The sequence below is a fragment of the Eupeodes corollae genome, chromosome 1, assembly GCF_945859685.1.
Source record: "Eupeodes corollae chromosome 1, idEupCoro1.1, whole genome shotgun sequence".
Classification (NCBI taxonomy): Eukaryota; Metazoa; Arthropoda; class Insecta; order Diptera; family Syrphidae; genus Eupeodes; species Eupeodes corollae.
The window spans coordinates 160,529,669-160,673,847 of NC_079147.1; the positions used below are offsets into that span (position 1 = coordinate 160,529,669).

Below are 144,179 nucleotides of genomic sequence, written 5' to 3' on the forward strand. Positions count from 1 at the left end.
TATCAGTGACTACATAGTTGAATTGAAACAATTGTCTAATGAGTGCGAATTTGAGAGTTTTTTGGAGAGGGCACTATTGATACAATTTGTGTGTGGGCCAAGTGACTCAAAAATTCAAAACCGACTCTTAAATGAAACTGGACTAAAAACATTAGACAAAGCAGCCGAAATTGCTCTATGTACGGAAATGAGCAATAACAATATGGATATGATGAGAGGGAGTAGTGTCAATTATGTGACAAATCACCAACAAAGGAACAACAACCGCCTCAGTAGACCTAGTTCTTCACACCATGCAGATCAAAGAAATTCACCACAGATCCATAGGCAAACCAAGCAAAAGACAGCACATAACTCGCGGGATAAAAGCAGCAGTAGAAAGGGTGTTAAATGTTTTTATTGTGGTAAAATAGGACATTATGCTAGATATTGCTTTCAAAAGAAAAATAAAACAACAAATAATGTAAATAACATCGATGATTGTGAAATAAATGCATTTGGCTTACGTTATTTAAATGTTATGGAATATGGTGGGAAAAAGCCTTTAGTAATTGATATATGTGTCGAAAATGTAATGTTTGAAATGGAAATTGATACCGGAGCTTGTGTTACTGTGTGTCATGAATCCGATTATTTAAAGTATTTTAAACACTGTGAAATGGTGAAAGAAAATATACCTTTGAAGCTTTTATCAGGTGATAACGTGGTTGTGGCTGGGAAAATTTTTGTGCATGTTAAAATTGATGAAGAAATACATGACCTTGATTTAGTTATTATTAAGAGTAAGCATGTTTTTAGGGCTCTATTAGGAAGAAATTGGATAGAGATTATTTATCCGGAATGGAGAAACTATTTTTTTGCGAAGTGTGGAATTGTATGTAAGATTGATACATCAAATGGTTTGCCAGAAAGCATTATTAGTAAGTATGCGTTAATTTTTTCGAAAACCAATGAATCGGTGGTTAAACACTTTAAGGCAGAAATTGATCTTGTCGATGATGCTTATCCAATTTTCTGTAAAGCATACACTGTTCCTTTTGGATTAAGAGACAAGGTTAGGGAAGAAATAGAAAGATTGTGTGGGGAAGGTGTTTTAGTACCAGTAAAGAGGAGTAAATGGGCAAGTCCGTTAGTGATCGTAAATAAAGGTGATGGGTCAATCAGGCTGTGTGTAAATTGTAAAAAGACGGTTAATAGGTTTGTAGAGATGGAACACACTGTTATTCCCAGAATTGACGATATTTTGGCTGGTTGGAAGTTTTTTTGCAAGTTAGATCTGACAGGTGCATATTTGCAGATACCATTATCAGAACGATCACAAGAATTGATGACAGTAAACACACACATTGGATTGTTCAAATTTACAAGGCTGGTTTTTGGGCTGAAAACAGCTCCTCAAATATTCTCGAGTATTATTAGTGAAATTTTTAAGGGAATCGAGATGGTTCATATATATTTTGATGATATACTGGTGGGTGGTAAAGATAGAGAAGACTGTATGAATAATTTATTATCGGTGTTAAATAGGCTTCTTGAATTTAACGTTAAGGTAAACTTGAATAAATGCGAGTTTTTCAAGGAGGAGATAGGATATTGCATTGGTGCGTTAGGTATCAAACCAAGTACCAAAAAGTTGGAAGCAGTTTTGAAAGCACCGGAACCAGTGAATAAAACTCAGTTAAAGTCATACCTAGGAATAATCAATTATTATAACAAGTGCATTCCAAATTTGTCGGGTAAGCTTGCAGCTTTGTATGAGTTGACTTCAGTTAACAAGCCATGGATTTGGATTTTGGAATGAAAATCTTAAAAATGTGTTTGAGAAAAGTAAAGATTTAGTGTTAGCAATTGATGTTTTGACGCCCTACGATCCTAGAAAACCAATTATTATTGCGGCAGATGCTAGTCCATATGGGGTAGGTGCAGTTTTGTCCCATTTGATCGACGGAGAAGAACGACCAGTGATGTTTGTGTCTAGCACACTTAGTATGTCTGAGAGAAACTACTCGCAATTACATAGGGAAGCGTTAGCAATTGTGTTTGCAATTAAAAAATTTCACAAATATATTTATGGGCTAAGCTTCACAATTTATAGTGACCACCAACCACTACAAGCTATCTTTGGAGACAAAAAAGATATTCCGGCAGTGGCAGCAAATAGGCTGCAACGATGGGCCATTATGTTGTCCATGTATAAGTACTCTATTAAGTACAGGAAAGCTTCGCAGATGGGAAATGCAGACGCATTATCGAGGTTGCCGCTTTTGGCAAGCACTGAAGTTGAGGATGATAGCATTAATTCTTTAAACATTTCTGATTTTCCATTCAAGCTTGATGATGTACGCAAAGAAACGAAGAGGGATAAGGTGTTAGCAGAGGTCTACAAATATGTCATAAGTGGTTGGCCAGATAACATTTCGATAGATGTGAGACCTTATTTTTTGAAAAGGGATTCACTAGCAACGGAATCCGAGTGCATATTTTATGGTGAACGAATTGTTGTACCAAAAATCTTGGTAAATAAGGTATTAGAACTGGTACATGACGGACATATCTGGGTAGTCCGCGCAAAGTCGTTAGCTCGCTCATATGTGTGGTGGCCCAACATTGATAATGATGTTGAAAATTTCGTTTTACAATGTGAAGTGTGTCAAGTAACACAAAACTCTAAAAAGAGTAATTTGAGTAAATGGCCTGTGTCTAGTTTTCCATTTGAAAGGATCCATTTAGATTTTTGCACAGTTGATAGAATGACAGTACCCGTGGCATGATGGTTAGTGCGTTGGACAGTCATGCAAGGGGTCTTGGGTTCAATCCCTGCCTGTGCCACCTTAACTTAAAAAATTAATTTTCGCGGGTACTGCCTCTTGCGAGGAATTGACAATTCCTTCAAGAGTAATTCTTGTCATGAAAAAGTGCTTTCTCAAATTAGCCGTTCGGATTCGGCCCTAAATTGTAGGTCCCTTCCATTCCTGACAACAGTACTCGCACACAGGAATGGTTGAGAGCTGTAAGTCACTAGGCCCTGGTTCACAACGGACTGTTGCGCCACCCCATTTTTTGATAGAATGACAGTTTTGATCCTAGTTGACACATTCTCGAAATGGATAGAAGCATTTCCTATGACCAGTACTTCAGCCAAAAGTTTAATTGAACGACTTAGATCTGTTTTCAGTACTTTTGGATTACCAACATTCATTGTTAGCGACAATGGACCGCCTTTCAATTCAAAAGAATTTATTTTGTTTTGTTCATCAAATGGGATTGAAGTCTTAAAGTCACCACCTTATCACCCACAGTCCAATGGCATTGCGGAGCGTGCCGTTCAAACATTTAAAAGCTCCATTAGAAAAATGTTAGTAGATCCAAAAATGCAAAAATTGGATTGGAATTTAAAATTAAATAATTTTTTAATCAAGTATAGAAATACTCCTTGCACCGTTACAAAGTTATCACCTGCCAATATGTTGTTCAAATTTAAACCTAAAACATTGCTTGATTTGATTGTACCTCACCAAAGAGATAGTAATTTAGCAAATAAAGAAACAAAAGCTATAGATCATATTTCAAATCCACAGTCACACAAGCCGGTTATCGAAATTTTTAAAGTAGGTGAAACTATATTGTATCGAAATATTTTTTCAAATTATGTAAAATGGATACCAGGGAAAATAATTAAAAAACTCAGTAATTATAGATACTTAGTTCATGTAAATGGAATAAATAAACAGGCACATATCGATCAGATTAAAAGAAAAAAAATTAAACAAGTAAGATTTTTATCTGGTCCAATTATCTTAACAAATACTAATAAAAAGAGACATCATTATGACGATAGTGAAGATATTATATAATCGCATATGACAAGAAGTAAAACTAAAAAGTTAAAGAAAAACTATATGAAAAGCGATATCTACAATAAATGATGCATTGTAAATATATTTTGTTTTTTTGGTTGATATTTATATTTATATATTTATTAGATTATAAAATATGAATTTTTTTCAACATATCTATACATATACAAAGATGCATATATATTTTCAAATTCAAATTAAATTTGTTATTTATATAATTATCATTTAGAATTATATTATTTTTCATATGTAATAGATATCTATAAAATTTGTATTTTCTACGTGTTCTAGTACCATTTTTTAAAAGGGGAGGAAATGATATGTATATATGTGTTTCTGTAAACTACATAAAACACTCATTCTCTTTCTCTTAGAATTTAAGTTCTTGTTAGTTTTAAGAACTTTTATAAAATAAAGAACTTTAGTCTTAGCCAAGATCTCAACTTGTTTCATTGCAAAAGCGCAACCTCCTTAAGGCATTTCACTAAGAAAAAGTGTGCTGGACTATTTTTGGATATTACTAAAGCCTTTGACATGGTGAACCATAACATACTCTTGGATAAACTGTATAAAATTGGATAGTCTTTTGGGAGTCCCACAGGGATCCGTGCTGGGCCTAATTTTATTTTCGGTTCATATTAATTCGCTTTTTTCACTTCCTTTCCGAGGTAAAGTCAGAGCGGATGACCTTGGATTTGCATATATAGCAATAGTACTTTGAATTTAATTTCAGATATTAACTCATTGGAGTCTGGTCAAAACACTATAAGTCAATTTATAAAAACCACATGTTGTAACATTCTTTTGTTAAATTAACGTGTAACGCAGTGGCGTAGCTACCGCTGTATCAGCTGTATCCATGTAACAGGGCCCCCGAGATATAGGGGCCCCCAAAGATATAGAGCACAAGAAGTGTGTAAAAAAATTCACTTAAATATTTAATAAAGTTTTATTACAAAAAAATGTTATAAACATTTTAGAGACGTACGACTTTATTGTGTTGATGTCATTTTTTTCTTCGCTGTTTGATATTATAAGTCCAGTTTCCAAAGCCCTTCAAGATGAGGAAAATGATTTACAAAAAGCAAGTATTTTGCTTCAAAATCTTTTAGACGGCCTAGAAAAAGAAAGAAATCAAAAGAAATTCAGTGATCTACTTAAAAAGTCCAAGAATTTAGCCAACAATTGGGGAGTGACGCCTGTCTTCAAAAATAAAAGGAGGAAAATAACGAAGCGGTTTTTTGATAAGTTGGCAGAAGATCATAGAATTTTTGATCCAGAAATTTACTTCAAAGTCAATATTTACTATTCCTGCTTAAACATTTTGATTGGACAAACTCAGCAAAGATTTCAAAGCCTTCATAGCCTTAGTAGTATGTTTGAAGTGTTGGAACCGGATAAGCTTTTATCGTTCTCAAATGATGAGATAAATCAAGGTTCAAAAAAGCTAGTGGAAAAGTACAATACAGACATATCTGGTGATTTCTGCAATCAACTAATTGCTCTAAAAACATGCCTTAAATCCGAAATCCTCAAAATTCATTCCATAAAAGAACTTGCTAAATTATTAGTCATCGAATTTACTAGTCTTGCTTCTAGTTTTTCTGAACTAATAACAGCATGCTTTCTCTTTTTGACTCTTCCGGTCACCACAGCAACAGCTGAAAGATCTTTTCCCAAGCTGAAAATAATAAAAATGGGGCCCAAAAAAAAATTGGATACAGATCCCAAAGATCTAGCTACGCCACTGGTGTAACGTCTTGTTGTGCAGTAGTCGATTAAAAGTGAATCATTTTCTAAAGTTAAGTTTTTTTGTGAGGTTCTAATTTGTAAAACAATAATAATGCATAGCAGAGCGAGAATGCTAGTAAAACTAGCTCAATCAGGTAATAATCAAAAACGTGATTTGTATGTTATTAAATTACTAAAAAAGATTGTTTTATTGTTCCTTTTTTACTCACACAATAGCATCATCAGCGGCGACGCGTGTCTAAAATATGTAGTCGTTCAGTTTCAAAATTCTTATTTGCGATGCCATGAAGTCAAACAAGTCTTTGTTTATTTAAAGGTACATTATAATGTTTTTATTTTTATGTTAATAATAAATAGGTATGTGTTGATTAAATACATTTGAAAGTTAAGTTTTTTTTAAAGTTAATAATAATAGACATTTTACTTTAGTACTTTTAGTTGTTTATTTACATTGTTACTTAAACTCTAAATCGATTCGCCTCGATTTTTGCAAAAATAATTTTATAATGGTGTCATAAAATGATTCTTCAGATTGTTTTTCTTTCAAAAGTTTTTTTTTTCAATTGTAAGCATTGAAAGATTTGATAACCTATTTTGGCCCATAGTTGTTCTAAAATAGGTTTTTATTCTTTTAAGGGTGGAAAACGACCTTTCAACAGATGAGGTTGTTAAAGGGAATGTAAGTACAAGTTTACATAATTTGTATATCTCAGGGAAAACTGTAACCAGATCATTATTACGAAGTTTTTCAAAATATTGTTTTAAATTTACATTACAAAAGTCTTTTTGTTTATATACATGTAGGATTTGCATCCTTTAATAAAACACTTTTGCTTATATTTGATATATGTATTGAATATTTATTTAATAAGATATGGATATCTATCAAGAGCGAAGCGACCGGCCAACTCAAAGTTAGTTTAATGACTGACTCAATTTCTAAAAGAACATAAGAAGGGGTGCGCAATCTCTTTTGTGTGGTCGTTCATACGGTATGTGTACGAGAGTATGTGTGTCTGTCTTTTGTCGGTCGTACGTTCTAGTCCTCATGTTCATGCGAATCCCACATTCGGCGATCCTGACGGTTCATTCGCCTCGAATGACGGATCCCATTTTTTAAGGAACTCTGTGACTGTATTTGAATGGTTGGGTCCTTCATGGTTCCCTACCTTCTTAACCTCATATCTGCCATGATTTAGTACTTTTGTTATTTGATATGGACCTAGAAACTTAGATCGCAACTTCATACTGGTGCCGAACTGGGTACGCTTAATGGCGACCAACTCTCCCACTTTGTACGTCTGTGCGACGACTCGTGTTCTGTCGAAGGACCTTCGGTTCTCTTGCTGGATTACCTCAATGTTCCTACGAGCCTCCTCCCGAACCGCTGTGCGCTCCACTTCCAATTCCTCCACTACTTCTTCGTTCAACATCGCTTTCAGATCAGGGTAATCTGGAACCCGCATCTCTAATCCAGTAAGTATCCTAAATGGGCTTACTTTAGTGCTCCTTGGTGGAGTGCTATTCAAAATCTGCTGGACTTTGTCGACGTGTTTGTACCATTTCTGTGGGTCATCCAAACAAGACTTCGCCAACATCGATGTTACTGTTTTATGGACTCTTTCCACTTGTCCATTTCCACGAGGGACCCCAGTAGCAATCAGTAAGTGTTGAATGACCTCATCACTGCAGTATTCCTTAAAAGCATTAGAAGTGAATGCAGCTCCTCTATCCGAGACAATTCGTCTTGGATTACCGAATATCGTAGCCTGTTTCCTCAGTTTTTCAATTACTTCTTCAGTTCCGGTGCTCTTCGTGGGATGGAGCCACACGAATTTTGAAAAAGCATCAACGACGACTAGCAAATAATTGTATTGCTTCCTGGTACTTTCCATTGGACCCACATGGTCGACATGGAACGTTTCCAAAGGCGTGTCTCCTTTATCAATTGGTGAAAGTAGTCCTTCCTTGCGGCCGTGTTTTGCTTCAGTGATAATGCACTTTACGCAACTTCTGACAACACCAGCTACTTTTCTTGACAATTGCGGAATATAGAACGTCTTTTCTACTAGGTCTTTTGTCTTACTGACTCCAAAATGTCCCTGTTGATGTGCCATCGAAATGATTTCCTGCTCCATCTGTGTGGGCACTACTATTAACTCTTTTACGGGATCCTTGAATAAAACGTCCGATTTCATAAAATAGTCTTCATAAACTTCTGTCCTTAAGATTCTCCGAACTGCTTTTGTCCACTGGTCCTCCAGTTGGGCTTCCTTGATGCGAAGGTTTAGCGACTCCTGCAACATCAGGCAGTAGACCCTACTAAGCGCATCTACGTGTCTCATCTGGGTTCCAGATCGATGCTCCACCTCATAATCGAACTCCTGGAGAAACATCGCCCACCTTGAAACTCTTAATGGCACATCCCGTTTCTTAATAGTCTGTGTGAACGCGTTGCAATCGGTTACTATTTTAAACCGCAATCCCATCACGTAGACTCTCCATTTCTTAAGAGCCTCGATTATGGCCAGCACTTCTTGTTCGTAGGAATGGAACTTTTCTTCAGACGCCGTGGTTTTCCGGCTCATGTACTGGACCGGATGAAACCCTTGGTCTTCTTCATCCTTTTGCAGTAGCACTGCCCCATAACCAAACTTGCAGGCATCCGTGTGAATTTCCGTCACCGCCTTAGGATCAAATAACCTTAGAACAGGTGCTTTAGTGAGCGCTGTCTTTAGTTGTTGGAAGGCTATTAACTGTTCTGCTTCCAATTTGTACTTTGTATCCTTCTTCAGTAGATCAGACAAGGGTTTGGCTACAAGTGCAAAGTTCTTCACAAATCTACGGAAGTAGGAAGTTAGACCTAAAAAACGTTGAAGCGCTTTCTTATCAACTGGAACTGGGAATTTGTCTACCGCTCGTGTCTTTTCAATAGATGGTTGGATGGTGCCATCTTCTATTATATAGCCAAGAAAGTTTACTCTTCTTTTCAAGAACTGGCATTTTTCCCATTTCATGTGAAGACCGTACATTTCGGCTACTTCAAGAACTTGGCTTAGTTTTTCTATCCCTTCTACCTCATCCTTGGATGGAATAATCATATCATCCATATATAAGATTACCACACCGGCTTGGATTAATGTCCGAAACACGGCAAATATGAATCTACAAAAGACTGCTGGAGAGTTTGATATCCCAAATGGAACAAACAGGAATTCGTATTGAGAGTCGTGCGTTACGAACGCAGTATACTTTCGTGACTCTGGGTTCATAGGGACGTGGAAGAAACCATTTCTTAAGTCCAATGTTGTAAAAACTTTCGCACCTTGTAATCGTTCAAGCACTTCATCGATCAAGACCATCGGAAAATTGTCCCTTACAATTTTCTCATTTAACTTCCTATAGTCACAGCATAGCCTTTTCGAACCGTCTTTTTTAGATACCAAAACAATAGGAGACGCGTATGGTGACATGCTCGACTGTATGATACCTTCGTCTAGCCATTTGCTGACTTGCTGACTCACGACTTCCTGGTCTGGCTTAGACATACGCCTAGGTGCTTGGAAAACTGGAGCTTCATCTCTGAGCACCAACTTCATCTCTACAGGAGCGGTTTTATTCCTCTTGGGTGAGTACTTATCAACCATTCTTCTTATAACCCCCTGTTCATCCACTTTCAAGTGGTTTAGATCCATCATCGGATCACCCTGAAATACACCCTCGCATGAAGACGTACAAATAGCATGGAGCACATTACTCAGCTCAAATGTATCTTCATCGGAACCTATGTTCGCTTTTTCTTGCTCAGATCTGTCTTGGTTGACATCTAGGTTACTAATACCTGCCAGGGTTTCTCTACCCCTCAGTTCCTCAGAACTCTGCTTTTCCTTAAACGTGACACCCTCATCTTGAATGACTAAGTTAACTTTATGCAAAACATCATTTCCAATGACTGCGGCATATGGCATATCGGCCTCACCAATGACATGAAAAGTCATCTCTAACTTACAGTCATCTACCTCTACCACCATGGTAAAACTTCCTTTTGTGTCCACCTGAGTTTGTCCTATGCCAAAAAGTTTCATTTTCACCGAATCAAGTTCTATGTAGTCCATCATCAGCAATGAATCGTATCTAAGAAGACATAGGTCGCTACCTGTATCTAAAAGTGCTGATACGGTAAGACTTCCTAACGTTATTGGTTTGAATACCCGATAGGAACCAGTTGTGAAGCAAATTCTTGCCCTTGAAATGGAAACGGTGTTTTCTTTGACAGTCGCAATCTGAATATTATTTTTCTCTGTCTTAAAGTTCGGTTGCGATCCCGACCTACATTCGGCTGCTCTATGGCCTTGTTGTCCGCATTTAAAACACTTGAATGTGCCTGCTTGGCATTCCCTAGCCATATGTGACCCTTTGCCACATTTAAAACATTTTCTTTCGGCTTTAGCTTGGTTGCCAAAACTTGTTGAGGGTTGTGGATTTCCTCGAAAGTATGATGACTTTTGTGGAGGCCCACTCACCTTCTCATACAACCTGATTTGGTCTTTCAACTGCGTAACTGTTCTTGCCTGGTAAAAACATATTTTATTTTGCCTGGAGTCTGGAATGCCTTCAGCAAAATATTCGACTAAACTCTCCTCATCTAAAGCTATTGATTTAGCAATTTCCATGAGTGAGTATAAATACTCTTGCAAGGACTCCGTTGGTTTTTTACAACGCGCTTTTAACATTTTATGTACCTCGGCGGATGACATCTTCTTTGAGAACTCGTTTCGCAAAACATTTTTCAACGATATCCAATTGTTTACCCCAGACAGACTCCTAACAAACTGACTAGCTACGCCCTTGATCAATTGCTTGGCATAAATAAATTTTTGCACCTCGTTCCACCTGACAATGATTGCATTCTCTTCGAAGTCCAGGATCCAGTGATTGATGTCAGGGTAACCTGAACCATCGAAGACTAAGAGTGATCCCTCTATATCTCGAAGAGTAAATGATCCTACAACCGAATGTCTAACGCCTGCCTCTGCATCAACAAAATGTTCACTAGCGTTGTCTTCATTAGGTGCGTCTGTTCGTGATAGCTCATAATATTCTAAAAGTCTGTCCTGTAAAATTGTTTTAAGTCCTGTCGTCGGTAAATTTAATTGTCCTAACTTTTCTCTTAACAGTTCCACTGTCATACCTAAGATTGCGCCTCTCTCCATGTTTTTATTTACTTATGAATTTTACCCCTCACAATAAAAAGTTTTTTAAAAGAACAAAGTTACAAAACAGAATATAAATAAATGGCACGGCACGGTCGTCGCTTACCCCTTTTCCCTTTGACTGCACTCAGCTCTTCTTCTCTATCGCTTCTTCTTCTTCGCCTTGACACGGCTCTTCTCCTTTTGCCTTGACGCGGCTCTTCTTCTTTTGCCTTGACGCGGCTCTTCTCCTTTTGCCTTGACGCGGCTCTTCTCCTTTTGCCTTGACGCGGCTCTTCTCCTTTTGCCTTGACGCGGCTCTTCTCTTTATATACTTAAACTGAACACACTCTGCTTGTGTGGTTCTCGTTGGAGCAAGCAACCACGATGGTCTTCGTGTGTATTCGCACAATTGTTTTTGTGTTTCTCTTTGCACCAGACGCAGTTGACTAAACACACTGGCACCGCTTAAGGTTGAAGCCCTTTTTTTTTTATTGTTTTTGCACCCAGACACAAACAATTTTTGTTAATTTGTTGCTGCAGAACACAATGCACATAAGTACAGCTATCGTTCGAGTTATGTACTAGCACAATTCAAATTCAACGGTGCAACTGCCGAAATATTAGCGTCGCTTCTTCCTTTTTTTTTTTCTAAAAAAAACTGGTTTATTTATGATGCCCGTTCGTTTTATTTATGCAATACGCTGCGCACACGACGATTTTTCTGGGATGATGCCCGTTTGTTTTATTTGTACAATGCGCAAAACACTATTATTTTTTTTTTTTTTTTATATTTGTTTTAATTTGTTTTTGTTCACTGTTCTCTTCAAATTTATGCGCAAAGGATTTCTTTTACGTTCAATCCCGGAGAGTCCCCAAATGTAGGATTTGCATCCTTTAATAAAACACTTTTGCTTATATTTGATATATGTATTGAATATTTATTTAATAAGATATGGATATCTATCAAGAGCGAAGCGACCGGCCAACTCAAAGTTAGTTTAATGACTGACTCAATTTCTAAAAGAACATAAGAAGGGGTGCGCAATCTCTTTTGTGTGGTCGTTCATACGGTATGTGTACGAGAGTATGTGTGTCTGTCTTTTGTCGGTCGTACGTTCTAGTTCTCATGTTCATGCGAATCCCACATACATTACAATAAATTCATTTTTGAGAGACAAAGTATCAAAGAAGTGTCCATAATGCTACATTTAAATCAGTTATGAGACTAGTGGGAAACTTTTTAGAATATTCTTCAAACTTTTTTGTATCAAGCAAACCAACAAATTTAAGATCTTTTAGATCTGAAAACCTTGTAATTATTTGCGTAGTTACTGTGTCAATTATTTCAAAAAACATTCTCCTACGTTCTGTTTTTTCATCAATTTCATAACGAATTCGGTATGATGATTGAATATTGTCAAGTTCTTTGGTTTCACATAAATATTGGTCAAATTTTTCTCTTAATGAACTTATGTTTTCATTAGTTTGATTTATAAAATCTAAACAATAAATTATATCTAGTGATTTTGTTTCTAAGACATTATATAAAATATCAGTAAACATTGAACATTGAATTAAATACTTTTAAAAAAAATTGCAATTCAAAGTCAAAAAAATTGTAAATAACCTTGCGCCAAATTGACGGTGTTGCAGTCCCAAGACATATCATCGCCGTCTGCATCATCATTGTCCAAAATTGTTTAAAAATATTCGATAAAACTTTCTCTGCACTCTTTAGCCACAGACACAAGCTTTGAATTATATCTCCACCTTGTTGGTGCAGCTTTTGGAAACCTTTTTTTTAACAATTGTATCCAGTAATGCACACCTTTTTGTCGATTGTGAAAAAAAATTCGACAAACTTGTAAGTCTTTCGAAAAACCGTCTGCATTTCGAATTTTGTTTTAGAACATCCTGAAGGCATAAGGTCAGCCTGTGTGCCGCACAATGAATAAATCTGGCATTCGGAAAAATATCCTTTACCCGGGATTGGGTACCTGATAAATGACCCGCCATGACTGCTGCTCCATCATAAGTTTGACAAATTAACTTTTGGCCGCAATTCAAATAATTTATTTGACTGATGATATGTTCAGAAAGACTTTCCGCAGACTTGTTAGCGCTTACATCTGAAAAGCCCAAGAATCGTTCTTCAATAATTCCATTTTTCGAAACAAATCGCACCATTGTAGACAGTTGTGACTTCTTACTGTTATCAGTTGTTTCGTCCATTAAAACAAAAATAAAACTGCATTCCTTTATTTCTTTTTCAATTTCATTTGAAAGAAAAGTGCTTACTGCATTAATAACATCATTCTGTATATCGCTTGACGTTCCACGAAAAACAGTCGCCTCTTGTAAATGGTTAGCTAGAATGGGGTCATACCTAGCAAGATAATTTAAACATTCCTTAAAATTTCCTTGATTAAGCGACTCTTCTGTCTCATCGTGTCCTCGAAATGGTAGCTCTAACTGTCCCAGTAAACACGTTGTATCAATCAGACGCTTTATTATCTCACGATTTTTTTTATTTTTTCATTGTGTTTACTAACACTTATTTGCTTGGATTTGTCTAAAAGCAAATCTATCCTTACTTTTTCAAACGTCTTGAAAGCATACAGAGAATCGATGTGAGAACACTATTTTAAATGCTTGCCATAGCTATCGCTTAAATGGTTTAAATCAGAAAACCCAAAAAAATTCCAATGATTTTTGTCCTTTTCGCTTCTAAAAAGTACACATGGCCAACAGAACAGCTTGTTTATTTCCTTGCAACCGGTAATGTATACATATCTTTTATAAGTTTCTACGTGAAAACTTCGAATAGTTTCCTTTGGTCCGGTTTTTTTTTTATTACACATTTTTGTTGTTAGTTCTGGAAGCAAGGGAGTTGGTCTTTCTGATAGTATAATTTCTTTTTTTTCAGTTAAATTTAACTTATAAACGGTGATTTTTTAAGAGCTTGAGAAATTTAAAAAAAAAACCCATACAATATCCCGAATTTCTTCGGAAATGTTGTCTTCCAAAGCTGGAATAGTTGCTGGCTTATTTGTGTAGACTTTAGACTTGACGTAGCCCCACAAAAAATAGTCTAAAGGCGTCAAATCGCATGATCTTGGTGGCCAACTTACCGGTCCATTCCTTGAGATGAATTGTTCTCCGAAGTTTTCCCTCAAAATGGCCATAGAATCGCGAGCTGTGTGGCATGTAGCGCCATCTTGTTGAAACCACATGTCAACCAAGTTCAGTTCTTCCATTTTTGGCAACAAAAAGTTTGTTAGCATTGAACGTTTGCGATCGCCATTCACCCTAACGTTGCGTCCAACAGCATCTTTGAAAAAATACGGTCCAATGATTCCACCAGCGTACAAACCACACCAAACAGTGCATTTTTCGGGATGCATGGGCAGTTCTTGAACGGCTTCTGGTTGCTCTTCACTCCAAATGCGGCAATTTTGCTTATTTACGTAGCTATTCAACCAGAAATGAGCCTCATCGCTGAACAAAATTTGTCGACAAAAAAGCGGATTTTCTGCCAACTTTTCTAGGGCCCATTCACTGAAAATTCGACGTTGTGGCAGATCGTTCGGCTTCAGTTCTTGCACGAACTGTATTTTATACGGTTTTACACCAAGATCTTTGCGTAAAATCTTCCATGTGGTCGAATAACACAAACCCAATTGCTGCGAACGGCGACGAATCGACATTTCACGGTCTTCAGCAACACTCTCAGAAACAGACGCAATATTCTCTTCTGTACGCACTGTACGCATTCGTGTGGTTGGTTTAATGTCCAATAAAGTAAACTGAGTGCGAAACTTGGTCACAATCGCATTAATTGTTTGCTCACTTGGTCGATTATGTAGACCATAAATCGGACGTAAAGCGCGAAACACATTTCGAACCGAACACTGATTTTGGTAATAAAATTCAATGATTTGCAAGCGTTGCTCGTTAGTAAGTCTATTCATGATGAAATGTCAAAGCATACTGAGCATCTTTCTCCTTGACACCATGTCTGAAATCCCGCGTGATCTGTCAAATACTAATGCATGAAAATCCTAACCTCAAAAAAATCACCCTTTATAATGGCTTGTTTATTAGTTTTTCTATAACACAATCACACGCGGAGCCACTTTCACTATGAGATGCCATTTTCTATGAAATATAATGCCGCACAACTTATACTGAACAAAATTTTCATTCACCTAATCTTAGATATACGCATGAAAACAAAATTCTGCGCAATGCACCTTAGCATCTTTCGTAAATCAAAAAACTATGCCCCACCTAGCCTTTTTCTTCATTTCCTTCATTCCACAGTAAAAAAAAACTTTCCTCGTTCAAAACTGATTTGAACGAAATCGTCCCTATGAACGACGTGCGTCTCATTTCTTATATTCGAAAAAATAAAAAAATAAAATGTTGGAATATGTACCTAAATAAATAAATAAACTACCTACCTACGCCCTAGCTATACGTTTTCCTAATTTCCATCATTCTATTTATTAAAAAAAAGCTCTACTCGTTCAAAACAGATTTGCACGAAATGCTCCCTAGAAAGATGAAGATGGGAACATGTTTGATTTTCAAACCATCAAATGGTTGCGTTATTTGAAATCAGATCCTGGAAAAGCCTTTTTCAAAACAACGCTGCATGAAGAAACAGTTCTTCGATGTGTAAGTTTCAAACGAAGGGGTAAAAACTCAACAAAATTTGATTTGGAAAACGTGATATCACCACCGATATCGGTAGAAAAAAAAAATGACATAATATTTTTTCCACGATTTTTATAAAGCCTTGAAATCAGAAAAGGGAAAATAAGATGTAGAATTGGATTTATCCGATGTAGATTAACATTAAAACAAAAATCAATAAAAACTTTTAATTTCTTACTCGTTCCTTTTTTTAATAATGAATTTTTATAATGTTTTTATTTAGTTTTTACTTATTGTATTTTGTTGAAGTGAAATAAATTTATTTTCTAAAAAAAAAACGTAGTTTAAATCTTATTTCAATATTGGTATTATAGATTGCGCGCGAGTATGTCGCCTCTACCCACCCTACCACGGTTGCCTCCCTCGCCAGGACAACCCCTTGACTAGGCTTCTTCATATCTTCATCTCTTTACTATCCTTGCTTCATCCTTCTCATCCTCTTACAAAAAAAATTAGTTCACCATGATCATTTAAACTTTATTTCAAACATGATCTAAATATACATAAGTTGTATTTCTTCATTTATTCAGGTTATTAAAATCTCAGATTTGATATAATTGAATTTACATTTAGAAGTAAAATAAAAAAATGTATGAATGCTCTAATGGCCCTTGCGGTTTTCAATTCGAAGTTTAATCCAAAAAAAAAACTTAACCCGTCTTCGATTTATTCACAAATTTGGGATATACAATCCTCTTTTGTCGCAATCAAGAATAAAACTTTAATCCCACTTGTTACCGCCCTCGCAAAAGAAATTTTGTGCGTATATATCCGTATATTTGTGTATACATATACACTGCCAATCACTGGGATGAGGCCACATATTTTTCAACCGATTTTCGGTCCGATATCTGTTGGAATTTGTTTAACCCGGAAAATTTTACTACATGAGAGTAGGTACATATTTTTTTAAAACAAAGTGATACAATTATAGGGTTAATTAGAAAAGACCGTTGGAATTTCCCTACATTAATGAATGAGCTACCTAAAAAGTATATACAAAAGTGAGTCACTAGGATGAGGCCATTGCGAATATTTCGTTGTAGAAGTTCAGATCAGCAATTTTTTTCAAAATTTGGGTTACAATATTTAAGAACGTTTTACAAATAACTATTTTTATTAAATTTCAACTACAAATGGGTTCCGGAAAGACGTTGACAGTAGCAGAAAGAGGACAAATCGATGCTTTCAAGGAAATGGGACTCTCAAGCCGAGAAATAGCAAGGAAGCTGAACAGAAGTAAGACACTTGTAACCAACTATCTTGCTGATCCTCAAAACTATGGAAAAAACCAAAAAGGACGCACAGCCCAAGCAACAACATCCCGAGAAAAGCGTTTAATTTTACGTATTGCTTCAAATTCTACTCAATCAGCTACTGAAATAAGGTCTAAAAGCGGAGTATCAGCCAGTATTTCGACAGTCCGAAGGATAATAAGAAAAGATGGTACTATCCAGAGAAGAAAACTCACAAAGAAACCTGTTCTAAAGCAAGTACACAAGGAGCTGTGAATGAACTTTGCAACAGAACATGTCTCTTGGAGCAGTCAATGGAAACGCGTCGTCTTTTCGGATGAAAAAAAGTTTAGCCTTGACGGCCCCGATGGTTACAACTTTTATTTCCATGATTTAAAAAAAGAGGAACTAATTTTGGGAAGACATCACAGCCGTACATCAGGTGTTATGGTGTGGGGAGCTATCACCTACTATGGCAAAATCGAATTGGAGTTTCTTTCTCTAACAATGAACGGAAACAGCTACAAATACTTGTTGAAACGCTCATTTCCGAAGATGAAAAATATTTTTGGACCTCTGCCTTGGATTTTCCAACAAGACACACTTCCAGGGTTGTCAAAAGCAAAAATTTTATCAGAAAACGTAGAGCTTTTGCCATGGCCACCCTATTCACCGGACTTGAACATAATCGAAAACGTATGGGCATGGCTATCTCGAAAAGTTTATGAAGGCGGTAGACAATTTGAAGACAAGGACTCCTTAATTGAAGCTATCCGTGATGCCTGGGACGAGATTTCACTTGACTATTTAAAAAAACTTTATGATTCCATTCCAAACCGTCTAATAGAGTTCATATCGAAAAATGGGGGGCATACTCAATATTAATTGAGAAAAACTTAATAAATAAATGTTTGAAAACCAAAAACTGTAAACATTTCTTTCATTTTTTTGATATTTTATAAGATTTTTCATGTGGCCTCATCCAAGTGACGCACTCTTTCATACTGTTTTTAAGTAGCTCTTTAATTAATGTAGGGAAATTCCAACTGTTTTTTCTATTTAACCCCTTAATTTTATAACTTTTTTTAAAGAAAATATCTACCTACTCAAATGTAGTAAATTTTTATTGGTACGAAATTTCCAGCAGGTATAAAGAACGAAAATCGGTTGAAAAATATGTGGCCTCATCCTAGTGATTGGCAGTGTATAAAAATTAAAAATAAACTCACCCTTGTCCTTCTGTTTGTAATGGCCACTACTGCAGGAGAATAAGGAGGTATCACTTTTTAATTTTTTTTTGTGCACGCTTTTCTATGCCTTTGTTTCTTATACACACGATATATATATATATAAGTACAACTATCTTATTCGCGAATTAGAACCTAACACACGGTGCGCGTAATTAAATTTTTTTTAAAAATTTTTAAATTTGGCCGGCTCACACTTTGACCACTTCGAGAAAGAATTTGAATTATTGATTTAATTAATTAAAGATTGTTAAAAATGAAAAATGAAATAAAAAAATGTGTATATACAACTCGATTGGAACCGTCTTCTTTTTTTTCTTTGTTTTGGCCCAACTGTTATGTTTACCGGAGCCTTACTACCCACGGCTACCGGTTCGCTCCAATTCCGCTTTCTGCAACAGTCTTGGGTATGTGGCTCTTATTGGTTTTGTATTAATGTTAGATACTGGATTTTTTGTCCAGACAGGGAACTGAAAACAATCCTCCTGTCTATGAACTTTTATTCGTTAATCGATGGTATATTTCCTTTTTAATTTTTTTTGTGTGGTTGTAAAAAAAAATTTTAATTGGTCAAACGGGTGTCTATCAACAGTTTATTTTAAACAAACAGCTTATTTTTCAAAAGAAAGAGATTTGAAATTTTCTTTTTCTTTCGGCCGACACTTTAACCATCAACATTTTGTGCTAAATTAGCAAATACCATTCAGCCAACCAGTTCTCTGGATACATTTGATGCAATATCATCCCCATTCTCCCAAAAGAATACCTATCACTCAGATATCTCACTGAGATTTCTCATCGATATCCCCGTTCTTACTCTCCGAACCTATCCTTAGCTCTAATTCCGACCTGCATTACCGACTCGTAATATCGTAACCCTTGATGTCATTTATGTCAGTTTGACAAGTCAAGAATTACGATCTTTTTTTTTTGTTTATATCGTCGGTCGTCGTCAATTCCTTTAATGTTTAACTCGTCGTCTTTTGAGTGTTTAATAAATAAAGAAAGTAAATAAATAAGGTCAATATGTAACACCCCGTTGAGGCGGTGCATGTGTCAAAAAATGCAACAACGCTTGTAAAACCCATCGTTTAACACCATCAATGGAACTTTTTAGGTCTTTAAAAATTCTTCCCGTAAGACATTTATATTTTTTTTTAAAGTTTTAAAAGTTGTTTTTTTTTAAAGAGCTGGATATTTGGAAAGTCCGATTTCCGACATACGAAGTCTTAGAATTAATTCCACCTTTATAGTAAAAATCCCATATTTACGACAAGCTACAGGAACTCCTATTCCATTGCTTCCTGCAAACTTTTTAACACGCTTCCTATAGAAGTTCGTAAAATAAGAAATATTGGCGCGTTTTTAAAAGAAATAAAGTTATAGCTTCTTGCCGTAGACCACCAAGAAATAGAAACTTTGCTTATGTATGTAACCAAATACGATTTGATTGCTGAAACTTAACTTAAATTTTTTTTTAATTTTCAAATTTATTCTTGCTTGTATTATTTTTATTTTTCTAATTCATAATTGTCAATGTATAATTCATATTAATATTTTTTCTTCCATTATATGTTTTGTAACCCCACACAAAATAAAATCGATGTGGCATCACCACTATTTTTTTTAAATAATTGTAACTAACTATTCTTATTATACAATGTTATTGTTATCTATGTCTATGTATTCGAGCGCATTATAGTATGAATTCATTAATAAGAATAAAGAAATTATTTATTTAACTATCTAAGCATCATTAACACGAACACATTTAAAAGCCGTATTTTTAAACACTTGGCCAGAAATACTTAAGCAAAAAGGTGTTGTGGCTGCTGCTGAAAGAGAAAAATGTGTTTAGAAAAACTAGTTATAAACAGTGACGTGCGGCAGTCCATTTGACTGGGTAGACACAAATTTTGATTCATTATTTCGCATTGTAAAAATGAATTAATAGTTATCTTATCTTCTATAGGTAGCATTGAAAACTTTACATTTGTATCATTTGAGAAATACTCAAAAATATCATCATTTCCTGAAAAATCCATTTTACAAATATGTATTGATTTACGCAATACAGGTTGGCAATCTCAAAAATTTACAACCTTAACTTGTCCTGTCAGAGTTCAATATCAGAATGAAATGAAAATAATTTAATTCACATGTAAGACGCAACGTCTTCCGACAGAGCTCAATATCGATAATTCGATTTTTTTTTTAAAACAAACCGATAGATTTTTCTAAATTCTTGCTAAAATTTGTGTTCTTAGTTTAGCATCTTTCAATATAAAAATATATAAAGGCTATCCCATCCCAGCTAGAACCGTTATTTTGTTTTTTAAGTTCTCTCAAGAACTAAACTATTTTTTTTTTGCCAAAAATATCATTTTTTTATTTTTAATTTAAAAACAAATATTATTTTTTTCGAAATTTGATTTCATGAAAATGGATTATTATTTTTTACAAAATTGAAATGCCAGTCGTCTAATAATAAGTGTTCAAAATTATATACCAAAAATATTATTAAACTAAAATTCAAAAACGATTTTCAAACGCAAATTAAAATTTTTTTTATTTTTTCTTGAGAAATCAAATGGCATTTACATGTTTGAAAACAAACTTTTTTGTAGGTTCATTTTAATTCAATACAGGAAATAGTTTTGCACAGACATTTTTGAATACATAAGCGAGTTCATGAGAACCAGTCGTGCATTTTATTTTTTTCTGTTTGTTAATGTTTTAAGTTGTGCCCTAGTCTTATTTTGGATTTGATTGTTTGTTTTCAATATGAAAAGATATTTTCAAGTTGTCCAAAAACAAAGATAAAAGGTTTGTTGATGTACTAAAATTGTATTACGATTACAATAACTATTTCTTGAAGAACTTGACCTTTGCAATAAAAACATCCTAAGGTCATTGATATGACCAACACGAGCCCAATCTTTGCTTTTTCGTTGCTAACAACCAAGATTTAATTTAAGAAATGTTATATTAACATATTGAAGTATATGATATGAAGCCCTAAATAATTACATTTTTTTTTCTACTTTTTTATTTAAAAATATGTACATATGTAGAATCATATGAAAAAGTTAATTTTTGAAATCTACTTCCATTTTTGTCAATCTACTTCACTTTTTTCCTAAAATCTACTTCCATTTTTCCTAAAATCTTTTTCCACTTGTTTGTTTTGAATTTACTTTCAAAACAAACAAGCGATTAGACAGATTCACTTATGTCTACTAGCTTCCATACAAAATCAGTTTTTGGGAATGATAAGCTAACCCTTTTCCCTTCATATAACTTTAAAGGGAAACAAAGACACTGTCTTCGTCTTTACTCGTGTCGTGCCATTCGTACTTTCGGTATTCGGTGTTCGTTCGGGAGGTTCGTTAATATAGAAGTCAGTCATATATGTAGAGCCAAGCTATCCATCATAGCATAGCATGATGTTGTTATATGTGAGGTAGTGATAAATAAAAGTAGAAATAGGTGTGAATGTAGATTGTAGATACACATATAAATGGGTTAGACAAAAAATGACAAGAAGTAGGTACTATGGGATAGGAAATATTATTCTTAATGAAATCAAAATAGGAATAAGTATAATTAGGTACAAATTTTTGTTTTTTTTCCATGCATATCATTTTTAAAGTTATGTATTTAGGTACTGTAGAGAGTAAAGTACTGTTTCAAATCTGAAGGGTAGACACTGTCTAAAACGTCTTATTGACGCACCGTCACTGGTTATAAACCAGTTATTCCATTCCTCGTCCTTCATTTGATACGTTGTTTTTGTATGGGGCTATGCCGTTGCGTCGTTCCGTTCATCGTTAGCTCGTCCCAGTGTTCATAGATCCATACCTGTGGAAAAAAAAAACTTAAGACTATAGAAGGTAAAGAAGAAGGAAAGAAAATGCTACTTAGCTTTGGCCTCGGGGATTCCTGCCACTCCCAGGTTAGGGTATTGTGTTTCCTTCCTTCCTACTGTAGATTCCTTGTTTTTTATGTTTTGGTCCGCACTCGTGCTTGTTTTTATACTTTTTTTGTTTATTGGAATTAAAATAATCACCCGGAGGCACTTGCGCCCAGAACAAAAATCGAAATACAATAAACAGGCTATCTGACGTCTGTCATAGCTGGTTGACAAGTTAGATTAACTAATGCTAACTGCTAGCTTTAGCCTATTATAGTTGGGCCTTAACTGGCTCTATCGCAATACGCAACCGGCGTCGGTAAGAGGAATCTTATGTATATAAAAAAGGTAGAAGCCGTTGAAACAGCTGACGGTAATTAATTTACATAAGATGGAATTGAATATGTATCGACCGATGTACACTCGGTCCGTACAGTAGTGCCTCAGGTGACTGCAACCAACTCAAATAGAAATAGTGGGCGGCAATCAGTTCGGAGGCATCGCAGAGAAAAGACGACCGAGCAAAAATATAAAAAAGGAAAAGGGAAGTCGGTTTATTAACCTAAATTAGTTAAAAAGAAAGGGGAAGTTTATTTCCAATTTATTATTTGTTGATAGTGAAGTTTAAACTGCGCGGGTGAGTTTGCTTGATATTAAAAGCAAATAAGTGTTAAGTGCTTTTTGTATACAAAAAGGTGGAAGAGCGAAGTCAGCTTACGACCGCGGGACATACCCGGCAGGAAGATCGGAGGAGTTCCCTATCCGGAAGTACCCGGGCTCTCAAGAGGATCCGATCTGTACCCTGAGGCTGACAGCGCGCAGGACTCCACTGATTGGCCTATGTATACATATATACAACCTTATTGGTCACCAGGATTAACTACTTTAAACCTTTTTTTTTGCCTTTTTTGTAAAAAAATAATATTTATATTTTTTTTGTCCTTATCATTTAGTTATTATATTCCTACATATTTATTTCAGTTTTTTTTAATTTTTTTTTATTACCTTTTTGTTTTTTCCTTGTTACATTCATTTATTTAAATATTTTTTTTTCCGTTATTTTTTTTCAAACTTATAGAAATTTGCGTTAGTGTTTTTTTTTTGTAATTTCTAAGTTTTATTGTGATAAGGAAATTTCAGCGATTTTTTTTTTGTTTGTTTATTTCGTTCAGGGAATAAGTCGCCGAACGTCGCCAGTGCGAAGAGGGGTTCCTCTTACCTCCCTCACGACGCAATATTTTGCATCCCCCTTTTTTATCCACCCGCAACTAGCTCTTTGTAGGTAGGGAATAAGGGTCCGATTAGGGATAACAAAAAAAAACTTATAAAAAACGCTTCAGATACGGGACGCTGGAGAAGCAAAGAATCGCCGCGTGGCTCCGGCGATTAAAGCTCCCGTTGTTGTTGTGTGGAACCTACGAAGAAATTTCCCTAAGTGTTTTGTTCTTTACTTCTTTGGGCGTTGTTTTACATATTATTGCTGTAATAAGGAATTTCAGTTAATAAAATAGTTAAGATTTTTTTGTATTAGTTTTTTTTTGTTGGTAGTGATTCCAATTTAATAATGGAAAAGGAAGTTATTTCCAGGGGCGTGCGGTATGGGTGACTTAATTTTAGGTTTGGCGGAAATGTAGCTCCACGGCAGCGAACTTTCCTGGGTCCGCTTTTGGGGTATCCAAAAACCAGGCCGAGTGGATTCCAGGAAGGGTGGGTAAAGGCCAGGCCGTGACGTCATCAGCGGCCGCCGAGAAAAGTGAATGAAGTGGTGGTAGTGCACAAGTAATTCTAAAATTTTCGGCATGATCTATGTTTTTATAAAGAGGTGAGTCCCGGATACGGTAGCAAGACCCCCCCAACATCCGACGAGCTCAGCCGTGCACCGCAAGCATGCCGCAGCTACCGTAACGGACTTTCCTTCCTCCACCCAATCCCTATCCTAGTTCTCATTCCAGAGTTACCTTCTTTGACCGAACCTAACCTACCCATACCTTCCCCATTTGCCTAAGGACAACTGGCACCCAACCTCGTTATGAGATAACTCCCATTCATTAGAGGGTGTCTTACTTCCATGCAAATGGTTCCCTACTCCCATACCAATGGCTCCCGATACCTTTTCTTCTTCCTTTTTCCTTTTCCTCTTTCTTCCTCCCAACCTCATTATAAAGAATAAAAATGAATATTTTTAATTTCTATTAACAATTAAAATTAAATAATTAATATGTATATCTTGCTTTGTTAAACATTTTCAAACATTCTTAACTATTGTAAGCCTTCACTTACAATAACATTGTAATCTTAATGTGAAATTGTCATTAATAAATACGAAATACGAAGTAGTGAGGCTGTTTTCTAGCTCTGGAATATTTGTTGAATCGAGTATATTATTGTATAAAGAAATAAGTCGGATTTTAGCTTCATTTGGTAAATTTTTTAACATTGGGCAATTTACACGATCTCTTCCAGGTGTTTTGCCTTTCACTTTGGTAAGGCACGTTTCAAATTCTATAAAAGAAATTGGTTCCTCAATTCGTCTAGCGGCAGTGTTAGTAGCGTGTCATGGCGAGGGGTTATTTAAAGTAAGAGTCTAGGTGTTATTGAATTCAGAGTGAAAGTTACGAGTCATTGGAGGAGGTCGATCAGGTTGGGGCAAAAACGTCACAGATATCACGATTTCCTGCCAGCACACGAATAGTTTGCCATATTTTGGAAGGAGAACAGTTGGACTTGATGGTGACGGTAAATTCTGCGAAACTTTGCATTCGATTTTTTGTATTGAATCAAATTAGGTTGAGTTGGCCTTTTTTGGAATTCTCTCTTATCTTTGCGAAGTGAAGAAAGTTTCGAGTTTCACCATGGGACTGTCCTCTTATTTTTATCTCGATGTGTAGGTTGAGTTTGAGGTATTGAAATATTAGCTGCTGATCGTATGGCTTTTAATATCAATGCAGCTTCCTTGTTAGTATTGGTTGGATTTTTATCTAGAAGATATTCGTTGGTTTTTTTCTGGAAAAGAGGCCAATTAGCATTGTTAGTTTTGAATTTTGGGCTATAAGTTTCATTGACGTATTTCAATAATAACCAAGGTGAATATTAGAAAGTGGTCACTATTGTGCAGATCATGTAAGGTTTTCCAGGAGGTGGGCGTGTGTTGAGAGGTGAGTCTATGAGCCATGCTTTTTTAATTGATTTTGTTTGTCTAATTGTTTCCTTATAATAGTTTTCGTTTTTGTGAGTGAAATCACTTCAAAAAATTAACCACCACCGGCGATTGCAAAGTAAATAAAAACACATATTTTAGATAACTAAGGTATAAAATATATTTATTTGCATTTCATTTTCTCTATTTGAATTCTCATTCTACTCAGTCATACTGATGTACCCTTTGTTTTGGTGTGTGAGTGTTTTTTTTTTTTAATTTAAAACATTTCCTTAAAAAAACATTGGGTTAAACATATTTAAAAACAGTTCATGTAAATGAGTTAAAAACGGGTAAAGCATTTAGCCTCCAGTTTTCACGCCATCGAAGTGATTGAAAATCTTGTAAATTTCTTCTGAAGGTTTCCTTCGATTCTAATAAACTTGGGTTGCTTGGGAAGTTTTCAAACCAAAATTTTAATTGATCTGCTAATTCACGGTGATTATCAAAAATAAATCCATTCTGACCATGGATCACTAATTCGTTCAAACTGAAAAGATTTTTCAAACATATAAACACATAAAATAGAGATATTTGTAACCTTACCATTTAAAATTTATCGCACAAACTGGTAAACCACATCCAAACATATCTACAACTTTCATTGGCAAATCCAAACCCGATGAACTCCAATGCAAACAAACACCCAAATCTGCTGACGCAACAGCTGTTGGATAGTCTTCAGTTTCAAGCCATGGTGTTATTATGGAAACTTTTGTCCATTTTAATTCGTTTATTTTTTCTATGTACTTATGTTTCTGTGGCCCTTTGCCAGTTATTATGCACAATAGTTCCGGATATAAACTAGGATTTTCTGTAGCTGTAACCTCATATTCTGCCAATTTTTAAAACCAGTTAAAAGAATTTTTCATGTAATAGAAACTTTTTAAAAGAATATCTTGCCTTCCAGTGCCCTCAATAGTATTCCAAAATCTTCATCTGGTGTCCAACTAGTACTCGATATTAAAATTGCTGTACGATTATTTTTGTAGAGGACTGTACCATTGCTGAATTTTTGAGTGAGTGCGGTAGATTCAATAACTCCATTTTCCTTAAAATCCGAACAGTTTTTTGGTAGAAACTGTGGATAATCTTTGGACAATTTCATAAACAGTTCGTGTTTCTTACTTAATTCAATTGGATGGAATTGAGAAGGCGGACGGTCATAGAGAACAACTGCTTGGCTTTTGAAAAAAGATAAATTCATGAAGATTATCGAATAAATTTAATAGCATTATTTTGATAAAATATTATTAAGTTGGCAATGAGGTAAATTATGAGTCGATTATGGTTTTTAAGTAGTAGAAAAATGAATAATAATAAAATCCTTAACAGTACCTAAAATATTCGACAGCAAAAAACAGTCTAATTTGCCTTGAATAATACCTCTTAACCAGTTTAGCAAATAATATTAATATCTACATATACAGTCTTATTTAAAAACGCTGTATAGAGCCTACATAAAGTTATGTAATCTCTATAATGCCTCTAAACGCAAAAATGCTATTTATAAAACTTATGCAAGGTTGCATAGTCCCATAATAAGCTAAACGCGTTTTGAGGTTGAATAGAGCCTACATAAGGAAATTGTTGTTGTTATTTCGTAAATGTCATTTTGATTTCTCTCCATTATTTAAATTCAAAAGAAAACAATAATGCCTTTCCAATTTAGCTCATTTATTAACGATTTTAATAATTTAAATCGCGTTTTACCAACTCCGAGAAGTCGGAAAGTTTATAAAAAAAGGTTCAACCCAATGAGCCTAAGAAATGAAGAATTTAAAAAAAAATATAGATTTTCAAAAAGGAATATAATAAAAATAATTGAAATTATCCGTTCGGATCTCAGCAGCGACAATAGAGGAGGCCACATACCCATAGATATCCAAGTAATGGCTGCAATAAGATATTGGGGACGGAACGAGGTAAGTTTGTACTAAATGTTCACACCAATTCGAAATCCGTACCATTTATGATTTGTTTATAGATTCAAGACGATGGAGCAGACATCCATGGATTTAGCCAACCTACGCTTTGCCAAATTTCCAAGCGAGTGGCAAGAGCATTAGCTACCAAAAGACCTTTGTTAATTAAAATGCCAACTTCTTTTTCGGACCAGATAAGAACTATGCACAAGTTCTCTCAAATACGGGAGTTTCCAAAGGTGGTTGGGGCCATTGACTGTATCCATATAAGGATCCCAAAAGTAGGTGGCCCATCAGGGCAGTACTATATTAACAGAAAAGGATACTACTCGCTGAATACGCAAGTAGTGTGCGACGCATCCCTTAAAATTAATGACATTGTTTGCCGCTGGAGAGGGAGCACTCATGAGTCACGAATTTTTAGGGAAAGCAGAATCAAACAACGATTTGATGATGGGGAGTTCAATGGTCGTCTGCTTGGGGATGGTGGGTACCCTTGTACTAATATCCTCTTTACCCCCGTTTTGAATCCTCGAACGGATTCTGAAATAAGATACAATATAGCTCACATAACTACTCGTAAGACGGTGGAAAGATGCTTTGGCGTCTGGAAGCAAAGATTCCGCATTTTGTTAACAGGTATGAGGTGCTCCTTAGAAAATGCCAAAACAACTATTATAGCCTTAGCAGTTCTTCATAACTTAATAACAAAATGGAAACGCTTTTTCTGATTTTTGATTTTTTTCTGATACAGCGAACCAAAAAAGAAGTTGTAAAAGTTGATTTTCTTTTATTAAAATGCAATTATCTATGAAGTAATTTGTAATAAAAAAAATTACCAAAAAATAGGGATTTTTTTAACCTCCAGATTAAGTCACACATTTTTTTAAATAAATTATTTTAATAATAAAAAAACAAATTCAATGAATTAAGTCCGTTTCATGAAACCAAAAAACAACTTGTACATTTCGTAGTTACAATACTGTATAGAACCGTTATCCAGTAGGCTTTATCAGATCATCTCTATTTTGATAGGTTTAGTTTTTTATGTTCCCAGAGTAATAATTTTTGTTAAAAATGTATAAGAGAAATACAAAAATAAACAAACTTCACTTGATATGAAAAAACTTATTTTTAAGTTGTGGGACGAAAAGAAAAGTCTAAGACAAATCGCCGATATTGTGAAAAGGCCACATTCCATAATTCAGTACGTTATTAATTCGTACAAAAAAAAACGAATTTCAAGACCAAGAACACTAAACAAACCAAGAGGCGTATAGTAAGGATCATAGACACACTATATAATGACACGACCAAATGAATTCCAATGTTCGCATTTTTACACATTTTCGATAGGAAAATACGAACATTGGAATTTATTCGGTCGTGTCATTGGAACAATAGTGTACCTACAGGAATGGGTTATACCTTCCTGGAATCCTTGAAGTGTGAGTAAAAACTTCGCATTCACACTTTTTAGTAAAAATCAAAAAAACTTGTAAGAACACGTCCAAGTGAGTTCCGATGTTCGCATTTTCCTATCGAAAATGTGTAAAAATGCGAACATTGGAATTCATTTGGTCGTGTTATTGGAACAATAGTGTACCTACAGGAATGGTTTATACCTTCCTGGAATCCTTGAAGTGTGAGTAAAAACTTCGCATTCACACTTTTTAGTAAAAATTAAAAAAACTTGTAAGAACACGTCCAAGTGAGTTCCGATGTTCGTATTTTCCTATTAAAAATGTTTAAGCATTTTTTCATTAATTTTTTTTTCGGCTGACTCGGAGTTAATAAAACACTATTAATTCCCTGACTGTATAGTGCATCACTGTCTGTCAATACCCTGTTTCCTTCCTGGGACGCTTATGGCTCAATTGCTGTTCGTCTCTCCTTTTCCAATACATATCCCTCCCTTCAACTTCCCAATTGGGCTGGATCTAAGGTGTTATACGACCCGTGCCGATGATCAGCCAGGCTGAGGGCCCAATTTCTAAAAATAGCTCAGTCGATAACGGAGTATCCGGATACCAGGCGACCTCCGGATTAGCTAGCCTTATCTGTGTAAGCGAATCTCTGCACAGATGGACCCCCCTTTTACTTCGCCTACTCGTGGGAATCCAAATGTACAAACTAAAACAAAAACTAAAACAAAAACAAAAAACAAACCCAAAACAAAATCGTCAAACCGGTGCCGGTACTCCAGCTACACCGGGCGGCAGTTCGGCGGCAACGTTGGCTGTCGTTGCACCTGTGCCTAACATCGGAGAAGGGATTGTGCCTAGTCACTGCCCTTCTTCGTGTGCAGTACAGGTTCTATCCACACCGGGCGGCAGTTCGGCGGCAACGTCGGCTGTCGTTACTCCTGTGCCAAACACCGGAAAAGGGCTTGTGCCAAGTCACTGCCCTTTTTCCGGTATGGCAAAGGATGTATCAACGACTAAAACGCTTTCTCAAGTCGGTAGTGGAAAGTTCGTGAAAAATGATCCTTCCACTACCAAAGAGAGTAAACCTCTCCAGAATGCTCCTAGGAGCTCCTATAAACAACGGCGCTATGCGATGAGGATTCTAAAATCCTCTGGTTCATCACTGGGGGATGGAAGTAATCCCATCCTTAGCAAGAGGCAGGAGTGGGCTAAATCCATTCTGGATAAAACCAGTCACCATGACTCCACGTCAAAACGACAAAGATCTTTGGAGGAGCCCACTCCCGTCCCTAAAAAGCCCAAAGTGCAAAACACCAGCACTCCTAACATGGCCAGAGTACCACTCACTAAACCTTTCAGTGATGTACTCAAAGAGCCTAAAAAGATCATAGTAGCGGTCATTGATAGGAGCAATATTGATGGCACGATTACTTCTGACCGTTGGCAGATGGTGAAACTGGGGCTCTCGGCTGGCTTTCTCAAAGTCATGAGAGAGCATCCGGGTCCACCACCAGTAACAAGCGATTGGGGTTGGCATCAAGGTCATGTCAAACTCATCGCTTGTAACGATCAGAGGACGCGCGATCTATATACGCTTGCTGTCGGCATGCTGGGCGAAGTCTGGCCAGGCGCAAAACTCGAGGTCGTTGCAAAGGAAGATATTTCTTGCAGGCCGAGAGCTCGCGCATGGATCCCGATAGAACCCTCTTGTCCAGATGACATTAGCGCAATGATCAGGATCAGCAACCCGAACCTCCCTTGTCACGACTGGAAGATCGCGAAACTGGAGGAGCCAAAGGGTCTTTATAGAAGTGCGATTATCGTAATCAATAAAGACTCTGTGGCTTCTCTGGCGCGAGATAAGGGCGTGATAAGATACGGCTTCGAGTCAGTCACGCTCCGCGTATATAAAAAAGATGAGGCAGACGCTTCATGCGAGCCTCCACAACCTCCTTCGAAGGCTGTGTCGCAAGACGTAGTAAGTCCCATTGCTGCTATCACCTTCCCATCCTTGGATGTTGTTGATGATCTACCTGGGCCCTCTTCTGTCGCAGTACAGTCTTCTTCCGAAGCTGTGCAGCAAGACGTGGTGGGTCCCAGTGCTATTATCACCCTCCCATTCTTGGATGTGGATAAAAATGTGGCGGGCCCCTCTTCTGTCGCAGCACAGTCTTCTCCCAAAAACGTCAAAGGTTTATCCCTAATGGAGACCGACGACTCAATCGACAAAGCTCTTCCCAGTGAGGAAGAAGATGAACTATTAGGTTCCTCTTCGTCTGATCTGGATGAGCTGGATTTAACAGTGGTGGAGGTTGATCTGCCTATTTGTAGCCAAAATGCTGCAAATACTACAGATTAACCTCCAACACTCTAAAACGGCTTCGGCCTCCCTTCTTCTCCGCCTGACAAAAACTGGAGAAGATGTCGTTCTCATCCAAGAACCTTGGATTGTGAAATCCCTAGTTCGAGGATTGAGAACTCCTGGCTACTACGTACTATATGTAACAGGAAAAGGTAACCCAAGGTCCTGCATACTAGTAAAACGTAATCTAAATGTATTTTTACTCCCCCATTTCAGTGATAAAGACGTCACCACAGCCAGTATGGTAATAGACAACCATACCTACTGGCTGGTATCAGCATATTTGGGCCACGACCACCAGGGTCCACTGCCTGGTACCATTCTTGAGAAGACGGTCGCTGAATCAACAAGACAGAAAACAAACCTAATTATCGGTTGTGATGCCAATGCGCACCATACTACATGGGGTAGTACCGATATAAATAACAGAGGTGAGTCTCTTTTTGATTATATTCTAACAAGTAATCTGGTAGTAAGTAATGTAGGTAGTGAACCAACCTTCGTCACAAAAAATCGACAAGAAGTTTTAGATCTGACTCTTGTCTCGTTAAATCTCTCAAATAAAATATTGAATTGGAGAGTATCAAAGGAGAACTCGTTCTCCGACCATAGATACATCCAATTCTCACTTATTGAAGAGACCCCAAAACCGATCCAATTCCGAAACTATAGGAAAACAGATTGGCCAAAATATAGGGCGACTTTGAAAAATCTGATTAAACCAGAACTTTCGGATCCGCCCTTGTGCGCTCTTGAACTCGATCAAAAGGTCGATGAACTTACAGCAGCCCTCAATAAAGCCATGGAAACTGCCTGCCCCCTCACAACAGTGCGAGGAAAGAAGAAACCATATTGGTGGGCTGCTGAACTAGATATACTCAGGAGAGGTTGTAGAAGGCTTTTCAATCAAGCGAAAAAGACTAGACATCCCCAAGATTGGGATTCCTATAAAGAATCTCTCAAAAAGTATAAACTAGAATTGAGAATAGCCAAAAGATCCTCATGGAGATCCTTCTGTAACTCAATAGAAGAATCCGCGGAGGCATCAAGGATAAGGAAGATTCTCTCCACAAGTCCAACCATGCCTAGTTGTCTTAAAAAATCAGATGGTACATGGACTAACTCTTGCGAAGAAACGCTAAACCTGCTACTAGACACCCACTTCCCAGATAGCTCCCAATCCGTTAATACAACATACAGTCCTGGGTCGGGTATTAACTTAATTTTTCCTCAAGGTCTGGTTACAAAAGAAAAATTGACATGGGCTCTGAATAGTTTCATCAATTACAGCTGAGCTACAATATACCATTGATATAACTTCGCCCATCATTGAGATGATCTTTAAAAGTTGTATAAATCTGGTCTATATACCTCGGCGCTGGAGAGATGTAAAGGTAGTTTTCATTCCCAAGGCGGGAAAATGCTCGCATGTCAACCCTAAGGACCTAAGACCTATTAGCCTATCATCTTTCATTCTCAAAACTCTGGAACGATTGATCGATATCCATATACGTAACAACATTGAGAAGAGACTATCAATGTCTCAGCATGCTTACTGCAAAGGGAAATCGGTAGAAACAGCCTTGCACACTCTGGTAAGAACTATCGAATACTCCCTAGATAAAAAGGAATACACTATGGTGGCCTTCTTGGATATTGAGGGCGCTTTCAACAACGTTGACACATCTGCTATCACTTCTGCTATGACGACCTTAAACGTCGAATACTCAATCTGTGAGTTGATTAATCTAATGCTAAAAAGCAGGATCATCAACTCCAGTTTGGGAGATTTTTGCACAAAAAGGTCTGTCAGTAGAGGCACTCCGCAAGGAGGTGTTCTGTCCCCTCTCCTGTGGAACATAGTGGTTAACCAACTACTAATATCCCTTGAGAGGGATGGCTACAGAGTGGTTGCGTATGCCGATGATGTTGCTATCGCTGTCACAGGGGAACATCCTAATACACTGAGAGACCTCCTCCAAAATGCACTCAATATGCTCACTAGATGGGCTGATAACTGCGGACTTAGTATTAATCCTCAAAAAACAGACCTCGTCCTTTTCACACGGAAATACAAGATCCCAGTAATTGTACCTCCTTCGATAAAAGGTATACCACTAATTTTTACCAATGAAGCCAAATACCTTGGTCTGATATTGGACAAAAAATTAAGTTGGAAATCCAATATACAGGAAAGAGTTAAAAAAGCTACAGTAGCTCTTTTCCTTTGCAAGAAAGCTATAGGAAGCAAATGGGGTTTTCAACCTCGCATAACCTACTGGCTATACACATCGGTCATCCGACCAATACTTATGTACGGGGTTGCAGTATGGTGGACTGCACTGGAGAAAGTCACACTGCATGTCTCTGCATAAGCGGGGCATTGAGAACCACACCCTCAGCAGCGTTAGACACTCTCCTCCATCTGACACCCCTCGACATCTTTAGTAAACAAGTGGCAGCGAGTACAGCGATAAGACTCGACGCCTCATCTCAATGGACCAACAACAATGTGGGACACTCTATCATTTTGAACCTCTTTGGTTCTATACCAAAGTACATAGACTACACTATACCTAAACCCCTATTTGGAAAAAACTTCCAGGTATCCATTCCATCCAGAGATGAATGGGAGGACAAAAAACTCCTGGATAACAAAAGTATTCATTTTTATACAGATGGATCTAAGACAAATGAGGGAGTTGGTGGTGGCGTGTACTCAGAAAAGCTTAATCTAAGCATCTCATTCCGCCTCCCTAATCATTGTAGCGTTTTTCAAGCGGAAATTTTGGCGATCAAAGAGGTTCTCTCCTGGCTAAGAGAAAACGTGATATCAACTTCTGATATCCGCATCTTCTCTGACAGTCAAGCTGCTATCAAATCCCTTGACGGTGTCTCGACCAAATCTTTGACGGCCCTCGATTGTCGATCGTCTCTTATGGAGATGGCGCAGCAATTTAACATTCACCTCTGTTGGGTGCTTGGAATCTTCCTTGATTTCCGTTGGAATTGCACAACTGACCGAACATGAACTCCAATTAATTGGTGGTCAATTTTTAACCACGAAGCTCCAAGGCACCAATGAATTGCTTTCTCATTTGGCCTTCAAACTAGATAAACACTGTTTTCAGATGCTTCTCTGTTAAATTTGGGATGCAGGTGGTGGCTATCAACCGCAGGAACTGTTTCATATGGTGGTGTATGACCGAACAGAGCGGCACACCGTTTGTGTACAAATTGCAACACAACCCAGATACCTTCTCCAGCTTTAATCACTTCGTTGACGTAATCTTGTCCGAAAATTGCCCATACTGAACCGAAAAGAGCCTTGTCTGCGAATGCTCGCATCTATGCCAATCGTTTGTGAAGATATTCCTCGCGAACACTTTCGTCTTGGGAGTCTTCAGATTCGTCCATGTTCATGTATTCGATATTTTTCTGCTTGTCACCACCAGTTCGCTTCTCAACGGCATTCTCGGGCATGGGTGGAAGGATACCTTTTGCCCGGAAGACATCATTCCATTCGGAATCTTCATTTGGATCCTGCATCTTTAAATGCTTCATTTGAAAGCTAAAATCAAATCTAAAATTCTCACCACAGCAATTTAATAAAAAAAAAACTGTCAAAACAAGTTAATGCACCGCATCGAATTGTTGTTGGATTTCACATTTCAAAATGGACGTAATGTCAAAATTAATTGCACAGTAAAACATGGTAGTGGCAGCGTTATGGTGTGAGGTGCATTTGAAGTTGGAAATTTTCAATTTGTGGAAGGGACAATGAATAAGTTTGATGACCTGAACATCTTGAAAAATAATTTAAGAAGTACTGCATCAAAATTGGACCTTGGAGATAATTTTAGTTTTGTTCATGACAATGACTAAAAACATTCCTCGTTGATAGTGAAGGAATGGTTGTTATATAAGGTGAAAAAAGTACCCCCTCATTAACCTCAAAGTCCGGATTTAAATCCAATTATCGTTGGGCTTATGTTGAAAAAAAGTTGAGGGAAAGGAAAGTAGAAAATAAGGAACAAATAAACGATGCAATACAGAGGTGTTACAAAAAAATTGTCCCTTTCAAAGCCTAAGAGCTTGCAAATGGTCTTGGATGCAAAAGGACATTATGCAAAATATTAAACCATTTGGCTTTTCGAAATTTTGCTGTTTTTAATTGAATTTTACCAAATGTACATGTTTTTTTGTTTTAAAAAATAGACTTTCTTTGTTTAATTTGTCTTTTTTGTATTAAAATAATTTATTAAAAAATGTGTTTTATTTAATCTGGAGGTTAAAAAAATCCCTTTTTTTGGGAAGTTTTTTTTTTATTGTTAACAAAAGAAAATCGACTGTATAACTTTTTTTTTGGTTCACTGTAATTACTTTTCAATAGGCATATAATATTTAACACTATAAAGTTCATGAACAATAAAAAATAATTTTAAAAGGATACAACAGAAACACAATCAGAATTTTTCGTTCATTATAGCAGTTCTATATCTAAGCGCAGCTTTGCAAAATTCGTAAAGTTTGATAACATTCATTTAAACTTTCTACTATAAACTTATTTATGAAGCTTCCATGTCATATAAGTAGCTGTTTTCTATTTTACTAATTTCTCCTTTAAGTGTTTCTCCAAATTTAAATTATTTTTATTATTATTATAATTATATATTTATTAAACAAGTAATAAATTACGTGCTAATATAAAATTATTGAGCTTCTAGCTGCAAAGGACTACCGCTCTATAATCGTTTCATTTTATAAAAAGTCAAATAAATCTACAAATTAAGATATAAAATTATTTTGTTTTTATTTATTTTAAATAATAATATTTTTGTCTTAGATTAACAGTATTTAGATTTGCTATAATTATTTACATATTTAAAATATTACAAAATATTTAGAATTCTTATGAAAAACGATTGGACAAAACTAAAGCACATGTAGCCTATTTTCAAATAACTCATCTGTATTGTCTATATTTTACATTTATTTAATGAGAACAACAAAAATAACTTATGTTTTTTCCATTGCGACTAAGAAAAGTGAATTGTTTACCATTCCGCGTCATCTGTTGTAAGCATTGCATCGAGATTTTAAAATGGCTCGCGATAAGTACTCCGACGAATTAAAAGAAAAAATTGTGTCTGATTTCAATAATGGTGAATCAGTTACATTCATAAGCAAAAAATAAGGTATTATTCATTCAGTGATTTCCCGAGTAATTTCACGTTTTCGTGCTCGAGGAACAGTGCAAACTATTCATAGTGGTGGTAGACCGCGAAAAACTTCAAATCGCGAAGACAGAAAAATCGTCAGGGTTATTAAAAAAAATCCTTTCATATCATCGGAAATCATTAAAAAAGAATTGGGTTTAAAAATATCAAGCAGGACTATCCGGAGAAGAGCGGTTGATGTTGGCCTCCGATCATATCGAACAGCGAAAAAAACCATTTATTTCTGCGAAGAACAGACGTGCCAGACTTGAATTTGCAAAAGCACATTTGAACTGGCATGCGGCGAAATGGAGGACGGTCCTCTTCTCTGATGAATCGAAGTTCAATTTGAAAGGATCCGACGGATTTCATACAGTACGCAGACCAGATGGTAAACGTTTAAATCCTCGCTATTCAAAAGGAACAATAAAACACGGTGGGGGTAGTATTATGGTCTGGGGATGTTTTTCCTGTGAAGGAGTCGGAATTAGAGGTAAAATGGATCGATTCATGTATAGAGATATCCTTCAAAATGTCATGTATCATTATATAGAAAAAAACATGCCATTGAGATGGATATTTCAACATGACAACGATCCTAAACATACTGCTAAAGTTGTGAAGGATTGGTTAAATCAAAATAATGTTAAAGTAATGCAATGGCCAGCACCATCCCTGATCTCAACCCCATAGAGAATCTATGGGGAATTGTAGATCAGAGGATTGATCGCTCCAATTGCAAAAAACAAAACTCACTTTTTCAACAGGCTCAAAGTGTTTGGAATAATATCCCCAGCCAGTACATAGAAAACCTTATGAACTCCATGGCGTATCGATGTGCTGCCGTCATAAAAAATAAAAGATATGCCACTAAATATTGAAATTTAAATAGTTTTAAAGATTGTGTTTGTGAAATGTGCTTTAGTTTTGTCCAATCGTTTTTCATAAGAATTCTAAATATTTTGTAGAATTTTAAATATGTAAATAATTATAGCAAATCTAAATATCGTTAATTTAAGACAATAATATTATTATTTAAAATAAATAAAAAAAAATTATTTAATATCTTAATTTGTAGTTTTATTTGACTTTTTTCAAAATAAAATGATTTCGTGCTTTAGTTTTGTCCGACACTGTACATTTATTCAAATTCTGAAAGAATATCATTGATCTTAAATTTATTTGACAAACTTGGGAATCTCAGCGTTTGGATGATGTCGTTTTCGTTTAGAATTTTCTCAATGATGGCTTAGTTCTGTTGCAGTTTTTGAGCAGGTGTTGGAGGTCAGATGTAGCATTGCAGGTAGGCCAGATGGGAGGAGGTTCTTTTTTGAAGAGGTGGAGGTGGCAACAGCTTTTCTCGCTAAGCTATCGTCTCAATTTCGTTGGTGCCTTTTCCGCTATTTCTATAGCTTTCTCTCAACTCCACGCTTTCTTTTTTTTTGTTTTGTGATTTTTGCAAAACAAAGTCTCTTATAGTTAAAAAATATAAGAAGCATGGCCCAAGTGGTATATTAGTGGGTAATCAATTTAGCATTCTCTCTGATGAGATGCTGTTTGAGCCCAGAAACAAAAGACGCAAAGGACCTAATCCAATCAATCCTTTAAATAATATAAATAGCTTAAATAACAACCCCAAATTCATTGTTATATCACCCTTGGACCCCAATAAACCCTTCAAAAGCTTTAGTGGATTCCTCCTCAAAAAAGCAATCGACAGTATAAGTACTCAATATGAAAGTATTACCCAATTACGAGATGGTAATCTTCTTATTCTTGTTAAATCTGATAAAAATTGCAAATATTTTCCTAACCTCCAACCAAACCTTTTCTCAAGTTGTTGAAACCATCACCCAGACTGCTCCATCCAATCATCCAAACCTGTATTCAACAAGCAATACCACCGACACTTCTAACAAATCCACTTCATTTCGTTTAAACACACTCGATCATACCGATAAGAACGCAAGACAAACCAAACCTGCTTTCTCTCAGATAAAAATGTCTTCCTCGAATCAACAATCCTTTTTAACATCAACCCGAGACCACCAAAATAAGTCTAAAGCCGACACTCAAAACCTCTTACCATTAATTACTCCTGAAGTCCAAAATAAAACTAATTTTGATAATCAATCCCATTCAAATCATCAATCGACTTCAACTTCTTTCTTAACTCACCAAGAACAAAACAAAACAATACGCAACCCAATTCACCGATCTACACCTAGCATCTCGCAAACTAAAGATATAGAACTTTCATCTATAACTAAATTAACTAAACAACAATTAAATCAAAATAATTACTTTTTAAAGAACACTGGTCAAATGGACGATGAATCCACATAATATTAGAATAATCGCCAAAAAAAATGACTCCGGCGCTCGGATCAACCAGGCTTATCACCGAGCCTTCTTGATCTAGGCCCCGGATGTCGTTGTCAAACCAATCATACAACAGGCTTCACACATACTACGCAGAAGCCCTCTCAGTTTACACCCCAATATAAAGCTACGTAAATAACTACGATGAGCTAAATATTCTAATAAAAAAAAGACCCAACGGTAATGTGCCTACAAGAAACCCACTGTCAATACGACCTGACTCTTTTTTCTCCTAAGTCATTTAAGTCTTATTTTATGAACTTAACCTCCAATACTAACTCCAAACAAGGCGTCGCTCTCCATGTTAAACAAAATATCCCTCACAGAGAAATCTCTATCAATTCCAAAATTTCATGCTCTGCAATAGAAATTATGTTACCGATCAAAATTTTGTATTCTGTCATTTTACATTCCGCCACACCAACATTTTTCAAAAAATGATCTTGAAACTATATATAATCAATTCTCTCATCTAATCATATTAGCAGGAGATGTTAGCTCTTGGAATACCGTTTGGGGTTCTCCTTGTACAAACAATAGAGGTAAAACTAATGAGGATTTTATTTTTGATTCCGACCTTTCTATCTTGAACGATGGATCGCCAACCCATCTCTCTACCCATAACACCCTCACCAATATGGACATTACATGCAGCTCTCCCGAACTCTTACCAAAATTGCAATGGCACACCATTGATGAACTTCACAACAGCGATAATTTCTCAAGAATCACAACCCAAATTCAAAATAGATTCAGCCAACTGGCCCAACTGGCAATGGAAATTACTAAATTTCTAACTGACAAAACATTCTTCTTCAAACACTAATAAGGAAGCCGCACTAATCCTAAAAGCAATCAGATCTGTTGCAAACATAGCCATTTCTCAAACATAACCAAAACAACATAAAAGAACAACACCGTGCTGGAGTTCTGAATTACCTGAACTCCGCAAGGCAAAAAACAAACAAATCAAGATAGTTTGATTGCCTTCAAAAAAGCTAATTCGAAGTTCAGAAGACAGCTTAAAATTGCGAAAGCAAAAAGCTTCGAGGATTTTAGGTCTAAAATAAGTTCAGAAATCTCACCAGGGAAAATATGGAGTAGCATCCGTTCTTTAACTGGCAATCCCACTTCACTAGCTATCAACCACCTTATTTCACCAAAAGGCACACTCTCAGATCCCAATGAAATTGGTAACAATATTGGTCATTAATGGTCTAAATACTCAGAAGATTCCAATTTTACAGCGGAATTTAAAACAATGAAACATGAGGCCATAACCCAATCAATCGTCTTATCTGCAGCTAATTCCCAAGCCCAACTCATTGAGTGTGAAATCTCTATGGTTGAACTTGAAGCCTGTCTTTATAACCTAAAAGGTAAAACTCCAAGCAGGGACATAATATCGTACCCTATGATTAAAAACCTCTCAGCTGAAACAAAGCAAAGACTTCTGAATCTATACAATACGATTCTTAAAACCGCAGTCATTCCCCAAAGCTCAAAAAAAGCCGCAATTCTTCTGATCTCTAAACCTAGCAAAGATAAACCAACTCCAGACAGCTTCCGACCCATCTCTCTCCTGTCATGTACCACTAAAATCCTCGAATAAATTGTCGCAAAACGTATAATGTGGTATGCAGAATCTAAACAACTTTTTAGCCTAAATCAAGTGTGTACAGACGCCCTGTTTTTTATAGACTATATCTCTAGAGCACTGAGCTCCAAAAACCATGCATCTATGCTCACCTTAGATTTTGAAAAAGCATTCGACATAATGTGAATACACGTAGTGTTGAAAAAACTCAAAGATTGGGGCCTTGGCCCTAATATCTTTAATTACGTTAAAGCTTTTCTTGCAAATAGAAAATTTTGTATAAAAACTAATAAATCTATTCTGCTACATACAGACTACAGAACGGAATATCTCAGGGATCTCCATCATCTGTCGTCCTTTTCTATTGCATTTCAATATATATGTGACATTTTAAACAAGCACACTCAGTAGCTATCTGGCAAACGCCGAGTATAGACGTGTTTTGAGAGCCAAACCTTATAGCTTTGTTTTGATCTGTCAAACTTTTTCTCGCCACGCGGTCTGAAAATTCAATTTATTAACTTACTTTCTATTTTGTATTTGATTTAAAAACAAAAATCTTTCTGGTGTCTTAAATTTAAAACGAAAATGCAGGGGGACCCCCCAGTAGAAACAGATTTAAGGGACTCGATTCCGATGCTCCCTTGAACCCACGCACCAAAATGAAACGCAAATTAAACCAATCTCACTACCCACCACTGCCCACAATTTCTTCAAACGACGATAACATCCCTCGCTATATTGTTATTTCTGGTTTGTAAACGGAAAAGACGACGAAACAGAAAAATTGCGCCCACTTTCATCGTACAACTTATTCCAAATTAATCGTGGCCTCGAACATATATCTAAAGAAATCTTAGAGGTTAAATCCATGCGGTCCGGTGATCTATTAGTGAAAGTTGCGAACTTACAAACTGCAAGTAAATTCATGAAGCAAAATTACATCGACTCGATTCCGGTTAAAATTACACCACACAATAGTTTAAACTCAGTGCAAGGAAGAATCTTCTCTCCCCACATCAGAGACATTTCCGAAGAAGAACTTCTAAGTGAACTGCAACCACAAAAAATTATCCAAATAAAAAAATGTTTAAAAAAATTAATAATGAATTAATTCCAACGGGCGCAGCAATCCTTACCTTCGACTTAATAAGACGTCCCAATGAAATCAAACTAGGATGGCTTAATTGTAAAGTCGAAGAATATATCGCAAATCCAATGAGATGCATCATTTGTCAAAAATTGGGACACACAAAAAATCGCTGCACAAATGCCGAACTATTCAAAGAATGCTGCCTTCCCCCGCCACACGATGAATGTTCACGCATTTATTGCATCAACTGTCAAGAAGACAGTCACACATCGTATAATGCCTCATGTCCAACCTTCCTTCGCCATAAATCAGTCAACAATTAAAATCCGACCGCCGCTGCAACCGACAAACAACCGAGAAGCCTGGGAGATCTACAGAGACGACCCCGCACAGCACCAACTTCCCGCACCAACTAAAAAAACCGATCCCAAACAATCAATGGCAGAGATCATCAGAAACAGAATTCTAAGAGAGCAATCCCCAAAAGAACAAAATAATCATCCTGAAAACCAGCCATCAACTTCAAAATCATACCAACCTCCTATCCCAATACGTTTAAATTTAATTTCAACAGAAAAATCCTTCCCACAAGATAACAATACCATAACTAAACTAAACAACTACAACCCCACACTAACTACCCAAACAACCACCAACCAACCCGAACAAGTAAATAATCTCTCTAACAAGCCCGCAATAACTACCTGAACAACAATCACACCAAATAACACAGAAACACAAAATCAACCCCAAAAACAAGATTCACATTCAAACACAAATTCTTCAGCATTAGATTCTCCATTATCACACGTTACAAAAACACTTCTTAAAGAAAATAATTACTATGTAAACGTAATGGATGATGATGACCACTAATCAAACTATAGGTTCCAAAATCAGTGACTCTGCTGCTCGTGTGTTGAATCCTTCAGGCTCACTTGGGAGCCTGAATGCTTCAACATTCGGGAAGCGGAGTCAAATAATATCTCGACAACCATACCCATTCACCCCTCGTTCAAAACCATTAACCCTAAAAATTCTCCAATGGAACATGGATGGATATTTTAATAACCACCATGAACTTCAGCTTTTAATAAACGAACACAAACCTTCTATTATAGCACTACAAGAAACCCACATTCCCACAAACACCATTTTCCATCCTCCTAAACAATATGCATGCCATTTGTACAACCAGAACACCACGGCCAAACAAGGAATAGGGCTCTTAGTTCACAAATCTATTCCACACAAATTCACAAATATAACATCTAATATTCCAGCAGTAGCAGTAGAAATTGAGCTGAGTATCAAACTTACAATTGTTTCATAATATATTCATCCAAAACAGGATATTACAAGTCCTGATTTGGAATTAATTGCCAAGAATTTTAATACAGCGATATTATTGACTGGCGATTTTAATGCTTGGAATCCTATCTAGGGATCTCCTAATATTAAAACGCGCGGTAAAATTGTGGAACAATTCTTCATTAATTCCAGCCTAGCTATTTTAAATGATGGTTCTCCTACACATTTTTCCACCCACAAAAGTTTAACTCATATAGATCTCACCTTTATTTCCCCCTCCCTCACTCCAAAAACAACATGGAAAGCTCTTACTAACCTACATGGTAGCGATCACTTCCCAACCATCACCGAAATTACCCTTAACAATCACATAAATCATGAAAATCCGATACGTAAATTCTAACTAGACAAAGCAAATTGGTCGTTATTTCAGAGCAAAGTTACAGATTTTCTGTCAAACAGGGACTTTGCCCAAAATGTCAATAAAGAGTCAGCACTTATTCAAAAATCAATTCGCTTCGCAGCCAACTTAGCAATCCCCCAAACCAACAATTTACCATACAAACATATGGTTCCCTGGTGGAGTTATGAACTTAGAAATCTTCGCCAAAGCAAACAAACAGCTTGGAAAACATTCAAAAAATATCCTACTACAACGAACCTGATTACTTTTAAAAAAGCCAATGCTATTTTCAGAAAATCAGCAAAAGAGGCAAAAAGAAATAGTTTTGAGAAATTTACTTCAAACATCAACCCAAACTCTTCTGCCAAGAAGCTATGGTCTGATATAAACTCCCTCACAGGCAATTACAAAGTTAATTCAATAAAAGCCATAAGAGATCAATCTAATCATATGCTAACTTCTCCTATAGAAATTGTCCAAAGTTTTGCCGAAACATGGTCAAACGCTTCAAAAGATTCAAACTTTCATTCTGAATTTTGCACTCAGAAAAACTCTATACTAAATCAACGAATTCAATTAGAACCCATAAGTGAAACAGCAAAAATAATCGAAGGTAATATTAACCTTATCGAATTTGAAAGCTGCATTAACTCATGCAAGGGCAACACTCCTGGCTTTGATCGAATATCATACGCCATGATCAAAAACTGACCAATTTCTCTCAAAAAGCGTATACTTAATCTTTACAACGAGATTCTTACTCAAGGTGTTATACCACAAGTATGGAAAATTGCTACAGTAGTTCCTATTCCCAAACCAAACAAAGAAATTATAAATCTATCCAGCTATAGACCAATATCCCTTCTACCGTGCCCTAGCAAAGTCGTTGAAAAAATTATATCCCGTAGACTATCTTGGTTCCTCGAAAGAAACAACCAAGTTGCCTTTAAAAAAGGCAGAGGTACAATCGATTCACTCTTACACGTCGACGAATTTATTGCCTCAAGCTTATCGTCAAAAAATCATGTTTCACTTTTTTCCATTGACTTCGAAAAGGCTTTCGATCGGATCGGAATCCACGTTGTTTTGGACGAATTAACCCAATGGAAATTAGGTCCTAAAATAATAACATTTGTTAAAGCATTTTTAACTCATAGGAAATTTCGAATAAAAATAAAAAATACATTTTCTTCCGCGTACAATCTTGAAAACGGTATTCCCCAGGGATCACCTCTTTCAGTTGTGCTTTTCGTGATAGCTTTTAATAAAATAAGTGCTATAATTGAAAAATATAACAAAATTAATTATTCTTTATACGCCGATGATTTAATAACTGTATCCAAATGCAAAGACCTAAACCATGTAGCAGCTGATTTTTCAAATATACTTCTAGATATAATTAAATGGGGAGAATACTCAGGGACAAAAATATCTACAGATAAAAGTAAAATATTGCACATATGTAAAAACCAGCTGCTCCAAGAATGTTCCATTAAATTTCCATAATAAATCAATCGAAAATGTAAATACCCTAAAAATACTTGGAATTATATTTGATACAAAATTTAACTTTAAGCAACATTGCATTTATATAAAAAAGAGCCTCGCTACCAGGATTAACATGATAAGATACTTAGCTTCTAAACATAGTTATTGTTATGTAAACTCTCTTATTAATGTTATTAAATCTGTTTTGCTTTCCAAAGTAGACTACGGACTCGCCATCTACGGTAAATGCTCAAAATCATCATTACAACTAATCACACCACAATACCAAAGCGCCATCAGAACCGCCCAAAGAGCCTTCCGTACAACACCCATTAAAAATGTATTAACAGACGCCGGACTTCCATCTATCCCCGATCGGATAGAATTCCAAACTGCCTCCATTCTTCTCAAAATAAATTCCTGCAAAAAATCACCTATCCAATCACTGATCCCGAAAATTATACGGAGAACTAGACAACAAAAATATTCATCATCACTACTCAATGCCATTAACCTTTCAACAAAATGGAATATTCCAGTTCAAACCAACACAGCCAAGTCTTCAATATTTCCACCATTGAAATTAAAAATTGACTCTATAAACACAGACCTTCAAAGATTCTTTAAAACAGCAACAAGTAATGAGACGTACTGAAAAATGTTTATGGAAATGGTAACAAATCTTGAAAGAACAGAATGGAACTTCCTCTACACTGATGGTTCCAAAAATGAACACGGGATTTCTTTTGCCGTTGTCGCCGAAATCGGAAACATAAAATTCAAAGGCCTCCTAGCAAATTCCACATCCATTTTTACTGCGGAAGCCATTGCAATCCTCAAAGCAACAATGTTTACAAACAATAAAAAAAACTGCAATCTTCTCCGACAGCCTTTCCACAATCACCGCATTAAAAAACCTAAATAACAAAACTGAAATAATCGATCAATTGAGGGATAAAATAATAGGAAATAAGAACCTTAAAATTATCTGGGTGCCTGGACATGTCGGCATACCTGGAAATGAGATGGCAGACAAAACGGCAAAAGCAGCACTGAATGAACCGCTTTTACTGTTCAACATTTTTAATAAAAAAGATGCAAAAAAAAACCTTTTCCACACAGCCTGTGATTTAAAAAAAACGATTGGAAAGAATATGTCCATCATTATTCTCGAATCAACCCTCAAGGTCAAAAAACTATATACCCAACAAATATATCCCAAAATATACTAAGATGCTATATTAGACTCAGACTCGGCCACTTCAACATTACTAATATCCACTGCATAACAAAAGAACAACAACCACTCTGTCACCTTTGTAACAAAAATATTCCTCTCAACATTTATCACCTTACCGTCGATTGCGAGCATGTCAAACTCATATCCAAAAGAATCAATGCAACAAGCACTCTGTTAAAACTTTTAACCGTCCCTACTGAACAAAACATTAAAGACGTTTTCAAAATATTAACTGCAATTAAACTTCAAACTCAAATTTAACTATTATATTTATATTAAGTATAACTATATTTAAGTTAAACTCAAGACCTAACAACATATAATAATATTTAAATAACTGCCCTTATCGGCCGAAGTCCTGGTAGCTTGTGCCGAATAATATTATTATTAATTTGTGTAATTTATTACATATTAATAATGTTATAATAATAATAATAATAAACAAGCACAAGTCTTTAAAATACTGCCTCTATGCTGATGATGTATATATTCTCTCTAAAAATCAAAAATTCACTACATGTGTCAAAAGTCGTACATGTGTGTCGGAAACATTTTTGTACACCTCTGTCAATTAATATAAATAATATAGAAATTGAAAATGTAACAAATTTAAAAATTTAAGGACTCATATTTAATAGTAAATGCAATTGGCACAATCATTGTTTAGATCTTAAGAAATCTCTAGCTGCAAGGTCTAATATTATTAAGTATTTATCAAGTAGGATAAGTAGCGTACACGTACGAGTAAACACCCTTTGTAATATAACCAAACAAATAGGTAAAATAGATTATGGTATTTATATTTGGCAACGGTTCGAAATCAACACTCGGCATCATTAAACCAATCTACCACCTACCAGCCTCCCTTCTTTTGAAATGCGAAGAGAAAAAATCATATATAAACTATAAAAAAAACAATTACCTTCAGTCCATTGACTGGACGCATGATCTTTGCGGTTTATCACTTCAAGGTGCGTTTGAAAAGTTTATAGATATTTTTTCGGTTGGCTTAAGACAATATATTCCAAAAAGGAAATGTTTGAAATCATTTAAAACAACTTGGTCTAATAAACGATTAATTAATTTAAAAAATGTTAAGAATAAAGCTTTTAACAAATTTAGAAAATCAAATTCCGAAGCTGACAGAAAGCTTTTCTGCCGATTTCCTAAAGAATATGATTTTCTAAACAAGTATTTGCACAAGCAATACATATTGAACATCCAAAGCCGTATTTCTTCGGATTCCAAAGCCTTTTGGACTTTCTTAAATGAAAAAAAACGTTCTTTAGCTCATCAAGAAAATATGGAATTTGATGGTAGTATTTCTTCTGATTTACAGAGTTCATGTGAACTTTTCTAAATTTTTTTAAGTCGGTTTATGTTCAGCATACCGAATTAAAGCTTCTCTTTGAGTCTGACATTCTTAATGGTATCACAAAATTAAAATCTAGCTCAAATCCTGGTCCAGATGGAATTCCATCTCTGGTTCTGAAGCAATGTCAATTCACATCAGTATTCCCACTACTAATAATTTTTAATAAATCTCTTTGTACTGGCGTTTTTCTTGATGAGTGGAAGTTCTCATACATAAGTCCTATTTACAAAGCTGGTCCAAAAAATGTTGTAACAAATTACCGCGCTATAACTGAGCTCTCTGCAATACCTAAATTATTTGAGCTTATAGTAAAAGATCGTTTGTATTTAAGTATAAAAGAGCATATTTGCGTTGAACAACAAGGGTTTATGTAAATATGTCGTCGATTCATTAGAATCTGGTTATCAGGTAGATACTATCTACACAGACTTTATAAAAGCATTTGATTCTATTTGTCATCTTCTAGCGAAACTTCGAGCTTTTGGCATTTATGGATTGCTTCTGAAATGGATTTCCAGCTACCTTTATAAAAGAACACAATGTTTGATATTGGGGAAATTCTTCTCTAATATCATACAAGCTTCATCAGGCGTTCCTCAAGGTAGCCATCTGGGACCACTTCTTTTCAATATATTTGTTAATGATATCCCCACTCTTCTTAAAAATGCATCTTGTTTGATGTATGCTGATGACATGAACATTTTTCTTTGTATCAAAAATGGAATTGATCAGCAAAATCTTCAAAATGATTTAAATGTTTTATCTGATTGGTGTGATAGGAATATCCTTCCATTGAATATCACAAAGTCTAATGTGTTTACGGCACATCGCATTTTAGTTCCCATGATTCACAACTACCATATCGTCGCCTTTCTTTCTCAACCTCGTATCTCTATTTCACCAGGTTTACAGTAGGAAGAAAAAACTATATTATTTTAAAGCAAAACTATATTATAATTTTTTAAGCAAAATGTGTGAATGTCATTTCATTTAAACTTACAACATGCATAGTTTTTAGGTGATTCAATGGTACATTAAATAACTCACTCTAGGTGAGAGAAGTATTTGCAGATACGAGGTTATAGTATAAAGTACTCCAGTAAAATCGTTTTACCATACATTTCAGATATGAGGTTGTTGCGTTAAAACTAGTAATAAAGAACAAATAAACTTTTTTATATTTATTATACCAAAAAGAAAGAACAATTTTAGGAAATAACTAGTTTTAACAAATGTAGTGGAGCATCATTCTTCATGAGTCAGACTGTCATAAAAGGAGTGGTAGTCTTTTGGTAAAAGCTCCTTCAAGCTTTGAAGATCATCCATTTTTCTTTTTGTGATTGGTAAGTGTTGATTGTAGAGTCTTTCAACTTCACCTGAGCCATTGCTGTCAAAACGCTGGGGCAACAATTTCCAATCATCGTCGAAATTTACCTTGTAATGCATTCCAAATTGTGTGTATTTGATTGTCCTGATATTAACTACACAAGGATCGCCGGATTTTTTCCCTGGTCGTATCGATTTGTAGTATTTGATTGCTGCTCCGTAATTAAGAAAAAATTCATGACTAAGGTAGCGTACTTGATATGGTTTTGCTGATCTTGCTTCTTTAATTATCCGTACAAAGTCTGCAGGAACTAAGAGCACTTTGTTTTTTTTTATTTCAATGGTAGAGTGGACTGAATCACATGACATCTGGTTGTGTCCTACTGCTAAATATTTCTGATAAATTTCAGCTTTATGTTTAATAGCGAAGTTTTGTAAGGCATTTGATAGAGTCACATTTCGATTTTGATAACAACACCCGTCACTGAAAATAATAATTGGCTTGGTTTTATTTTCCAATCCTTCCAAAAAGTCAATAATGCATGATGCAAAAACATTTGAATCAACACCACCCTTTCCCTCGTGCCACACATAGCAAAGTACACTACCATCACCCTCATTGTATAATGTAAATTGATGAACACACAGCTTCAATTTAAAATATTATGCACCGGCAGAGATCATGGGAATATTTTGTACAGAATGCAAATCTACAGTAAATAGCTGTACCTCACCTTTTAAGCATCTTTCTTTGTCTGAATCCTTTTCCTGCCGTGCTCTTTCTTTTGCTTGAATGTGCGTCTGATACTCTCCTATTTCAATATAACCATTTTTAAACGCATAGCATAAATCGCATTGATCCTTTTTTGGTTTATAAAGGCCGAGATTCATATCATGTACTATTGTCAAAAAGCATTTATATGAAGCTTTTTCTTCATAAGGGATGTTGTTGTCACTCATGTAGACTTCGAAAGTTTTATACAATTTCATCCAAGTCGCATAATCTACATCAACGTATTGTTTACTTGTACTTTTTCGGCAATAGTGTGATGGCATTTTAGGGACTGCATTCAAAAAAGTTTTGATGTGTTCTTTTTTGGTAATATTAATGGGTTTGAGCTTATTTACCGTTGGGGCTTTATTTGTCATAGATATTTCATTTTTAGCACTCTTGACCCAATTTAAAACTGACCATTCCCCGATACACAGTGTATTCAAAAACATTTTTTTACACACAGCTTTCATCTCACCACTGACTTTTAAATTATACTCGAGCGTATGCGATCTTGGAATGCCTGTGGAATGCCTGTGGTTTGTTTTTCAACAGGCTTGAGTACAACCATCGAATTGACATACAGTTTTCGTTGCTCCCAAGAAAGAACGTCCCAGAATGTATGGAAAATTTCATATCTGTCTTCTTTTGTTATTTCTTGGCACTTTTTGGTTTTACTCTTAGCACATTTTACTGAATCACATTTGGGTTTAATTGCTCTCTGTTTCCGAACTTCCATTCCAATGATCCCCTCCCCTCTCCTCCTTTTTATTGAAGTATACTGTTTTCTCCTTCGCCTTCTACGTTTCAGTTGATTTCGCAACCATCTTTTTGTATTTCCTTGCCCTTTTCTGGCTTTTTTATTTAAATACAGACCACTGGTTTCATCTAGAGTCCTTAAAGACGTTTCCAGGTCGGTTGAATCGCTGGAACATTCGCTGTTTTTATAATCTGTATCGTCAGTCGAAGCAGAAAAGTCACATTGGGAATCATCACTATCCGAGCTTAAAGAAGGAGGTCTTGGTTTTAGTTCACCAGTTTTTTCATCCAAAATACAGTTATCATCAATGACAACATCGCTTTTTGCCGGTTTTGAATCTTGCAAAACAAACTGGCCAGTCGTTTCATCTAAAATGAGATTCTCCTGTTTCTCTATTATAATTTCTGGAGTTTCCAACATCTGCACTGACAAAACTAGATACAACACATTTTAAACCATTATTAGAAAAAAGGAGGAATAAGTGCCCGAGATACCCACCGGGTGTGTTTTTTTTCGAGGTAGATGCTTCGTTTTCATCAGCCTTACCTCTAGCCAAATTCACCAACTCCGTACCCCTGCTCCACTTTTTCATTTTATATGTTTTTTAGTATAGAATTTTACTGATAGTAAAAAAAGCACTTATAGGAACCAATTTATATTTTAAAATACCATAAAGAAAATAACATTGGCCAGCACAATATTATTACAGTGATTTTGATTACACGACTCAGGTTAAGAATTTCACAGAAAATCAACAAAGCTTGCATAAACACTCTCACTACGGTAAATTTGACGGTTATACGATAAGGAGACGATAACGAGACAAAAGTAAAGCTAAGTACAGACGATTGTCAGATCTTACAATGTTGTCAGATCTGTTAGTGGAAAATATGCTTTAAATATCTTCCAACATTCTGTATTTACAATATTGTCTGGCAATATTGTTAGAAATATTATTTCCAAACCATAGTCAGATGATCATCTCATCAGCTAATTGTTTTACACTGATAAATCTGACAATTTTTCAAGACCTGACAATCGTCTGTACTTAGCTTAATATCTTTGGTCTCTCTTGATGCAATGTTTGAAGGGCAACAACCTCGTTTCTTTGAGTTTGGGTTATGACGTATCGTTGAAAGCCTCGTAACTGTGAGTTAAGAGGTTCTTGCAGTAAACAAGGACAAAGGAGGTAAGATAAAAGGAATTTGCACCGTCATTTACGGCTAACTTGAGATTGCTATTCAGATACGGGATTGTTACACTTATGAGGTGGACAGGTTGAGAAAGAAAGGCGACGATATGTTCAACCAGATTCTTGATCGCAAATCTGAGATTCGTGATCTTGGAGTGATCCGAAGATGTCTTTTTCGTTACATATAGATTATGTAATTGCAAGGGCTAATTCAATGCTTGGTTTCGTCAAGCGAAACTAGAACGAGTCTTCTAACCCTTATGCTCTGAAATCAGTGTACATGTCATTAGTACGTCCGATCCTTGAGAATTGTTCAATTGTTTGGTGTCTTTCTACTTCCATACGAACCATTTTCTAGATGCATACAATTTTTCAACACTATATGTAATGAACTTGATCTTTCTACAAACAGATGTGAATTTGAAATCCTATTGCAAAGCATATTATAAATTAGCTTTAAGTATTTAATTATATTTTATATCAAAATTGTCAGTAATCTGTAAGATTTATATCCGTAGATGAATAAATAAATAAATAAATAAATAAATAGATGCTAAAGTGGTATTTTCGTCGAATTCGATAATCGACAAAGAAGTCAACTTAACACTGAACCGGAAAAAAAACTACAAGACACCATCAGCCATTTTCACCATTCTTCAATCTGCTAACTCTGAATACCCAAAACAAGAGTTATTAAAAACGAACAAATTCTACTCTACTGGTACCTTCTTGGCTCATCGACTACAACTCCTTTATAACGAACCTCGCATCTCAAAGGAAAACCCATACAAACGTTGAGATATATCGCAAGATTTTTATAAGGATTTCATCTGAGCTTAAGTCCAAAAACTGGAAATTTACCTTTACTGATGGGTCCAAAACCTCAGAGACTACAACGTTTGCAATCACAAATGATTACTTCCTCAAACCGCATCCATTTTAACTGCTGAAGCTTTTGCCATTTTTACTGCTATTCAAGAGGCTTTAAAAGAAGGAAATAAGCAGGTTATTTGTACAGACAGTCTCTCTACGATCAAAGCTGTCAAAAATACCAGCAACAACTCCACCAATCTCATCAACAACATCCGCTTCTTATTAGTATATTCATACCGACACATAAAACTAATGTGGACCCCTAGACACGTTGGCAACCGTGGCAATGAGCTCGCGGACAAAGCAGTCAACCTTGCAAGCAAGTCACCAACCTACCTCTATGATATTAACACCAAGAATAACCTTGTGAAGAACCTTACACGAAAACTTATAAGCACCCAAGTAAATGAATAGAGAATTTACAATCATTACTATGTAGGAGTGAATCCAACAAAATCAAAAGCTATATACCCTATAAACTGCAAAAAATCAAAAATAAAAACTTCATCCGACTCCGACTGTCCATACCTCTGTCCCCACCTTCACCTCCTCAAAAAAAACCTCCTACCATCTGTACTAACCTGCAATGCTAAATCTGACCTCCAACAGCTGCTCCAAAACTGCAACAGAACTAAGCCAATCATTGAGAAAATTCTAAATGGAAACCGCATCATCCAAACGCTGAGATTCCCAAGTTTGTAAAATATAATTAAGATTAGTGATATTCTGCTAGAAACTGAAACCATTATGTATATAAATTTATGTGTGTAAAATTAATTATAGAGCAGTAGGCCTTTGCAGCTAGCTCAATAATTTTATATTAGCACGTAATTTATTACTCGTTTAATGAATATATAATAATAATAATATTTAGTTTTGATTATGTAAATACATATACATAGATATAATTGTATACCAACCTGGTAATTCCCCAGTTTTTTATAACATAGTTTTCCTTAATTTAATTCTATATAATAACATTTTGTCAGTTGTATGATATAATTTAATTATCAAATCCTGCGTATTTTTATATTGTCAACCATATTTCTGTAGGAAAACATACCTAATAGCAAACGTTTTACCTCACCTGATTTTCCAGTTTAATTTGAGATCCTCCTGCATTGCTTTGGTCACACAGAAATGCGCATTTGCCTTGGCCCCAAACCGGTGTTCAATCCATTTTCCAAGCTTCACAATAAAACTTTGTTCACCAGCAGTCAAAGCAAGAATGCTGTACGAAAAGTTGTGCCAATCGATTATTAATTTGGTGCGAGTAATTGTACAATACAAGTAGCACACGACTAATGTTGGTATCGCAGGTGGATTTTGGACTAATAGGAAATTTGGTCTTCGTATTGAGACAAGGGCAATTAACAAACTAAGTGTTTGCCAAATTGTCTTGAAAATATATTTGAGTTTGGGGGTAAGATTGGTATCGGGCACAGATGTTAATTCGTTGATTTTACACTTTGGTCCTGATTGTAGTAATGCATCAATAGGTTTTGTTTCGACATAACCAATTATGTCTACGTTATAGCCTTCGTCTAGGAGACTACTGGCATGGTATTCCATGCGTGGACTGCGTCCAATGTCACCAAGGACAATTATACAAGCGTTTCGACGCCGCAAGGGTGGTTGTCTTTCCACCATATCACTTTAAAGGTAGATTTTTAAGATTTGCTTTTATTTGGTGATTATTTTGTAAAAACAAAAACACTTCGATTGACCCACAAAACACAATGAAATTGCGTAAATATTATTATTGTTTTTCAGTTATTCTTGTTTGAGAATTTGTGTTTTGGCTTTTGACTTCGATTCGAATTTGATGAGGTTTCGTGTGTTTTGGAATTTTATACGTCAACATTAATTTTGACGTCTTCTGTCATCATCTTTTTGGCCATGTTCATTTAGTTGCTTTATGCTTTCTGTTACTTTCATGTACTTTGAGTGGCCGCGTTCAGTTTGCATTCCGATAGGCTGGCTATCTGACCAAAAACAGTTGACAAGTGGAAAAAATTAATCTAATGAAAAACCATTAAGTCTTGTAGCCTTTTCACACCAAACTCAAAACCGAGTTTTCGGCAAAAGGTTTTCGAAAACCTTAAAATCGTTGACAGCGAACATTTACACGTTTTCATTTAACATTTAAATTTGTTTAACACCGGCTGTCAAATTTTGTATTGATGAAAAAAAACATTTCAGAATAAGCCGCAGAACTTTTGATATACTCTGAACTAAAAGATCTGGAAATGCAAGATATAAACTTTTGTCTTATGTAGGTACTTATCAAGTTATATACGAGCTCCAAAAGAACGAATAGGATCCCGACATTGAGTTTTTTAACAAACGTTTCGATACGAACATACAAAAAACTCCCAGTATATCACCACCCACACCCACCGTCTTGGGTGCGGATAAAATGAAAATATCCAAGTACTTTCTTTCAAACAGTGAATATTATGTTCTATATGGTATGTATTCTCTCAAGATTCAATTGCATTTTGACTTCCAAGAAATTTGGAAAGCCTATAAGAGTTGATTGAGTGGGAAAAGGTAGATGTTCAGACAAGTTAAATACACATCTATTTTTCTGAAAACAAAGTTCTCCAGATTTGGAGCAACTACAAACCGCATTTACATAAAGAAAACGGGCCATGGGCGGGGAAATACTCTTTTATTTAACAGAAAGTTTTTGTTAAAACTATGATTTTATAATAATTAGTTTACTATCTATTTTAAAATGAAAATTAATGAACCTGCGTTTCATCAAGCAGTTCAATTATTAATATTTCAATTTTTGGAAACAGTAGGTGATCACAAATTTAAAATTTCATTTATCATTATTATTAACCTTGGGTCAATAGTAGTAGCCAATAATAACGTAGAAGAAAGAATACGTGAGCCTCTGCTTAAGGCCACCAGAACTTACTATAAATTATCAACAAAGAAATTTGGCCTCATTTCTGAGAAAGGACAATTCCGGAGGAGGTATAACAATGAGTTATATGAAGATAGTTTTAAGAATGAATAAATAAAAATGAATACAAAAATCGCGTTGAACTGTCATGCCAGGGGTCTTGAGTTCAATCCCTTCATGTGTCATCTAAAGTTTTTTCACGGGTATTTAAATACAGTTCCTGTAAGCTTCTTCTGAAGAACTGACAAATAATCCCAGAGTAATTCTTGTCATAAAAAGTGCTTAGTTATCGACCGACTGTTGCGCCAGTAAAAGGGCTTTCATTCATCGAGCATGCTTTCTTCCGACCATATTTAGCACATATGTTAGTGCATGCTTACATACTTACTTAAGGCGGCGCTACAGTCCTGTGTAAACTAGGGCCTTACCCAATAAACTTCATCATCTAGCTGGGTCCCTAGCTAGATGTCTCCAATTTCGCGCTCCAAGTTGGGTGAGGTCAATTACCACTTGTGCGCGCCACATGATCCGCGGTCTTCCTCTACTGCGCTGTCCTGTGGGTATGGATTCGAAGACTTTCCGGGCCGGAGCATTGGTTTTCATGCGCTCTACGTGACCCAGCCATCTTAAATATATAAATAAATTGGGTGGCGCAACAGTCCGTTGAGAACTAGGGCCTAGTGACTTAAAACTCTCAACCATTCCTGTGTGCGAGTAATGTTGTCAGGAATGGTGGGGACCTACAGTTTATATGCCGAATCCGAACGGCTAATTTGAGAAAGCACTTTTTCATGACAAGAATTACTCTTGGAGAATTTGTCAATTCCTCGCAAGAGGCAGTACCCGTGAAAAGACAGACAGGCAGACAAGACAGGCCCATTAGATGGCATAGGCAGGGATCGAACCCAAGACCTCTGGCATCACAGTCCAACGCACTACCCATCATGCCACGGGTACTACATCTTAGCCATCTTAGTCGTTGGAATTTTACCCTTCTGGCTAAGTCTACGTAGCTGTACAGCCCGCACAGCTCGTCGTTCCATCTTGTCCTACACGCCCGCCCCTTCGATGCATACGGGACCGTAGATCACATGAAGAAATTTTCTCTCGAAACGACGCAAGGTGCTTTCATCCGTTTTTGTCATAGTCCATGCTTCAGCACCGTATAGCAGGACGGGTATTATAAGGGTCTTATATAGCGACACTTTGGTCCTTCGAGGGAGGACTTTACCACTCAATTGCTTTTTTCGCCCAAAGAAACAGTGGTTAGCAAAAGTTAATCTTGGTTTGATCTTAGTTTACAGCGGAGCCTAGGTAGACGAAGTCCTTGACTACCTCAAAGTAACATCTGTCGATGGTGATTTTTCGACTAAGACGTCGTTGTTGTATGTCCTTTCTTGACGACAGCATGTACTTTGTTTTCCCCTTATTAACCGTTAAATCCATTTTGCCGCCTCTGCCTCAATACTCACAAAAGCCACATTGACATCACGCTGAGTTCTTCCGATTATGTCAATGTCATCGGCATATGCTAGTAATTGGACAGACTTTTGAAAGATAGTGCCTCTAGTGTTGATGTGTGAGCTCTGCACTATTCTTTCAAGCACGATGTTAAAAAAATCACATGACATCGCATCACCTTGTCTAAAACCTTTTTTGACATCGAAAGGTTCTGTTAAGTTGTTTCCAACCTTTATGGAGCAGCGTGAATTCTCCATGGTCATCCTGCACAAAGGGACGACTTTGGCAGGGATGCCAAAACCAGACATAGCTCTATACAGCTTGTCCCTGTAGATGCTGTCATATGCGGCCTTGAAATCGATGAAAGGGTGGTGGGTGCCGATTTGGTGTTCTTGGGTTTTTTCCAGGACCTGCCGTAATGTGAATATTTGATCGATTGTGGACTTTCCTGGTCTGATACCATACTGATAAGGACCTATCAGGTTGTTGATAATGGGCTTTAGAAGTTCACACGTTACGGCAGAGAAAATTGTATAGGCGATGTTTAAAAACCTGATTCCTCTATAGTTGGTGCAGTTTAGAGTTTCTCCTTTTTTCAGTATCGGGTAAACAATACTGAGGTTCCATTCATAGGGGCATGGTTTCTTTCGAACATATCTTACAATAAGTTTGTGCATGCTCCTAACCAACTTATCTTCAGCTGCTTTACAGAGCGCGGCATTCAACCCATCCGCTCCAGCGGTTTTATTAGACTTCAGCTCAGATATCGCAATCTTTACTTCATTTAAGTCGGGAGGACAGGATTGTTGGCTTTCGTCGTCTATGTTCAATGTATCATACTGCCTGACAGCGGAATTCGGTTCGTCGTCGCCGTTATACAGTCTGCAGAAGTGGTCCTTCCATATCCTCAGCATTAACAGCGGTTCCACTATGATGTTTCCACTTTGGTCTTTGCAGTCTTCGGTTCTAGGTTTATGTGTCTGTGAATTTCGTTTCACCTGTTCATAAAACTTTCGAACTTCATTCCTGCTTTTAAACCTCTCAACATCGATTCGTCTTCTTTTTATACAGCCTGAAGAAGTGGTTCTTTTATATCCTCGTTTCAACTGCTCATAAAACTTCTGTTAGAAAGCGTATCTTCTTCAGAATCTCCCTCTTTCGCCTTAGGTCTGTAAGATCCTAGGATAGTTAGGAAATCCATGATTCTGCAAGCGTGTCTAGAAATATGGTTAATCTGATTGATGGTAGATGGATCTGTAGAACTCCAAATTCCTTTGTGGATGTCGAGAAAACCCTTCTGACTTTCACGAAGTTTTATCCAAGTAAAATAAAACAACGTTTGATATATATTTTAAAGGGCGTGCGTGCAGCACATTTTATTTTTGTTTATAAAATTTCTGCACTGCAAAAATTATAATTTATCTATGTATTTTTTAAGTTAATATTTTTTATTAAAATACCAAAACTCAATTACTATTTTGTTTTTAATTAAACCTAAACAAAAAATAATATTTTCTATTTCCATGCTTGTTTTAGAATTTTTCTCGCTGATAGATGTTTCACTACCAGAGAACTTGTAGTGAGGGCAATTAGAACGATTGTAATTAAGAAATAATCAAAATCCTCTTTTAGTAAATCGAAAGTTTTTGATGGTGAAACTCGTGTCACAAACAAATCTATAAGAAATATGAATTAATTTATTTTAATAAAAAGAAAGTATTTAAAACCTTGATACATACCTAATCCTGTTGCTACAACAAGACACGTACTTTCTAGGCCACTTGGAGCTGTGAATATGTTTCTTATTCTTGCGATAGTTTGATTGTAGTTGACTATATTTTCTGTAGGAAGTGGCAGTTCTGGAATATAAGGAATAGAACCTTCTTCACGTGCTTGATTGGGCATTGTTATTGGTCTGCGGGGATCTAAAAGCACCCAGGGCATCTCTACAATAGCACCACTTGATGTTCCAACTTAAATCAAATATTTTATTGTAAAATTTTAATTTAAAAGAGGACAATAGAAATTCTTACGAAGAACATGTTTGTTTGTGATTCCACGTTCGGTGATGGTTTCCTTGAGGGTTTCTACAGAAGTTGGAATAATGTAGGATTGCCTTTCGACCAATGGCAATGTTGGTGCATTTAAAGAACTCCAAACGGTACTGTTCGTTTGAGTTTTACTTTCATATAATTCAATCGTAGCTTTAATTTTAAATGAGGAAATATTATTTAATTAATGAAAGTATCTAAATATTTTAATTAATTAAATCAACTAGAATACTGAGATGAAAAAACTAAAGTCAGGATTCAGATATTTATAAGAAATGGAATTTGAGTCTAAACATTAAAGAAACAACAATGGCCATGTTGTTTGCATTCTACAAGATTGTTGGTAAAACTTGCAGGCTAAATCCTAAATCAAAGAAGACTTAACTGTTCAGATTTCTCCTTGTAATCTTAAACAAGTAATCGAGAGTTAAATTCTTTGTCTAGCAAGCAAAAGCTAAAAAAATGATCGCATTCGCAAAGTTAGTGGCTACGTAGTTAAGGGATTCTGATTGGCTAAATACAACTACAAAAGTAGTTGAAATTTCCCCTCCGAAGTAGTGTAAAAATGTTGGCTACAAAGTAAGTGTGCACTGATTTTGACGTTTCACAATCAGCTGCTCGGTAAGGACACAAGAATTCAAAATTAAATTATACTAAATTAAATACATATATAAACCAGTCATATTATATCTTCTATTTGGTTTTATTGAATTAAAAAAGAAAAAAGGCTATTTAAAGTTCTTATTTTATATATTTGTATTTGTCATTAATATGACAGTTCCAGATTGACTAGCTTTGTTGTGCAATTTTGCATTCACAAAGCTAGTTAAATTTTGACTACGTAATCACTAGCTTTTTGGTGGTACAAAATCGTATCGTCACCTCCTAGTGGTGCTCGCTGGATAGTCGAAAGGTGAACCAACGACAAGTCAGCCATGAAGGGAAATTTTAAAGTGTGATTAAAATAAAAGTAATAGAACGGACTGATATTGTTGATGACCAACCCCCCCCCCCCCCCGCAAACGAAAAACGGATAACGATTCTCGTGTATGTACATGGAATGTGCGTACACTCAACCGGCCACGCAAAGTAGAGCAGCTTGCCGATGCCCTTGCCGAAATGGGCCATGCAGTAGGAAGATTGAAGGCTGTGATATCTACTATGGGAAGTGTCTACTCGATGGGAGGAAGCGCCAAATTTTTTATTAATTTTTAATTTTTTAAGGCCAAATTCCACCACCTGAGCCTTATCAGAGCGCATGCCCCGACGGAAGAGAAGGATGACAGTACCAAAGAAGAATTCGATGAACTCCTCGTCAAAACATATGAGCAATGTCCCGAAAACGATGTTAAAATTCTCCTGGGAGATTTTAACGGCAAAATTGGTAAAGAAGGTATCTTTCGTAGGTCAATCATCACATCTGGAAAGGGACTCAGGCTTATTCCTAGCCGAGAAAAACATGGTGTTGAGTAGCACCAGATTCCCTCACCGAGAAAAACATGGTGTTGAGTAGCACACAGATTACCTCGCCCAGATATCCACAAAAGTACTTGGCGGTCCCCCTATGATCGAACATGCAACAAAATCAATCATGTTGCTATTGACGGAAGACACTCCTCTAGCATACTTGACGTTCGTACGTACAGATCAGCCAACATAGATTCCGACCACTACCTAGTTGGTGCTAAACTGCGCGTACGAATATCCATGCAAGCTTTTAGGCGAACAACAACTACGAGGAGAAGATTCAACGTTGGAAGACAGCAGCAGGATGATACCGCCAATGCCTTTGCAGACCGAGTATCCCTAGAGCTTGCGAGAAACCTTACAACGGACGAGATGTGCTCAGAGACCCACTGGCAGCTTTGCAAACAATCCATCAGGAATGCTTCAGAAGGGGTGCTATGTTTCTCACAGCCGCCACTCAGGCAACCAAAGCCAAAACGGAGGTATACAGATTGTGGCAGCAAAGGAGAAAACGATCTTCTGCTCAGAAGATATAAAAAAGCCCATGAGTAGCGTGAAGTCGAGGAGATCCAGGGATGTTTTAACAGGAAACAGGTACGGAGCTTTTTATGAAGAGTCAAAAAGAAACAAAGGGATTCACTAGCCGCCTTGGAGCATGCAAAGATAAGCAGGGGAAAACCGTAGTCGAGCCGCAGACAATGCTGCTTAATGGTGATGAAGTCAACGATTCCGCCAGCGAGAATCCACGTCAAATCCATTTGGTTGACGATCTAGAGTTCCACTCACCCGTACAGAGTGAGATCAAACTAGCCATCACCAGGCTGAAGTCGAACAAAGCGGCCGGTGATGACGGTTTGCAGGCGGAGCTTTTTTTATGTGAGCGCCTGAAGCCATGTTCTGACGAACTAATTTGCCCTTACCAGTGTGGCTTCAGGCCTGGGAAACCTATCATCGACCAAGTTTTCACTCTACTCCAAATCCTGGAAAGACCCAAGAACATAACATCGAAACACACCATCTTTTCATCGATTTTAAAGCGACTTATGACAGTGTAGATAGGAACGAACTATACCGTCCATGTTGAGTTTTGGTATCCCCACCAAACTGATACGACTTATCAGGATGACGGTGGAAAATGCTCGTTGCTGCGTCAAAATTGAAAGAACTCGACCGAAACCTTCGAAACCACCAGAGTACTTTCACAAGGCGATGCGCTTCATGTAGCTGCTTCAATATTGTTCTTGAAAGAGTGGTGCGCAACACCAACGCCAATACAAGTGGCACCATCGTTCAAAATTCCACACAATATCTTGGATATGCAGATGACATTGACATTATGGGAAGAACCAAACGAGCAGGTCGACTCTGAGGCGCAGAAAATGGGTCTTGACATTAAAGAGGACAAAACGAAGTATTTACTGTCGTCAAATAGAGTCGATTCGAACCGTAGACTTGATCAAAATGTGACAATTGACAGGTACAACTTCGAGGTGGTAAACGAATTTGTTTATCTGGGCACTGCTGTTAATTCTGCAAATGACATCAGCGTGGAGATCAAACGCAAAATTACCCTTGCTAATCGCTGTTTCTTTGGCTTTAATAAGCAGTTGAGGAATTAGGTCCCATCGCGAAGTACACAAGAGACACTGTACAAAACTTTGATCATCCCTATCCCAGGCGGATGAAGGATCTCTTGGTATCTTCGAGAGGAAGGTTCTGCGTACGATCTATGGTCCAGTTTGTTTCGACAGGCAAAGTCGGAGAAGATTTAATCAGGAGTTATACGAGCTGTACTTGCCACTGGTCAAAAAATTGCGTGTACAACGCTTAAGATGGATAGGGCATGTCGAGCCAATGAACATCGAAGCTCCAGCCCGTAACATATTCAACGCCAAGCCTGAGGGAACAAGAAGCAGAGGCAGGCCTCATCTCCGGTGGAGTGCTCAAGTTGAGGCCGTAGCACGTCAACTTGGTATTCGAAACTGGAGGGAGCAAGCTATGGATCGAGTAAGCTGGCGAAAGTTGTTACTTGAGGCCCAGGAGCATAATGCGCTGTAGGGCCAACTGAAGTAGAGTAAGGAGATGGCAAAACAGTTTACCATTCACCTTTGTTGGGTGCCGGGCCAGAGAGACATACCAGGAAATAATAAGGCGGATTAAATCGCCAGAATTGGTACAGTACAACCCATTCTACCACGTTTGGCTAATGCTGTAATACCAATCGCTACATGTAAACTATTGCTTATGTAAGACGCTACGAAGAAGGCAAACATCAGGTGGAATAACATCACCACGTATCAGGTCACGAAAAACATCTGGCCTACACCAGATTAAAAGCATTCAAGGTGCTTGCTATCTCTAAGCAGATCGCATACAAGCTCGATAAACGGTGTCATGGCCGGGCACTGTCTAATAGGAAAACACGCCACGCGGTAGGCGTATTCTCAAAGGACTTTTGAAGAAGCTGTATGGATGAGGAAAAGGAGGAAACAACTGTTCATCTTCTCTTCACAGGCCCTGCTCTAATTATTATATAATTAGCGAACATTAAAAGGGTTTTGCATACCTTTAGTATGCCAAAGACACAGTGTGAGCATTAGGAAAAAAGGAAAGGGATAGGAGGTGTCGGTGTACATTGATTTGAAATTTCTGTAAATTGCAATGACAGGGAAAGATAGAGCGTGGCAAGGCGTTCCACATTCGCGTAGTACGGCTAAAAAAAGAATCTCTGTACTTCATAGTACGTCCGAAGTTGGGCTCAAAGGTAAACTTATGGGCATTCCTAGAAACGCGGGTATTACGGTTAAATTGTTTAAGGGGAGGAATGCAGATGTAGATTGTAGCCAGATCAGACAGAGAGACAAATTTCTTGCAACGTCTTTAAAAACCTAGACATCTTGCGTCATTTTTGGAAACATCGCGTACGTGATTGCTCCACAAAAGGATACAAGACATCATTGCGTTTTCGAAGCATTAAATTTCACACGTTTTTTTATTCCCCATTGTACAATGCTGTGTAGGTCGGAATTTAATGAGCTAATCATATTTTGCCGATGTAAAGATTTGTATCACTGTTCGGTGAGATGAACCATGAGATCAAAAGTGGACCTATTGCTACGAAAGCCGTATTGCCGGTCATTAAGAAGCTTCCGTTCCTCAAGATATTTCTTAAGCTGATAATTAATCAGCGTTTTCATGACCTTAGAAAGAAGGGACGTTAGTGCTATCGGTCGGTAATTTGTGGGAAAAGAAGATTCGCGGAAAACCTTACGCAGTGTTTTTATTAGAGTGGAAGAACACCTCTTCAGAATAATAGCAGGGATACCATCTTGGCCAGCGGATTTATGAATGTTGATATCTTTAAGAACTCTCGCCACAGTTCGAGTACGAAAAAAGATTAGTCCCATAGAATCAAGCGTTCAAGAACTGTAGGAGTCATGACACTATCTGGTAAGGTGGAATTTTCGGCGAACTGCCTTGCAAATAAGTTGCATTTATCAAAAGAGCTAACTAAAGGAGTGTCATTGACAACAAAAGTAGGAACCGAGGAAGAGGAAGAATTCCTCATGTTTTTTACAAATGACCAAAAATTCTTACTGCCTTTGGGACATTGCAGTATTTTTCGCCGTAATTTTTGGTCATGTAAAAATTTGGTCCTTCAAATATAGGCGCTGCATGCCTTCCTGGCTTGCTTAAACTTTTTTCGGTTTTCCTCAGTGGGGTTGGCTTTAAAACACCGGAAGCTTACCTCTTTCTCCTTGATAACCTCATTGCAGCTCGAATCGAACCATGATTGATTCTTGGGTTTAATACTTTTAACCCTATTCGGAATAAGCTTTTCTATTCCCAGATGAATCATACTAGAAATCATATCTGCACTGGAGTCTACGTCGCTATCGGGGAAGCATAGCGAAGAAGTTAAAGATCCTGAAGAAATTATTGAGACCGTCCCACCTGGCTCTACGGTACTGCCAAACGGTTTTCTTTGGAGCTCTTTCTTTAACAAATGGATTTTTTTGACACGAGAAATTAGCAGATATGAAACTGTGGTCCGATGTGCCTAGAGGCGTTAATACACTGAATGTGTACTTATCAGGATCAGAAGTGAGAAACAAGTCAGGTGTATTTTCTGCTCGACCGTTAACGTCTGATATACGAGTAGGCTTATTGACAAGCTGAATAAGATGGTTAAACTCAGCAAAAATCTCAGTACACATTCCTTAGGGCCCGAATGGTGAAGCCACGAAGAATTGTGAACATTGAAATCGCCCGTAATAACGATTTCAGTGTGAGGATACAGGGAGATAATTCTTTGTATGGAGTCAGACAGAGCATCAAATTCCTGAGAAGTTAAAACTCTGTCCAGGTTTGGGCTCCGATAAAGAAAACAATAGTGAATGATGTGCTTATTCACGGAAAGTTTTAACCACATGAAATTAAAAAGGGAGTTGGTACAATGACCGTATTGTGGTAAAAGTTGATATGCAACATCATTCCTAATATATTTGGCGAGACCATGGTGTGAGAAGAATAATGGCACCAAGCAATACCCATGAATACAAAATTAAACAGAATCGGAATATATGCCTACTTGGGTTTCACTCAATACCAAAACAGGTGGTCTGTTAGAATTAGTGTGGATGTGGATTCCTCTATATCTCAAGTATCATCATATTAACATAATCAGTCTCTCACGTTTCGTAAGGGACTCAAACTGGTTTCATTGAGCTTAAAAGAAAGCATCAAGATTCATAGGCCATTAAACTAGCCTAAGTGTGTCTTACTCCATCACGACAGCCACTTTAACCTAACCTTGATTTGTCTGTCGAAAATATGAATTGGATTCATATGCAGAGAGTAAACATTATAGGTAAAGTAAGTACAAAAGAGTTTTTAAATTTTTAGAGTTTGTTTTTTAGTACGATGTTTGTATGGGAGAGATTGTATTATTTATAATATATTTTATTTTATTACATTTACAAAATATAATTGCTTATCTACTTACTTATTTCAGTTCGCCGAACTTTGTCATTGTAATAGCTGTAGGCCAACCAATTCTCTGAATGAACAATATTGAAGGGGCCACGTACTTTCCGATGTGTCATTGAGAACACAACTTGTCCAGAAACAACATCAATTAAATGCACATTCATTATGTCTTTGAAAAAATAATAAAAACAAAATTTTATAAACCCAAATTATTGACACGCTAAAAATATAAAAAAATTATCTTACATTTATGAATACTATCCAAAGCTTGTGTTACAACAGCAACCAAATTTGGATTCATGTATTTGTACATTACGGATCTATCATTTAAAACTCTGCCCTGTGAGTGGACACGTTCGATTGGATTCTTTGATGCAACAGCAATAATTTGATGTTCACCACTATGACCACCTAATCTTGCATTCCAAATCGGTAGTGTTTTGAGTTCCTGTTGGGTATTTTTTGATGATATATTATGTTTATTATTATTATTAAAAAACAAAAATAGATTTCTTACATTCCCGACCAGCTTTACAAGATATCCATTCAGTTCTGCTGAAGATTTTTCTGCTGTAAATATGTACATTCCATCAGCCTAAAAAGAAAAATTATAAAATTGTATAAATTGCCAATTTATATGGTAGACAAAAATAAATACATACCATAGACTTTGAATTGGAAGGTACTACATGAACAACATTATGTTGATCCATCAGCAATATTCCCTTTACAAAGTCGTTTTCGTTCTCACGAAGCATACTCATTTGTTTTATTTGGTAATTCAATGAAATCAAACCCTCTGAAGTGGGTTTGCCAGTGATGGGATTAAAACTAAAAACCACACCATTTCCAGTTTCCTAAATATAAATGAAAAATTAATGTAACCTTAATCTTTGTCAACATTAGAAATAGTTTACAATATTTCTAGCAACAACGGCACACATTGGCTGTAATGGAAAATGCTTTGATGTCCGTTGAACAATTAATCGCATATTTTGTTCATTTTCGAAATTTCCTAACGTGGGAAGGTATTGCATCCAGTGTTTTTTACTGCTTATGTTATCAATTCCAAAAAGTTTTCCAGCTTTAGTAAGTACGACAAGCATTTTGTGCAATCCAAAGGAATCACGAACTAGTCCAGCTTTTTGTGTATCAGTTTGCTTAGGAACAAATCCCATTACATGAAGGAATAGGCTTTTGGCCAAAGCACTTTGACCAGTAATGCGGCGTATAAATGCCCCAGCAATATCACCTAAAAATTGAGCATTTCGTTTTAGATGAAAAATACAACTTTTATTATTTAAATAAATAAAGCTGACACTCTCTGCTATAATAATAAAAATCACCAACAAAATTCGAATTTGAGGTTAGAAAAAAGGAACAAAAAAAAAAAAACAATATTAATTAAAAAGCTTTTAAATACAACAACAAAACATTCTAATTCTTTCTTTTACTTACTCTCAATTCCGATTTCCTCTTCAAACAATAGGTAAGCATAGGGATGCGAATTTAAAATTTAGATTTTATTAAAAATTGTTGTTGTAGTTGTACATAAAAAATACTTAAATATTTAATTTTAGACTTGGATAGATGTATGTTAAAAAAGTTAATGAGAATTATAATGCCACCGTCTAAGTACTAGATATCACTCTTTTCTCGTTATATCTCTCAAATAAAATATTGAATTGGAGAGTATCAAAGGAGCACACGTTCTCCGATCATAGATACATCCAATTCACACTTATTGAAGAGTCCCCAAAACCGATCCAATTCCGGAATTAAAGGAAAACAGATTGGCCAAAATATAGGACAACTCTGGGAAGTCTGATTAAATCAGAACTTTCTTATAATCCCTTGTGCGCTCTTGAACTCGATAAAAAAGTCGATGAGCTTATAGCAGCCCTCAATAAAGCCATGGAAACCGCCTGTCTCCTTACTACAATATAAACAAGAATTGAGAATAGCTAAAAGATCCTCATGAAGATCCTTCCGGAGCTCAATAGGCGAATCCTCGGAGGCATCAAGTTTAAGAAAGATTCTCTCGACAAATCCAACCATGCCTAGTTGTCTTAAAAATTCAGATAGTACATGGACAAACTCGTGCGAAGAAACGCTAAACCTGTTATTAGACACCCACTTCCCAGATAGCTCCAAGTCCGTTAATACAACAAACCGTCCTGGGTCGGGTATTAACTTATCTTTTCCTCAAGGTCTTGTTACAGAAGAAAAAAAGCAGGTCTTCCCTCTGTTTAGCAACGTTTCGAACAAACCATCTCGAACTTAGTTGTAAAATTGGTCTTCTCCACAAATTCAGTTATCGATAAAGACATTCACCAAGCTATGAATCTTAAATGCAAGAAACGTATTCCATCTGCTTTAAAAACAACCCTCTAGAAATGGATATACCAACAAAAACTCCAAAAAACTCAACTTTATCATATCCTCCATGGAATATAAAAGCCGATTCATTTGTATTGAGCCTCGCTCACTACAGTTAAACAAATACAAGCAATGCAGTATACCAATCACTGTTCTCAAGTATTTCATCAGAACTTAAAACCAAAGGCTGGAAATTTATATTCACTGATGGATCCAAATCAAAAACTAATACATCGTTTGCAGTCACATTTGAAGATGGCCAAATCCTCAATATTGGCATACTCCCGGAATATGCTTCTATTTCTGCAAGCAACTAAATCAATAAGGAATTCCAACGATAAGTTCGTAATATGCTCTGATAGTATATCGTCCTGAAAGCAGTTAAAAATCCAAACAACGATTCAGACCTTATTTCCGCGATAAGGAACAAGATAATAATGAAGCCGAATAAAATAAAACTAATGTGGACTCCAGGACATTCTAGTATATGTGGAAACGAAGAAGCTGGTAAAGCAGCAACCTCTACCAACAAATCACCAGTGCACCAAAAAATCTCTAACTACATCCGCTTAAGACTTGGTCACGCCTCAGTAACTCACAAACACCTCCTCGAAAACTGTCAATCATCGAAACCTGCTCTTTCATCAATCTTCAAAAATATATCGATCTATGACGTATTGAAAAAACCCCACCAGCTCAAATATCGAAAATGTAAATAAATTTCTTACAACCCTCAACTTAAATGTATAAACATTTTAATAACAAGCAGAGCCAATAGTCTTCGCAGCTAGGCTCTCTCCTTTTTTTTATGTATATTACCTTGTAATTTTAATTACTAGTTAATAAAATATAATAATAATAATAATAATAAAAAGAAATATTGACATGGGCTCTGAATAGTTTCAAACCTTAAAAATCTCCAGGTCCAGATCACATCCTACCAGCTGAGCTACAACTTACCATTGATATAACTTTGCCCATCATTGAGATGATTTTCAAAAGTTGTCTAGATCTGGTCTATATACCTTAGCGGTGGAGAGAAGTAAAGGTAGTTTTTATTTCCAAGGCGGGCAAATGATCGCATGTCAACCCTAAAGATCTAAGACCTATTAGCCTATCATCATTCATTTTCAAAACTCTGGAACGATTGATTGATATTCATCTACGTAATAGCATTGATAAGAGACTCTGCATGCTTACTGAAAAAGGAAATTGGTAGAAACAGCCTTGCACACTCTGATAAGAACTATTCTACTATGACGACCCTAAACTTCGAATACTCACTCTGTGAGTTGATTAATCTAATGCTAAATAGCAGGATCATCAACTCTAAGATGGGGATTTTTGTACGGAATGTCTGTTGGTAGAGGCACTTCACAAGGTGGTGACATAGTGGTTAACGAACTACTAATATCCCTTGAGAGGGAAGGCTACAGAGTGGTTGCGTATGCCGATGATGTTGCTATCGACGTCACAGGGAAACATCCTAATACACTGAGCGACCTCCTCCAAAATGCACTCAATATGCTACTAGATGGGCTGATCACTGCGGACTTAGTATTAATCCTCAAAAAACAGACCTCGTCCTTTTAACACGGAAATACAATATCCCAGTAATTGTACCTCCTTCAATAAAAGGTGTACCACTAATTTTTACCAATGAAGCCAAATATCTTGGTCTGATATTAGACACAAAATTAAATTGGAAACCTTATATTTAGGAAAGAGTTCAGAAAGCTACAGTAGCTCTTTTCACTTGCAAGAAAGCCATAGGAAGCGCATAATCAACTGGCTATACACATCGGTCATCCGACCAATACTTATGTACTGGGTTGCAGTATGGTGGACTTTACTGGAGAAAGTCACATACTACGACAAACTCAGCAGAGTTCAACGCACTGCATGTCTCTGCATAAGCGGGGCATTGAGAACCACACCCTCAGCAGCGTTAGACACTCTCCTCCATCGGACACCCCTCTACATCTTCAGTAAAGAAGTGGCAGCGAGTACAGCGATAAAACTCAACGCCCCATCTCAATAGACCAACAAGAATGTGGGGCACTCCATCATTTTTAAACTCTATACAACGTCAAACGGCTACAATCGCCAGAGATCGCCAAATCCTTTTCCGACCGAGTTACAAGTAAACTCTCTCGAAGTTCTCTGCCGCCAACACAATGTATCGAAAACCAGTGGCAAAATTGCCAAGATGCAATCAGAGAAGCCGCCTCTGATGTGCTGGGTTTCAAACAACCACCAACAAGGAACCTCTGGTTTGATGAGGAATGTCGGCAGGCAAATGCAGCCAAACAACAGACCGCACTGCATAAAAGGAAGAGAGCTGCTCATGAGCTCTATGAGTAGAAGAGGAGAGAGAACACCAACTTCTCAGAAGGCAAAAGAAAGGGTATGAGAAGCGTGCGGTCGAAGATGTTAAGAGGTTTAAAGGCAGGAATGAAGTTCGAAAGTTTTATGAACAGGTGAAACGAAATTCAAACCTAGAACCGAAGGCTGCAAAGACGAAAGTGGAAACATCATAGTGGAACCTCAGTCAATGCTGAGGATATGGAAGGACCACTTCTGCAGACAGTATAACGGTGAAGACGTTGATAAAATCTTCTCTGCCGTAATATGTGAACGTCTAAAGCCTATCGTCAACAACCTGATAGGTCCTTATCAGTGTGATTTCAGACCAGGAAAGTCCACAATCGATCAAATATTCACATTACGGCAGGTCCTGGAAAAAACCCAAGATTTCAAGGCCGAATATGACAGCTTCTACAGGGACGAGCTGTACAGAGCCATGTATAGTTTTGGCATCCCTGCCAAACTCGTCCGTTTGTGCAGGATGACTATGGAGAATTCACGCTGCTACATAAAGGTTGGAAACAACCTAACAGAACCTTTCGATGTCAAAAAAGGTTTTAGACAAGGTGATGCGCTGTCATGTGATTTTTTTAACATCGTGCTTTAAAGAATAGTGCAGAGCTCACACGTCAACACTAGAGGCACTATCTTTCAAAAGTCTATCCAATTACTGAAATATGTTGATGACATTGACATAATCGGAAGAACTCAGCGTGATGTCAATGGGGCTTTTGTGAGTATTAAGGCAGAGGCGGCAAAAATGGGTTAAACGGTTAATGAGGGCAAAACAAAGTACATGCTGTCGTCTAGAACTAAGAAAGCAATTGAGTGGTAAAGTCCTCTCTCGAGGGACCAAAGTGTTGCTATATAAAACCCTTATCATCCCCGTCCTGCTATATGGATCAGAAGCATGGACCATGACAAAAGCGGATGAAAGCACCTTGGGTCAGTTCGAGAGAAAAGTTCTTCGTGTGATCTACCGGTCCCGTATGCATCAAAGGGGAGTGGAGGAGAAGATGGAACGACGAACTGTACGGGCTGTACAGCGACGAAGACTTAGCCAGAAGGGTAAAAGCCCAACGACTAAGATGGCTGGGCCACTTAGTGCGCATGGAAACTAATGGTCAGGCCCGGAAATTATTCGAATCCACACCCACAAGACAGAGCAGTAGAGCAAGACCGCGGATCAGGTGGCGCGCACAAGTGGAAAGTGACCTCACCCAAGTTGGAGCGCGAAACTGGAGACATCTAGCTAAGGACCGACCTAGAAGGAAAAGTTTGTTGGGTGAGGCCCTAGTTCACACAGAACTGTAGCGCCACCTTAAGTAAGTAAGAAAGCGTAATTGGCTTCGAAATATCTCTGCATAGGAAATTGTTGGAGTCATTTATTATATATGACAGATTCCTGCTTCCCAAACTAAAACCGAGCAACCTACTAGCTTCGCAGGAGTGAGTACATCTCCTAATTTAAAACTTGCTCCTCTTGAGCTAGTTTTTACATCAGGATTATGAGGAGTTCAATTTGCTTTCATCAATTAAAAGAAAATACAATTTTCATTTACCTAAAAAGCAAAAACTCCATTTTGTAAGATTAAACTTTCATACTTTCTTATTGGAAACAAAAAATGAATATCGAAGAAAAGATCGGGAATATTTTTTACCTAAAAACAACATACCTGGCTTATTTTTCATTTCGCTTTCAATTGCTCCTTCTTCATCGGCCAAAGGTAAATCAATAAATTCAACTGCTACAATATTAGCCAATGACTCTTCCCGAGCCCAACGGATTTTATCTGAGGATAATATAAAATAGAACCCGTCCAAAGTAAAACTCATTTTATATTTTAAATACTTTGTTGGACAGTGAGAATAGCCTCATCGCTGGTCGACAAAACAAAGGCACATCCTTTGCCATCATTGCGTCCAGAAACACAATCGAACGTTTGCAGTGTTGGCTGGCCATAATGAACAGGGTATGGAACAGCATTCTGCAGCTCCTTGATATTATCGCAAGTCTTTGCATTAAAGGCATTAATTGTCAGCATCTAGAAAAAAGAATTGAATTAAGAAAAGAAACAGTTTATTGTGTAAATAAAATAAGATATTTACATGATTTTCAAGAGTAGCTTGTAATAGAACTCCCATTTGGTTGTAGGCCGCTTTTATGTAACTACCTCCATTGGCGAGTGGACATACTTTTACAGAATCATCAACACTGACTAGTTGCCCTTCGATAACGATAATACCATCTTCTCCCTGTAATGTAAATAGTAAAAGTTAAAATATAAAATAACCAATCAAAATATTTCAAGTACCTTTAGAGAATGTGGCTTTGACTTTGGTACACTGGGAAGTTGTTTTTTAATAATATTTGCATCAGTTGATACCAGGTTCAAACTAATCAACTGACTGCCTTCCAGGCATGAATAGTAGAAACCAGCTTGTATACATTTCTCCCGATCAATCCATGGTGCAATTATTTTTGTGGTAGAAGTATCAGCCAATTGACCAGACGTGGCAAAGTATCTAGTGATTTCTAAATGCGATCCCCATAATGGGATCACATGATACAACATTGCATTGGAAAAGAACCAAAATGCGCCATCGGCTTTATCAGGATTGATTGGCATCAATGACCATTCCCATTCGATGTTGCCACTTGCGGCATTCCATCCGCGAACAATTGCAGGAGCTACACCCTGAACCGTAAGCAAATCAAAATTATGATTGGAGTTACGTCGGGCAGCAGCTGTTCCAGTTAATTGTTCATTAAAGTTATAACTGAATTTGATATCACCACGTGGACTTTTTTCAAAAATTTGACGCCACTGAATATCGCCAGTTTTGGGACACAGAGACGCAAACACATTTTCCGATGTGGTCACAAGCAAACGACTATTGGGAGCACCCAAATCAAGATAGGCCGAGATCAGGTTACCAATATGTTGATTTCTCCTAAAATTTCAAGGGTTATTTTTTAATCGGGATAAATTGTATGAACCACAGAATACGTTTTTATCTTAATTGATAAATTGATTAAGGTTTAGGGTAAGATTGAGGTTGACCGGGAAACTTACCAATCGAATTTCTTTATCTGATCTTCATACAGCCCATTGGTATGTTGAATGCACAGTAATCCGAAGAGGATTATGGTGAAGTTCGAGATTATTTTTAAAGACATTTGAATGTTTTCTTTCATTTGATTTAAATATTTTAATTCAAGATCTCATTTCCAATTTTTACTTCTAGAGAAAAAATATGAATTTGATGACAAGAAAAAAAGAAATGGTTCTTATGTCATTTTGACAGTTAGGGTTAAACTCCAAGCGGTGGATAGTAAATATATATTTTCCAACAGGGTGGTCTCTTAATTAAGGTAATTTAGCCACAATCACGCGTACGGTAGCATCGACTTTGACTTAAGTACTATTCACATGAGCACGACCAACGACCAACGAATGAACGAATATTCGTCGATTTTGACGTTTCTTTCACATGAGAGTTTTTAATTCGTCGCGAATGAAGCCACAGCCGAACACCATTCACCACCGAAACCAAAATAAGAATGATTTTTTAGGTTAAGTACGCGCGATTATTTTATTCGTTGCGAGTGTGGATTATGTGGAACGCGAATAAAGTTTGAAAGTTCGTATCAACTATAATTTTTTTCGCGACGAATAAATTTGTTTTCTTAAATTTAATCATATATTATATTGAAAACTAAAAGTATGTATCATAAATCAAATATAAACTATATTGCTATCGTTTTGTTAAGAATTTGTGTGGAAATATGTCTTCAAACGTATATAAACTCATATTTTGTAATTCATTCGTCGTTCGTTGGTCGCGCTCATGTGAATACTACTTTAGGGGTGGTTATAGCTATCAATAAAATCGATCAGTAAAATGTTACAGAATTATTTCTAGCAAAAGATTGATGCAATAAGATGAATCCTATACCCAAATATTTGTTTTCAAAAATAAAAATGCATTTAATGTTTTATTTACTTTATAAATCGATTTTAATTTCTTTAATGATGAAATTTCATTTTACTGAACAGCTGACTGCCAAAAGCCAAAAAAGAATCCATTTAGTCTTTCTGTTGGTGTTCCAATTATTTACTGTTCCAATCACATCATTGTCACAAAATTGTCTGAGGCGCGAAGCTCGATGCTATGATCGAAAGAAAACAACGTTTAATGACGTAAATTTACTGATTGCTATTAACGCCCGTCAGTGCGTATCAGATTCCACCTCTTTAAAATCTGACTGATGGATTTTACAGATAGCTATAACCGGCCCCTTATCGTGCCTGGATAAAACATTGTCGTATGTTTCATTTGGCTACTTTTAAGGGAACGCAATAAAAGACCAAAATGTTTTTTCTCAATATTTCCATATTTTAATTATATAACAATTTTTTTTAAAATATGCCGTTGTCTTAAGTGACGTTTTCACCAAAAGTATTTGTCAGTCAAACACATAGGACAAAATGCGACATATACGACAAGGAATAAATACGTTCAGTACAAAAAAGTGTAAAAACGCAAACAAATGAATTTCGTTCTTTAAAAAATAAATTATTTATAACTTTTAAATTGCAAAATAACTTAAATTCATAATTCTCAAGACATTCAGGGTTGGACATGTGTACTCTGAACTATTGAAATTAAGTCTCTCATTACAGGCGAGCTTTTGGTGATAAAATAAGGCTTGTCCTGGCTTAAAGAAAACGTGATGTTAACATCTGATATCCGTATTTTTTCAGATGAACTTTCCGCTATTAAATCTCTGTCTCTAAAATCTCTATAAGGCTAGGCGCACACGTGCAACTTTTTCGAAACCTAATAGTTTGATCGTTAGTTGCCCAAACATCGCACTCATAAGCAACTCCAAAAGTAATCAACGAAATAAACCAATACACAGGAAACATTTTTTCACTTTTTCTATCTCATATACACAAAACGAAATAGTTTCAAATCTGTCCTATTCCTTTGCTTATGAAAGAAAAGAGTAGATATATTGTAGGAATACAAAATTATATAAAATATATTTTTTGTTTTTTGAAATAAGTCATTAAAAATGTCTGGATATGGATTTTACGAATTGGCACTGATATGTGCCTTTGAATTAAAAAGACGGAATAAACCTGCAATCAAAAGGCAATATTGGGTTCACTCGGTGAATTCGCAACGCCTTGTGAAAGGGCAATTTCAAAAAATGTATCTAAAACGCCGATCCTGCCCAAGCAAGTTCTTCAATTACTTCCACAGGAGAGACAGAAGTGGCTGCTAGACGACTGCGATTTTTCCTTTTTTTGGTTTCCTTCCGATTACCAAAACGCATTTTTTTTATTACTGCGATTTTTGATGGATGTTAACTTTTTTGAATGAAAATAAAACATTTTGCTTTCAATTTTGCTTTACTTATTTATTTTTGGTAATAGAAATATAACAGATCTTTAGTAACTAACTTTATACTTATACCTTCTCATACATTCATCAAATAAATGACAATCTTATTGAACGAATTATAAAAAAACCTTATTCCTTTATTTATTATTATTGTTATTTACTATAATTTATTTATTACTTTAAACTTAATAAATAATAATCTCGTAGCTTACGTGAATACTTTAGGCCAACTGAATCACTTATTTCATCAATCACTTGTGAGGCATAATCAAGCTGGTCTTTAGTGTGAGCCGCTGATAAGTGGCAGGATACCCAACTCCAACAACAGCTATCTTATGGAAAGTAAGTGTACGAACTACAGCTCCAATTTTGGAGAAAAGACAGACGAGCATCGGTACAACAGAAGAATCTTCATGTCCATAGGTAATGACACCCATTTGGGCCAATCGTCGTCACAAATATCGTGTATTCCGAGCTAGTTGTTCAATTTTTTCTACGACCAATGTCCCATTTTCATTGAAGTTAAGATTTGCTGTGCTATTGGTGGGGACACACGGATACAATCAATTAGATTCTTTGTTCCAGCAATTTAACCGCCAGCACATCAAAGATCTTTGTAAATGTTCCCATTAGAATATCATAAGATTGGTCAACGATACCGCGACCATTTGGTCGCATCGCTTCCAGACTATGCGCCTCATCCAAATAAAAATAAGATTTGTATTTCTTCTTCAATGCAATAACCTCAGGCAATCGAACCCTCCATACTGGAAACACCTAAGACAATAATCAAATTTTATTTCCATGGTTTGACTGATTTTGGGTCATCATAAATTGTACATTGTCGCAGAACACGTTCCAGATCTTTCATATTATTGTGTTTGAAAACTTTTGTTGTGGCTCCTGACAATCGAATGCCAAGTATAATCGATGCATAATTCTTTTCATCGCTTAAGACCAAACATCCAGGCGTGATTTGGGCTGGGAGATTGAGTAAATTCGCTGCAAAGCCCATTCTGAATATAATAGCATTTTCGTAACAGACGAATTCGGCCGTTAGTTTTTCGAGTGCAGGTGAGTTGCCCCCAATCCACGAGGGGGAATGCCTAAAGCCAATCCATCTTTTCGGCAACGCTGTTTAGACTGTTCAGCACAGGGACCCTCGGCCGCAGCGAATGCAAAGTAGTTGTACGACCCCAGGTTCAGACATCGTGTTTAGGTTCCAGTAAACTCGAATGTCCAACCGTAGTAGTTGGTTATGCAATCAGTCAGACAGTTCGTGGATTTTAAATCCATTCAAATCGTCATCTTACCTCTCAAATATTTTCTTTAGCTACTTTTGGGGCACACGTGATGAAAAAGTTTTCGAAAACCCGAAAATCGTTCACACCGAACATTTACACGTTTTCATTTAACAATTAAATGTCAAATTTTGTATTGATAAAAATATGTATGAGTAAAAAGATTTGTTCTTCTCAAACTATTTGGGAAATGTTAGTAAACGATGATGAGTATTTCAAACAACATTTCAGAACGAGCCGCAGAACTTTCGATATACTCTGAAATGAACAAACTTAAGCCTTATGTAGGTACTTATCAAGTTGATTTTCAGGAAGACAAAAATCTATACGAGCTCCAAAAGAACGAATGGGATCCCGCATTTGAGTGGTTTAACAAACGTTTCGATACGAGCATACAAAAAACTCACAGTATATCACAACCCACCATCTCGGATGCGCATAAAATGAAAATATCCTAGTACTTCCTTTAACACAGTGAAGATGTTCTATATGGTATGTATTCACTCAAGATTCAATTTTTTGAAAATGCTTGAAGTCCAAACATTCTCCTAAGGATTTTTCTTTGCCATCGACAGCCTTAACTCGATAATCCTTTCCTGTGCTGTGATAGAGCAGCATATCAGCGCATGCAAGGCCGTAACACAAGCTCTTCTCGAAGGAGAGTTTCAACTGAAGTTCTGGGGACGGGTGGAATGAACCAACTAGAACTACAAGCTTGCTTGGCTGCAGCTATCGTCTTTGTTCACTTCCATCGGTCCGAACAATTTACTAAAGAGAAGCTAATTGTCCAGGAAATATATCATAGAATCAACAACAAATAAAACTGTTACAATAAAAATTAATTTTATTTAAAATATTTTCTTCTTCTTTCACAACAAAGTCAATCAAAAATACTGAGCTTATGACTTTTGCTTCTGTTGGCCAAATGTGCCTTCAGAATCACCATATATTGTGGCCATCCGAGCAACTTATAGGCGGGGTTGAGAAGATTCTGAACGATTTCGTGTATGTCCTTATGGTTGGAGCAGAAAAGGTCCATTCCTAGTTCCAGATTCGTACCAAAATCACACTCATCCAGAGCGATCACTGAAGTTGTTATGATGGGCTGCAATTTCTCCATGACTATCTCTTTGATTTCTTCTTTTGAGTACTCGACTGGTCCAATGCACTGAGGTGCTTCTTGATGTTGTCAGGCTGTTCATAAAGTTGCTAGAACCCACTATTGTGGTTTTATTCACTCTAACAATGATTCCCACATTGTGGAATGTTTTGGCGCAAATTTTTCTAGCCCGTTGCGACTTAGCCTCCACCGTTTAATCAAATACTTGTGATTGAAAGGAGTTACCGGATAGTCTTTCTCCAGGTAGTAAGCAAAAGCGTCGAACATATTTGTGGCGACGAGTTGGAAGACGCATCCCTTGGAAACGTCATTACGAACTAACAGCAAGTCTTGATCGCCCTTGGGGTCGTCATGCCAGTAGTCATATAAAATTCCGGTTCTTCGCTTAACAAAGAATGTTTAAAACTCTGGGGGATCATAAAAAAACCGCTAGTGCTGCAAGTAGTCACGAGGGCTTTTATTCTCGACTACGGAAAATTTTCCATATTCTATAAATAAAAAACAAAACTAAATAATTCTCTTTTTGGAAGGATATTGTATAAATTGAAATATTTTTTTGACAGCAGCCATCAGCTGTTTTGTTTACATCAATTTAAACCCTGAATGTTTACAAAAGTTTGTTTGTTTAGTTCAACTTTGAATTACTACTAGTTTTCGAGAGGTTTTATATAAAACTTGCGGTTTACGAAAACTTGTGGCTTACCAAAAATGTATGAGAAAACTTGAGTTCTCGATGTATGTCTTCGACCAAGACCGATAATTTCACGAAAACCGGGTTTTGGGTTTGGTGTAAAAGGCCTATTAAATCAGGAAGAGGCACTCACACTTTGCATCACACGCTAGACCATGCAGTGCATGCAGAGTTTGCCAAACTTCACCACCCTGTTCTTTTGTCAATGGAATTGGAGAAATCGTTTGAAAGAGTAACTACTATTGGGGTGATCAATAAACTTATAGACTGATGAATCAACAAACAACAACTTCAGGTAATTGTTTCTTTTATGTTAAATAGATCAAGCGTAGTGAAAATAAACAGATACATTTCGACTGTTATTGAAATCCAAAATGGAATACAGCAAGTTTCGGCAATCTTTACCGTCTTATGTAATGCCTATGTTAGGCCACTCTTAGAAAAACTTCAACCTTGTAGAAACAAAAACCAAACTAACTTATGCTGAAAATAATTTTGTCTTAGAATCTAGAGATGAAGTTAAAAACACGTTAAATTTAACAGTAACAAAAGCATTGAAATTGTGTGATGAATTGGAATGAAAATACCGAAGGTAAGTACTTTTTTCTTCATATTCTGAACAGAACCATAGTCTGGGGTCTTACTCCGTCTCCTGCTCAGCCTTGTAAATATTCCTTACATTATTTTCTAATATTTCCTATTTCTCCTTGGAGGAATAATCCCTACCTTAGGCCACAGGTTAGGTTAGGTTAGGTTATAGTGGCTGTCCAAGATGGAAACGGACACACTTAGGCCAGTTTAATGGCCCATTGTGAATCTTGAGGCTTCCTCCTAAGCTCAATGAAACCAGCTTGAGTCCCTTACGAAACGTGAGAGGCTGATTATACTGATATGATTTAGATCGTTTAGATCGTTAAAGAAGAATTCTTCTAGGTAATTCTTGCGTTTTCGAGCTAGAGCAGGGCATGTGCAGAGAAGATGAAGAACCGTTTCTTCCTCTCCCTTGTCTGCAAAAGTCATTTGAGAATACGCCTAGTCTCGTGGCTTGCTTTCCTATTAGACAGTGTCCGGTTATGACAACTATTATCGAGCTTATATGCGAGCTGCTTAGAGAGAGCAAGCACCTTGAACGTTTTAAATCCAGTGTTGGCCAGATGTTTTTTGTGACTTGACACGTGGTGATGTTGTTCCACCTGGTGCCTGCCCTCCTCACAGCGTCTTGCATAAGCAGCTGTTTACAAGTAGCGATTGGTATGCCAGTACTTGCCAAACGTGGTAGGATGGGCTGTACTGTACCGTTCTTGGCGAGTTCATCTGCCTTACAGTTACCTGGAATGTCTCTATGGCCCGGCACCCAGCAAAGGTGAATATTAAACTGTTGCGCTATTTCCATTAGAGATGTTCGACAGTTAGGGACTGTTATAGAGTTTGTAGAGACAGAGTCCAGAGATTTGATTAGCGGCCTGGCTGTCAGAGAAAATACGGATATCAGATGTTGATATCACGTTTTCTTTGAGCCAAGACAAGACTTCTTTTATCGCCAAAAGTTCCACCTGGAACACGCTACAATGATTGGGAAGGCGGAATGAGAGACTTAATTTCAGTCGTTTAGAGTACACACCTTCCCCAACCCCTTCTTTTGTTTTTGACCCATCTGTGTAAAAATGGATTGACTCATCCTCCAAGATAGTCCTATCCTCCCAAAAAGATCTGGTAGGTATAGAAATCTGGAAGTTTCTGTCGAATTGTAGTTGGGGGATGGTGTAGTCTGTGCGTTTTGGAATTGATTCTAAGTACCTTAGAATTACAGAGTGGCCTATGTTGTTGTTAGTCCACTGCAACGAAGCTTTGAGGCGAATAGCAGAGCTTGCAGCTATTTGTTTGCTAAATCGGTGGCCACAACAATATGACAAAAAATGTATCGAAAACATTCTGGGGACAAATGGTCCCCATGACAAGAGTGTACCGAGTTTTGCCGTGATGTAAAGGAGGGTTAAGATATTATTTGTGACATACCGATGCTTATCTGTAAATTGATCATGGGAAATTTCATACAAAAGATATGATGCTGCAAACGCAGCCATGTCGTCTATTTGGCAAATTTTGTATTTCATTGCTAGTGATTAGCCTCCTTCTTTGAAATGAAATAAACATCATTGGAAAATACATTTGTCTTAACATCAAACCTCTGATTCACTGTTAAAAATGTCATCTTCGATGTGTTATAGCCTTAGCACACCGGTACGCTTAGCTCTGACGCGTTCCTTGTGTTGTAAAGAAATCTGTAAAAAAGAGTGTGAGATAAAATGTCAAAATATTTTGACGTTCTTCCCTTATCGCTGTTTTCATCCCCAATTTCTCGTTCAGTAGGGCTCTGGGCAAACATTTTGGCCATTTCTTAGGCAAAGCAATAAAATTAATTTTTATTGTTCCAATTGAAAAGAAAAACTCCCACCTTGAGCCCAAATCCAAATCCACACACCCAGTTGCAGTTCAATTAAAATTCATCCCTTCACGACAACGACGGAGCGACTGTGGCAAGCCGGCAATTTTCTTTTATAGATCCCAAATAAAATTCTTATATTTTATTGTTAATAGTTTCGTGTTCAAGTGCAAAATAAAATGCATTGCTAACAGGAAGAGAAACTTACAATATATTTGTTTCTATTTTTAAAAGAAACATTGTGAACTAAGAAATAATAAGACACCGTCCGGCGTACTGAATGAATGTGCTAAGAGCATTCATAGAACTCATCAAAATGCTTTATAATCTTCTTTGGTATTCGGCCAACTTGGTCACATTTTTATTTAATCTCTTTTGGCTGATCTGTACATTGGCTTCTGCTGGAATACCATGGTTCACACTAATTCTGCTCACAGTTTGTATTGCTTCAAAATTTATCAAATTAAAGAGTCCCAACGAGAAGATTCTAATAAGTTTGCTGGGTGGTGATTCAGTGGATGATTTATCATATTGGCCAATTGCTAACCGTGGGGGTGCTTATGATGCGCCTGAGAATTCAATGGCAGCACTTAAAAAGGTAAAATGGTTGATTAGCATTAAAGTAAAATGCTTTCTTTCAATTATTTTTGTCATTGATTTTTCACGCACGCACTCAAGTGTTCGTCATCGGGATTTAGAAATGTCCTTCTCGATGCCGCGCTTACTTCTTGTGGCGAAATTGTTTTGCTGCATAAGACTACATTGGAAAAGGCTGGACTAAGTGGCAGTGTTCACAAACATACCTTAGATGCGTTGCAGGAAATCAATTTTTCGGAGCTACATCCCTTGGGGTAAGTTTAAAAAAATCACATATGTATTGTAATTATTAAACATTTCCTAAACTTTAAGCCCCCAATTTGAACCTGAAACTGCTGTAACATTAACAAAATTGATGGAAATGTTGGAAAAGAGCAATTTGACAATATTTCTCTTCATATCAGACACAAGCGCTAAAATGCTAGAGAAGCTCAAGAGTGTGATAAAAACAAACGAACAATTCACAAGGCGCACAATACTTATAAGTCGTTCACCAATCGCTATTTACCAGGTAAAGCACGTTAATTGTATTCTTTGATAAAATGCTTATTGATCAGTTTCAGTATAAATAAAGGCAACACAATGTTTGGTGTCCTGTAAAGAATGGGTTATCATCTAAGCTGTTTCTAGATTATCAATTCTTTACCGGACATTCCCGAGTAACAGCCATTTTTAAACAAAATAAGATGAGGTTAACTTATTATTTAAAGATTATAAATAGTTTACTGCTCAGTCAATGAACTTACGTTAGCTATGAATAGATTTTTAGAACTCATAAAGGGAAAAAGAACGAACGTAGGCAACTCTTTAACCGAGCCAAAGCCACACGAACGAGCTAACTGGGGTTCTTACAAAAAATCCCTAAGAAGTTAAAAGAAGGCACTAAGCGATCCCGCTGACGGTTCTTCTGTCTCCAGCGTACGAAAATTATTTCAACTAATCAAGCGATGCTAAACTGTCTAAGAAATGAAGAAGAAAATGGAGGAGAAGATATAACGACGAACTGTACGGTCTGTACAGCGGCACGGACCTAGTTAACAGAAGTCCAACGGCTTAGATGGCTAGGTCATGTAGAGCGAATGGACATCAACGCTCCAGCCCGGAAGGTCTTCGAATTCAATCGAGAGGGACGGCCTAGTAGAGGAAGAACGCGACTCAGGTGGCGCACGCAGGTGGGTGAAGACCTCAACCAACATGGTGTGCGAAACTGGAAACAGCTAGCTTATGACCGAGCTGGCTGGAGACGCATGCTGGTTGAGGCCGAGGGCCGCCCGGACTGTAGCGCCACCTTAATTAAGTAAGAACTCAGGGCGCTATCAAATCCCTGGACTCTATTTCTTCAAACTAACAGTCCATAAATGTCGATCTAACTCTAATGGAGATAGGGCAACAGTTTAATATTCACCTTTGCTAGGTACCCGGCCATAGAGACATTCCAGGAAATTGTAAGACAGATAAAGTCGCCAGAAATGGTACCACGTTTGACTAGTGCTGTTTTACTAAATTTAAGTGAACGAGTTACGTATCTTGTATATCCTCAAGCAATTGAAACTATCAATCAATTACTAATAGCCTTAAATGAAGTATAATATGTATTCTTCAAAGAGGATAGAGAGGAAAAAAGGTTCCAGAAGACACAGGTTCGGTTCGCCAACGAGCTGTAAGCTAATCTGTCTTAGGAAGAATATGTAGAAGCGGTGCATTACCAGGGTTCTCGTTCCGATTCAAATCCAGGATACGATACTGCTAAGGCGTGGGTTCCTGGAATTGCAAAGTCCGAAGCCAGACAACTTCAAGCAGAACGCGAGCAATCCGGGGACACGCGTTCTTCGAAGTAACCCCGGCGAAGCCTGAAAGTCAATAGAATTGAAGACAGAAAATAAATCTCAGATCCAAAATTTACAGGAAACTTTAGGTAAATCCGAAAACCAGGCCGAGTGGATTCCAGGAAGGGTGGGTTAAGGCCAGGCCGTCACGTCATCATCAACCACCGAGAAAATTAATTTCAAATCATCGAATGTATCCGGAATCCTCAAGGTTGAAGGCGGGATGTAAGGCCAAGAGAAACATGGAGATCATTTGTCATGAAGGAAGCTCGGTCCCAAAACTTGGATACGTGGTCCCAGATGAGGTATCGTGGTAGGAATAGACAGAGATGGAAGGAACTGGTGGCCGCCCTATGGTCCAGAGGAGTTAAAGACCTGCTTCTAGCAGCCGGAAACGGAGAAGATGAATGTTTCCGGTATTATTTATGTTTTTTTGTAAAGAGGTGAGGTCCAGTTACGGTAGCAAGACCCCCCAACATCCGACTAGCTACACCGTGCACAGCAAAAATGCAGCAGATGCCGTAACGGGCATTCCTTCCAAATCTCAATCCCTAACCTACTTCCTATCCTAGATTTACCTCTCGCTCGATCCTATCCTAGCCATTGCTCTTCCGTGTACCTAAATACAGTTGAAATCCAAAGTTTATTCAACTGAGAAAAAATATGATATTACCAGAGTTACTTCTAGGGATTAAAAAAAAATTAATATTTATTATATTTTTGTATTAATAAGTTTTAACAATTTTTTTGTATCTTTTTTTCAGCTACGAAAATTGCATCCGGAATTGATTTGTGGACTTTGGACTGAAAAAACTCTTTCATTGGTTGTTTTGAAAGCGTCCACTCTCATTACATCGATTTACGGTGCCATTTTCCGAAATATCATCGCACCTGTCATCGGTATCAGCTTGGTTTTCATCAGCAAAGACGAATTTAATTTGTAAGTACAATATACATTAAACTTATTAATAACTAGTTTAGTTTAGTTTGGTTTGATTATTTGAATTTTTGTTTCTTTTAAAAAAAATAGTAAATTTTATGGCGCTCCGTAGGGAACTATACTCTGTTTAATTAGAATATTCACTTCAGGCCTTATGGTCATTGGTTATAATTACAATCACATCTATTAAGAGTTACGATATGTATTCGTTAATGGAAGTTATAAAACTGTTTATTTGGTTTTTGCTATGGAGCTTTCAGAATTGAAGCTTTTCTTATGCTTTGGGATCATATATTTTAAGTTTAGGGAAAAGTGTGTTCTCGTGACGTGTTGTTCTGCTTAAATTGTAATTTATTTCCTTAAAAAAGGGTACAAATGCAGCTATAGAAATATTACATGACCATTTTTTGTTTTGTTCATTATACAATTGCAATTTCGACTTTTCAGTACCAAATAGTACAAAGTAATATGGCAATCGTTGAACAAATTTTACAACCTTCTAAAAATAAGGTGGAAGCTCTTAATAGAACTGCCATAATACACCAACAAAAAAGAAAGTAAAAATATGATAACAGAAAAATCGATGATTTTAATAAAAATCGTTTTTACGTTAAAAAAGATTAGGCCTCCTAGGGAACTCTTTAAAAAACGCACCTACTATTTTACCTCTTGCTGGTGTTGAAAAATGTAGATTTAATTTAATTTTAATCCAGACACTTCTGTTCATAAAATCTAAATAAATTGTTGAACCCTACCCACTTTTTGAGAGAATTATGCCGATTGAAAATTATCAATAGGCAACCCTGTGTGAACCCTGTTCGAGCTTTCAAATGAAGATTGTTAATTGAATTCCATAATAGTATGGATAAAAGGCAAATATCCTATCTTCTCCTTACTTACTTAAGGTGGCGCTACAGTCCTGTGTGAACTAGAGCCTCACTCAACAAACTTCGCCATCTAGCTCAGTCCCTAGCTAGCTGTCTCCAGTTTCGCGCTCGAAGTTGGGTGAGGTCACTCTACGTGACAATGCCATCTTAGTCGTTGGACTTTTACCCTTCTGGCTAAGTCTACGTCGCTGTACAGCTCGTCGTTCCATCTTCTCCTCCACTCCCCTTCGATGCATACGGGATCGTAGACCACACAAAGAACTTTTCTCTCTAAACGACCCTAGGTGCTTTCATCCGCTTTCGTCATAGTCCATGCTTCTACACCGTATAGCGACACTTTGGTCACTCGAGAGAGGACTTTACCACTCAATTGCTTTCTTAGCCCAAAGAAACAGCTGTTAGCAATAGTTATTCTGCGTTTGATCTCAGCGCTGGTGTTGTTTTCTGAGTTTACAGCAGAGCCTAGGTAGACGAAGTCCTTGACTACCTCAAAGTTACGTCTGTCGATGGTGACGTTTTGACCAAGACGTCGGTGTTGTATGTCCTTTCTTGACGACAGCATATACTTTGTTTTGCCCTCATTAACCCTTAAACCCATTTTCGCCGCCTCTGCTTCAATACCCCATTGACATCACGCTGAGTTCTCCCGATTATGTCAATGTCATCAGAATGTGCTACTAATTGGACAGACTTTTGAATGATAGTGCCTCTAGTGTTGACGTGTGAGCTCTGCACTATTCTTTCAAGCACGATGTTAAAAAAATCACATGACAGCGCATCACCTTGTCTAAAACCTTTTTTGACATCGAAAGGTTCTGTTAAGTTGTTTCCAACCTTTATGGAGCAGTGTGAATTCACCATGGTCATCCTGCACAAACGGACGAGTTTGGCAGGGATGCCAAAACTAGACATGGCTCTATACAACTCGTCCCTGTAGATGCTGTCATATGCGGCCTTGAAATCGATGAAGAGATGGTGGGTGTCGATTTGGTGTTCTTGGGTTTTTTTTCCAGGATCTGCCGTAATGTGAATATTTGATCGATTGTGGACTTTCCTGGTCTAAAACCACACTGATAGGGACCTATTAGGTTGTTGACGATGGGCTTTAGACGTTCACATATTACGGCAGAGAAGAGACTGATTCCTCTATAGTTGGTGCAGTTTAGAGGGTCTCCTTTTTTCAGGATCGGGCAAACAATACTGAGGTTCCATTCATCGGACATGCTTTCTTCCGACCATATCTTACAGATAAGTTTGTGCATGCTCCTAACCAACTTATCAACAGCTGCTTTAAAGAGCATTCAAGCCATCCGCTCCAGCGTTTTTATTAGACTTCAACTTAGATATGGCAATCTTTACTACGTCTAAGTCGGGAGGACGGGATTGTTGGCTTTCGTCATCTATGTTGAACGGATCATCCTGCTTGACAGCGGAATTCGGTTCGTCGTCGCCGTTATACAGTCTGCAGAAGTAGTCCTTCCATATCCTCAGCATTGACTGCGGTTCCACTATGATGTTTCCACTTTGGTCCTTGCAGCCTTCGGTTCTAGGTTTATGTACCTGTGAATTTCGTTTCACCTGTCCATAAAACTTTCGAACTTTATTCCTGCTTTTAAACCTCTAAACATCTTCGACCGCACGCTTCCCATGCCCTCTCTTTTTCCTTCTGAGAAGTCGGTGTTCCTTTCGCCTCTTCTGCTCATAGAGCTCATGAGCAGCTCACGTCCTTTTATGCAGCGCCGCTTTGCGTGCCTGTTGTTTGGCTACATTTGCCTGCCGACTTTCCTCATCAAACCAGGGGTTCCTTGTTGGTGGCTGTTTGAAACCCAGCACATCAGAGGCCGCTTCTCTGATTGCATCTTGGCAATGTTGCCACTGGTTTTCGATACATTGTGTTGGCGGCAGAGAAATTCGAGAGAGGTTACTTGTAACTCGGTCGGAAAAGGATTTGGCGATCTCTTGCGATTGTAGCTGTTCGACGTTGTATCTTCTCCCAGCACCTTCCTGTTTTGTCTCGGGTCTGGAAACCCGAAGTGCTACCTGGGCAACAACGAGGTAGTGGTCCGAGTCGATGTTAGCTCATCGGCAATTTCGGACATTCATGATGCTGGAAGCGTGTCCGGCGTCGATCGCAATATGTTAAATATGTTATGGTTGACGGTAGATTAATCTGGAGAACTCCAAGTTCCTTTGTAGACGTTGAGGTGTGGAAAAGGCGTACTTGAAATTGTTGTCGGAAGTGTTCTCGTGAAGGCTGTTTTTCCCGGTTATTCCACCAAAACGTTTCTTATCTAAAGATCTAAATCGAATGAGAATTTTTTCATTTATTCGACCAAAGATGTCTTCCCTTCCTAGCTTGGCATTAAAATCTACCAGGAACATTTTAATATCGTAGCTAGGACGTTGCTCGTATGCTTTGTTCAAGAGTTTGAAGAACATATCCTTGGTGTTGTTCTCCTTCTCTCTTTAGCCTTGATATTGTTGTAAATCTCTTATAAATTGTAGGTAATCAAATAAATGAAATTGGCATAAAGGTGGTTAATTTAATTTAATGTTTAATTTTTTAAATACAAAAAATGAAACATTCTTAACAATCCTATGTTTTTGTGAATGTATTACCTAACAAGTATTTTTGTTTTTTCCATGATTAATTTTAGTTTAATTTAAAGCTCTTAAATAATTTCGTCTTTTTTCCTTGAAAGTGAAGGGTGTTTAAAATTTAAGGGCCGATGTGACTAAACATCAAGTTTTTTTCTGCTTATCATTTGATAGTTCTCTTTCAACTTGAAAAGATACACAATCGAGCAATGCCTTAGCGTTATTCAGGCTTATTATAAAAATGGGCTATCAAATCAAAATGTGTATCTAGCACTTTGTGATTTTTACGATAAATTTAGGATCATTTGGGCGATATTTTGTTCCATACTTAATTGAACCATACCAATATTATAATAATAAAAAGAAATTACAATAATTTTCATAATAATTTGTGTTTAATTAAAAATTAACATCGGCCCTTAAAACTTAACCACCATTTACAATACAACTGCCATACATTATCTAAACATACACATCAACTTATTTTGCTTTATCATTCCAGACATATTGCCGAACTGTGGAGAAATGTAGGCGTAAGACCGATCGTCTACAACGTAAACTCACCGAACGAAAAACGATATTTCCAAAAAACCATGAAAACTCAATATCTTACTGACTCTTTGCGTTCAGAGCCGCATTTGATAATGAGATCTTAACAATAAAATCAGATCCATCGTCAGAGGATGGTTGCATAAACATGAACTAAAAGTTACACAACATAGTAAAACAACTTTTGCATTTAAGCCTCTTTAACGTTATAATTATTTCCAGTTCTAAATTTATAATTGTAGTAATTTTAGTTAGTAAGAGTATTATGCTTACATTTTATTGTAGCTTAAAAGTATTTGTGTTCAATTTAAGTCCCGTAATTTGTTGCAAAATAATCATGTTTTCTTTTACGTTTATTCATTTTTATATCTTTTGTAAACGTTGTTTTTTATTTGTTTATTTTGTTTTTAATAATTTATGCTCTATTTATTTTAACATCAAAATCATTGATAAAAAACACACAAAAAAAAACATCGAGTATTATATCCCACAAAGATCGTTATATTGTTTTATCTATGTTTTAGCATAGTACAATTATTTTTATTTTATTATATTTTTATGATTTTATTTAACAGTTATAAACTGTATTTTTTGTTTTATGCTATTGCATGTCAAGCTTTATAGATGTTTTATTTTATTTAAATTTAAGAACAAATTTGTTTGTTTAATTTTATTTATTTTTTAGTATATACGTATACATTTTTAGCACTTTAGCCTTCGATTTTTTATACATATATATATTTGAGGCATCTTTATCCTTAACAACCTTATTACATACATAACTAATGTGTATATAAATAAATTCTGAGTAAATATACAACTTTAATGTTGTTGGTTTTGGCATTTTTTGTTGTTGTTGTTTTCAATTCTATACTGAAAAGCATACAAAATAGCAACAAAAAAAATATATTTTTTGATGAAAACTCAAGGAATTAATAATCAAAAATGCTTTTGCATTCAAAGATTTTGAATATGATTAGAAAAGAATGTCTCATTTATAGTGCTTCATCCCAAATATTTCTCATAATATATATATATTGCATCACAGAACATATTTAATTTTTTTTAAATGAATGTTTAGGATAGAAAGAGAAATTTGTATCACCGCTAAGATTTTAATTTCAAAACAGAGAAATAAAGAACTTTCGAAATTTCATTTGGATAGTTTTTATTTTGTTACATTTAAAGGTTTTTTTTTTAAATCAATTAACATATTTAAGCAAATCTGAGCGTAAAATCAGATGAAATCATCATCGTTTATCAAAATGGGAAAATATTTTAATAAACGATGATGATGACTTATAAAGGAGGGTAATATATGTACTTACATTTATGAGACCTGGTCTACATAGTGCCCGGACTGTCGGATCTTACAAATATCTTTGTATATATATTTTTGTATATATATTTTCAAAGCAAATACATTTCACTTTTCCAAATTGTTTCCATCGTACTTCAGTGTTAAACGTTTTACTATTATTACAAGCTCTACATCCTTCACAGGTAATAGAGGAATATTATTTTGATTTTTAAATTACCAAAGTAGTCAACTTCAAATCCAGGGGCGAACCAGGGGGGGGGGGTTTGGGGGTTAAAACCCCCTCCGAAATATCAGAATATGTGCAGTAAACAAATATCCATTATTGTATAACAGAAATGATACAAAATTAATTTCTCAAACTATGTTAAACGAAAAATTTGAATAAATTTGCTACAATTTCAAAATTCAATCAAGCAATCTACGGGAAATTTGAAAATGCGAAAACAAAAAAAAGAGAACTGTGAAAATAGAAAAAAAAAATTATACATGCATAATGCATATGAAAATTAAGTTTTAGCTTTGAAGTCAAAGTCAAACTGTTTTGTGAATCGTGAAAGCAAGTCATTTTTTAGTATTTTTTGATATTTGAATCTGATTTATATTTAGTTTTTGAAAACTTAGAGTAAAATGAGTAAAAATAATATTCTGAAGTTTTTTAAACCGACAGTGAACACAAATGCTACAAGTGCAACAGTTACGAATGCTGACGAAAAAAGTCCCCCCACAAAAAGGCATAAACTAGAGGTGTCACAGAACAGTGAAAACCGAAATGTAAGTTATTATATTGCAGTATACAGCTGCTGTAAAAACAATAGCACCAAAAACATATTCTCTTGTCTTTTAAGAATAAAGTTAAATCAATATCTATGGAAAAATAAGCAACTGACTTCTAAAAAAATTAAATTTTAATCATACATATAATTTATTCGAAAACTTTATTTTCAAAACCTACTCTAAAAATAGCACCACTACTACATTTCTTAACAAAAAATTATTACTTTGAAAAACATGAAAAAACAATCAACAAAATTGTATTCTAAATATAGTGTGTTGAAATAAAATTAATACTTCGTGACAAAGTTTTTGTTGGCTATTACCAACTCACATCACCTGGTCATCGATCCATATCCTGGAATGTTGTCTAGCGAAATATTTTTCCAGGAGACCTTTATTACGTCCCACAGTGCTTCGTTGCTAGTTGGTTTCATTTCTGGAACTGCTTTGTATAAGTCAGCCCACCACATTCTCAATTGGATTGAGATTAGGCGACTGGACTGGCCACTTTTTCACATTTATTGTATGGAGTTGAAACCAAACAAATAGCCTTCTTGCTCATATTTTTGGGTTTTTAAACTCTTGGAAGACCGACATAAGCGGAATTTCTTGATCTTCATAGGATAGCATAATGTTTTTGAAAATGTCAATATAAACATGTTGATCCAACATTGGTTCAAAGCCATAGTAGGAAAAGCAAGCCAAAACCATTATGCTTTATCCTCCATGACCTACCATTTTGAGAATGAAATTTGAGTTGTTCTCCGCGTGATCATTTTCCTCCAAGCAAAACAATTTTGCTTTCGTCCGTCCTTAAAAATTACGCCATGTTTCTTATGACGAAAAATGTATTAGTGGTACTATTTTTGTTACCGGCACTGTACGTACACTCTGACTATATTTAAGACACACAATATTGAGTTTGTATTTAAAGTAGAACAAGTACTGAGCAAAAGCTATATTTGTTTGTAAGATATTATACTGGTATACACTTATACAGTGATAACAAAAAAAACAAAGCGACATCAATTTGAAAGATAGGTAAGTAAATTGATTAGTTTTGTTTAATAGATTTTTAGTCGAAAACAAATTTTTACCAATTTAAGTAGCATTTTTAAAATTTTTACAAGTTGGATGAATGAAATTGATTTGAGAGATATCAAGAACCGAACATCAATTTTTACCAAATTTGCGTACTATTTCTTGTAGATTTTATTTTTTATGAAAAAACGGACTGTTGGATTTTTATAAAAAAAACTACTGAATATCCAAAACAATATTTTCTGTGAAATACAAAAAGTTTGAAGACAATATTTTTAATTTTTGAAAAGCTACATATTTGAGTCGAAAGTAAATTAGTATTTAGTATAGTTTTTATTGTTTTTTGTTAGGTTTTTATTTTTTGTAAAAAAAACTGAAAGTACTCATACGCCGTAGTGTGTGTGTCATCATCATCATAATCATCAATTAAATTCAAATAAATCAGATTGCAATTTGACAAAATCTGTGTTACATTATTATTTTGTATAGGAACCATCAAAGAGGTTGTTAATTTGTTCAGAATTTAAAACAAAGCAGCTACCTACAATTTTAAAAGACCAAATACACGCTTCCTGTCCAAAAGCAAAACAAACACGGCTTTTAAAATTTTGCGAAACGCGTTGGGTAGAGCATTTAGACTCCCTTAGTTTATTTTATGACGTTTATGAGCATATCTGCTGTTCGTTAGAGATCCTGGATGAACAAAATTTGAAAAGTGATGGAGTCAAACCTCACACTTTACTAACAGCAATACAAAATGCTCAATTTATTGTTTCCTTAACAGTAACAAAGCCAATTTTAAGCCTTTTTAAGAATCTTAGTGAGTTTCTCCAAAAAAAAGATTGCGATCTCAGCAGCTGCGTAGAATATGCCAACCATCTTTACGAAGAAATTGTCGAAATGCGACATAATTCCGAAACAAGATTTGGTAGCATATTTACAGAAGCTAAGGAAATGGCTGATAAAATGGGCTTACAATTGGTAGTCCCACAAATTATTGCCAAACAGACAAAACGAGACAATTATGCGGGCGGTCCGGAAGAATATTTTCGTCGGTCTGTCTTTGTTCCTTTTTTGGACCATTTGTTGGTTCAGTTAAAATGTCGGTTTCTCGACCATCGTGAATTAATTTCCAAAATTCAAAATATTTTACAAGAAAAATGTTGCAAACTTCATGAAGAAGACATGAAAAGAACTGTTGAAGTATTTACTCATGAATGGCCATCTACAAAGAAATAGGCATCGATTATGAGGATGTAATAAACATTATGGCAAAAGTACCAAGGTGCTTGGATTTCACTTTGTAAATATTCTGTATATATCTAACCAAAAATGTATGATATGTAGATAACTACATACGAGTATGTATGTGTATATATTTAATTTTTATTGAAACATGTTTATTAGTACCTAAATATATAAAATAGTGCCAAAAAAGCAAAAAAAAACACTTGAAGTTTAAAATAAAAAAAAATAATATAACATATATTTATTGATATGTTCAAATCAGATTTTAAATTGAAACTTAGAAATATGCCTAGATAATGGGCAGGTTTGCCTTCCAATTAAGGCAACTTTATTGGAGGTAAGTCAAGAAAAATCTCCTTAACTATCAAGCTGTTGTACCCGTGGCATGATGGTTAGTGCGTAGGACTGTCATGCGAGAGGTCTTGGGTTCGATCCCTGCCCATGCAACCTAAAGATTTTGTACGGGTACTGCCCCTTGCGAGGAATTGACAAATTCTCCAATAGTAATTCTTGTCATGAAAAGTGCTTTCTTAAATTTGCCGTTCGGATTAAAAATTGTAGGTCTCTTCCATCCCTGATAACAGTACTCGCACACAGGAGTGGTTGAGAGTTGTCAGTCACTAGGCTCTAGTTCTCAAAGCCAGGAAGGCCTGCAACGCCCATATTCGACGGACCAAATTTTTACATGACCAAAATTTACGGCAAAAAATACTGCAATGTCCCAAAGGCAGTAAAAATTTGGTAATTTGTTAAAAAACATGAGGAATTCTTCCTCTTCTTCGGTTCCTACGCTCGTTGTCAATGACACTCCTTTTGTTGGCTCTTTAGAGAAAGATAATCTCTTTACTAGGCAGTTTGCCGCCAATTCTACGCTGCCAGTGAGTGTTATGACTCCGCCTGTACTTGAGCGAGTTAGTGATTCTATTAGACCAATCTTTTTTCGCACTCGTACTGTGGCAAGAGTCCTAAGAGATCTAAACACACCTAAATCCACTGGTCCGGATGGTATCCCCGCTATTGTTCTGAAGAGGTGTTCTTCAACGCTGAAAAAATCACTGCGTAAGCTTTTTCATCTATCCTACTCCTCAGGTCTCGTTCCGAGCGGATGGAAAACGGCATTTGTTCAGCCTATTCCCAAAAAAGGCCTCCCTCTAACTACCGACCGATTGCACTTACGTCCCTTCTTTTTAAGGTCACGCTGATTAATTGTCAGCTCAAGAAATATCTTGAAGATCGAAAGCTTCTTAATGACCGGTAATACGGCTTTCGTAGCAATAGGTCCACTGGTGATCTCATGGTTCATCTCACCGAACAGTGGAGCAAATCTTTACATCGTTTTGGAGAAAGTAAGATTATTGCACTTGATATTTCAAAAGCATTTGATAGGGTTTAGCATCAAGCTCTCTTATCGAAAATGCGTGCTTTCGGTTTTCATGAATCCCTGCTTCATTGGATTAGTAATTACCTTTCGAATCATTCTATACAAGTAGTATTGGATGGATTCAAGTCTAAAAACTGCTGGTGTGCCCCAGGGCTCTGTTTTATCTCCAACACTCTTTCTCATTTTTATTAATGATCTTCTGTCTGCAACATCTAATCCAATACATTGTTTCGTTGACGATAGTACTCTTAGCTTTTCATATTCGTTTTCAGACTCACATCCCTCTTCTTCGGATGTGGAACTGCAACGACAAAATATGATAAGCTCATAAAATTCCAATATAAACAGCATTGTTCAATAGGGATTAAAAAACCGCGTGGAATTTAATGCTTCGAAAACCCAATGCTGTCTTGTATCGTTAATGCGAGATATACCCCCATTGCCATTATCCATGGATGGCACTTGCATCAATGAGACTGAACACCTCGATATTCTCGGTCTGTGTGTCACCAACCACCTCCTGTAGAATGATCACATACGCGATGTCGCCAAAAATGCAGCAAGGTGTTTGGGTTTCCTTAGGCGATGCAAGAAATATTTTACCTCTTCTGATGTTGAATTTTGAAATGAATGAGCAATCACGAATTCCCGGTGTAATTGGGTTGGTAGATGAAACTTTGTCAAAAAAAATTTCGCTCGCAAACACATTTGATGTAGAGTGATTGTTTTCGATTTTGCCTTGTTTTGAATTCTACTTTCAAGTTACGTAGTTCTTCGGTTATTCGAAAGTTCATAAGAATATAATTGGCACTACAAGGTTAGGTTAGGTTATAGTGGCTGTCCAACGGACACACTTAGGCCAGTTTAATGGCCCATTGTGATACCACATGAAACTTGACGCTTCCTCCTAAGCTCAATGGAACCAGCTTGAGTCCTTTACGAAACGTGAAAGGCTGATTATACCGATATGATTTAGATCGTTTAGATCGTTAAAGAAGAATTCTCCTAGGTAATTCTTGCGTTTTCGAGCTAGAGCAGGGCATGTGCAGAGAAGATGAAGAACCGTTTCTTCCTCTTCCTCGTCCATACAGCTTCTGCAAAAGTCATTTGAGATTACGCCTAGTCTCGAGGCGTGCTTTCCTATTAGACAGTGTCCGGTTATGACACCTATTATCGAGCTTATATGCGAGCTGCTTAGAGAGAGCAAGCACCTTGAACGTTTTATATCCAGTGTTGGCGAGATGTTTTTTGTGACTTGACACGTGGAGATGTTGTTCCACCTGGTGCCTGCACTCCTCGCAGCGCCTTGCATTAGCAACAGTTTACAAGTAGCCAGTACTTGCCAAACGTGGTAGGATGGGCTATACTATACCGTTCCTGGCGAGTTCATCTGCCTTACAGTTACCTGGAATATCTCTATGGCCCGGTACCCAGCAAAGATGAATATTAAACTGTTGCGCCATCTCCATTAGAGATGATCGACAGTTTTGGACTGTTATAGAGTTTGTAGAGACAGAGTCCAGAGATTTGATAGCGGCCTGGCTGTCAGAGAAAATACTGATATCAGATGTTCATATCACGTTTTCTCTGAGCCAAGACAAGACTTCTTTAATCGCCAAAAGTTCCGCCTGGAACACGCTACAATGATTGGGAAGGTGGAATGAGAGACTTAATTTCAGTCGTTCAGAGTACACACCTCCACCAACCCCTTCTTTGGGTTTTGACCCATCTGTGTAAAAATGGATTGACTCATCCTCCAAGAATGTCCTATCTTCCCAAAAAGATCGATCTGGTAGGTATAGAAATCTGGAAGTTTCTGTCGAATTGTAGTTGGGAGATGGTGTAGTCTGTGTGCTTTGGAATTGATTCTAAGTACCTTAGAATTACGGAGTGGCCATGTTGTTGTTAGTCCACTGCGACGAAGCATTGAGGCGAATAGCAGAGCTTGCAGCTATTTGTTTGTTAAATATGTGTTAGGTAGAGCAAGTAATCCAGCACCGCAGACGGGGTCGTGCTAAGCGATCCACTTATACATAGGCAGGCTGAACGTTGGACTTTATTTAACTTATCCCTGTTTATACCTTTCTCTAAAGCAGTACAATATACTGCCACACCGTACGTTAAAATCGGTCTGATTACCGATGTGTATAGCCAATGCGTGATTCTGGGTTGTAAACCCCATTTATTACCAAGGGCTTTTTTGCAAGAAAAGAGAGCTACAGTAGCTTTTTTGACTCTTTCCTGTACGTTGCGTTTCCAATTTAGTTTTTTGTCTAAGACAAGACCCAGGTATTTAGCCTCGTCTGAGAATTTTAATTGGATTCCTTTAATGTAGGGAGGGTTGACAAATGGAATTTTGTATCTCCTCGAAAATAAGACCAGATCGGTGTTGTGTGGGTTAACACCCAGTCCACACCGATCAGCCCAAAGTATTAGTCTGTCCAAGGAATTTTGTAAGAGTTCTTTTAGGATATTAAGATGCTTTCCTGAAACTGCTATAGCAACGTCGTCCGCATAGGCTATCACTCTGAAACCCTCCGCATCCAGACTAGTTAGGATTTCATTCACCACTAGGTTCCAGAGGAGAGGGGATAAAACACCACCTTGCGGTGTCCCTCTACTAACGAATCGTCTACTAGAAGAGTTGCCCAGTTTTGAGTTAATTATTCTGCTAGTAAGCATTAAATGAATTAACTCCCGAAGCAAACTCTCTACATTTAGAGATGTCAGTGCAGATGTGATTGCAGATGTGTCCACGTTGTTAAAGGCACCTTCGATGTCAAGGAAAGCAACCATAGTGAACTCTTTATGATGGAGGGCATTACTAGAACTATTCGATTCTCGTTGGTTCGAAAGTAGTCAAATAGATACATAGTACCAATTTTCGAATTCGAGCAATTTCATTGTAGAATGGAGTTATATAGTAGGGCCCCTGAACTTTATTACGCTGTGACTTTTTGTTTTCTGCACAATTCTTTTCCATGTTTTATATAAAGGGTTTCCTTGTCAAATTGGAAAACAAATAAGCAATATTTTTTAAAGGCACAAGATACAGATGAGGAGTGTTTTGTAGAAAACTATATTTATAGCAGACAATCCAGTTAGTGGTTCGCAGATCAAGATGCTAAATACAAAATTAAAGCCACAAAGGAATCATAATGAAAGCTTACTTTATTTTTTTTAGGAAATAATTTTAAAGTTTTTGAAATAAAAGAGTTCTTTTCAATGTTAAATACGAAAATAAATAAGCTTATATTTTTAAATCGTTTACTACATACATTATAATTAATTAATATTTTAACGAAGTTATCACCTTTATACTTAAAAATAGATTTATTTTTCTAATGTGAGCACTACAAAAAAATCACAGACAAAATTTTATTATTAAAAAAAAAAAACAAGTTGGTGTTTTTGTTGTGTTTAAAGTCTTTTGATAAATGAAAAGAGGACTAAATTTTTTAGAATAGCAAGCAGAAAAAATTTAAACTTGTCATTTATCAAAAAAGTTTAAATACATAATTTCACCTTTATTCATTTATCATTTATAATTTTTTTTTAAATACATTAGGGAGCATTTAGGACTGATTTAAGGAAAACTTTAGAGGTAATCAAAATCGTAGGATACCAAATATGCACTCTAACGTATTTGTACCGATACTATTTCCACTTAAGGCCTATTTTTCTATCTTATTTACTCTAGACCTTAGCTTTGTAGAAGTCTACTTCTTTGAAAGCATATATCGGCGGCCTCAAGAACTCTTATATGGGAGTTATGGGTTATAATCCAACATTCTTGTTCAGGCTACACCATAGTTCCTCTATTGGGAATAATATTGAATTTCAAGTTCAATCGCTTTGCTTTTTTTCACTCTTAACAAAAGATTGAGCTGGAGTAGAAGCTGGTGTTGGGAAGATGGAATTTTGTGATGGTAAACCCAAAGCTCCCACACTTCCTCCTAAACCGAAAAGACCTTCTGGATAAAGATTTTGATAGAATAATGGATTCTGTAATTGGAACATAGCCATTAAGTGAGTAAGCTGGAAATTAGGTGTTGAAATTCCATCCTGCGAATTACTATTCATATGGGGTAGAAATGGTGGAAATGGGAGACCAATTGGTGGCATGCAAGTCGTTGTCGTTTGCTCTAATGGTTCCATTTTCGTCTTCTTTGCCTCATTGGATAATTGCTAAAAGTTTGAAAAAGTAAATCATTAAATAATAATTTCAAACAAAAATTGTTAAATTTTTCACTTACAATTTTCTTTGGTGGCCTGCCACGTTTTCTGGCCAAAAATTGAAAGTTATTTGACTCAGCTGTTAAAGAGGACAAAGGTGTCGAAACATCGGTTTGTGTGGAAGATTTCGGCGAATCATCTTCGCTGCTGTCCTTTTTGGCCCGTTTGAAATTGTTATAAGCTTGTTCTCCATCCAGGCGGTCATGTTTTCGCTTGTGACTCACAAGTTGACTGCTTGAGTGTAGAATATAGTTGCAGTTCTCACGAACACAGTGAATATGATTACAAACATTTGAGAACCGGCAATTCTCGAAAGGGCAGGCTTCGGTTTTGAGAATTTTCTTAAAACCATCCTGGGTAAGACGTTCATCGCGTAAGTGATAGGACTTGTGTTTTTCTATAGAAAAAAAGAAAATATACATGATAAGTTTTTGATTTAAACTTTTTTCTTTCTTAACTTTTTTACCCATATCAGCTTTGTTCTTGAAAGTGAATTGACAATTCTCCCTTCGACAGTGGTAGTGCGATGTTTTCTTTTCATAAAATGGACAGCTCTCTGTTTTGCAGTCCTCGATCGCTCTAAAACGCTTAAAACTAGAATTTCAAAAAAAAAACCCGTTAAATATGAGTAAAAGGCTTAGAATATTTTATGTAATTTTTGTACATACCCCTCTTGGATTATTTCTGAATTCTTTCGATGATAATTTGCATGCATCTGTACATCACTTGTGCTAACATAGACTTTTGGACAACCTTCTTCCACACAATGGTAGTGAGTTTGTTTCCAATTGTAAATACATCCAGGATTAAAGGATTGCGAGCAATCATCGGACGAAGAAAAACGTAAGAAACCATACGCAAGACTTTCCTTTCGTTTCTTATGCCATTTAAGATGACGAATTATTTCGTCTCTTTTGGTAAGAACTTTTCCACAACACGGTTGGTCATAGCAATGAAAGTGCTCACGAATGTGTTCTTGACGGCACGTAAGACTTTCACACTCCAAATATGATGGGAATTTTTTCAAGTGCTTTAAACTTTCTTCATCTGGAAAATATAATTATTTTGATAATGATTTGTTTTGGATTTGATACGAGAAATGTCAAAAAATTATAAGAGTTTCCAATATGAACTAAACAATCTAATTAGGTGTCAAGAAATGGTTGAACTTACTTTGCAAAATGCTTTCCGCACTTCCACTTCCATTCGATGCGTTGATTGAATCCAAGTTCTATAAAAAATTATTGAAACATAAAGATTACACACGATTTTTTAAATAAATATTTTTTTCTTAAATGTTTATCTCAAAATTTAACGATTTAGTTAAGTATACAGAAAAAAAACAGAAAAAATAAGCTATTTTCTTATTAAACTGTCATAAAATGCTTCTTAAATTGAAGGTGTGAGGGCATGAGTGTCGTTTTGCATTTTAGATGACATCTCTTAAATAAAATCTCATCTTAGCAAAAATGACAGTTTCATGACAGATGATAAATGAGAAGGCTTTGATTGGTTTGCTATATACACAGCGCAAACCCCTGCATTCAAAACAAAAATATATTTTAGCCACATTTACGTTCGTTAGAGAATACGGAAAAAAATCACTACGATTTTGGAAAAATTTTCTTTGGAGCAATGAGTCCAAGTTTGACCAGCGTCATGTAAAGCTGAATCCACACTACACAGTAAAAACTATTAGGTACATTGACTTGTGTATCATGATGTGATCTGCGTTTTTATGGCACGGTGTAGGGCCAATTATTAAAATAGGGCAGCGAATGGGCTAGCATCAGTGTAAGACAACTTTATGAAACTGAAACCCTGAAACTGACGAAAAATTTGCCATTATCGTGGACATTTATGCATGATACTTCGAGGCTTGTGAAGCAGTGGATTAAAGATCACCAAATCAATCTCTTGCCTTGGCTCGTACAGAGCCCTGACCTAAATCCCATAGAAAATCTATGGAACGAAATTACAAGAACTTTGGAAGCTAATTAAAAAGACTGCAACATCATTTCTATTTATTGGTGCCAACGCCTAGTAGATAGTATTTCTAAAGATTATAAGCTGTAGTATTATTTCGTGCTGATTCTCTGTCCAACACACTGTATTTTAAGAACCACATAATCTAGAATTAGAAGCTTTGATATCCAAAGGGGCGTGTTCAAGAACACCAAACATTTTATCACAGATTAACACAAATTAAAACAAAACATACCACACAATTGGTTTCAATTTTAACTGCCACTCGATTCGATTCCGCCATTTCATCTCCCACACCCGTATCCGATGATGTCTTTAAGATTTTTTGAGAATAGCTTGAATCTTCACTATCCGCAAACATATTAAGTGATTTTGTATTATCCTCTGAAATATCTTGTGCACTTGTCGATCTCGAAGATGACAACACATATCCTTGTTTCATCGGAGTTATAGGCTTTATTATAGAAAATATTTATATTTAGTCACAGTAAGTAAGTTTTTTGATTTAAAAAAAATATTATTCTAACCGTTAATGGAGATGAAAATGAGTCAGTAGTTTCTAAAACCGGCCCATCTCCACTACTTGTACAACTGGAAGTTCCTGTTGAAAGTAATGGCTCTTCTTCTTCGATATCCGCTTCCGCATCAGTAGCTGTCATCAATGTCACCGGTTGTGTAGAGTTTTTATCACTTCGTGTCACCATCACATTGTCATAAATGTCACTTATTGAAGTTGTTGTCACTTTTTCTTGAGGTGTAGATGTCACTGTTGATGATTGAAGGAAACTTTTTGAAAAATTAACAGGATTATTAATAGAATTATTATAAATCAATTGTTGTTGTAATGCACTATTATTATGTGTATTAAAATAATTATCATTATCACTAGTAGTGTTAATGATATTACTACTAATACTACTATTACTACAACTACTTGCACTACTACTACAATTGTTAGGACTTTGATGTTGTTCTTGTTGTAATGGTTGTTTTTTCAACATCAAAGAAGCAAAATCAGCAGCATTTGCAATTGATGTTGTTGTTGTTGCTGCTGCTGCAGTTGTTGTAATATCCTTATTTTGTTGTTGTAAAGTTTGTTGTTGAATTAATTGTTGCTGTTGTTGTTGAATTAAATTCATCATGTAGAGCTGCATTAGAAATTCCAATTGGTTAGCCATTATTATTTTAAATTTGTATTTTCCACTCGACACGATAATTTGAAATCACCAACAAACAAAGTAACAAAATTAATTTTAACAAAATTTAAAAAACACAAAATTTGTATGGATGTAATTTAGAACTAAAAACAACAAGAAAATTGTTAAGATTATTCTTTTGCAGAGATATTAGATATGAAGGTATGATAGATAGATAGATAAAAAATCGCAGAAATTCTTTGATTTTAATGTATCAAGCTTGGCAATGAAGCACAAACTGAATTATCTATCGGCCAGACACCTCAGGATGTTGATAAATTTTGACTTTAAAAAATCTAAAATCCAAATTCAACCCTCTCTCTTTTTTTTAAGGCCAATGAGTTTTTTAAATTCTCCTTATTTTTATTTTCTCACACACACAATGTGACCAAATGAGAGAAATTAATTTTTTCCTTAAAATACAAAAATCACAATGATCATAAGGATTCTTTGCATCGAAGAAAAAGGGGTTGCATTATTATTGCATAACACATACACAAACACAAGCACAACTCAACTCAACACACATTATGCCGATCTATTGCTATCGTCATCCCTTAATCATCACAATCTCTCCTTAAAAAAATACAAACCATTCTTTGGCTAATGGTAGAGGTCCTTTTTTTAATAATTCGAAGGAGAAATTTAAAACGACGATGACATTCCTTTTTCCTTCTTTTCGTCATTATTTTATGAGTGAAAAATTCTCCAGGATACAAAAAATAAAAAACTTCTCTCTTCCGATCAATGATCTCGAGAGATGAATTCATTTAAAAAATTGATCAAAACACATCCGTTGAACCATGCAAAGGATCAGAGGTCCTGTCAAATTGAAAAGGAGAAACCTAGGCTTTGTAATATGAATAAAGAAGTTCGTGAATGAAATATATGTGTGGTCATGGTCAACCCTTTATTGTGTGTCACACAATATTGTGGTCAAAAATTTGAGGGCATTCAAAACATTCATTTAAGATGGGTCATCCAAATACTTTTGTCATAATTTGTCATGATGGTCATGCATTTTTAATAATGGGCTTCAATGAAAACTTTAGATCGTTCCTTACTCAGAGGAAATCCACATGAACTTTGATAGTGACGAAATAGCTCAAATAAGGATATATATTGAAAAAAGGGTATTTGACCCAAGGGCGGATCCAGACCTTTAATCGGGGGAGAAGGAGGTCAAACACTTAACATAAGGATGAGTTTTTTAGCATAGCTTAAAAATGTTTTTTAATGTTCTCTAAAGAAGGTACTGATACGGAGTAGTGCAATAAACTCTACTTTTTAAGAGTGTTTAGTGTTTATATATGGAGCCCGGATATTTGTATGTTGTCTGAAGGTTTCGAAGGAAAATTTATTTATTGAATTCGTTAAACAAACTAACGTTAGAACTTAAGACTAATATTACATTTATTATTAGATTTATAGATTTACAATTTTTATGTCATCAGCGTAAATTAAAACAGATGAGTGTTTTATAATAGAAGGTAAGTCGTTAACATACAAAATAAACAGTAAAGATCCTAAGTGGCTATCTTGTGGTACGCCAGAGTTCTTATACAAATATGATGACCGCTCATTTAAAAAAACTACGCTGTATGATCTATTATATAAGTACGACTGTTATTTACAAGACGTACACAGCTGTTCAAAAAAATAATCGTGAACAATTTTTTGATATCCACTCTTGACTTGTTGCTGATTAGCGGTTGTACAACCAACATTTTTTTAAAAGAAAGAACAGTTATTCTCTCTATGAGGATGCTTAACATTTTGCATTTAAGTAATCTAATGCTATGCAGATCAGTTATTTGTGTTAGAATAAGATTATGTGTATTCTAGAAGTTGGCCAAAAAATTAGTGTGCTCCAAATAAAATTCAAGGTCCTTATAATATTCTTTATTTTATGGTATAAACTCTTGAGGTGGGTTGTTTAAAATCATTTGGTTAGCTTCAAACAATGGATTTTCATTCATAACTGTTTGAATGTGGGTCGTAAAGTCCACTGCTCGTCAGAGGAAAGGAAATTAATTCGTTCACTTAGAGTTGAGGGCAAGGTCTACAAATGTATTGTGGAGGTTCTAGACAGATCTCATAATTTAATAACAAATTCTCTCAAGCCCAGAGGAATACGCGACAATAGAGGCCGACCGAAAAAAAACATCAGCTACCACTGACCGCCTCATACTATTTCTAGCTAAATCTAATCCTTTTATTTCGTCAACGACTATAGGTGCTCAAATTGATAATGCGGTCAGTCAGAAGCAAAGTTTCAGAACTCAAATATCCCAGGAAGAATCGCCGGGAAAGTTCCATCAATTAGTGCTAGCAATATAAGGCCCAGAAAATGATTTGCCTTAAATCATGCTAATTGGAACGAACCAGAGGACGCACAAAAATTGCGAAATATCTTGTGGAGGGATGAAACAAAAGTAAATTTGTTTTTATCGGATTCTGTTCTCAATTTAAGGCGACCAAAAGGTAGGTACTACCACCCCCGCTATACACCGAAAACTATTAAACGGACAGGAGGGAATATAATTTTGTGGAACTGTTTTTCCTGATACGGGGTTTAGGTCCTATATTCCGTTTGAATAACATCTTAACAAAATACGGATATAGTGATATTTTGGATGATGTCATGTTACCGTTTTCTGAGGAAAACTTGCAACTGCGATGGCACTTTTACCAAGACACCAGTTCTAAACATACCACAGGTCTTGTAAAAGATTGGTTTCGAGAGAAACAAGTATCCGTTGTCCCATGGCCAAGTCAATTACCTGATCTTAATCTTATTGAGAACTTGTGGAATGAGCTTAAACGTTAGTTAGGTGGTTAATATTTCACTAATGTACACGAATTGTGGAAAGCGGTTGAAAGAGAATTCCATACCCTAGCAAACATGCCGAAAGTTAATAGAGTCAATGCCGTGACGACTTTAAAAAGTTTTGGATAATAATGGAGGATACTCAGGTTATTAAAGCAATTAAAACAAAAATTGTGATAAGATACAGAAATTATTGTTAAAAACGATAATATTACTAATTTGGGAAGACGCACCTATTTTCCTATTTTATTTTTATATCTGTAGTTTTGGGGATATATTATCTATAATTGTAATGTATTTCAAAGCCTTAAAGTGTTTTTTATTTAATTAATATAGCTTTAAAAATATCTACGTAAAATTAGTATTTAACATAAAAAAGGAATACAAAAATTATAATTATCACACCCATTTTTTTGACCAGCTGTGTATATATGTCCAAAGCTTGATTTTATCAACCATCTCTGGGCTGGTGCTCCTGCAACTTACTTAAGCCTCTTGCACAGAAATGAATGTGGAACAATTATATTGATTGGTGAAAATATTATCATTATTATACCCTCGAGGTCAAATTCCGTCGTACTGTCAAATACAGAGATTTGTTATTTAGCCTTAATACGCGAATGTGAAATGCCTTACCATGAAATTATATAATTAAATGTATTTCCTTAAATTCAAGATCAAATTCACTCCAAGAAAATGTATGTGAAGAACTAAGCTACGAGATCTCAAGAGACAAATTTGACACAACACTTAAAACGCTTAATGGAACACTCAAGGAGATGATAAAATTACCTAATGGACGGTTAAACAAGTATTTGCTTTCTCTATAATAATATTCTTCAGACTGGTATCTTTCCTCACGATAAGAAGAAAACTTAAAAACTATAATGAAGCCGATTTCAAAAAGCTCTATTAACAATCACAAAATACAAGGATATCGGCCGATATCTCTCTTACTTGTTCTCTCCAAAATGTTTGAGAAAATTATTTAACTCAGAATAGGCTTTCTGATGGAAAAAAGATTGAATAGTGAACATCCTGATTTTAGGTCCAATTGAGGAAACAGCTCTCAAAATAACAAAAACTTTAGTTAAATGGTATTACTATCTATATAAGCACATCTAAGAAAAACAGTTTCAGGAGCACTAAGAACAACACCAGTAAAGTCCTTAAGAATGGAGTCAGACTAAAAGGAAATCTACATACAGGATAGGACAAAAAAGGCCTACAAACCTTATAAGTAAAACTACCTCTGACTTTTCCCATACTTTTTACGCAGCTTCTATAGTCTAAATAGAAATTTACAAAATAGACAAAATTCGATCTCTTCTCTATAAAAAAAATATGTATCTACTGACATCCCATGGTTCCGTCTCGCCTTACAGGCCCTTAACTCTCCCCGCCATTAAATAGAACTAAAATGCCGATTAATACCCGCTTTCAACGCACAAAAAAGAAAGGACCACAAACTCGAGCACTATCCAATGCTTCATAACGAATTCGTCGAAAGTTTCAAGCTTAAAAAAAATATTGTTTAAAGATGGATATACGAGTAATAACGGCAAAAACTCATTATATGAGGCACTGAAATTAACCTCAAGTTACCTGGCAGATATTGCTAAAAATTTTCAGGTTCAGGTGGGAATTTAATGAGCTTATCATATTTTGTCGTTGCATTTCCACATCCAAAGTAGAGAGATGTAGTTTAAAAACGACTTTAAAAATCTTCTAAGAGTACTATCGTGAGCGAAAAAATTTATTGGATCAGAAGTTGCAGACAAGAAATCATTAGTAAATATGATAAAGAGTGTTGTTGATAAAATAGAGCCCTGAGGCACACCAGCATTTATTTTGTGGTTTTAAGAATTGAACCCTTCTAAAACTACTTGTATTATTTAATCCGAAAGGTAATTACTAATAGAATGCACACATTTTTTATAAGAGAACTATGAAAACGATTACAAGAGCTTACAAAACTAAATAAATAAGGCTATATTAATCCAAAAATCTAATTTTCATAGAAACCAATTCAAGGAATCCAAAACAAGTCCGAGGAAAACTTGGGGATTGATATATAAAATTCTAGGAAGAAAAAAAACTTTAAAACAGAATTTAAATCATTAGTGAATGAGTTTGCTGAGTCTTTCTGATGGGATAAGATCGGTCGACATTAAGAATACTGCTCATTTATTTGCTCCAATACTGTGCAAAATAATAAATCTAAGCCTAACCGATGCAAAGATACCAAAACATCTTAAAACTGCTGTTGTAAGACCGATCTACAAAAGTGAATTGAAGAACCAACTGACATATTATGCAGAGTTCCATCGAAAAGCATTCACTTATTAACAAAAGTCAGCTTTGTGAATTTGTTGACTGTATGAACGAGAGCTTAAATTTGTACAATTACATAACGTAATTGTACTCTTAATGGATTTCAGCAAAGCTTTTGATACACTCACCCCTTCGAAACTTTTGGAAGCCTTAGCAAGAATAGGAATTTGAGGTTGGTTGGCTGATTGGATGTCGGACTTTCTTCAAAATCGAAAGTTCTCCGTCAAAATAAAAGATGTGGACAGTGAAGAAAAGAATGTCGAATATGTAGTTCCACAAGGATCTAATTTGGGAGCGCTTATGTTCATCCTTTATACCAACGAACTTCTTAGTGTATTCAAGCTAAGTATTCCATTTGATTTTGCTGATGATAACGCAATTGTTGTTCGTGATAGGTCTCTGGAATCGGCAACAAATGATAATGCAAAACGAATTCGATGCTGCTGTTCGATAGTGTCACGATAACGGATTGGTAATAAATACTTCTAAGACAAAACTTATGCATATCCGAAGTCCACATGTCAAAAAAACAGACAAACAAATATATTTCAGGAATGATATTTGTCCAATCACGCCCACGACGTGCATTGAAGTTGTTGAACTCTATAGATATCTTGGAGTTGTTATTGATAACCAATTCCTTTGGGACAAACATACAGCTACGCACTGATCTGAAGAAGAGTCTCTACGTACTTTCGTATTTAAAGTACAAGCTACTGAGGTTGTTCTGAGACAAATTTATTACGCATTGGCACCAACAAGCATCAAGAAGCTTCAAAAACTTCAAAATTCAGCTCTAAGAATAATACAACAAAATAACAGACAGCAAACTGAAAACAAATTCCGAGTACTTAAAGTGGGGCAAATTTTCAAGATGACCATGGTACTAGAATATCATGGCAATAACCGCTTTATACGCCCGGGTCAACATCACCTTAAGGGCCCCCGCAGACTACAGAATTTTTATCAGCCGATAGGTTAGTCGGGTTAAGCTGAAAGTGCAAGCACCGAGCCAACTAAACAGTTTGGTTGGTGAACAGGGCATAGAATATCCAACAGCCGGCCGACTATTCTCGAACTAGTTTGTAACTGACTTGAACGCCATATTCAAAATACACGCACACGACCCCAAATCACAGAGCGTACTGAACTATCGGCCGATTAAACAATAGTCATGTAAGCGCAGGCGTGTATGCGCCAAAACTGATTAAACAGTCAGCTGATAGTTGGCCGACAGATTAGTTTGAATGTAACCGGGTAGCCCATCAAACTTTTTTATCGGTCGATACTGAAGTACTGTAGTGTGCGCATATGCATTACTCTCCATACTGATTAAGTCTGCGGGGGCCCTAACACCAGATAACGCGCACGAGGTGTACTTCAATCTTCTGGAGAAAACCTTAGGCTTCGCAGGAACATAAAAATAGTAAATTTCACTTAGTAGACAATAAAGCTTACAAAAAAAATTATTTAATACTACATTAAACAAAAAAATATAATGGAGCACCATACCCTATGAAAAATAAGAAGAAAAGATAGCTGAATCGGTATCTTGTAGGTGATAACGAAAAATGACACTTATTTTACATGACCCAGCCATCTAAGCCGTTGGACTTTAAATCAGTGTCGATGTACAGCCCGTACAGTTCGTCGTTATATCTTCTCCTCCATTCTCCATCTATACGTTCGGGAAAAAAAATCACCCGAAGAATTTTTCTCTCGAAGCATCCTAAGACGCTCTCATCTTTCTTTGACAGGGTCTAGGATTCAGCGCCATAAATGAGAACCGGGATAATGAGTGTCTTATAGATGGTGATTTTACAGAGGAGAGAGAGGACTTTACTTCTCAATTGCCTTCTAAGTCCAAAGAAGCAGCGATTTGCAGGAGTTATTCTTCGTTTGATTTCAGCGCTGGTGTTGTTGTCTGGGTCTAAAGCTGTGCCTAGGTAGGCAAAGTCCTTAACTACCTCAAAGTTACGTCTGTCAATGGTGACGTTTTGTCCAAGACGTCGTTGTTCAATGTCCTTTTTTTATGACAGCATATACTTGGTCTTGCCCTCATTGACTACTAAACCCATCTTCTTTGTTTGCGTCGCAATGCTCAAAAACGCTTCACTGACATCACGCTTTGATCTTCTAATTATGTCAATATCATCTTCGTATCCGAGTAATTGGATGGACCTTTGAAAGATTGTGCCTCTAGTGTTGACGGTTGAGTTTTGCACAATTCTTTCCAGAACGATGTTGAAGAAGTCGCACGACAGTACATCGCCTTGTTTTAAACCTTTTTTGGCACCAAAAGCAAACGGATAAGGTTGACAAGGATGCCAAAACTAGACATATCGATGACGATATCGACGTTTGGTCAAAAATATTTAAAATTGGACGTGTTCGTTGATCTTTTTCTTAATCCTTCGATCATACTTCTTTCACACTGAAGTTGAAGAAGTCGATCTAGAATCAATTCAAAACTACATTATTGCCAAAAATCAAGTCAAGGCTTTCAATCCGAATACAAATTATTTTTATTTAAATGTACAGTTAGTACAAAAGTTGCAGAAAATCGTAATTCGAATTCGAGTAAAAAAATAAATAGCCAATTTTCTCGCTTGAAATTAATGGATTAATGAATAATTTAATTTACTGAAAAAAAAATACATAAATACATATCCTTGCCGTTCGTGGTTCCAAATTAAATGATTGCATTTATGTGTCGATCCGAGATCCTATGCAATTTTGTGTTTTCCAAAAATTTCCTTTTTCACACAACATATGCCAAAATGTGCCAAAATTTGAAAATTAGCATAACAATACCTTTTGGATTTGAATTAAACATTAAAAGAAGTCCGATTCAACGATCGGAAATTTGCATAAATATATTAAAGAAAAAAAGCAGATTTTTTTAAAATATACAATTCGCAAATCGCATGTGCGGGGTGCGGTGCATCCGCGTCGCTGTCGTACTCTCGTCACAGACCCCTACAAAACACCTTGAAATAAATCTATCTTTGCCTCTCTCTCGCATTCAAATTGAATCCTTTTTAATAAATAGGGTGCATTTTATGAATAAATTAAATTATTACAACAAAAAAAATTGCAAGGATCAAGTTCCAATCTATGATTCCTTCAAAGGTTTGTAGAACAAGGTTCACCTCATTTATGGCTCGTGCAGTGTTATGCAAATTAAGTTGAACCATGTTGTTCCTACATATTCGTATATTTTTATTGATTCGTGATTATTGGAAGCCCTCTTTTCGATATGGTTTGTCAGTTGATTGGAGATTTTAATTTAAAAGTTCTTAAGGATTATTATTTTGTTGTCAGTCAAGGACTATGGCTACATGTGTGTATGACATTTGTTCAAGTGTGCGGCAACGTATATTTTGGTGCATGTATCGTTCTTTAGTTTATTTATTTTAATTGAACTCACTTTTATATATATACAACAAATGTCAAGACGAACGACGTGAAACAGAGATGTTTTGACGAACGATTTGTTAGACGAATATATGATGGTGCCTAGATACACTATAGAGGCTTTTGTTCAAAAAGTTGTAACCGTTTTTTTTTTGTATTTTTTTTTTTGAAATTTGCATATTTTTTGTAGTGATCATCAAAGAGGGGATTTTGGTATGTTCGAAATTTAAAAATATTAATACGTACATAAATGCGTACATGTAATAGAATACGATCTAAATTATAAAAGAAATATATCCATTTTTGATTTGAATAGTTTAAAAAAGTGTACAATAGTTTTGTAACTGTTACTGTTTTGTTATTTATATTTTATTTGGTTCTGCATGTGGTTTTTATTTAAGTCGAATAAAGAATAATATTAATATAGGTTTGATTGCATTGAAGAAATTAATTAAACTTTAAAAATTTAGAAAAACTGATAAAAGATTAGAATTAATGTGCCAATACACAGAGATAAAATAAAACCAGCTTCAATCAAGAATATTGGTGTCAAAACAAGCCGTAATCTCGAAAATTCTTGATTCAAGTCGAAAATTCTTGGTTTGATCTCCTTTTTTGAAAGTCTTTCAATATTAATTAGGCGTTAATAAACAATGCAATTGCTAAGATTAAAAAGAGGATTGGATGCGACCCACACTGATATTTTCTAATCCCGTCTGTCGATTTGACTTGCTTAAAAGTTTGGAGGTTTTCGCGTTGGATTAAAAAAGTTGCCAGTTGAATTATTCTTAATAATTTGAAAATAACCAACAATATTTTACATATAAAGAAATAGGTTAGTTTAAAAATCTAGTTTTGTTAAATAGATTTTAAGTCGAAAACATTCTTAAATTTTTACAAATTGGATGAATGAAATTAATTTGAGAGATATCAAAAACCGACTATCTATTTTTATCAAATTTTCTTGCTATTTTTTGTAGATTTTATTGTTAATTTTTCTATTTTAAGGGCTTTGGTTAAAAACGAAAAAAAGGAGAAGATACAATCACTTTAACATCTTGTTACAACTCAAAACAAACTCAAACACTAGTTTCGATATTTTCGTGCATGTGAGACATAGCGTATAAGAGGCTTCCAGCCACGATCTCCGTTTAGTACACCGACACATTCCACTTGGGAAAGAAAACTAGAATAAAAGTAGAGCCTTCGAATTTTCTGTAATATTGGACAAAGTGCTAAAAAATGCAAAACATCTTCGTTTTGGCCAAGGTTGCGAAGGGAGCACACAGGGTTTAAGTCTGTTCTATGTGGTCTATAATTCAAATCCAACATTTCCGTTCTTATCTTGAAGATCAAGCTCATTTCAGAAACTGTAAACTCTTCTCTTTTTTTTTTCTTTCTTTCACCAAGTTTCAGATTAAGTTGTCTGTATATATTCCTGGATGTTGATGCAGTCCCTCTCGCAACACAAAGCCTATACATCGAGTCATCTATAACAGAGATACATTAATATAGTGCATTTGTTATTGCTTCCACATTGTCCACTGGTAATGATATTGAAAGGTTATGTGCTACAGCAAGATCATACCAGTTTTTGACCGGAATATATCTACAACTAAAACAAATTTTAAGGAGTCTTTTTTGCAAGTTTTGGTCAGATCGCTTCATAACTATGATCATAAAATCGGCGTTAGCCTTTAAGTTTTTCAAGAAAATTTGAGAGTTAAGCCTGACTCTAGGTGGATAGCATAATTAGGAGTGTTGATAGGTAACCTAAAAATTCGCTTGAAAAATTACCTCTGTATATTTTCCATTTCCTCCAACTGTTCGAAACCATATACTTCATTATCATAGCAAATACAAGTATTCACAGTGGCATTGAAGACTTTGAATTTTGAGATTGGATCTACGAGTTTATTTGCGAAGAACTGGGACCACATTGTATTTATTGCAGTTTTTGCAGCGGTTGTTGTTGTTTTTCTTTTATAAAGGTTTGAATGTTAAGATTATATGTCATTGTATACCCAAGATACTTAAATTCATTTACGACCTCAATTATCTCACCATCTAAAGTCCATTTACGACCTCAATTATCTCACCATCTAAAGTCCAATTCCGCCCTAGCCAATTGATCTATTTCGAGATTTGAAAACCATTTTTTTGGATTTGGTGGTATTTATTCTAAGATCCCATAGATCACAAAACTGTTTTAGCTTGTTCATCTGGAACTATAGAGTAAGCGGACTGTCTGATAAAATCACTAGATCGTCAGCATAAAACAAGACTTAAAGTGTAATATCCCCGAACTGAACTCCCCCAGGTATACAGTTTTCGACATCGTTCATATACAGTGCAAACATGATAGGGCTTAGAACACATCCTTGAGGGACACCTGTTTCACAACTAAATTATCTATATACTTTTCCACCATTCTGAACAGATGCCATCATGTTTTCGAGAATTTTTTCGTAGATTCTGATAAATTTAGTAGATAGGCCAATTGCTGAGAGCTTATAGAGTAAGGACCTCCTATTAATAGTGTCAAAAGTTCTTTTTTTAATCTATAAAACGCCTAGCAGTGGTGCTGAGTACAAAAATTTGATCAATAGCTGAAAGGTTGGCTCGAAAACCAGCTTGAAAGCAACTAATCATGTTATTATCTTCTACCCAGGTCGTAAGTCTAGTATAGAGTATTTGTGTAAACACTTTTATTAGTGAGTTAAGCACAGAAATTCCTCTATAGTTCTCTGGCAAATCACTGTTACCTTTTTTAAAAATGGCTGTAATTCGAGACAGACGCAAATTTTCAGGCACTATCTCTTCAATGAATATTCTATTGAAAAGTTCTAACAGATATTCCAAAAACTCAGGAGTAGCATGTTTATAAAACTTTACTGGGATCCCATCCAGGTGCTTTGTTATTTTTCATTTTTTTTTAAAGCAGCTACTAATTCAAGCAATGTAAGATTGGAATTCAGTTCAGGAAGTTCATTGTGTTTAGATTAGAGTCAGGCATTTATTTTTTTATAAACAAAAGGACTTTTGGATTTTTATAAAAAGCTTTCTGAATGTCGAAAGCAATATTTTCTGTGAAATAAAAAAGTTCGAAGACAATATTTTTAATTTTTGAAAAGCTATTTTAGTCGAGAGTAAATTTTTACCAAGTTTTAATATTGTTTTCTTTTTAGGTTTTATTTTTTGTAAGAAATGACAATTACATTTTTCTCAAAAATTTCACTGAATGTTGACAGCAATATTTTTTAAAAGATAAAAATAGTTTAAAGCCAATATCTCAATGTTTTGAAGTTAAAAATCGATTTTTACCAACTTTGAGTAATTTTTTGTTTAGGTTTTTATTTTCTGTAAAAAAAACTGTCAATTGAAATTGAATTGAAAACAAAATGTCTTATAAATTAAAATAAGTTGGAAGGCATTATCTCAAATTTTTGAAAAGATATTTGTGTCGAAAATCAATTTTTACCAAACTTTTGTTAAATTTGCTTTTAAGTTTTTATTTTTTATAAAAACAAACTTTCAATTTGTTTTTTCTCAAAATCTTACCAGATGTTAGAAACGTTATTTTTCGTCGCACACATTTTTTTGGAGATAAAATCATTGTGTATTCGTAAAAATTTCGAGGTGACAAATTTTGTATTCGTAAAATTTTCGAGGTGACAGATTTTTCAGTTTTTTCGATTTATAAAAAAAGTTAGTTGGATTTTTTTCAAAAAATATGCTTGTTTGGTATCACGTTACAATATATAATATAAAATTCAATTCAAGTCTCTAGCGTCATTAGTTCATGAGATATTTAGGATTAACTGAAATGGTCACCTCTTTTTTTAAACTCCTATTGTAAAAAAACCACCCACGCAATTCTCTTGAGAGCCCTTTCTGCATCTTTATGCCTTATTATCGGTATAACAAAATTTATTTTAAGTCGATATCTCTTCTAGTTCTTGAGATATGGACGTCGCGGACGTACGGACGTACGAACGGACGTACGAACGTACGATCGGACGTACACACGCACGCACAGACACCTTTATAAAAATCTTTTATTTCGACTCTAGAGGCCTTGAAACGTCGAGAAATATCAACATTTAAAAAATCGGACCCATTACAATAACTTTCTATGGGAAGTTAAAAACAACAGTTTGGCTTTCAAAATTTAAAATAAAAGGTTTGAAATATTAACATTAATTTAGTCTTCGACAAAACATAAAATCTTGTTTTCCCAAATTCTTATTTTTTTCTAATAAACATCTAAATAACATTAAAAATATACAAAATAATTTAAACTAATTACTAATTTCTTCAGTTTGTTGTGTAATTGTAGTAGTAGTTGGAGCAACTTCCCATAAATCACTTAACTTATATCCACTCCTCATTTCTTCCATTGCAAACCCTAATTCCTTACAGTAAGTTGGTGGTCTTGGAGTGACATCAGTTGTATAGCCCTCTGCCAAATATGCTGTCAATTTCGAATTGATTTCCTTTTCCTGGTCTTCATTGATCTCTTGGAATTCATCAAATTTAAATTCATTTTCATTTATTTGATTTTTAGACGAATTATCATAGCCCTGATAGTCATAGTGAACTCCGAAATTAGGTTTTGCACTATAGACAGTAAATAAGGAACACAATTCTTTATAAATTTCATTAAGTCTTTCAATGGGATCCACACGAAAACCAAGCACATATCCACCACCACTTATTTCTGACGTTTGCACAACCAGAGCGTCACCATATTTTGAATCTCTTATTTTTATCTGTCAAAAAATGAAATACATTTATAATGAATATGTACATAAATAATTGTATGTTTATGAAAAAAGAACAAACACTCGCTATTTGAATATAAGGCACACTTATGTTGAAGCTTTCATTGACATTAGCAAACCAAACCATTCGTATGTTGGTGACGATGAACGATCCTAAATTTCCTGTATCATTGGACAAATTCCATACACCATCTATCGAACTATAAATCTGCTCCTCGGGAAGTAAAATCAATTGACCGGAACGGAGAATAGCACTACGAAGTTTAAGTTCTCTGTACAAAAATGTTTTCTGATAAATACTGGAAGAGAAAGGATTTATAACTTAAGGTAAGGTTGCACTTGTTCCAAACCAACAAAACTCAATTAATCAACTACAAACTTATTTAAATGAAATATCAAAAATCCACTTTCAGAATTCGTTAATCTCAAGTCACTTAGAGGCCAGTTATAGCTATCATTGAAATCGACCCGGAAAATGTTTGAATAAATGTTTAAAGGTGTTTCCTTTTTTTCAAAAATGTATTTTTACGTTCAAAAGTAAAACGAACCGTTCCACTGATTTGTGTTCCAATGACAGATTTCTGTCAGTAAAAGTTTTTCGGTGGATTTCAATCAGGAAATTTATTTCTATGACAGTAACTTTTAATGACAGCTATAAACGAGCTGTCAAGAAAATTCCAATGCTGAAAACTAATGATAGCTATAACTGGTGCCTTATGAAGTATTTGCTTCATACAATTTAAGACCAGAGCTTTTATTGCAAACAAAATCTGCCCTTTACTTACTGTTGAATGTCATAGACGCAAGAGAAAAACGAATTAGACTTTGTTACTCCTGAGACATCAGTAAACAAAAACTCAAACCGAGAGTTTTCTCCAGCCGCAAGAATATACAACGCTTGAGCTGTCCCTCGAACCTTTGAGAATACAGTTCTTGTGTTGAGGGTTATAATTCTTCCATATCCAACAGCTTTTTTATTGACAAAATAGATCATTAAGTCAATTATTTTATTATTATTAAAATTCAATAAATTCTACTTACAAAGATTAAATTTTTTGTGAACAAGCGAGTACCATATTATCCTTAAATTAGTTGTCAACAATGTTCCCGAATCACCAGGATTTCCTTTAGAATCTTCAATATGGGGAATGGTTGCGAGAACAACTTCACCATTCACTAATCGATTTTGTCTGTTGGGGAAAAGTAGTTGTAATGGAAAATAATAAATTATTACTAATTTCAAGCTCTAGTTACAAATTTGGGATATCGAATTTTATTTCTTTATCTTTTATCAGTCCAAATTCTGATGAATCGTCAGTTTTGTTTCTTAATGAAGACATTTTTAGAAAAATAAACTGAGCTTGTTGTTTGCAAGTAACCCAAACAATGTGAATTCTGAATTCCCATGGCAACCAACATTTGACCCAAACACTAAAAACTTTGGATAATTTTTACAAAATATGAAGGAAAACAGAAAAATGCCATCTTGTGCACAACTCCATAGTGCCAAACTAAGTCAAATACCTTTTCATCATCAAGTAGAATAAGCCCAGTCGATTTGCCAAAGGATCGATTTTTCTTAATATGTTCACAGATTCTAAATACCTGTTGAGTAGTACTGTGATGTGGAAACTTGGAAATATCTGAAGCTCATCAACGATGCGTAATATTTTACATTTCAAATTTTTTCGGAAACTTTGCTTATACAACTAAGCAAACTTGTTGGTAGTTTTTAAGGGTTTCCAGGTTTAGGAATCGGTATTACCTTTGCATATTTCCAATTCAATGGGAAATATTTCGTTTGTAGAAACGCGTAGTTTTTTAAGATATATAGTCCATCAGATTTGTTTACTTTTAAGTTTGAAACGATGTATTTGACATCCTCCCTGGATATAAACTGATCCTAGGAGTTTCAGTGTTTTGTGAGTGAACTGTATTTGCTGTTTCACTTAATAGCATTTTAGTTGGATCATCACTAAGGTGTTGAAATACACTATGTTTTTTCAGAAAGGTTGTTGCAAAGACATTGGCTTTATCTGAGTTCTGATGAACAACTTCATCATTATTTTGAAGGTTAGGTATTTGTCTGTTTTTATTTTGATAATTTTTGCTATGTTCCAGAAAGGTTTAGCATTCTTTTTCAACTTACTAAGCTTCTCATTCGAATTTTTATTTCTAAATTTACTTATTTCCTCCGCAACCTTTTTGTTATAAAATTTTACTTCATTTTAGTACTCTTTTAAGCGAAAACGTTGACATTGTCTTTTAAAAGAATTTCTTATACGAATGTAAACTAAAATATAATCCGGCATTTTAATGACAAAAGGTTTCTTGGTTTTTTTTGGTACACATGTCTTTGCTGCTTCCAAAACTTGGTTTGAGAAAATATCGTCATGAAAATTAACATCTTCTTTTGAAGATACTCCATTCAAATCAGTTGGAATTGGTCTAAACTTGTACCTAACTTCTGATTTGAAACGGATACAAAATAGACAAATTTGCAAGAACATTTCTCCACAAGTTCGCACGAATACATCCCCAATTAAAATCAAAACCTTCATTTATTAACGAGATATCGAGAAAGAAACATCAATTTTTATTAATTTTATGAAAAAAACTGACAGTTGAGTTTTTATAAAAATTAACTGAATGTCCAAAATAATATTTTCTATAAGATGAAATTAGTTAAAAACCAATATTTTTAGTTTCTGAAAAGATATTTGAGTTGAATATCAATTTTTACCAACTTTTAGTGATGTTTTTTATTATTTTTAATAAATATGATTTATTATAAATCATATTTATTAAAAATAATTGGTGTTCAGGAACAAACAATTCTACTGTTAACAGTCAAATATTTCAATATTTTTAAGTTTTAAAAAGCTATTTGAGTCGAAAGTAAATTTTTACGAAGTTTTAGTATTGTTTTTTTTTAGAGTTTTATTTTTTGTAAAAAAACTGTCAATTCGATTTTATTAAAATTTTACCAAATGTTGAAAACAATATTTCTTATGAGATAAAATTACTTTGAAGCCAATATTTAAAATTTTTAAAGAGATATTTGAGTCGAAAATCAATTTTTACCAACTTTTATAATTTTTTTTTAGGTTTCATTATTTTTTGTAAAAAAACTGTCAATTCGATTTTTTTCAAACCTTAACTGAATGTTGACAACAAGATTTTTTGAAAGATAAAAGTAAATTAAAGCCAATATCTCAAAGTTTTGAAAAGATATTCGAGTCGAAAATCAATTTTTACCAACTTTTATAATTTTTTTTTGTAAAAAAAACTGTCAATTCGATTTTTCTCAACATTTTTCAAAATGTTGAAAACAATATTTCTTATAAGATAAAATAAGCTTGAAGCCTTAATTTCAAGTTTTTGAAAAGATATTTGAATCGATATTCAATTTTTACGAACTTTGAGTAATGTTTTTTGTAGATTTTTATTTTTTGTAAGAAACGTACGTACACACACACGCACAGACATCTTTCTAAAAATCTTTTATTGTGACTCTAGGGACCTTGAAACGTCGAGAAATGTCAAAATTTTCAATTTGACAAATCGGACCCATTACAATAACTTCCTATGGGAAGTTAATAAATGTGTGTGACGAAAAATAACGTTTCTTACATCTGGTAAGATTTTCAGAAAAATCGAAATGACAGTTTTTTTTTATAAAAAATACAAACCTAAAAAAACATTGCTCAAAGTTGATTTTCAACTCAATTATCCTTTAGAAACTTTAAGATATTGGCTTTAAACTAGGTTTTTTTAACAAGAAATAAAAACCTAACAAAAAACTAATACTAAAACTTGGTAAAAATTTGTGTAGGTCGCATCGCGTTGTTCTGAAATTCGTTGAAGAATTATTTTCGCGACGACTCATTTTGCGAAATGAAAACTATGACATGGAATTGATTTAGAACTGGTACTCTATTACCGTTGCGAACTCCATGGCTGTAAACTATTCGTCACATTTTAAGAACATTTAAAAATTAATAGAACTTCAATTTAATACAAAGTCTAAATATAGTAATTCATTTATTTTCTCATATTTTAAAATAACTATTCCTGTCAATAATGTAAAAACGAAGAAAATACTTTTACCTGATTCGCATTCCTATTGTCCTTAAACCATTGAAGCAATCAAATTTAATTCCCCAGATCAAATATCCAAACAGCAAAGAATGCTATTCCTATTCCTGTGGCAAAATAATATTATCTCAAAGAAACAAGAATCACTTCCTAATGCAATTTTTATATCCTCAAAAAATATAGAATTTCATTCTTCCAAGACATTCTATAAGTAACGACTTCGACAAATAAGTATGTACCTTACCTACTACATACGAGAACAAACCATTTTTTTCTTAAATAAATAAAAGTTTCAACCCTTTGCAATCTTATGACAACAAAATAAATAATTGATCGAATCTAGCACAAATATTGATCCCAAAACCATGCCGCACATATTCTAGGACGTCTCCTATATGTGTAGCACATCACAAAGTGATCCTATAAAACCATATTGCGACCTACGTTACGCACATACTAACCAAACAAAAAGGACCCATCTGGATTTTTGTGTTTTCTCATTTTTGGGACACGTAGTTCGAATTTCTAGGATGTTGAAATTGTAAGATTATTTTGCGCAAAACATCATCAGAGATTTAGATTTCGCAATTTTTGAAAAAGGGTGGGAATATATTTTTTTAAAAATCACAACTTAGAAGAAATTCTATGCGAGTCAAACCAAGAAAAAAGGGTAAAATGTCCTTTTGTTTTCTATCATTTTCTCTAAAAGGATATGTGGGGTGATCATTAATATTTTTTTTTCTTCATTTCCTTAAATTTTTAAGACTATTTTCTTAGATTATTGTACAAGGTAGGTAGATGTATTGGTAATGTGATCTGTGCTAATGGTTTTCAACTTTCAACCCTTCCTCTTTCCGTATTGGGATATTGAACAGGACATTTTATGATGTATCATTTATCAAATAAATTCGCCAGCAAAAACGAAAATGTTTGTGCGTCTCGAATTTCATCAAGTCCTAATGATTTTGTGTGTGTTTTCTTCTCTTACTTTTTTAAATATTTCGGGTTAAAATTTAGTTTTTTAGAAGAAAATTCGCTTTGTTAATTATTATTGAAATAAAATTAATGATGTTTGGATCATTTTGAATACTTACAACTGTGGGAAAAATGCCAAGATTTTTAGATTCACTCTAGACGCCATGGCGTTGGATCGATCATCATTAATCTTATTTTATTTTTTTCTACGGATATTCGTTGATGTTTGTCAAGAAGTTTGAAAAACTTAGCGATGCGGAAATTAAGGAGTTCTATGAATCGTTTATTATTTTAAGAAGAATTCTATGAGTAGATGATATTAAGGTACATAACATATATATTTTTTAAGGAAATCGTAAACGTTTCTTGAGTTATTGAAAGGTATACAATGTACGAGCTACGAGCCTAAGGCGAAATAAGGATTAGTAATGTTCATAATATCATTTACCTAACACTTAAATCATCCCTATATTTGCGAAAAGAAATGCGTTCTTTTCAGTTTAAAGGTAAAAATAAGATAGAGATAAAAGACAAATATCACAAATTAAAAGATTTCCAATATAAAACAGTTTTATATTTATTAATTTCTATCTTAAATACCGAAATAAAGTAAACCATTTTTTTTTCACTCGAGTTTTTCAAAAAATAATTTCTTGTGAAATCAATAAGATTCCTTTAGTATTTAAAAAACACATTTAAATATAAAAGGAAAAAAGAATTACCTGACATTTTAAATTTTAGGGTTAACGAACGGAACCTTTCGTGCTTTTTTGCCGAAAAATAGTTTATGATTTCGTTGAAATCCAGTTCTCGGAGTAAATCGCTTTCAATGCTCAGAAGAGAGAGCTTAGATAAACGGTTTTATCCCATCGTGCATATTGTTTTTAATTTTCATTTTTGAAAATGAGCGCACTCCAGTGCAATTTGTTACCATCAAACCCAAATACAATCTCAATACAATTTCGAGGTTTGGGAATGCAGCTCTGAAATTTAGATTTTCGAGAATTTGGTAGTGAAATAGTTCCGGTGATTGATCTGTTCCATAGTCCTTTTCCTTTTTGTATGAGTCAATCAGAGGCACAAATTAAACCAACTCATTACTAAGGCTAAATCATCGAATACACTTTCACCAATGCGGATGCTGCAGCGTGCAAATTTTCAGCATCCATCTTCTCGATGTGATTGAAATCCCGAACGAACAGCTTCATAGACATGCAATCTTTAAGTAAGAGAAACGGATGACTGGTCAATCACTGGGATATAGGCGGATACTTTGTATTTTTTCTTTGGGTGAAAAACTTGCGTCTTGTGGTTTTTCGTAAAAGAGCATATCCAACTTCACACTTCTCGTTCTGGTGCGGGTGCCTGATTGTACATATTCATCAGTATGAGATATTTTTTTGGCTACCTCGTATTTATCAAAATCATTTCGTTTGGATTCCACTAATGATTTCAATGATTCCAGAGCACGCATTTTCGATTCAAGAATCATTTTTGGGTCTTGCAACATCTTGTTTGTAGCGTTGAATCGCTCCAAGATATCGTTCCAAAATGTTGTAAACAAAGCGGTTTCGAGACACTCATCTTCTGTAGAAGGTGCGTTGCTTCATTCCTCACGATGTGTTTTTGCTCTTTTTTGGAAAATATGGTAGTTAGAGTTTCTTCGATTTCCGAAAAGCCGTTGACTAACGCTTTCGTAGCTTCAGCTCGACAAAACCTTTTTCAAGACTAAAAACTGGCCGATTTTCTTCTCCAATAATTTCTCAATCATAATTCGGTGCCGATCTGTACCGGCTGTGAAAAACGTGTATGAATTCTACAAAGTTTTGTAAGCTGTTGGTAAAGGTAAACGACAAAAAAAATGCATATCAAAGGGAAAGATGTTTACTAGTGTTTACTAGTTGGAGTTTGAAACAAAAGTTTTCCTAAGTCTCTATTTTGCCCCCCCCCCGTTTGTAGAGGCCCTCCTCTCAATCCGGCCCTGTACACATTCCACACGTAACACAAATGGTAATTCATATAATTCGGCAGGTCCAGACAACCTAAGGGACTTCATTTGCACTCAACTGCATTCTTTGAACGTAGATATTGACAAAGGTAGCTAGTTAGTTTGTGAAATGTCATACATTTCAAACTTAAAACTTTACTTGGCTAACCTCTACCTTCAGTCCATCGTACAAAAACTACCAAAAACATTATTGTCTACGAAACACTCCTCGGGAAAGCTACAAGTCCATCATTATTTGCATATAACTTAATTCTTTTCCAATTTGACAAAGAGCCCTTTCACACAATCTTTAAATGGAATTGTGCAGAAAATAAATAAATCATAAATTAATAAAGTTCAACTTTCAGTTAAATGAGAAAACATGATGAATTGTCATTTTGGCATAAGTTGACTTGACTCGAAAGTTAGCGAGATTTTTTTGATTAACTTTCCAGTCAAACTTTAAAATAACGTTCCCTTAACTTTTAGACAATTTGTTGGCAGCTAACCAATAAAATCTAGAAATTTGCCTTACTTTCAAGTCCCTTATGTCTCCTGCACCTGTTTATTGTTTGAGAAAATTAAACTAACTGTCATCATTATCGGAATCATGTCCTCATTTCATAGAACAAGTCTCTTCATTTATTCCGATTAAGAGTCGAAGCGCACCCCAAGGCTTCAGCATCTTGGTCTATGCCATCTCTCTAGGGTAAAATGTACTACAAAAGACATTCCGAGCAGGTTCCACTTCAATCATTCGAGTTAGATGTCCCACTGGAGTCTATTTAGCTTAATTTGTAAGGCCCGTGAAAGAATACAATGTTTTGAGAATTCAATCATTATAAATCATTTATTGAATTCAAGTCAAAAAAATCATTCATCTTAAAATTGGAAATCCAAATTTATTTTTTTTTTAATTATTAGAATGCAATCATTTGAGCAATGCAAGTGAACGGAATAGCTTGAAGTTAAAGCAAAGAGTTCAATAGAATGCAAAGATTTCAAAAGAATCCAAAGAATGCATTTACTCTCGAATGTTTTGCGATTAAATGATTAGGACACAATTATTGCAATTTTTTTTAAGGTGAAATGATTATGATGATTACAAAATTTGAAGTCCCAATTCCAAGATTAGTTCAATTATTATAATCTTTATATTGAATTCGTAAAAGATTGTATTTCTAAAAGATTGCATTCTTTTATAAGCCAAATTTTTTTTCACAATATCAGCTACTAGGTAGATTGCTTACAGTTTATGTAGCGTCTTCTTCCTTTTTCCGGAATTGTCCTTCCCCATATAAGGAGCCAACCATTCTCCCTAATACATTACTCTCGAACGCATCTAAGAGCTCGGAGTGCCTTTCACTAAGCACCCAGCTTGTAGGTTTTCGTGTTGGGTTAAAAAAGTTGTTAGTTGAATTATTCTTAAAAATTTTGAAATTAAAAACAACATTTTTTATAAATAGAAATAGTTTACTGAATATCGAAAACAATATTTTCTGTGACATAAAAAAGTTTGAAGACAATATTTTTAATTTTTAAAAGGCTATTTGAGTCAAAAGTACATTTTTATAAAGTTTTTTGTTAGTTTTTTTTGTTATTTTTTTATTTTTTGTAAAAAAAGTGTCAATTATATTTTTCTCAAAATTTTACTGAATATTGAAAACAATATTTCTTATTAGTTAAAATAAGTTTGAAGTCGTAATCTCAAGTTTTTGAAAAGATATTTGAATCGAAATTCAGTTTTTACCATAATGTTTTTTTTGAAGTCGATATCTCTTCTGGTTTTTGAGCTATGGACGACTTCCGTACGTTCGTACCCACGCACGCATAAAAATCTTTCTAAAAATCTTTTATTTGACCATAGGGACCTTGAAACGTCGAGAAATGTCAAATTTTCAATTTGAAATATTGGACCGATTATAATAACTTCCTTTGGGAAGTTAAAAATAAGTTGTTTGCTTTCATGATATTTCTGTTTGGCATGTAGTACCCGTGGCATGATGGTTAGTGCGTTGGACTGTCATGCAAGGGGTCTTGGGTTCAATCCCTTCCTCTTGCGAGGAATTGACAAATCCTTCAAGAGTAATTCTTGTCATGAAAAAGTGCTTTCTCAAATTAGCCGTTCGGATTTGGCCTAAAATTGTCCCTTCCATTCCTGACAACAGTACTCGCACACAGGAATGGTTGAGAGTTGTAAGTCACTAGGCCCTGGTTCACAACGGACTGTTGCGCCACCTAATTTATTTTTTTGTGTGGCATGTGGCACCGTTATGTTGAAAACAAATAATTTCCAATTAGTATTCTTGAACAGCAGGCAAGACTATAAGGCTCCGAATTGACGATGGCATCGTCGTTTTCGAAGAAGTAAGGTCTAATCACACCTCTGGACCAAAACCTGGCACCAAACAGTGACTTTTTGTGGATGTAAGGGCCTCTTCAATTACTTTAGGATTATCTGAACCCCAAAAACCACAATTTCGTGTATTAACATACCCACATTTTCGATCATCAAATATTATTAAGACAGTATAAGAGCTTGTTGATATCAGTTTATTAGTTCTTAAAGACACTTAAAAACCAAATAAAGGTTCTACAAACATTTTTTTATATTAAAAAAAACCATAAGAAGAAAAAAATCTATCGTTTGTTTTTAAGAAAATTTTAATTGATAATTTTTTTCAAAAAATTTGTATGGGTACTACTGTTATTTTTAGTCTTAAAAAAATTGATAAAATGCCTAAGCGAATCGGTTCACAGCCTAAAATTTCTAAATTTGAAGTCAATTGACTCAATGATTTGGGCTGTAGAGGCCAGGACAGATGAACATACAGACAGACGGACGCAATCGGGGGACCCACTTTTTCGACTTCTCTACCATCGTTGTGTCATTTTTGATTAAAATCTCGATTTGGAAATTATTTACGAATTCAAAACTTGACATACACATAGTTTCTTTATGTCGCAAGTAAAAATGCTATAGAGAGCCAAAAACGGTATTCCTAAGGTTAAGTGAAAACACAACAAATTGTAGGATGATTTCCCAAAGCACAAATCCTTATCTTCTAGTTACAGCTTAAATCATTTTATTATCTCTCCTGTGTGCGAGCCATGTCAGAGATGGAGGGGACCTAAAATTCCCCGCCATAGACAGAACTCGTGAAAAAAAAACTTTTTCATTCCGAATCCAAACTCAGATTTTGATTTATAAACATATGTGCTTAAGATTAGAAGTACCCGTTTTCAACACTGTTGCTATATTTTGTCAATATATTTAAAAAAAGTTATTTGTAGTAAGATCCAAAAATAGTTCTTGTGTTTTTCTGTTAAGAATCGTTTTAGCATAAATTTGTCAACGATCTTTTAAGGTTAATGTATGGCAGCTTAAGACTAAGGCACAATGGAGATTCATTGAAAATAAGTAAAATACTAATTATTTCTAAATGGAATATTGAAGTAAAACACATTGTGAATTTCGAAAACCAGCACAAATTTATTGAAAAAAAAAACGATTTCATGAATTTACATACATAGCCTCAAAAGGGATACCGACATAATACCCATGTTGAAAATCTCTAAAAACAAAATCCCACACTTTTAAAAATTCACAAAATCTTTATCCCCAAGTACAAAATCCCCAGGATATAAATCCCTATGCCGATAATCCAAAAACGAAATCCGCACATCTATTTTTTTCAAACTCCGTCAATCATTTTTTTTTTCATCACTTGAGTTTACTTTTTGGAGGTAAGCAAAAGTTCAGAAGATGACAACTTTTCAAAACTTTACTTCTGGTTCAAAACCAATTTTCTGGATGGGTCAAAAAGAAAGCATGAATGAGTTAAAGTCAGTTGTCGATTGTCTAAAAATAATTTTCCTCCCACACAAAATTTAGTTGAAGCTTGTCATCGCCGCCGCTTCAAGTGCATTGGAGGGATAAGAAAACTCAGGATTATATGCACTAATAAGAGATTTATCAAAGGAAATAATCGTAGGGGGTCAAGTTTACTAATCATTTTTCCCAATCCATTTTCCCAAAATCAATTGTTCCAAACATGATAATTTTTAATATAATTTTTGGCTCAATTTTCCATTTGCGCAGAAGGAATTTCTTCACGCTTTTTTTTAAAGATATGTGCAAATATATAATAGTTACAGCAATTTTAGAGCGAGGAAACGTTTATTCCGATTTTAAATTAATTTTCAAGGTTCACTTTGTGTGTCCACACTTAATTTTTTTCTTGTTGGGGATTTCTTTGATTTTAGTGGTCAAATGCAAAAAGTACTTTGCATATACCCAAACTCTCACTCAACCCACATCCTATATAGTTATTGCAAGCAGGGGGGGTTGCAGGGGAGCAGCATGGCCCCCCCTTACATACCTAGCTGTTAGTCTGCCGTACTATCAATTCAAAACATTATTATTGGAAAAACTTGGAAACTCGGAAATGATAGATGTTGTTACCACAATTGAGAAAATAAGCAGCGGTGAAAAACGTCAGTTTAAAAAATCTAGCTTGAAAACACACAAAAAGTTAAAAATAAAAACAAGGTGGTCAAAAGTTAAAAAAAAATTAATTTTTTAAATTTATATCATACTTTGTACGATGCTTAATTATTTGTTTAATTTGGTTATTTAAAACCATGAATTCAAAATGTATTTCTTATTTTTAAAAAACAAGGATGTTTATGTTTTTGTTGAATAAAAAGATAGACACAACTTAACTTTGTTCTGAATTATTCTCAAATTCAAAATCCTTAAGCACAGTTCCACCATATTTTGAGTATATCAAAATATGTTTGGCGCTAAACATAATGTTTTTTTTTGTTCACATTGGTTTGAACTCTAGATACAAGGAGCTGCCCAGCTCTTTTCAGCTTTCTTGTTCTATTTATGACGTTTATAATTCCGGTTCTATTGTGACTACATTCATTTCGTAACCTTTGACATTGTTTGACATATCATTAGCTAGTCAAGTGTTTTTGCAGTCAAGCGGAGACAGTAGTTTGTAGTCCGTAAGTAAGGATCGGTTAAATATCAGAGTCGAAGAAATATTTCATCTTTCTTGGTCTTTAAATGATTTAAGTTTTTCCAAATATATGCAATCTTCTAGGCACTTAATTTTTTCTCTGTTCAACTTTATATATCGTCTTTTGTGTAATTTGTCATGTCTTTTGGTTTCGATTTGTCCATTATTTTAACTCAAGGTAGTTTGTTTCGTGAACTTGTCTTGAATGTGAATTCTAAAGGGTGTCCCAAAATTAACGCAAGATTTGAATTAAATATAAAACGCCGTTTTTAGTCTTTTTAAAGCTATATTTTTATGGACTCGTAAAGTACATAGGATAGGGTTATGTATGGAATAACACATCGGACAAATGGCCTCCACGGCTTTGCATGCACATGCGCACTCTTTTGTTGAAATTTTCCATGACCATTCTGCATAATTAATTTTGTTGATGTAGCGTTGAATCTCCTACTTTAATGCACGGGTGGTTGTGGGCTTGTTGACATAGACTTGTGATTTTAAATAACCCCATAAAAAGAAGTCTAATGGTGTTAAATCACACGATCTAGGAGGCCAATTTTGTTCACCGAAACGAGAGAGTACACGACCTGGAAATGTCTCATGCAGTAATTGAATTGTTTCACGGGCTGTATGACATGTGGCACCGTCTTGTTGAAACCACATATTGGACACATCAATATCATCCAATTTTAACAGAAAGAACTGTGTAATTATGTCGCGATATCGAGCACCAGTAACAGTCACTGCTTGACCAGCATCATTTTAAAAAAAATAAGGCCCAATTATGCCTCCAGCCCAAAATCCACACCATACAGTCACGCGTTGTGGATGCATTTGTTTTTCGACAATCACATGTGGGTTCTCCGAACCCCAAATGCGGCAATTTTGGCGATTGACAAAGCCATCAAGATGAAAATGTGTTTCATAGCTTAGGATGATTTTGCTCGAAAAATCAGGGTCCATTTGTTGTTGTTCAATAATCTATTCAACGAACTCTCTTCTCTCTCCATGGTCATTATGCTTCAATTGTTGTGTTAATTGAATTTTGTAAGCATGAAGACACAGATCTTTGGTGAGTATACGCTGTAGAGAGGTTCTTGAAATTTGCAATTCTTGTCCACGACATCGAATTGAGGTTCCTGAATTGTCAGCAACACTCTCACGCACTGCTTCGACATTCACATTTGAACGGCTTGTTTTTTGGACGACCAGTGTGTTTGGCGTCTCCAACGGATCCAGTCTCCATGAATTTTTCAATTAATCTCTTCACAGTTGACGAAGTTAAAACACTATTCCGACCATATTTTGTATGAAATTTTCGAACTGCAGCCGCCAAGCTTTCACTATTTTTGAAATATTCTTTAATAATGAAGACACGTTGTTCTATCGTGTAACGCTCCAATTTTTAATAACCCTATACTGTTAGCGGTCAAATTGTTTTTTTTCAGGGTTGCCAACACTTCACTGCACAAATGGCGGCAAATTCGAATATTGCGTTAATTTTGGGACACCCTTTACAAAAGCTTAAGAAATAAGAACTTTATCTTAAATTGTTAAGAACTTGTCCGCATATTCTAATTCCATATTTTGTATTCTAGTAAGTTTTTTGAAAAATTACTTCCCGAACTGGACCAAATAGAGTTGGTGAAAGCGGGTTTCCTTGTCTAACTCCTCTTACTAACTTCCCAAAGGAAGTTGTTGTAATGGGTCCGAATTGTCAAATTGGAAATTTCGACATTTCTCGACGTTTCAAGGTCCCTAGAGTTGAAATAAAAGATTTTTAGAAAGTACGTTCGTACGTCCGTACGTTCGCGACGTTCGTCGCCCATAGCTCAAGAAATAGAAGAGACTTCGACTTCAAGTAAATTTTGCTATAAGATAATAAGGCAGACAAAATGCAGAAAGAACTCTATAGAGAATTGGTGAAAAAGGTGAACATTTTGGTTAACCCTAAATATCTTACGAACCAATGACGCTATAGACTTGAATTAAATTTTATATTATATACTGTAACGTGATACCAAACAAATATATTTAAAAATAAATCCAGTTAAAGTTTTTTTTTATAAATAAAAAAAACTGAAAAAAAAAGTTTTCGAATACGAGTTATACGAATACAAAATGATTTCATCACCTAAACGATTTTGAGGGAAAATAAAGTTTTCAACATCTGGTAAAATTTTGAGAAAAATCAAATCGACATTTTTTTATAAAAAATAAAAACCTAAAAAAACATTGTTCAAAGTTGGTAAAAATGGAATTTCGATTAAAATATCTTTTCAAAAATTTAAGATTTTGGCTTCCAGCTAATTTCAACTTACAAGAAATATTGTTTTCAACATTCTGAAAAATTTTGAAACAAATCGAACTGACAGTTTTTCAAAAACCTAAACAAGAAAATTAATAAAAGTTAGTAAAATTTGATTTCAAATCAAATAACTTTTCAAAACTTTAAGATATTGGCTTTAAGCTACTTTTATCTTTTGAAAAATATGCTTAACAACATTAATTAAACGTTTGAGAAAAATCGGATTGACAGTTTTTTTTCAAAAAATAAAAACATAAACAAGAAAATTAATAAACGTTAGTACAATTTGATTTCGACTCAAATCTTTTTTCAAAACTTTAAGATATTGGCTTTAAGCTACTTTTATATTTTGAAAGATATGCTTGTCAACATTAATTAAAAGTTTTTTTTTCAAAAATAAAAACTTTACATAAAAACAATACTAAGACTTGGTAAAAATTAACTCACTCAAATAGCTTTTAAAAATTAAAAATATTGTCTTCAAACTCTTTTTATTCCAAAAAAAATATTGTTTTCAATATTCAGCATTTTTTTTAATAAAAATCCAACACACCTTTTTTTCATAAAAAAAATTAAATCTACAAGAAATAAAAAGTACGCAAAATTTGGTAAAAATTGATGTTCGGTTCTTGATATCTCTCGAATTAATTTCATTCAACTAATTTGTAAAACTTTAAGAAATACTTAAACCACTAAAACCACCGGTGAATCAGGACCAATCTATGAAAGGTCGACAAATGATTTTTATTTCTTAATTTTTAAAATCGCATTGGGGGAAGTTTAAGGTTATAACACTTTCCCGTAGCTTTTAGCCCATCAGCTGATGAGGCTTGGTTCTTCTTAATCTCCGAACTTTGTCTCGTACATTTAATACGGTCTCCATTTCAGAGTTAGTATGACTTTGCAGCCGCTTATTGTGTGATACAGCGTGTTTCTTAACCACTTCTGTAACCATTTCAATTTGAAGGTCACGATGTAGATCGCTATTTCTTATATACCAAGGGGCATTTATTATTCCACGAAAGACCTTGCTTTGGAATTTTTGGATGGGTTCAGCATTTGTTTTCTTTGTACAGCCCCATAGTTGGATGCCATATGTCCAAACGGGTTTCAATACTTGCTTATATAACATTAGTTTGTTCTGGATAGATAGGTCAGAGTTCTTTCCTATTAACCAGTACATTTTTCTGTACTTCAAGTTTAGTTCTTCTCTTTTCTTTTTGATGTGTTCTTTCCATTTAAGCTTTGCATCCAAATTCATTCCAAGGTATTTGGCGGTATTGGAGTAAGGTACTTCTGTACTGTTTATAAAAATTGGAACATTGTTTATGTTTTTGTTTGTAAAGTCTATATGCGTCGATTTTGTTTCGTTTAATTTGATACGCCATACTTTAAGAAATGCTACTTAAATTGGTAAAAATTTTTACCAATGCTACTTAAATTGGAAAAAATTTGTTTTCAACTGAAAATCTATTAAACAAAACTATATTTTCAAACCAAACTATTTCTTTATATGAAAAATATTGTTGGTAATTTTAAAATTTTGAAGAATAATTCAACTAACAACTTTATTTACCCAACACGAAAAACCTACAAACTTTTAAGCAAAACAAATCGACAGACGGAATGGGAAGTTATCAGTGTGGGTCGCATCCCAGCTCCTTTTTTTCATATTGATTAATAAATTCTGTATATGTATAAAATAAATTAGATACATTTGATCTATCGCGTATCTCAACGATAGGTTTGGAAAATGTTTAAGCGATCAACAGAAAATTAATTTTCCTTTAGGAATGTCCTAAAAACATTTCGATTGAAAAAAAGAACAACATTGGAGATAAGTATGTAATGCATTATAATTAATTCATATACAAAATACCTATTCATTAAAAAGATCAATCTATATTCTTATACGCGTTTACCCTAATCGTCTTTCAACAACAAAATCCGAGAACACTTCCTTGACCCAAGCTTGACCTCAATTGTCAAAGCAAATTCTTCCTTGGCTCGGCTATTCTTATTTTCCTAAATCTGCATAAATAAATCTCCCTAATTTCTCTATTAAGTATTGTGTTGAAGTGTCATATACAAAGAGCATTAGGGAAGAAATTAAACAAAAGATCCTATTCTCTAGCTGATTTGTGCATCAGAAGGATCTCCGTCTACAACAAAGGAGAGATGGTCAGGCAATCTTAAAATCTTCATATCAACATCGATAAAAGGTATCTCGTATAAGCTGGGCACAGCACACAATATACATATTCAAAGTGAAGACATTCTGAAGCAGAAATTAAGAGGAAAAGAAAATGCTTCAACCATGATAATGCAGATGTGAAAATAGAAATTAAATCGATCTATCAATAGCCCCCAATGATGATGATCAAGATCATCATCAATAACCAAATTTTATTGTTAAGTTAATTTGTGAAAAAATGAAAAAGATTCTCTTTTTTATCCGAATATTTTTTTTATTTGGCACTATTTCCCCCAATGTTAAAAAAACTGTATTAAGTATACAAAATATATGCTTAAAAAATTGCAAAAATCCAGGTACCTAGAACCTACGGACAGCACAGACACAGAGCAGAATATTATCTGGCATCATCATTTAACCTTAATAGTCCTAACCTATGGACCCTGGGACTTTGGACTGTGGTAAATGCCTTTCACGGGTGAAATACTTAATGTTTGCCATCAGGCATCGGGGAGACCTTTTATTGTTTCCCTCTGGGAAGTGCAAGTATAGTTCAAATCAAAAGCTGTTCCAGATTCTACTACGAGTATATATACGAGTCTTACTGCTTGTTTCAGAACACAGAAATAGGATCCCCTCTTAGTGATATTTTTTGAGGAAAAATCATTGATTTTTGTAATTCGACAAGGGGTCGTAAGGGTTGTGATCCTTTCTCCAAAAAATGGTTTAGGTATAACCTTTTTCTTCGGTGTGTGTTTTTATTCGATTTGGATTTTTCTTTTCCATCGACGACGAGCATCGAGGATTCACCTCCGACGTAATTTAGCGTGAATTGAAAATCCTTTTTTCTTTTTTCTTGCTGCTGTTTAAAGAAAGATCCTCCTCGGAGGTATAAATTTGTATCTAAAGATCACAATAATTATGATGATATCGATGATGCTCGTCTCGAATTTCAGCAAAGGATGAAAGATTTTTTATTTTTCGTTTTTGTTGGTTTTTTGTACCTTTTTCGAAGAAGAAAACTCGTCCTCGCCGTCGTCATCGTCGTTGATCCTTTTTGTCTTTCATCAATGATATAGTATATGTATTTTTTTTTGCTCATTGAGTTCATAGCATTTGTACCCTTTGATCGGTGTGCTAAGGGTCGAGGCTTGAGGTGCTTAGGAAGAACGCTGTTGAAGAATTTTTAAAAGATGTTTAGCCTAAATACCATGGGAATTTTTTCAGCGAGCGAAAGGCAGGCAGGACGAGTTTGGTACTATGTGTTTGCGGAAGAACATTAAGATGGATTGATAGTGCGATAGGAGGATGATGGGCATTTACATTGCAGTTTCTTAAATAAATCTTTCTTCTATTTTTTTTTCTTTTTGCATTGGAATTGAAGAAGGGGTGAATTAAGAAATATGTACATACTTTCTCCTGGGAAATATGATATTCTGAAAGGATTGATGTACTCATAGTGCTCGCGAATTGATTAGGGTTAAGGATATTTATAGACGAAACAATTGCATGCATTTTTGCAACATGATGTCGACAATACCTAACCTAAGCAATGTAAGATGCAGATGCGAAAAAGGGTTTTTGTAAATAAAATAAGAAGATTTGTGGTTCGAAAAAAAGGATACGTTGAAATTATTCTATATACAGATGCATAAAGCAAGTGAATGAGTTCCTTAGTTTAGTTAATGTAGCTGTGAATCGGGAAAAGATTATTTTAATTTACAGAAACATAAATTTACATTTGTATTTCCCTATGGGCATATATTTGACTTTATTGATTAAGAGTTTTTGACTTATGAGTCTTGAGAGCAAATTGCTTTGAATATATTATAATTACCTGAAAATTAAAGAGTCTTAAATGTAAATTTTTTGCATATGGTTTCGTAATGAGAAGAAGTACCCACATCAATCATCGGTCTATGATCATTAAAATTCATGAACAATTTAAAATAAACTATGATACCGCACTTTAAAATTTTGCAATATTTTCGAAGCAGGGTATAAGGGGCTAGAACGTGTTATAAGGACGATAGAATTAATTATTTTATCTCGTCTGTCACGATTACGGTTAAAACGTAGTCGTGATTGTTTCCAAAAAAATTGATTGAACAAAAGCATACATGTGTACCAAAATAGGAAACATTGTTGTCCAGCAGGATATGGTCTAATGAATTCCATATTGAAAGCATTCCAACAGGATTCTAAATATGTTAAGAGTTAAAACACAATAGGTTAGAAGGTTTATGGTGCATTTAACTCAGAAATGGAAGAAATTGTGGTAAAACTTAGCTTCTTCTTCTAATAATAATTCTTATCCAGTTTGCGGTTTCAAAAGTAAAAGCAAATACAAAAAAGAGCTGGGATGTAACCCACACTGACAACTTCCCAATTCGATTCGATTTGTCTTGCTTAAAAGTTTGTAGATTTTCGTGTTGGGTTAAAAAACTACTGAATATCGAAAACAATATTTTCTGTGAAATTAAAAAGTATGAAGACAATATTTTTAGTTTTTAAACAGCTATTTGACTCGAAAGTAAATTTCTACCAAGTTTTAGTCTTGTTTTTTTGTTAGGTTTTCATTTTTCGTAAAAAAAAACTGTCAATTCGATTTCTCTCAAAATGTTTCCCAATGTTGAAAACAATATTTCTTATAAGTTAAAATCAATTGGAAGCCATAATCTCAAAGTTTTTAAAAGGTATTTTAGCCGTAAACAAATTTTTACCAACTTTTATTAATCTTTTTTTTTTAGGTTTTTATTTTTTGTAAACAAACTGTCAATTCGACTTTTTTAAAATTTTACTAAATGTTGACAACAATATTTTTTACAAGATAAAAGTAGTTTGAAGATAATATCTCATAGTTTTGAAAAGTTTTTGAGTCGAGAATCAATTTTTGCCAACTTTGAGTAAAAAAACGTCAGTTCGATTTTTCTCAAAGTTTTAACAGATGTTGAAAAAAATATTTTGTTTTGGAGATAAAATCATTTTGTATTCGTAAAATTTTCGCGTTGACAAATTTTTTTCTCAGTTTTTTTTTTTATTTATAAAAAAAAAACGTTATTTGTTTTTTTTTTTTCAAAAACTATATTTGTTTGGTATCACGTTACAATATATTATATAAAATAATTTAATTCAAGTCTCTAGCATTTTTGATTCGTAAGATATTTAGGGTTAACCGAAATGTTCACCTTTTTTTTTGAACTGCAATGGTAAAAAAACAGCCATGTAATTTTCTTAAAAGCCCTTTCCACATCTTTATGATTTATTATCGGTATAACAAAATTTATTTGAAGTCGATATCTCTTCTAGTTCTTGAGCTATGGATGTCGCGAACGTAAGTACACGTTCGAATCTAGGGACCTTGGAACGTTAAAATTTTCAATTTGACAAATCGGATCCATTACAATAATGCCTATGGGAAGTTAAAAACGAATTAAGAAAACAAACTTATTGAAAGAAAGCGAATTTTATAATAATGAAAAACTCTTACAAAATTATTTACCAAACAACAAAACTATTTGATCAAAATAAAATAATTAAACTATTGAATACAAATTAAAAAAAAACGACCATATCAAGCACAAAAGCTGGATATTTCAAACTCAGTTCCGTTCCAAGAGAAGCACTATTCTTATGAAATTTACTTGAATATTTAGACTTTATCAAGGAACTGCGATAATCTTTACCTATAACCGAAGCGTACAGGCAATTGCAAGTAATGTGGGTATCCAAGGACGTACCAAGAACTTAGATATCCGGTATCATTTCGTCAAAGAAACATTAGCAGGTAAAACAGATCAAACTTGAATTTATAAGTACCGAAAACATATTCAGCTTCTGTGCTTGGTGTGGCCACTATTTTTTGTTTCTATGAAATTCAATAAATTGTTCCTCCTTCACTTTGTAACTTTCGGTAATTGTAATCACTAGCACAAAATGCATCAAAATTCGTGACTATTTCTTAAGTCGTTGCCTTTCAATTTGAGATATCTCTGCTCCTGATTACAATAAACACTCTATAAGCTTTAGACAGATTTACATTCGAATTTTCCAAAACAGTATCCTTTTTTAACCTAGTTTTCTTGTATAGCATCTCCGTTAATTTGCGTTTGTTTACTAATTCTGGCACAAAAACTCGGGAAGTCCGCTTTCATTCATAACTCATAAGACACCTTGCCATTTAAGTTAATGTCCGGTTCACCCTCTTTCCAAGCCCGTTCTACTTCGGTGTATGTGGTACAGTCTTTTGATGAAAGATTCCGCTCTTTTCTCTAAAAAGACATGGAGAGCTTCACTTTTTCTTTTAAGAAAATAGGTTATAAAGTATTTTGCCTTCCCTAAAGATTATATGCGCATCGGTCTACAGATGTCTGAATGGACAGTTTGTAGTCACTGTAACGTCTTTTTCTCATTGGTGGTACTAGGAATCGATGTTTTAGTTGGCTTGGCTCGAGTATATGTCGTACAACTTTTTGCGTTGTCATCTTTAAACTTACCGGGCAGTCCGAGAACCAATTTTGGAAATGATAAATGAATCAATTAGATTAAATTGACATGTTTGAACTTCTAGTGCCAAAATATATGCGACCCAAAATTTTATCTTAAATACCAGTAAAGTATTATATAATTATATTGGTTCCTTCGAATTTTGAACACTGATACCAGATTTGACAGTTTCTGGTCCAACAACATCAATTACATGACTATCTTCTAATTTGACATGGTAAGCTTCTAAGTTCTTTTTGTTTTAATTCACAAAACTCGATTCATTAGCACACATATGTTAGGTTGCTCCGCTGTCCAGACTCTCACATGATACGTTTGCAGATTGTGACGTAAATTCCTGTGCTATGAACCCATTTTAATTTTCCTGGCAGTTTTCAGTTAACCTGGTTTGATCAATTTTATCCCAGCAATCTTTATACATGTGATCCCGCTTACGGCATTTTCTGCAATTGCAAGGTACGTTTTTGTTTTCAACTTTTACATTGAGTTCAGACTTTTTTTTAACCCTTTGTGAAAGAGCACGTTTTTGTTCCAAATTTCCTTATTCCTTTCTCCAACTTCATGTAATCTCGTAGAAACAGCTTTTACTTCTGGATATTGGTTTGAGTATCAAATCAAATAATCCATCAAGAAGCACTACAACTATTAGATCATCGTCCAATTCTTTCAGTCTGAATTTGCGAACGTATTCACAAATTGATTTTCCTGCAGACCTGCAAACGGTTTGTCTATTTGCGATATTCTTCAGTCTTTTGGCGTGGTCCTTTACTGTCATAGTTTCTCTACGTTTCACGCAGAAATGTTAGAAATTGTGTTGAAATGTTGTTTTTTTCAAAAATAATAGATATTCCGTTCTTGTTGCCATTTCTATAAATAGGAAAATTGCTTGAAAAAAAATTAACATTGGCAACATTGGTTTAAACAGCTGACGCACGTTTCGTGTTTCATTATTTCATGTTTCATGTTAAATAAAGTTCAACGTTCAGCCTGCCTATGTATAAGCGGATCGCTTCGCACGACCCCGTCTGCGGCACTGGACACCTTGCTCTACCTTACACCTCTTGACATATTTAGTAAACAAATAGCTGCAAGCTCTGCTATCCGCCTCAATGCTTCGTCGCAGTGGACTAACAACAACATTGGCCACTCCGTAATTCTAAGGTACTTAGAATCAATTCCAAAGCACACAGACTACACCATCCCCCAACTACAATTCGATAGGAATTTCCAGATTTCTATACCTACCAGATCTTTTTGGGAGGATAGGACATTCTTAGAGGATGAGTCAATCCACTTTTACACAGATGGCTCAAAGACCAAAGAAGGGGTTGGTGGTGGTGTGTACTCTGAACGACTGAAATTAAGTCTCTCATTCCGCCTTCCCAATCATTGTAGCGTGTTCCAGGCGGAACTTTTGGCGATTAAGGAAGTCTTGTCTTGGCTCAAAGAAAACGTGATATCAACATCTGATATCCGTATTTTCTCCGACAGCCAGGCCGCTATCAAATCTCTGGACTCAGTCTCTACAAACTCTATAACAGTCCATAACTGTCGATCATCTCTAATGGAGATGGCGCAACAGTTTAATATTCACCTTTGCTGGGTGCCGGGCCATAGAGACATTCCAGGTAACTGTAAGGCAGATGAACTCGCCAGGAACGGTACAGTACAACCCATCCTACCACGTTTGGCAAGTACTGGCATACCAATCGCTACTTGTAAACTGCTACTAATGCAAGACGCTGTGAGGAGGGCAGGCACCAGGTGGACCAACATCACCACGTGTCAAGCCACAAAAAACATCTGGCCAACACTGGATTTAAAACGTTCAAGGTGCTTGCTCTCTCTAAGCAGATCGCATATAAGCTCGATAATAGGTGTCATAACCGGGCACTGTCTAATAGGAAAGCACGCCATGAGACTAGGCGTATTCTCAAATGACTTTTGCAGAAGCTGTATGGACGAGGAAGAGGAAGAAACGGTTCTTCATCTTCTCTGCACTTGCCCTGCTCTAGCTCGAAAACGCAAGAATTACCTAGGAGAATTCTTCTAAACGATCTAAATCATATCGGGATAATCAGCCTCTCACGTTTCGTAAGAGACTCTAACTGGTTCCATTGAGCTTAGGAGGAAGCCTCAAGATTCATGTGGTATCACAATGGGCCATTAAACTGGCCTAAGTGTGTCCGTTCCATCTTGGACAGCCACTATAACCTAACCTAACCCTAACCTTCATTATCAAACATCTTCAGATTGGTCTATAATTTAACCATGAATCGTGTTACAAACGAACAACGCTTGCAAGTTGTTAAATTTTATTATCAAAATGCGTGCTCTGTTAAGAAAGTTCTTCGCGCGCTTCTTCCATTTTATGGTCAATTTAATCGACCCACTGAAGCGGCTATTAGGTGAATGTGCTCTTAAAAAGTTGGCCGAAAATCCACTTTTTTACCGAAAAATTGTGTTCAACGACGAAGCCCATTTTTGGCTTAATGGATACTTAAATAAGCAGATCCGTTTTTCAGCCAGAAGCAGCTACCAATCCATCCAGAAAAAGTCACCGTTCGATGCGGTTTATTTGCTAGTGGCATCATTTGACTGTACTTCTTCAAAGATGATGCGAATTGTAACGCAACTGTGAGTGGTGAGCGCTGCCGTGAGATGATATTCAATATTTTTTGGCCAAAATGCAAAAAGCTTGACTTGCATGACATGTGGTTTCAAGAAGACAGTGTCAGTCACACAGCACGTGAAATAATGGACTTATTGAGAGGCGAGTTCGGTAAACATTTTATTTTACGTTCGGGACCGGTCAATTGGCAGCCTAGATCGTGCGATTTAACGCCTTTAGACTATTTGTGAGGCTATGTTAAAGCTCATGTCTATACAGACAAGCCCGCTTCAATTGAAGCATGAAAGACAACATTTAATAGTGAGATACCGGCCGAAATGTTGGAAAGAGTATTTCTCAAAAAAAAACTTAATTTTTCAAAATTTGTATTTAGAAACCTTTGGAACGATTTTTTTTAAATTAACTATATGGCAAGTTTTGCAACCTTTAAAAATGAGATTTGAAACAACCATGATGGTGGAAATTTAAATAAAAAAGTCGGTCCCCCTATTTTCGTCCGTCTGTCTATCTATTTTCGCCCTACAGACCAAAGTATTCGGTCGATTGTCTTCAAATTTGTAAACTAAGGCTATGAGCTGATTCGTGTTAGTCTTTTTTTTTTTCATTTTTATTTAAGATTAAAAATAACTGCAGTCCCAATACAATTTTTTTTGTTTAAAAATTAATTTGACATATTTCGATATCGATTTTAAAGCCGCGAATGACAGCATCTATAGAGAAGAGCTCTACCGAGCAATGTCTAGTTTTGGCATCCCTGTCAAACTTATCCGTTTGTGCAAAATGACGATGGAGAATGCACGCTGCTCTATCAAGGTCGGAAAAGATCTTACCGATTCATTTGATGTCAAAAAAGGTTTGAGACAAGACGATGCACTGTCATGCGACTTCTTCAACATCGTTCTGGAAAGAATTGTGCAAAACTCAACCGTCAACACTAGAGGCACAATCTTCAAAGGTCCATCCAATTACTCCGATACGCAGATGATATTGACATAATTGGAAGATCACAGCGTGATGTCAGTGTAGCGTTTTTGAGCATTGCGACGGAAACGAAGAGGATGGGTTTAGTGGTCAATGAGGGCAAGACCAAGTATATGCAGTCAACAAAAAAGGACACTGAACAACGACGTCTTGGACAAAACGTCACCATGGACAGCTATAACTTTGAGGCAGTTAAGGACTTTGCCTGCCCAGGCACCGCTATTAATACAGACAATGACACCAGCGCTGAAATCGCTGCTTCTTTGGACTTAGAAGGCAATTGAGAAGTAAAGTCCTCTCTCGAGAATGTAAAATCACCATCTATAAGACACTCATCATCCCGGTTCTTATTTATGGCGCTGAGGCCTGGACCCTGTCAAAGAAAGATGAGAGCGTCTTAGGATGCTTCGAGAGAAAAATTCTTCGGTTGCTTTTTGGTCCCGTACGCATAGATGGGGAATGGAGGAGAAGATATAACGACTAACTGTACGGGCTGTACAGCGACACTGACCTAATTAGCAGAATTAAAGTCCAATGGCTTAGATGGCTAGGTCATGTAGAGCGAATGGACATCAACGCTCCAGCCCGGAAGGTCTTCGAATCTAATCCCGAGGGACGGCGCAGTAGAGGAAGACCGCGACTCAGGTGGCGCACCCAGGTGGGAGAGGACCTCAAACAACTTGGCGTGCGGAACTGGAGACAGCTAGCTAGGGACCGAGCTGGCTGGAGACGCTTGTTGGTTGAGGCCCAGGTCCGCCCCGGACTGTAGCGCCACCTTAAGTAAGTATTTCGATATACAAAAATATAGTTTGTATTGTTTCAGAAGGTTAACCGTAAAACAGATTTCAATAATTCATCATCAAATATTATTGACACAGCATAAGAGCTTATGCAAAAAAAATATGTTTGTTATTGAAATAAGCCAAATTAAGAACAAACATTTTTGAGAAAATTAAAAAAAAAATTCTATCGATAAAATTTAACTGTATTTTAAAAATTTGAAGTCAATCGACCCAATGGTTTAGAATGAACAGACGCACGGAATTGGGAACCCAGTTTTTGATAAAAAAATAAAAAAAAAACATTTTTAATACAAAAATATATCACCCAAATTATTGAGATGCGGCAAAACTAGTTTCAAATTTGATTAAGAAATCAATGGTCAAAGTAGTGTTTAAATAATAATTGAATTGACTTTCCAATCAAATCGGGGAAAAACTTAAAACTCGAAACAATTTTTGAAGTACATAGTAAACTTAAAAACCTTTTAAGAAAAAGGAACACAAACAAACAATTTACAAATCCATTGACCATTGGACAATTAAAGGAGACATCTAACAATTGTACGCCCTTTGTATACCTTCATCTTTACTTCTTCTTATTTGTCTGCTGTCTTCAAAAGTAATTGTATTCAAGTAGGGTTATTTTCTTAACTGACCAATATACAATTTATTTAAAAAACAGGTTAGGCATTTAAAAAATGGAACAAGGGATGGACACATAATTTGTGTTGTTGATGGTCAGTTAACAAGCGCCACGTGTGAGAAAAAGGAGTTTTAATTCAACACCTTTGTTCACCCTTTTCTAATGGATATGGTATAGGTACTCGGATATAGTGGACACTGTCCAGAATATTTCTGTAGAAGGTTTTTATCTTTGCCTTGGCACGTGCCAATATGATTAATAATAATTTTCAAAATCAAAGAACAATTTAACAAAGGGCGTAGGCTTAGTTTTAGGGAACTGTATTATTTGATGGTGTCAGTCGGCAAAGTCACTTGATTGAGGAGAGATTAACTCGCCAATGCATGTTCTTGAGCGTGTTTCTCGTCTGTAGGTAGCTACAGGTAATTCACTGCCAGTTTAAAGTCTGCATTAATTTGGGTTAAGCATTTTCCATCTATTTTGTAGCTTTGACAAGTTTCTGCTTGAAATATTAGAGAATTTATCCAGGTCTTTGAAGAAATATCGTCAATGGAACCTCGTCGTTGACGATGCAGGAAGACTTACATTTAGTAGCTTACAAGCTGCAACTGACTCAAGAACTAAAGCCTCTTTACGATTTTAAGTGTCGTCAATGGCAAGAATGATGGCAAGAAATGGCAACAGTGGATGATCAATTTTCGAAGAAAATCATCACCATATTTTCACCTCAGTGGATTCTTCAATAAGCAGAATTGACGAAGTTGGGCGAATAATAATCAAAGAGTAACTGTCGTAAAACCGATGCACCTACAAAGAGTGACTGTTTGCTATCCTGACCTGATAACGAACTTTTTATGGTCCGAATCGAAAGATTTGGATTTGGACGTTGTGTGGTTTTAACAGGACGGTGCCACTTGCCACACAGCTTACAAAACAATAAATGAATTTTGACGAGAAATTTACGTGTTTTGTCACGTGGTGGCAATGTCAATTGGCAGCTAAGATCATGTGATTTGACACTGTTGGACTTCTTTCTTTGGGGTTATTTGTAAAAAAAGGTGAAGGGTTGATAAGCCAGCAACAACAGCTAAAGGATAAGAAAATTCGACACATTAAGGCATATAACCACGAATATGACTCAGTGTCATTTAAAATTTGGACCATCGAAAAGTTTGTAGGTTTTCGTGTTGGGTTAAAAAAGTTGCCAGTTGAATTATTCTTAAAAATTTTAAAATTACCAACAATATTTTTCATATAATTTATCATAATTTAGTTTTAGTAAATAGATTTTTAGTCGAAAACAAATTTTTACCAATTAAAGTAGCATTTTTAAAATTTTTACAAATTGGATGAATGAAATTAATTTGAGAGGTACCAAGAACCGAACATCAATTTTTACCAAATTTTCTTACAATTTTTTGCAGATTTTATATTTTTATAAACAAAAGGACTGCTTTTTTTATAAACAAACTGAATATAAAACATTATTTTCTGTGAAATAAAAAGAGTTTGAAGACAATATTTTCAATTTTGGAAAAGCCATTTAAGTCGTAAATAAATATTTACCATGTTTTAGTATTGTTTTTTTGTTAGGTTTTCATTTTTTTGTAAAAAAAACTGTCAATTAAATTTTCCTCAAAATTTAGCTGTGTGTTGAGAACAATATTTTTTAAAAGATAAAAGTAGTTTATAGCTAATATCTGAAAGTTTTGAAAAGATATTTTGGTTGAAAATCAATTTTTACATACTTTAATTAATTTTTTTGTTTAGGTTTTTATTTTTTGTAGAAAAAACTGTCAATTCAATTTTTCTCAAAATTTTACTGAATATTGAAAACAATATTATTTGTAAGTTAAAATAAGCTGGAAGCCAGAATCTCTAATTTTTGAAAAGATATATGTGTCGAAAATCAATTTTTACCAACTTTCGTTAAATTTTCTTAAGTTTTTATTTTTTGTAAAAAAAACTGTCACTTAGATTTTACTCAAAATTTTACTGAATGTTGAAACAAATATTTCTAGTGAGTTAAAATTAGCTGGAAGCCAAAATCTCAAAGTTTTGAAAAGATATTTGAGTCAAAAATCAATTTTACAGACTTTTATTAGCTTTTTGTTTAGGTTCTTATTTTTTGTAAAAAAACTGTCATTTCGGTTTTTCTCAAAATTTTTCGTAATGGTAAAAACAACATTTCTTGTAAGTTAAAATTTGCTAGAAGCCAAAATCTCAAATTTTTGAAAAGATATTTGAGTCGAAAATTAATTTGTATTAATTTTTTTGTTAGGTCTTAATTTTTTGTAAAAAAAAAACTGTTTATTAGATTTTCCTCAAAATATTATTGAGTGTTGAAAAAAATATTTTTTAAAAGATAAAAATAGTTTATAGCCAATATTTCAAAGTTCTGAAAAGATATTTGTGTCGAAAATCAATTTTTACCAACTTTCGTTAAATTTTCTTAAGTTTTTATTTTTGTAAAAAAAACTGTCACTTAGATTTTTCTCAAAATTTTACTGAATGTTGAAACTAATATCTTTTGTGAGTTAAAATTAGCTGGAAGCCAAAATCTCAAGTTTTTGAAAAGATATTTGAGTCGAAAATTAATTTTTATTAATTTTTTTGTTAGGTTTTAATTTTTTGTAAAAAAACTGTACATTAGATTTTCCTCAAAATTTGATCGAGTGTTGAAAACAATGTTTTTTAAAAGATAAAAATAGTTTATAGCCAATATTTCAAAGTTCTGAAAAGATATATGTGTCGAAAATCAATTTTTACCAACTTTCGTTAAATTTTTATTTTTTTTTAAACTGTCACTTAGATTTTTCTCAAAATTTTACTGAATGTTGAAACTAATATCTTTTGTGAGTTAAAATTAGCTTGAAGCCAAAATCTCAAATTTTTGAAAAGATATTTGAGTCGAAAATTAATTTTTACCAACTTTTATTTATTTTTTTTAAGTTTTTATTTTTTGTAAAAAAAATTGTCAATTCGATTTTTCTCAAAATTGAACTGAATGTGAAAAACAATATTTTTTTAAGAGATGAAAGTAGTGTTAAGCCAATATCTCAAAGTTTTGAAAAGATATTTAAGTGGAAAATCAATTTTTAGCATTTTTTTTTATTTTTATGTTTAGGTTTTTATTTTTTGAAACAAAAACTGTCAATTTGATGGTTCTTAAAATTTTACCAGTTGTTAACAACGTTATTTTTCGTTGCAAAAAATTGTTTTGAAGATCAAATCATTTTTATTCGTAAAATTTTAGAGGTGACACATTTTCTTCAGTTTTTTTGATTTATAAAAAACGTTAATTGTTTTTTTTCCAAAAATATATAAAATTTTAAATTTAAATTTAATTCAAGTGCTTAGCGTTTGTTTCGTAAGATATTTAGGGCTAACCAAAATGTTCACCTGCTATTGTAAAAAAAAACCACCCACGCAGTTTTCTTAAAAGCCCTTTCTACATTATTATCTATATACGAGTAACAAATTTTTTTTAAATTCGATATCTCTTCTGGTTCTGGAGCTATGGATGACTACAAAACGTCGCGAACGTACGGATGTTGACTCTAGGGACTTTGAAACGTCGAGAAATGACAAAATTTTCAGTTTGGCAAATCAGACACATTACAATATTTTCTTATGGG

The 144,179-nt window shown here is 35.3% G+C and overlaps 5 protein-coding genes and 1 pseudogene across 7 annotated transcripts; 1 reads left to right on the plus strand and 5 right to left on the minus strand.

Moving 5' to 3' along the window:
- Positions 1-25,210: 25,210 nt before the first annotated feature.
- LOC129940676 (chitobiosyldiphosphodolichol beta-mannosyltransferase) lies at positions 25,211-53,676 on the minus strand. Its single transcript, XM_056049084.1, has 4 exons — positions 52,947-53,676; positions 26,018-26,298; positions 25,661-25,949; positions 25,211-25,604 (listed from the first exon to the last, which is right to left on the minus strand). The coding sequence occupies exons 1-4, from the start codon at positions 53,507-53,509 to the stop codon at positions 25,385-25,387; spliced, it is 1,353 nt and encodes a 450-aa protein (XP_055905059.1). The 5' UTR covers positions 53,510-53,676; the 3' UTR covers positions 25,211-25,384.
- A 3,906-nt stretch (positions 53,677-57,582) lies between these two features.
- On the minus strand, positions 57,583-72,757 carry LOC129939245 (ER membrane protein complex subunit 1). Of its 2 annotated transcripts, XM_056047192.1 has the most exons (14): positions 72,568-72,757; positions 71,806-72,445; positions 71,600-71,746; positions 71,343-71,535; positions 71,167-71,283; positions 66,203-66,220; positions 65,662-65,996; positions 65,407-65,601; positions 65,262-65,339; positions 64,991-65,192; positions 64,761-64,913; positions 58,271-58,441; positions 57,977-58,210; positions 57,583-57,913 (listed from the first exon to the last, which is right to left on the minus strand). In XM_056047192.1, the coding sequence occupies exons 1-14, from the start codon at positions 72,687-72,689 to the stop codon at positions 57,753-57,755; spliced, it is 2,766 nt and encodes a 921-aa protein (XP_055903167.1). In that variant the 5' UTR covers positions 72,690-72,757; the 3' UTR covers positions 57,583-57,752. The 2 variants fall into 2 exon arrangements, with proteins under 2 accessions (XP_055903167.1, XP_055903168.1); XM_056047193.1 differs by lacking the exon at positions 66,203-66,220.
- Positions 72,758-74,477: 1,720 nt separating this feature from the next.
- LOC129946395 (serine palmitoyltransferase 2-like) lies at positions 74,478-76,201 on the minus strand (annotated as a pseudogene).
- Positions 76,202-80,365: 4,164 nt separating this feature from the next.
- On the plus strand, positions 80,366-89,013 carry LOC129941276 (glycerophosphodiester phosphodiesterase 1). Of its 2 annotated transcripts, XM_056049868.1 has the most exons (6): positions 80,366-80,554; positions 80,616-81,058; positions 81,139-81,311; positions 81,370-81,568; positions 83,648-83,823; positions 87,811-89,013. In XM_056049868.1, exons 2-6 carry the CDS (start codon positions 80,741-80,743, stop codon positions 87,962-87,964), a joined length of 1,020 nt encoding a protein of 339 aa, XP_055905843.1. In that variant the 5' UTR covers positions 80,366-80,554; positions 80,616-80,740; the 3' UTR covers positions 87,965-89,013. The 2 variants fall into 2 exon arrangements, with proteins under 2 accessions (XP_055905843.1, XP_055905842.1); XM_056049867.1 differs by having other exon boundaries at positions 80,366-81,058.
- A 7,931-nt stretch (positions 89,014-96,944) lies between these two features.
- Positions 96,945-101,244, minus strand: LOC129940495 (transcription factor castor). The gene is made up of 7 exons (XM_056048848.1): positions 100,372-101,244; positions 100,080-100,298; positions 99,032-99,089; positions 98,527-98,905; positions 98,325-98,452; positions 97,879-98,255; positions 96,945-97,810 (listed from the first exon to the last, which is right to left on the minus strand). The coding sequence occupies exons 1-7, from the start codon at positions 101,020-101,022 to the stop codon at positions 97,469-97,471; spliced, it is 2,154 nt and encodes a 717-aa protein (XP_055904823.1). The 5' UTR covers positions 101,023-101,244; the 3' UTR covers positions 96,945-97,468.
- A 12,591-nt stretch (positions 101,245-113,835) lies between these two features.
- LOC129939787 (Bardet-Biedl syndrome 5 protein homolog) lies at positions 113,836-115,821 on the minus strand. The gene is made up of 5 exons (XM_056047929.1): positions 115,660-115,821; positions 115,447-115,595; positions 115,191-115,374; positions 114,467-114,704; positions 113,836-114,393 (listed from the first exon to the last, which is right to left on the minus strand). Exons 1-5 carry the CDS (start codon positions 115,743-115,745, stop codon positions 113,923-113,925), a joined length of 1,128 nt encoding a protein of 375 aa, XP_055903904.1. The 5' UTR covers positions 115,746-115,821; the 3' UTR covers positions 113,836-113,922.
- Positions 115,822-144,179: the final 28,358 nt, after the last annotated feature.

Excerpts from the sequence above, each read along its gene's own strand:
- LOC129939787 (XM_056047929.1), bottom strand. The coding sequence starts at position 115,745 with ATGTCTTCATTAAGAAACAAAACTGACGATTCATCAGAATTTGGACTG. Across the intron at positions 115,596-115,659 it reads AAATTCGATATCCCAAATTT|ACAAAATCGATTAGTGAATG; the intron begins GTAACTAGAGCT and ends TTTCCCCAACAG. Across the intron at positions 115,375-115,446 it reads TCACAAAAAATTTAATCTTT|CTGTTGGATATGGAAGAATT; the intron begins GTAAGTAGAATT and ends TCAATAAAAAAG.
- LOC129940495 (XM_056048848.1), bottom strand. The coding sequence starts at position 101,022 with ATGGCTAACCAATTGGAATTTCTAATGCAGCTCTACATGATGAATTTA. Across the intron at positions 98,906-99,031 it reads TGCGGAAAGCATTTTGCAAA|ATGAAGAAAGTTTAAAGCAC; the intron begins GTAAGTTCAACC and ends TATATTTTCCAG. Across the intron at positions 98,256-98,324 it reads CAAGAACAAAGCTGATATGG|AAAAACACAAGTCCTATCAC; the intron begins GTAAAAAAGTTA and ends TTTTTTCTATAG.
- LOC129939245 (XM_056047192.1), bottom strand. The coding sequence starts at position 72,689 with ATGAAAGAAAACATTCAAATGTCTTTAAAAATAATCTCGAACTTCACC. Across the intron at positions 71,536-71,599 it reads AAGCTACTCTTGAAAATCAT|ATGCTGACAATTAATGCCTT; the intron begins GTAAATATCTTA and ends TCTTTTTTCTAG. Across the intron at positions 71,284-71,342 it reads TATTCTCACTGTCCAACAAA|ATAAAATCCGTTGGGCTCGG; the intron begins GTATTTAAAATA and ends TATTATCCTCAG.
- LOC129940676 (XM_056049084.1), bottom strand. The coding sequence starts at position 53,509 with ATGGTGGAAAGACAACCACCCTTGCGGCGTCGAAACGCTTGTATAATT. Across the intron at positions 26,299-52,946 it reads AAATTAAACTGGAAAATCAG|CCAAGCAGTTGTTCTCTATG; the intron begins GTGAGGTAAAAC and ends TTTTTTCAAAAG. Across the intron at positions 25,950-26,017 it reads ACTATTGAGGGCACTGGAAG|AATATGAGGTTACAGCTACA; the intron begins GCAAGATATTCT and ends AAAAATTGGCAG.
- LOC129941276 (XM_056049867.1), top strand. The coding sequence starts at position 80,741 with ATGAATGTGCTAAGAGCATTCATAGAACTCATCAAAATGCTTTATAAT. Across the intron at positions 81,312-81,369 it reads TCGGAGCTACATCCCTTGGG|CCCCCAATTTGAACCTGAAA; the intron begins GTAAGTTTAAAA and ends CTAAACTTTAAG. Across the intron at positions 83,824-87,810 it reads AGCAAAGACGAATTTAATTT|ACATATTGCCGAACTGTGGA; the intron begins GTAAGTACAATA and ends TTATCATTCCAG.